This window comes from Nelumbo nucifera, chromosome 6 (genome assembly GCF_055504915.1).
Source record: "Nelumbo nucifera cultivar China Antique chromosome 6, China Antique-T2T, whole genome shotgun sequence".
NCBI lineage: Eukaryota > Viridiplantae > Streptophyta > Magnoliopsida > Proteales > Nelumbonaceae > Nelumbo > Nelumbo nucifera.
Window position 1 is genome coordinate 66,548,584 of NC_142654.1, and position 118,556 is coordinate 66,667,139.

At 38.4% G+C, this 118,556-nt stretch overlaps 1 protein-coding gene across 1 annotated transcript; it reads right to left on the reverse strand.

Moving 5' to 3' along the window:
- Positions 1-20,702: 20,702 nt before the first annotated feature.
- Positions 20,703-93,919, reverse strand: LOC104606855 (uncharacterized). The gene is made up of 17 exons (XM_088890409.1): positions 93,789-93,919; positions 93,212-93,348; positions 91,851-91,901; positions 91,629-91,710; positions 63,739-63,892; positions 63,440-63,563; positions 50,961-51,681; positions 50,574-50,757; positions 27,972-28,073; positions 27,561-27,890; positions 27,256-27,339; positions 27,002-27,160; positions 26,833-26,916; positions 23,895-24,032; positions 22,155-22,267; positions 21,657-21,826; positions 20,703-21,027 (listed from the first exon to the last, which is right to left on the reverse strand). The coding sequence occupies exons 1-17, from the start codon at positions 93,917-93,919 to the stop codon at positions 20,912-20,914; spliced, it is 2,880 nt and encodes a 959-aa protein (XP_088746535.1). The 3' UTR covers positions 20,703-20,911.
- Between the last annotated feature and the right edge of the window lie 24,637 nt (positions 93,920-118,556).

Here is a 118,556-nt window from a genome sequence, read left to right on the forward strand (position 1 = left end):
TTTTTTACCATTTGATAGTTTTACGGGTCATGATTTTTTTTTTTTACCGTGGTTTACTGGGTGGGTGGGACCCACTCACCAATGTTTGTTTGTTTTTTTTTTTTTTCATCTAGAATCTCTCGGTTTGATAAAGGTTTTCCTTTTTTTGGTAGGTTGGTTCATGTCATATTAATGAGTGGGTTTTTTTTAGTAAAGTAGGTTCATGTGAAAAAAAGAAAAAAAAAGGGGGGTAAATACAACTCAAAAGTTGTTAGTTTCATCATCTGAAGTGAGGAAGAAAACATTTTCTATTCCATATCTGTGATTTGGGTGTGAGCTGATTAGTATTAAAAAATCAGTTGTAATTTTTCTTTCTTTCGTGATCACTTTACCCTTACCAACAAATTTCAAGCTAAATCATGTGATTTTCACTTGTTAATAACAAATTTTACTTTTTAAGGCGATGTTTGGTATCAAGAGTCATTTCTTTAGGTTCGGTTTTGAAGGAGTACAAATATAAATAGTATAAAATCTTGTATTTTATATTATTTTGTATGTATTTATATTCTATATTCTATATATTTGTATTTATATTCTTTTCAAACTGAGCCTTTGAGTTTTTTTTTTTCCGATTGGTGCTATGTAGGCATTTTGTTCTATTCCCCACTTCTTATCATTTGGTAGATTGTTTACAAAGGGTTTCAAATAATATTGAATGACTCAAATTCTAGAGAAACCTTTGAGAAATTAAAAAAAAAAAAAAAACATAATTTGGGTGTTCCTAGCAATGGAAACAATATTTTTCAACTTTGCATCTATATAATCCCTAACTAACAGTTTAGCATCAAATAACAATATAAAATATACATATAATTTAAAATTATTTTATTGAATTGTAAGACATATCCACCTAAATTTTGAAATGGACTTTTTAAGGACCTACAAACAAGAGGAACATCATGTGAATGAAGGGTATTTATGTCCTTTTAAATGGGGTTGAACGTTGATAAAGGGTGCCTTGTTTTTGTACTAAACCCTTCCCCCCCTCCAAAAGAAAACAAAATAAAGAAAGAAAAATTAAATGGCAAAGGGTGAAAAAACTGGCTACCTACCAATTCAACTCAAGTCAGACTTAATGGCAGTTGGCTACCAACTAAAAAAATTGTGAAGTTTCACCCACAAGAACATAAAATAATCATAATTCATAATAATTTGTTGGGCATTGTTGCTATAATAATGATAGTGTTGGGAAAGATAAAAGGAAATCATATTATTTAAAAAAGAAATTAATTAATAAGACAATTTAACTTTTTTTTCATTTTGGATAAAAACAGGAGGAGCTACACGAGAGGTAACTCGGTCAGGAAATATATATATATATATATATATATATATATATATTAATTTGGGCGTTTAGTTTCGGACCACATTTTAACATGGACCAAGCGCCAAAGTCTCAAACAATTCACGAAGGATGTTATAGAAAGGTGTTTTGAGCAATTAGGAAAAAGACGACAGAGCAAAATGGATTGGACGCCCTTTTGGTTTTCCTCTTTTATTCCTTTTCCACCTGTTTTGTTATATCTGGATTAGGATAACTTGAGGGTCTGTTTGGCATCACTTCTCATAATCGTTTTTGGTGATTCTTGCGATTCACTCGTGATTCTGAGAATGAAAATTGCATTTAGTTTTGCTTAGCCCCCGTTTCTCATTTGAAATAGGATGAAAAAAAACCCTCTACCAGCTCCATTCATTGGAGTAAAAAAAATCGGATTCTCTGAATGAGAATTCTTGGTTGAATTCATTCTTGCGACGTCCTTTAAAAAACGAACACGTGACTCTTGTCACACGTGTTCGACCTAAAGCCCTCGTTCTCTTCGCATTTTGCCTTGCATCTTCTTGCAAGTTGCAACGGCTCTCTCCATCCCTCTTCAATGTTGTCGACATCATCTTTCTCATACTCTATCTCAAGTAATATTTTAACCAGTTTTGTTTTCTCCACATCATCTTCCTCATACGACATCTTATTGCAAGTTGTAATGACTCTCTCCATCATTTTTTTCTTTTCTTCTCAGTTTGAGAATCCTTTCAATCGTTCTTTCTCCACCGGTCATCTCCAACACCATCATTACTCTCCTAACTCACAGGTATGAAACTCTTGATCCCAATAAATTTTATTGTTGGTGAATGGGCTGTTATAGATGCACCCACAAAACGATAAATTGATTGTTTTGTTCTCTTTGTTTCGTTCCCTCTTGATCCCAAAAAATTGACTATGCGTCACGGATGGTGATGTTGTAGCTAGGATGGCAATGTAGCAGTTAAAAACTTTTTTAGTTGAAACCCTTGTATTGCTCACGGATGGTGATGTTGTAATTAGGATGGATTGTTGCATCATTTTATCTATCGAAGAATTGATTCAAAGAAATTGGTTGCTACCAAACATGAATTTATTTCTGAGAAACAAGGATCAGACTATAGTGATTCTCAAGATGAAAATTCTCAAAATCCATCATTTTCATAAAGGATTTTGAGAATGAGATTCTTTGGAGTGATGCCAAACAGGCCTTATCTTCTTTCATGAACGGACTTATGGCGTTTATGGAAATTTTGAAAACCCCATCCAAATTACATGTCAAAGAGCCAAAAAAAAGGCTTGGTTTGTAAGAAAATGACTAATCACCACGTTCCCACATGACTTACTTAAGTTATTATTATTAGTTTATTACCCAGCTCCAATTGGGTGTTGAGAAGATTTTTTATTAAAATATCCCTATAGTTTTATGGATTTATTTAACCTATCATGCAATTTTCACTTTATTAAAACACCCATTGTGCCTTATAGTTTGTAACCTATTTAATTAATTGACCTTTCACTAAGAAGTGTTCATTTTTGCCATATAGAAAGAATAATATGATTGCCTAAAGTGAGTGGAAGATGTTCAAAGGCATTGGGCTCATAATTATTTATTCCAAAAATACCCTTAATACTTCTTTATATATAAAAAAAAATGGCCCAGTAGAGCCATTTGCCATGTCATATTAAGGGCAAAAATTATATTTTCATTTTTATTTACTTTTGATATAAATTTATTTAAATGGATATTAAGGTCAAAATTATGATTTTCCACTGTCATGTAATAAAAGATTGTTTAAGTAAATCGATTGCAAATTAGGGGGTATTCTCGTAAAATACAAACTATAGGAAGGTTTTAGGAAATCCATGAAGATGCAATGAGTGTTTTATAAACGACAATGACCCTTTGTGCAATTACCCAGTGGGCCCCACTTGGGGTGAGAATGCATCGTCAATGCAGCATGACTGGAAAGGCGGAGCAGAAAATAATAGGCAATACAAATCTCTCACTTTTATCATCTATTAAGTCAAATGAAAAACCCAACACAAAGACTTGCAAGTTGGTTACCTAAAAAGCAGATGCAGAAAAAAATACGCATGAACGTATGGTTTCCCAAATATATATCAGCCTTCCTGTGTTGAGAGTCTCTTAAATGTTTTTACTTTTTCTTTTTGATTGTTTGGGTGGGACTGAGTGGTTCAGACCTTCGGGAAGAGTTTACCATTATTGGGTTTTTCTTTTTCTTTCCCTGTATTTTTTTTTATATTTTCTTTGATTTTGGTTAATACTTAATAAAATTTTAAGATGCCAACCCTTCACCTGGAGTAAATTTTGAGGTTAAAAACAAACTACTAGGACTATTAGTAATGTCAGTCTTGTTGCCTGTTTACTGAGCTTCTTCACTTTTCCAATGAATAAAAGATTAATTGAGTATAGCTGTTTTAGTGGTTGTGGGATCAATCATTTTGCTTCGTACCAACCATATTACTAGTCAATCTCATATATTATGTTGGGAAGAGTGTAAATGCCAGTTCAGTACATACTTGTACTCGGGCTCTATTTTACTAGTGTTTGATAAGGGTGCAATTATGTCTTTAAAATAACAGTCAACATGATTTTTAAGACATATTTATATTCAAAATGAGAGCAAAATTTGCATCCAAAAAATGGATGCAAACTTTGCACTCAAATAGGGCTTTTGTAGTGATTATTTTTGTATATGCAATCTTCCCAAATAGGGCCTTACTTGCATCTATGTCGGAGACTTTGGTGCGGAGTAAAAAGATTGGTCCCACAGCTAGTAAAACAGCTACCAAATTAGCTAATATGTTCTCAAGCATTGGTTTAAGCTATACCCATCATTATAACTAACTTTTAGGGTAAATGAGGAAGTGGCACATAGCTTCTAAAACTTTAATTTGTGACAAAATCCCACCCTGAGATTTCCTCTACCTTGTTCATGGGCTTGACCATAAAGATAAAATTATGAAAATGTCCAATCAAACTTTTGTATTCTTTTGTTTTTTTTTTTTTTTTTGTTATCTCTGTACTTCCTCTTTTCTTGCAATTCTTGTATTTTTTTATTGTTTTTATTTTGTCAATTTCTTTTTTGTTGTTTTTTTGCAACATTTTGTTTATTTTCTTACAAGGAACCGAGCATAATGCTTATATATAATTTTTATAATATATGGCATATAATAAAATTTCCAAGCAAAATGCGAGCTCGGGCAAAGGTTGGACCTAAACACAAAACCTAGGTTCAAGCTCAAATTTTCCAAAAGGGGCTAGACCAGATGAAAATGATCACTGCTAACTCTAACTCAAGGGTCAAGAATGCAAAGCTAGTAGAAATCCAACCATTAGACTAATAATGAGTTCTTTGTACTAAACAAGGATGAACTAGTGCACTAGACTTCACCCTTATACCAGTGGGCCGTGGATACATGAAGAAGTTGTTTCCAAGATTTGAACTTTGATCACCTAAGTTGCAATTGAGGAATAACGCAATCACTGCTCTCAGACCCACCCGCTTCTTTGTACTAAAAAAAGGAGGAAATAGATTCATCATCGAATAGGTTATAGTTATAAACGAAAAAATCACATCTCTTAAAAAACCAAAAGGATCTATATAATTTTGCTAACACCATTTGGAATAGTGTAAGTGCAATTGCTATGCACATGTGCTAATATATGGTAAAAATATGAGTTGACACCATGTAATCAAATTTACCTTTTATCATTTACACCAAAACCAATACAAGTATCAGCTTTATAATATTATAGATGTGTAATTTGACTGAGCTGATTATTTCTGTTAATTGTTATTTAGGGACTATTGGGAAGGTTGAAGTTAGGGATGACAATTTTTTCTATCCCCGATGGGGACCCAACTTCCCCGACTTGATGGAGTTGGGGATGGGGATTGTTTTGGTGGGGCAGGGATAGGGACAGGAATTAATAGTAATCCCCAACCAGGAGGATTGAGGTCCCCACCCCATCTCGACCCTGATTATATATATATATATATATATATATATATATATATATATATATATATATATATATTATTTATTTTTTAAAAATATTGTTATTTAAAAAAATTTCGGAGATTCAGGTCCCCACGGGAACCCATTCCCATCGGGGATCGGGGATGGAGGACAAATTTTATCCTCAACGGGGATTGGGGACGGGAAATATAATCCCCTCCCCGAACCTGCCCTATTGCCATTCCTTGTTGAAGCTTTGGCTGAATTACTTTGGAGAAGTCAGTGAAAGAAGCTTCAATTCAATGAAAAGCCTTATTTTGGCAATGCTTATGATGCAGCAATGGTTTGATACTAGATTTGGTTACTACTTTTATCATATCAGATCTTGTTTTTAGGGGTGGTAGAATTAAGAATAGCTACGCGGGGTAGCTCGGCCCCAAACATCAAACCAACAAATACGAGCCAGGCCACTAGGAAGAAAAAAAAATTAGGGAGGATAAAGAGAAGGAAAAAGAGTTTCACACGCAATGCAGTCCATAGCAGCATCATATCATGCCTTTGTAGTTATTATCGTGGGACTTTTTTTTTCTTTTTCTGAAAAACAAATGCAAAACTGGGCTGTCTAATTGGTGATCTGAGTGGCCAGATGTTCTCAATTCAGAATAACCTTGGTGTATAGATAATTCCTACGGCCAATGGCATATCCTACATCAATGGGTAAATATCTCTGTCTTGACTCCCATTTTTGTGCTTATTTACAATTAAACAAACAATGACCATATCAGCTATTTATTTGCTTGGTGTAGTCAAAGTTTGGCAAAATAGTTGAAAAAATTTGGCAAATTAATCCTACCTTGTGGGACAATTGTCCCTTGATCCAAAAGACAAACAAGTCTAAGTGGTTGGTAAATTCTCGGATAAGAAAGGCTCTCCCTTCCAACAGTAAAATATTACTGTTGTATGCTAGAGGTCCCAATATAAATATGGCCCTCTAGTCTAACAACAATATACAAGAAATATCCTGAGAAAACCTCACTTGGGCACTGCTTCCTTGGGTCATATTCACAGTCTCTGGTTTTCATATTGGAGTACCTAAGCAAGTGTCACTGCCCGTTTAATTTGTTCACAGCTACTGGTGCTGGGTCCTTCATAAGTTTTCACCAAACATTACTTATAGGTTGTCTGGATGGGATCTGAGGGTGCGTAATCCGGCCGGTCTTAGCTGTCAACGACCTTGCCTCTGAACTGAGCAGCGGGGAACCTGAAACGGAGAAGATGAGGAAGCTCCGGGGGGAACCCGGTGTAAAGGCTCCGAAGCTCAAGTTAGAATCCTTCAAAGGCGAGATAAAACCAGAGAGCGCAAAGTTTGCATACCATGTTCTTGGGGGGTAGAGAGCCTTTTATAACCACCTCGCACACTCACTCCTAGGCTTCTGCCAGGTCGGGTATGATTACTTCCGTGCTTCTGCCAATTCGGGTGTCATCACCTCTGCTGGGGCAGAACCGCCACTGCTCTTTTTGTCGGAGCCATCTCTGTAACTGGAGATGGCGGTGGCAGGTGACGGTGGCTGGTGGCCGTTGAAGTGCAACTGTCAAACGTCAGATCCCAAGTCAGTCAGGTGCGCCGCCCCTGGATACGGACTCCTTCGGTGTCAGGTACGGTGTTCTGGGGGCGAAATGCTGGAGCGGTGTGCGAGGCGATCTTAAGTTCGGATAGGGGAGTGTCCCGAACTACCATGAGGCGGGCCAGTTCGGGTCACTGCTTTGTGTGGCTCGGGGTTAAAGGGAGAGTTCGGGCTCCTCGTAGGGAGTTCGAGCTCTTAGTAGGGAGGTCAGGCTCCTCGTAGGGAGTTCGGGCTCCTCGAAGGGAGTTCGGTCTCCTCGAGGGAAGTTCGGACTACTGGTTTCTTCCCTTTGGTGTTTGCACCCTGGGTATGTTGCTTTAAGTGCCGAGCTACTTGTTTTTTGCCACGTGGCGTGATTGCGAGGTCGGGCCAAATCTTCCTTCATCAATTGCCCCCCACTCCTCGCGCTAAGGGTCTTGCCTTGGCGCGGGGAGTTCGCGAGGTGTTAGGTAGATTTGCCCTGACCTTTGGGTCTTGGTTCTGATGGCGCGAAGTGCGTTGTCAGGGTTCCTTGGGTTTCTTCGAGCGTCCAAAAGGTGGGAAGCATGCCGGCCTGCCTAGGCGCCGATAGATGTGACGACGCGCGCTTTATTTCAAAATTTCAAAAAAGCGCGCCACTTGGGAGGCACGATAGCAGGCGTCTTTTCAAATTTGAAAAAACGTGCCGCTGTCGCTTTTATCGAGGAGACATGCGTTGGCATTCCGTCAGTTTCGAAAAGACATGCGTTGGCGCCTTGTCACTTTTAGAAAGACGTGCGCCAATCACGTCTCATTCTTAGGGGACGCGCGGTCAGTGCGGCTGTGGGCCGTCGGATTGGCTTTGATCTAAGCCGTTGCTTTTCGATCACTATGAGTATAAATAGCGGGGGGGGGGGGACCCCAGTCGCTGTCACTTCTATGTTTCTCTTGAGGTCACGTCCGAGTTTCAGCTCGCATCCAGTTCGCGTCCAGGTTTTTTCAGCTCGCGTTCAAGGTCTTCTGCTCTCCGAGCTTCTGTGGTCTACAACCTTTTTCCGGGTGAGTACTTTCTTGGATCCCATCTCACTCCCCGATGTCTAGCTTGGATAGCTCAGATAGTCCTTCCAGCGGGTCTGATGCAGGTTCTACGAACTGAGTTGCATTCCCTGACAGCCCTAGCGAGCCGGAGGTAGAGCTCGAGGAAGAGTTCGAACTCGTAGGCCGAGGCGCTTCGGGCAGTTTGGTGTCCACCTCTCGTCGGGGTCGGATGTTAGACAAGTTTGGTCCTTCGACCATGACGCCCGAGGGGCTTCAATCCCTCATTAACTACTATAACTTGCCTGGGGAGTACGCCTATTTCATACCTTCGGGTAGCTTTCCTTGGGAACACGGTCCTGATGAGATCGTGATGTTCCGGGAGCAGCTCGCCGCGGGGCTGCGATTGCCTTTTCATCCCCTCCTTGTCGAAGTCTTGAACCACTTCGGCGTGACGGTCGGCCAGCTTCACCCGAACTCCATTCGAAATTTGGTGGGGACAATCTCCTTATTTTGCGAAGAGAGCTTTCCTTTGGACTTGGAGATTTTTTCTTCAATCTTGATGCTTAAGAAGCAAGCGGGTCCCCTCCCCGGGCGTAGGTGGACATACTACCTGTTTCCTCGCCCGAGCTTTAAGCTTTTACATGAACTCCCCAACAAGGTCCCAGCATGGAAGCGAGACTATTTCGGGGTGCGAAGTGTGCTGGGGTGGCCGTTTCAGACCGGGTGGGGGATGGCCGCTCCTGACTTCGGGGTCACGCTTGACAAAGAGACGGCGAAGGGCCTCCGGCAATGGGCGCGGCTTGGGCTGAAGTGTCAACAGTATCTGACGGAGGCCAAGCTCATTGCAGCCGGCTTGAGCTCGGGTAGGTTCTTTACTTAGAGATTCTGTCTTGCTGTTTTTCTTGCTTTTTACTGATGGCGAACTTCTTTTCGCAGGTGTGATGGATTCTCAAGGGACCCGGGGTGGGCACTTGTTTCAAGGCATGAAGAGGAGAAAGCGGGTTGCCAAGCGAACTCGCACTGAGATGCCCCGGGATGCAGAGCCCGAGGTGCCGGACTATTCGCCAGAAGATCTGCCCAGGGAGCCCGAGATGGTTCCTCCAATGCAGGAGCCGGCAAGGGGCCCTTATGCTGAGACTACTTATACAGGGGCTCCTACATACTCCGGGTCTGCTCATACGCGAGCTGGTCCTTCGGGCTCGGGGGCCCCAGGGGATTTCAGGAGTGTGCTGTCGCCGACCCATGCTATTCAAAAGAGTAAGGAGGCTATTTTCCCCGAGGAGGTCGCAGCGTGGACTGATCTCCCTTTGCATCAAGTGGCCTGTCGTGCCGTTACCCATGCCATGGTGGTAAGTGTTCTCTCTTTTTTAGAGCTCTTTGGCTTTCGTTTTGTTGGTTTCTTTCGATCACTCGGTTCCTTTTGGTAGGTGAATTCTTCTATTCACGCCTTGGCGGCTCAGGTGGAGAGGAGCTCGAGGCAGGCGCGAGCTGCCGAAAAGGCTCGTCGTGGTGCCGAGGAGGCTGCTCATGTTTCCCAGATCAGGCAGGCGAGGTCTCAGAGAGATGTCGAGGCCATGAGAGTGGTGGTGAAACACATGGCGGATTTGAGGCTGAATCTGCAGCATCAGGTCGAGTACCTTCAGGAGGACATCAGGGAGAAGACGCAGATCTTTTCTCAAGGTATCGAAGATGCCAAGAAGAAGGCTATCGATGAGTACATTGCTTCGTCGGGCTTTGATGATCTGATGGTGGATTCATACAGGAGGGGTTTTAAACTAAGCCGGTGGATGATTCGGAATACGTACCCCGAGCTCGATATTAGCGCCATATCCACTTCGCGCATAACTCAGGAGATGGCCAATGTTGCTGACGGTGAGCCAGACTCCGAGGGCGAGGCGGGGCCTTCGGGTATTGTTGAAGTGCCTTCTGATAATGAAGAAATAGCTCCGGGCTTGTAAGTTTTTTTTTTTTTAAATGTACTACCTTACTTTTGAAATGGAATGACTTTTGGTTAAGTGTTGGTTGTTCTTTCTCCCGAACTGAGCATATTTTGCCGAACTAATCATACATCCGATCTGTTTTCTGTCCGGGCTACCGCACTCGCGCGCCCTGTTTTGGTGGTGATTTTATCCACTTTGCTTGGCGGTCTATAGGTAGTATCGCCTTAGGTTGACGATGTTTCATGCTCGGGGTACTTGCTTTCCCTCTAAGGTTTCGAGCTCGTATGCCCCCCCGAGTGCTTTCTTTACTCTGTAGGGTCCTTCCCAATTTGGTCCGAGTTTTCCCACGCCGGGTTCGGGTACCATGATCTTACGGAGAACCAGGTCACCGATGCGGAAGCTCCTCTTCTTTACTCTGGCGTTATAGTACCGAGCTACCTTTTGCTGGTAGGCCGCAGTTCGGATGTGCGCAAGGTATCTTACCTCATCCAGTAGGTCAAGGTTGGTGCGTAACTCGTCTCCGTTTGTCTGCTCGTTGTATGCTTCTAGTCGCAGTGTAGGTACTTCGATTTCCGCCGGAATTACCGCTTCGATGCCGTAGGTGAGGTTAAAGGGGGTCTCTCCCGTAGCGGTTTTTTCCGTGGTTCGGTGAGCCCACAAGACACTTGGAAGCTCGTCTACCCACAACCCTTTAGCTCGGTCTAGTCATGCTTTCAGTCCGCGGTGGATGGCTCTGTTCATTACTTTTGTTTGACCGTTTGCCTGCGGGTGTGCGACCAACGTGAAGTTTTGACGAATTCCCATACTTTGGCACCATTCTTGGAACTTGATATCCTCGAACTGTTTGCCGTTGTCGGAGATCAGTACCCGAGGTAGCCCGAAGCGACATACTATGTTCTTCCAAAAGAAGTTTTGTTTGTTTCGGGTTGTAACTGTTGCCAGGGGTTCAGCTTCTATCCACTTTGTGAAGTAATCTACTGCCACCACTAGGAACTTTCTCCCACCTATTGCTGGCGGGAATGGCCCTAGAAGGTCGATGCCCCATTGTGCAAAAGGCCATGGACTGGTGAGGTACTTGAGGTCGGCAGCAGGCTGATGGTGGATATTGGCATGCTTCTGACACTTGTCGCATTTTCTAACGAGCTCGACGGCCTCTGCCTTCATCGTTGGCCAATAGTATCCTTGTCGAAGTGCCTTTTGAGCAAGGGATCTACCCCCCAGGTGTCCTCCGCACAAGCCTTCATGAGTGTCGCGGAGTATGAGCTCGGCTTCGGCAGGTCGCAAGCAACGCAGGTAGGGGAGCGTGTAGGATCATCGGTATAACCATTCGTCTATTATGATATATTTGGCTATCTGGCGCTGCACCCTCTTGGCTGCATTGCGGTCCGCAGGGAGGGTTCCATCTAGCAGGACGCTCGCGAGTGGGTTGATCCAGCTCGGCTCTGCTTCAAGGACGGGAGCGACCTCTTCTGCCTCATCGAGAATGCTGGGCCGAGGTAAGTCCTCTATGTACACAGTTCTCATGGCGTTGTGACTCGTGCTGGCTAGCCGGGACAGGGCATCGGCCTCAATGTTCTCTGACCTCGGGATTTGCCTGATGAAGTGTGACTAGAAGTTGAGTAGAGCCTCCTTTACTTTTGCCAAGTATGCAATCATAGTGAGCTCACGTGCTTCGTACTCGCCTGTAACTTGGTTAACCACGAGCTGGGAATCACTGCAGATAACTACGTGCTTTGCTCCGACCTTGTGTGCTAGGTTCAGCCCGGCTATCAGTGCCTCGTACTCCGCCTCGTTATTGGATGCCGCGAACTCAAAGCGTAGTGCGTATTCCAATTTTGTTCCGCTCGGGCCACGTAGCACTATTCCAGCCCCGCTGCCCTACTGGTTCGAGGAGCCATCTACGTGAAGGATCCAGGGCTCCTCATCCCAGTTCGCGTTTGGCCTAACCAGGAGAGATGCTACACTGGCTGCTACTTCACGGGGTTCGGACTCTATTGGCTTGGGAGCTCTAAGTTCGCCCGAACTGGGGATCTCGGGCTCGACTAGCTCAGGGGCTTCGAGGCTAAATGTGCACTCGGCGATAAAATATGCCAAGGCTTGGGCCTTAATAGCAGTTCTTGGCTTGTACTGGAGGTCATACTCGCTGAGTTCAATGGCCCATTTCGTCAGTCGATCGAAAACCTCGGGTTTGAGTAAAACTTGCCTCAGAGGTTTGTCAGTCAGGACGATGACGGTGTGAGCTTGGAAGTACGGGCGGAGTTTCTAAGCTGCTATCACCAGTGCGTATGCTAGCTTTTCTATCTGCGGGTACCTTGTCTCTGCTCCCTGCAAAATTTTACTAACATAATAGATGGGTCGCTGGACCCGGTCTGCTTCTTTTATTAGTACCGAACTGACCACCTCGTCGTTTGCCGAGAGGTATAGTTCTAAGACTTCGCCCTCCTCGGGCCGGGCTAAGGTTGGCACACTAGTGAGGTAACTTTTTAGCTCGTCAAACGCGAGCTGGCAGTCTTGGGTCCATTCGAACCCTTTGCATTTGATTGCTTTGAAGAAGGGTAGGCAACGGTCTGCTGATTTGGACAAGAAGCGGCTTAGAGCGGCTATGCGGCCGTTTAGCCTCTGAACTTCTTTTACTTTCCGAGGTGGTCTCATATCTAGGATGGCTTTTATCTTATCTGGGTTGGCCTTAATACCACGCCGGTTGACAATGTACCCTAGGAATTTGCCCGAGGTGACACCGAAGACACATTTGTTAGGGGTTCAGCTTCATGCTAAATTGACGCAGGATTTGGAAGACAGAATCTAAGTCTTGTATTAATTCTTGTGAAAACTGTGTCTTGATGACCATGTCGTCTACATAACATTCTATCTTCGTGCCAATTAAGGGCCGAAACAGCCTATTTACAAGTCTTGGAAGGTTGCCCTGACATTTTTTAATCCGAAGGGCATGACCTTGTAGCAGTACAGGCCGAACTCGGTTATGAAGCTGGTTTTTTTCTCATCAGATTGGTCCATCCTGATTTGGTTGTAGCCTGAGTAGGCGTCTAGGAAGCTTAGCAACTCATGTCCCGAGGTCGCGTCCACTAGAAGGTCAATCCAAGGGAGGGGGAAGCAATCTTTCGGGCAAGCTTGGTTCAGGTCGGTGTAGTCAACGCACATGCGCCACTTGCCGTTTGCCTTTTTCACCAGCACTGGGTTGGCTACCCAGCTCGGGTAATGGACTTCCCTTATGAAGTCTGCTGCGAAGAGCTTCTCGACCTCCTCATCGACCGCGCTCCAGTGCTCTGGGGCTAAGTTGCGTTTCTTCTGACTACAGGGTCAGTATTAAGTTTGTGAGTTATCAAGCCGGGGCTAATACTGGGCATGTAGGCCGCGGACCAGGCAAAAATATCTAAATTTTGAAGTAAAAAATTCACCAGTTCGGTTCGTAGGGGTTCATCGACGGAAGCACCGATCTGTAGTGTGCGAGTTGGGTCTATAGTCGAAGTCGGGACTGCGACCGTTTCCTCGGTGGACGAAGCTCGTTCCTCGCCTTGCTCCGCAGGCCGCTCCAGTTCGAGGTCATCGGCCACCTTGGTTTTTCCCTTTAGGGCGGCAACATAACACTTGCGGGACTCGAGCTGGTCACCCCGCGCTACCCCCACACTGAAGTCTGCAGGGAACTTCGTGGCCAAATAGTAGGTGGAGACCACCGTCCGCAGGATATGCGTGATTGGCCGCCCTATTATGGCATTGTATGGGGAGGGGGTCACGACCACCAGGAAATCATGGTTGAGTCTGACCGCACAAGGCCATGTGCCGACTTCCACAGGTACTGTTATTTTTCCGAGGGGCCTGACTTCCTCTCCGCTGAAACCCACCAGAGGAGTGTTCGCGGGCTTCGGCTCGCTCCTCTGTAACCGTAGCTGGTCAAATGCTGATTTGAAGAGGATGTCCGCTGAGATGCCCGAATCTACGAGTACACGTCTGACCTCGAAGTCGTTGATCCTTAGTTTAATGGCAAGCGCGTCATCGTGGGGGTAGTGGACCCCTCGCGTGTCGTTTTCCATGAAGAAGATTGGTTCTTCGGTCTTCGGTCTTTTTGAGGGGTTCCGTTCCTCGAGGGCCGCTTCACGAACTGAAGTCCGGGCTGCTGCCGAGGTGCACTCTGCTACCACCGAACCTCCCACAATTACATGGATGGTTCCCCGAACTGGCCTCTCTTCTAGAGGCTATCGCTGCAACGGTTCGGCAGGTCTGCTGCTAGATTCGGGGGCATCCTTTTCGTGCTCCCCTTGCCAACCTGCCTTATTGTTATTATTGTTATGTTGTACAAAATTTCTTAAGTATCCGCGACGGATGAGCCCCTCTATCTCGTCCCGGAGATTATTACACTATTCGGTACTATGACTGTGGTCTCTATGGAAACTACAATACAAATTCTTATTTCTCTCGTTCGGATTTCCCTTTTGGCGAGGTGGCAACTTAACGTATGGGGCGTCCTTGATTGTCATTAAGATCTCGGTCCACCTCACGTTTAACAGCGTGTAATCCATCCGAACTGCTAGGGGAGCCCAGAACGACTGGTTCGGCTTCGGCTCTCGGGCCGGGTTTTTTCTATCGACTGGGTTGGAGGGCTCGCCTTCCCTCTTTATTTTCTCATTCCCGCTTTTGGTTCGTTGGTTGATTTCTTCCTCTGTCCTCATGAACTTGTCCGCGAGCTTGAGGAATTCGGCCACAGTTGTGGGCTGGTTAGCTACCATGTGCCACTTGAACTCTTTGTGCGTTACTCCTCTCTTAGCCGCCGCGAGCTGCACCGCGGGGTCTAACCGCGGTATCTGTAAGCATGCTTCATTGAATCGCTTGATGTAGCCCCGGATGGATTCTCCTTCCCTCTGGACTACTCCGAAGATGCTTTCCTCTGTTCTGGGGCACCGTTTGCTGGTGACAAAGTGTGCAATGAAGACCTGCACGAACTGAGCCCAACATTTTATCGACACGGGGGCTAGGTTCCTGTACCAAGTGCGGGCTACCCCCCTGAAGGTGGTGGTGAAGGCCACGCACATGCACGATTCACTGTCCCTGGCGAGGTGCATTTGGGACTGGAAAGTGTCAACGTGGTCGTTGGGGTCGAAGGACCCATCATACTTGTCCAAAGGTGGGAGCTTGAAATCCCTGGGCAAGGGGACCGCCAAGAGTTTTGATGCGAGGGGGGGAAGAAACTGAGAGAATCGGGGAAGCTCCTACCTCGTCCGAGCTTGTCTCTTCCTTGCCTCTGAACTCTGATAGGACACGGGTGGCAGTTCGGCGACTTCGCCGACGCCTTCGTTGTTGAATGGGCCTGGTACTGGCACTGTTGGCCTCTGTGTTGCCGAGCTCGATGGGCCCGGAATGCTGGTAGTCTGCTGCCAGGGCGCCGAATTGGTTTTCCGTGAGCGGGAACTCGGGCTTGGAGCGCCGAGGTGCCGATCTTGCGGGCGAGGTTCCTGACCCACCTGCGAGCTGCGAGGCGGGGATGATTTTTCTCTCTTTTCGGCCTAGGGATGAGGCCTGGCTGTTAGGGGGGTTCTGGGGCCGGGAGGCCTTTCCCTGGTGGGGGCGTCCATCCTGTGGGGAGGCCTTAACCGGCCTCGGAGCAGGGTGCCGAGGTGGAAGTGGTGGTTGGTTCAGCAGCAGTTGGGGGAACTGCTGTTGATAGTGATACTGGGAGATGTTGTGTAGTACTTGGTGCTGCTGAAGCTGGTGTTGCTGGAACTGTTGCATTTGGGCTTGCATTGCCCGCATGCACTGCATCAGGTCGTCCAACCGGTTTTGGCTGGCTGCCAGGGGGACGGCAGTTGGTTCTGTGAAGGTTGTCTTAATAGGGGGAGGAAAGGGGATGCTCATGGCAGGAAGGTTTACGGGCGCCACTGCTTGTGGTGCATTCAAGCTGGGAATCCCATCCACCGAGAGGGGGATGGTGAACTGTCCAACACACACCACGGGGACTTGAAGTTGTTCCCCGGTGGTGTTTGTCTCCGTTCCACGTCCGGTGTTGCTGGAAGAAGCCATGAGTGTTGGGTTTTTTTTGAAGGAAAGAGGTTATGAGAGTTTGGAGGGAGGCTTTTTGAAGCGTTCCCACAGACGGCGCCGATTGATGGTGCACAATCTGGCCGGTCTTAGCTGTCAACGACCTTGCCTCTGAACTGAGCAGCAGGGAACCTGAAACGGAGAAGATGAGTAAGCTCCGGGGGGAACCTGGTGTAAAGGCTCCGAAGCTCAAGTTAGAATCCTTCAAAGGCGAGATAAAACCAGATAGCGCAAAGTTTGCATACCATGTTCTTGGGGGGTAGAGAGCCTTTTATAACCACCTCACGCACTCACTCCTAGGCTTCTGCCAAGTCGGGTATGATTACTTCCGTGCTTCTGCCAGTTCGGGTGTCATCACCTCTGTTGGGGCAGAACCGCCACTGCTCTTTTTGTCGGAGCCGTTTCTATAACTGGAGATGGCGGTGGCAGGTGACGGTGGTAGGTGGCCGTTGATGTGCGGATGTCAAGCGTCAGATCCCAAGTCAGTCAGGTGCGCCGCCCCTGGATACGGTCTCCTTCGGTGTCAGGTACGGTGTTCTGGAGGCGAAGTGCTGGAGCGGTGTGTGAGGCGGTCTTGAGTTCGGATAGGGGAGTGTCCCGAACTGCCATGAGGCGGGCCAGTTCGGGTCATTGCTTTGTGTGGCTCGGGGTTAAAGGGAGAGTTCGAGCTCTTAGTAGGTAGGTCGAGCTCCTCGTAGGGAGTTCAAGCTCCTCAAAGGGAGTTCGGTCTCCTCGAGGGGAGTTCAGACTGCTGGTTTCTTCCCTTTGGTGTTTACACCCTGGGTACGTTGCTTTAAGTGCCGAGCTACTTGTTTTTTGCCACGTGGCGTGTTTGCGAGGTCGGGCCAAATCTTCCTTCATCAGGATCCACCTTTCAATGCTAGGAGCTGTTGTGTCAAAACCCTATCAAACAAACACCTGTTATGGAACTTATAAGATGGTGGGTCTCAATAGATGAAAATGTTGTTGTAGTGGTTATTGGCTGTCTTTGGTACAATTGCCACTTTAAGCTCAAATGTTTAGAGAGGTAAGGCTCCATTTGGGAAGAGTGAACATGCCACTTAAGTGCATATATGCACTCTAGTTCATCTTTGTAGGGTTTTGGTAAGAATGAATTTATGTACCAAAAGTGACAATTTGTACAAATTTCAAGGCATATTTGCATTCAAAATGAGAGCAAAATTTGCATCCAAAAAATGAATGCAAAGTTTGCCCTCGAAGTTGATCAATATAAAATAAAGGTACTTTTTAATCTAGGAAAATAAAATCATATTGCAAAACTAAATCAACTTTGCGTTTGTATGGAGCAGAATGCACTCTACATATTTATATTTGCATTCTTCCCAAAACAGAGCCTAATGCATTTCATGTCAAAATGCCAAAATAGGTGTTTTGACTACACTCTATTTGAACTATTCCCAGACAGAACCTAATGCATTTCATGTCAAAATTCCAAATTGGAATTTTGACATGAAGCTTGTTTGGTTGTCACTTATGTTGAGTAGGTATTGAACAAGTGTTTTGAGCAGTAATGTGTTTGGTATTGGCATTGCTACCTAAAACTTTGAATGAAATGTGATACCTCCCTATGCTATAAGGGTGAGCAAATGGGTAGGGTCCAGCTGAAACTGAATGGAACCAACCTCAAATTGGCCTTTAACCAACCCTACCCAATCTGTTAAGGGTAGGGTCTAATTTCAAATTCTTGGAACTGATCCCAACCTAGGCCAATTCCAAGGTTAGGGGTTTACCTTACCTGAACCAACCCAATGAATCGACATTGGTTAGCCTTGGAGGAACCTACCTTGGAATCAAACTTGTCTTGAAATAAACCCCAAAATACTTCTGGTGATGTGAAGATTTGTACCCAATCACTCATGATTACAAAGGTCATAGTCTCACTTGACCATTGAGTTAAGTTATTCCATCATTTTTTTTTCATTTTAATATTTGAATGTGTACAATAAGTAATGTAAAAAGTAATATTTACAACATTTAAATTTAAATTATAAGTTTTAAACCATATAATGATAATCTATATATTAAGTTACTCACTTTAATAAATAAAGATAATATAAGTTTTAAACTATATATTATATTTACTAATAATCAAGTTTTCAAAGAACATGTTTTTTTTTTTAAGGAGGAGTAAAAAAAGAATAGGTTCCACGAGTAAACCCTAGAATCACCAAAACTAGAACCGACCTTCACAGGATAAGTTCTAGTTCCAAAAACCCAGAATCAACCCCAACAGGGTAGGTTCCAGGTTCTATCATAGAATCAAACTGAACCAACCCATGCTCACCCCTACTGTAGTATACTGATCTCTCATCTAATGGTAGGGGGGTCAATTGGACTGGATTTGATCCAATCCAATCCAATTCAATGTGAATCCATTACAAATAGACCAGGTCCAATCCAATCCAATCTAATGAATATTTTGGACCAGTCAAATTAAATGTCTAGACCATTCAATCTATTGAAATTTGTTTTAATTTAAATTGGTTTTAACCCAAACCTGGTCCATCCTTTATCAATGGAACAAATATTGTCTCAATCAAACCCAATCGTATGATATGTCATGCATTCTATTGTAAGGCTTGTAGATTCTTCCTAGTCTCATTCCACATCAAACCCATACCCATCTTCCTTTGATCGAAGATTTACTTTTATACAAAATTTTAATATCTTTTACTTAGAAAAATACCCTAAGAATTAGTTTTTTATTTGTCCTTTGTGCCAAGAGAACTGAAATGAGAGGAAAAGTTAGCTTGGAAATTAAAGATAAAACAATAAATGGACACAGGATAGTGAGCTCGATTCGACAGTTCATAGGATAAGATCTACTATTTTCATATATTTTTATTTTAGTTGGGATGATGATGTAACGTTTGGAGCTTTGTATTTGTTCACAATCAACAGAGAGATATTATACACATATTTCATTTTTCATGGGGAAGTGAAGATGTTTGAAATATACACATTATCCTCCGTTTTTTTTGTAGATGATTCCAAGACCTTGTTCCCAAAATAAAGAGAGAAACAGTAGCAAAGGAAAAATGGCTGAGAATTGGGAAAATCACTCAACTTCCTCCATACTTTTTGAATCCAGCTTAAAGCCTTCAACATCTCTTATTTTCAGAAATAGAGTTAAGAATTCCCTGTTGCATATGCTTGCCTACCAAAGATCTCCAATCAGATGTTTGATCCATCACATTAGCTAATAGAACGTCATCATATTACTTCTACAAATTTGGACTTCAATAGGGAAGAAAAAAAACTAGAAAATTCATACAAACAAGAGTGGAAACTGATTTCATCCAAAGCTTAATTTCCACTCTTTAAATGTCTCTACTCTCTACCACGTATGGTTAATAGAGTTACACACACTAGAAAAGTTTGGTTTCAATGTAAGCCGGACCTCTCTCTCTCTCCTGAATTCGTCAGGGCTGTATTGGTTGATGATTTGAAGTGCATAGAAGCATCTTTTGTCATTTGAAGAAGAGGGTTTCTTTTCTTGTCATTAACACATGTTCATTTGCATTTCAACAAATATTCTCCAATGAAGATGTCAAAACAAAACCTTTAAATTGGTCTGGGGAGCTTGACACCATCAAGGACGTTTAAGCCTCAGCCTAAGGCCCTAAATAGGAAGGTACTATATGATGGGACCCCAAATCCTCTCTCTCAACCCGTTTAAACTACATGGAGTGATGGGACTAGGGCTGTTCATAAGAAGACCCAACCCAGACCAATCCAATCCGAGTTGGCCGGGTTTTCTTCAGCATCGTTCAGTTTCGGGTTATAAAAAATCATAAACCAATGATTCGGTTCGGTTTCAGTTCACACCAAACCAACTTAGTATTTAATTCCTAGTTAATAATTACAACCTACTTAGTTCCTACTTAACTAAGTTGTCTCTATCCTAGTTAAGTTAGGTTGTACAACAACTAAGTCACCACTAAGTAGAGCTGAAACCGACCCAAACCGATTCAAACCGATCAGGTCAGTTTTGCTTAACACAGGATCGATTTTGGTTTCAATTTCAGGTAACCCGACCAGGTCAAGTCGATTGGAAAAACATCAATAAACCGACCCAACCCGACCTGTGAACAGCCCTAAATGGGACGATCTTTAAATACCAAAGTAGCATTAATTATTATGACTACGAGAGATACACCACTTGCCAAGGGAACCCAAGAATCCAAGATATCACTAGTTCAGTTCAGCCTTCATCGCCAAGTTTTAACTTTTAACGATCTGAACACATTGTTTCATTCAAGTTTTAAAATTTGGCAATCTATCAGGCCGCATTGGCCGATACCCAGCAAAAGGGCCTGAACGTGGTACATATGGAAACCCAATGTTTGGTTTATTTTCATATGTGAGTGGTACGTTCTATATTTAAACAATTTTTCAAATTCAAATTTGAACCTTATAATTAATCCTTTGAGTAGGGCTACAATAGTACAATTTGGGTTCGGCACAAGTTAGCAATTTACAATGCTTTAGGCTCAGGGCTTCAGTCAAGTTTTGACAAAAAAAAGCCAATCCCTAAACCACCCAAGTTGCATCCCTACCCAGAATTACGCACCAAAAGACAAACGTGAAAGGCAATTTCCGATAAACCTTGCGTTCCCAGTACTTTAAACTTTGGGCTGAGAAAGATGGAAGATTATATTCGGGAAGCAGCAATGGATCTAAGGATCTAACATTAGATCTTTTCCAGGAACCGGAGTTGTCCATAGACAATAGCAGCAGCCGTTTATGGCCAAAGCTAGAATTGGCGTGGATTGGATAATGAAAATGACGTTCATCCATGATTACCCTACAGGAGTAAATCTTACGCAACTAGAAGGCACAATGTTATATAGATTAACATTGACACAAGGATCTAGTAATCATCAACATGGTAATGCTCTGAAGCCAAAACAAAAAAGCCTGTACAGCAGTGAAAACGCAGCAGATTTCTACCTCTCCTAGGCCTTCTTATGGGCCCTTGCGGGACCCCTTCTAAGCCTTTTCAATACGACTCCTCTATGTTTTACATCCTGATTATCCTCCTCCAATGTACTTCTGTCCTCGTCACTATCACCTGATAAATCCAAACAAGAAGCCAAAAGTCAGAAGGATGTTATTTGTTGGGGAAAACTAACACCTACGGATGCAGGGCACAGGATCCATGTTGAACCATGACAGAGTGTTGCTCCTTGGTGTATACCAAATAGGAAAATTTTGTATTTTACACTTTTTATTCAGTTCCAAAAATATAAGGAACCTTTGTCATTTTTTTTTTCTTCAAAAAGTGGCCACTGACTCAAACCCACATTCTCACACTTCACTGAGCAATAGCCACTAGCTAAAATGTGTCTGATACATTAAATTTTTGGATAAAATTTGCCTTTTATGTCTAATTATCTAGGCATCAAATGCATTTATAACAATTCCAAATATTCTACAAAGTTTTCCAATTATATACAGTTCTATTCAATTTCTTCTTGCAAAAACCCGTCCAATTCATGAATTGCTGACAGTGTTCTATTATGCTTAAGTCTAAAAGTAGTTAATCGGATTACTAAAACAAAGCTCCTTTTGTTTTCTCCTTATCTCTCATGCAGCCCCAGATCCTATTCTTCCTAAAACGCAGAAATAAAAACCTCAAATTACTCAACCAACCTAGCATGCAGAAATGACAAAAAAAAAGTTCGTACTTCGAAAACCTACCTGATAATTTGTGTTCGGTGGTATGTACTTTCTGCATAGCTTCTTCACAAGTAGCATACTTCTGATCCAATTCATATCCAGATCTCTTTGCAGCTACAGTAATCACTCCAGGCTCAGCTAGTTCTTCAGGAGTTTTACAACTTCCATTGTAAGGCTCCAACTGGCAAAACCTACAGTCAAAACATTCCTGCTCACTAGTGCGCTAATAAACATTATACCAACAGATAAAAATAATTCACTTAGATGAAACCTATATCCCAGTTCAATATTTCTATTTCTTATGACTGACACTAATCCAGTACTACATATCATACAGAATGGCATTCTAGAAAGTACAAATAATTCCTATTTATTGTACAGTCATTCAATTTTCTAATGACCAAAGTATCTAAAGATAACAACCAACCATTGTTAAAAGATCCAAGCACCCTCACGAATGTATAACTACCAATCACGATTTTACAGAAATCTAGACAGAGAAAAATGATATGAATATACCATTCTTGAGGTAACTTCCTGGTATCAAAGCCACTTTCCAATTTCCTCCACTTTCTACATTTGTCACACTGCACCCACTCCTCATCAGGTTTGTAGCATGAATCACCCTTCACCTGGATTACCAAAGGGTTAAGGATAAAATATTAGCATGTGATGCTACCAATCAAAAAACAAAATAATAACTTACCAAAAAATGATTAAGAATCGTTGTTCATAGTTACCCGCAATGATAAAACAAAAGTTTACATCATGATTTACTTTGCAAGATGCAAAATCATACATCTAGAAATCATATTCAAATTAACCTAACCTCTAAAGCTTACATCATATTTTTATTTTTATTGTCTTTAGTAAAGGCATTAGGCACAACTAGCACCATGGTGGTGATTCTAATGATTGTAAACTATAAATCAGAATTGCACCAGGGAACACCAGGCAAAGAGAGGGGGGTAATATTTGAGTTGTATGCAATATAGAACTACAGAATTATTGCTAAAATTAAGTGAAGAATTCATCCTTCATTAAATTTTCAAATTCCATATACTCCAAAAGCTAAAAAGTTGACTATCTATAATCGAATTAAAATTTCAAATAATGGTTATTCACTTGTTTGGGCACAAGAAAGAGAAACTTAGTTGTGCATACTTTGCTTATAATGGATAATACATTAGGAACATCAGAGTGAGCAGTTAATTTGTTGAGTTGAATAGATATCATTAAAAATACAGAATGAAATGTTCAGCATATTTACATGTAAAGGTATGCATAATCTACTAAAATATGAATACTCACAAATATAGCCATGCTTTGTACTACAAAAATATATAAAAACTAGAGCATTCTCAGTACTTTTATCCCAATTCTCGAACTCCATATCATTCATATTATACATTTCACAAGAAAAATCATTTACTTTTTGTATCTTGATTGATTTAGTACATGGTACATTGTCGCTTGCTAACAGCATAGTGTTGCTGCCACATCTACACCTGATCATCCAACAATTACAAGCAACAGTGAGCCATAGCAAGAAACACCATGAAGGACATTTCACAGAAACTTGACTTTCTTGAGTTCTGAGGAAATGTGATTTTTAGATAACGGATTACCGAACAGAAGATTAGACCGTCTAACAAGAAACACTTAGTTGGAACTTATATGGCACCATTTTTCTAGGAAATGGCAATGCTACCAAACATGCCCATAGTTGGCAAGGCTTAGATGATGATTTTGACCATCTGATTCCACCATCCAAAGTATAATGTCTTGAAAATCATAAAATGCCATTACGCAGTCTTGGTCCCAGCAATCAGGAGTCTTGGGAGGGGTAGTGATGCAGTACGGCCCTCTACAGCAATAGAGGATATGACAGTACAAGTTGGGGTCATGCTATTTCAAGCAATAGAGCATACATAAGTACAATTTCTTCAATCTTCATCCTATCTCAAGGATTTATGAAAATACCTCCAATGGACTTATAAGTTGGGATCATGCTTCGATATTCTTGTATTACAAGTTAATAGAATAAAAGAGACAGTTTCACCTATACATCTCAAAATTAAAAAAGAACACTGGATCATGCACTAAAAATAAAAGAGACAGTTTCGCCTATACAAATATGAACACTGGATCATGCACTAAAAGCACTATTTACTTAAAGGTCAAATATTGAGTTGACACTCCACAAAGAAAATGAAGAATCAAAATTACCACAAGAATGAGGAAACACTGATAACATACCAAGAGAAGTGAATCGTAATTTTCATCCCAATATTTATCAGCTTCATTACCCAACCAACTCTCAAGTACAGCATAAGCTTCACAGTCCTGGAAACCTTGCTTATTGTTGTGCACCCAGACATGACCATTCCCATCACTCTGTAGAAATGCAACAAGGAAAGCATTAGGATGTAAACTTAGACATGCATGAGCTATTAAAATTGTCCACTTTTATTTCAAGTACTGCATTACACAAGATCCTCAGAAACTATGACTGAACTTTACATCCATGTGAGAACATAAATGTGAAAAGAGGAACAATTATTTCACTGTTGCTACTTCTATTTCCACTATTCCAATGAGTGTTTTAAAAGCACAAGGTGCAAAAAAGGCGTAAGGGCCAATTTAAAAAAGGCACAAAACTACAAAAAAAAAGGTAAAAAAAGTCAAATTTTCGAAAAAAAATGCCAAAAAACTTTTAAAAAATGCAAAAAATTCAAAAAAAATTAAACATAATGTTAATAAAAAATATACATAAATTTTAAAATAAATGTTTAAAAAAACCAATTATCTAAAATTAAAATACATAAACATAACATGTAAAGCGTATTCAAATGAAAATTTAAAAATAAAAGCAAACATATAAAGCATTTTCAAGCATGTAAAGTCCACAATCTCTCTCTTTTTTTTTTAATTGCATTGCTTCAAGTAGCTAATGTGATGTAAAACATATTGCATTCTTGATTCTATGAGTCGCTTTTGTACCACGCCCCTCAAGGCAAGCCCGAACAAGTCTATGTTAGGGTTTGAAATTCTTATTTCTCAAGACCAAATCAGCCCCCCACAACGTCCCACAGCACATCCCCGCCTTGTATTGGGAACATCTCCCGATGATAATCCCAGAAATGATGATGTCATCATTGGGAGATGTTCCCAATACACGGCGGTGATGTGTTGTGGGACGTTATGGGGGGCAATCTTGTGGGGGGCTGATTTGAACTCTTATTTCTCGCTCGCTTCGCTCTCTCACCGAAGTCCGAACAAGTCTATGTTGTTTATTCATTCATTCGAATAAAATATCTTCTTAAAAGGCAATTAAAGTTATGAAATCATTATTTTTCATGTGCAAAATAAGAATTTCAAACCCAAACATAGACTTGTTCGGGGGCTTGCCTCGAGGGGTGTGGTCGGGGGTCCAGGGGCGGAGCCCCCAACCCAGCCGTTAGACTCAAAAAAAGGCAAAAGGTGCACGCCTTTGAAAGGGGTGCACCTAGGACCTGGGCGAGGCGCATACCCCAAAATGTGCCTCGCCTGTGCGCCTAAGGCACGCCTTTTAAATCACTGATTACAATTCCTGTCACTATATAACTATATTTAAGTGGTTAGACAGTGATAGCAGATTCCATTTTTTACTTCTATTTCCACTATTATAATTGTAATCAGTGATTTAAAAGAACAAGTGTGCCTGTTTTTAAAAAGTGAGTGATTTGACAGCCACGAGAACAGAATCCTGTTGAGCACTTTTTCTTTGGACATCTGTCTCCTTTCAAAAAGTCTGTTATTTCTTTCACCCCACACTGCCCAGAACCAAGCCTCTATAAAGCCCTTCACATCAGCCGGGAAACACAACTTAACTACAAAAAGCTCCAGCAAACTTGCCTCCTAAGTAACAGTGCAGTATTAAATGGCTAGCAGTCTTCACATCAGTACAGACCTGATCCAGATGTTACTCGGGAAGAGAGAGGTATGCTCCCTTGATAGGCCATTGAAAAAGGATTTCACTGAGAATGAGACCGAATTCTCACACAACCATTTCCTTTTGTCCTCCCCTGTACCAGAGATCTTGGAGTGGTATGAAATCTGCGGCAAGTTTATCAAAGACTCCACCTCCCAAACGTTTAAATTCCTCCTGAACAGAGGGTTCCAGGTACAATGGGGTCATTATGGGGCCATCCCCACACCAGTAATCCTTCCAGAAAAGCACCCTATGGCAACTTTCCATTTCATATTTTATGCCCTTCAAAAACTGAGGATGAATTTTCTGGATTGCCTTCCATACTGAACAACTGTAGGAGAATCTTACCTCTTATGTCTCCTACTCCCTGTTACCAGATCCGCATTTTGAGACAACTAATCTTCTCCACAAACTGTCAGTGTGTTCATTGAATCTCCACAGCCATTCCCCTAATCCCTAGCTAAGCTGTGTTAACATCCTTCACCAATCTTATCCCTAAACCCCCCTTGGCCCTGGAGGTGCAGATTTTCTTCCAATTTACCAGATGACATTTAGATTCCTCCTTCCAACCCCTCCATAAGAAGTCTCTCATATTTTTTCTAACATTGCAACCCATTTAGCTGGAATTGGGAATAAAACTGCGTTTTTTTTTTTGGCAAAGCTTCGTTTTTTTTATTAATCATACTGCACAACAACAGTTAAGCAACTTTTCTGTAAGAAATACGTTTGGTAGAGATAATGCTGATGTGACATGGTCATAATACAGAGCCATTCCAAATGCTTCCTAGTTACTCTTGCCCAGCCCAATGACTGCAATCCCAGGTTTACTCTAAATTGTGCCAAAAATGTGACACATGTAAGGAGTTCAGCTTACTGTTTGGTTGTTCCTTACTACGATATCCAGTTTAACAATGAACCAGACAGCTGATCCAACCATTCAATGCTTTTGTATATTTAAAAGTCAGAAAGAACATTCATGTCTATGGAAATTCCCAAGCATAACCTGAATTCAGTAATACAACTAAAAGATTTAGCCTCTAGGTTGGAATCATTATCATCATTTTTAAGGCTATGGCCCCATAAATCTAGTGCCAAAGTGCTAGAGTGGATGGTAACACAACCTTCATAAAAGAAACAGCTGAAATGAAATCTAATGACCTTGAAAAGTAAAACAGCAAGGAGAAACTTTGCCAGAGATAATTATTTCAGAAAAGAATATCCTACCATTACATTTGTAACATCTATGACACCAATTATGCCTCGGCCCATGTCTGCATTATGAACCATTCCACCAACCCTTTTATAGGCCTACAAAATGGGAAATTTTGATCACAGAGAAAATTTAAATTTTACGCTTTCTTGAGAAGTTTTGATCGCAAAGAGAGAATCATACCTCAATCAAGCGGCCATGCCAGTACAAAAATATTCCACAATTCACCCGCTCCCACTCTTTTTGACAGCGTCCAACAGTCAAGCTAACAGGTTTTCCCATTATCTCGCCTTTTACAATCTTAGTCTTACTTAGGAACTTTGCCAGGGGTCGACTTTTAACCTGTCAAAAAGATATTGTAAAAAGAATAAAAAAACAAAATTCTATTTGAAGCAGTATAGTATATGCAAAGCATATAACAAGGAACAAGGACTTACTAATGAACCTTGAACACTTATCTTCATTCGTGGATCTAAAAAGATGACTTCCAAGTAAGATCGAAGTGAATAATCTAATGGAACCTTTAAATAAGACAACAAAATCAGAGGACCATATCAATGCATAAAAAAGTATAAGCACGAAGTTCAACGAATTTCAATATAAAAATATCATATTAAAAGAACATCAAATTATACAAAGATGAAAAGAACTATACAGTTATTAGATATTCTTCCATTAGAAAAGTAATGCTTCAGAATCCCTTGGAAAATAATTTCATTAATGAAAAAAATGGATTACTGACCATTTTGCTAATTTGGCCAGGACGAGACCTGATCCGTCTAGAACGAATTAGTATATCACATTTGTTGGAGGAGCTTTCCCCACTCTTCCCAGATTGCCATTCCAAACAATAATCCGATCCCCATTCATCTAAATTCCATATGTATATTTGTGTTCCTGTGCCTTCAGCATTAAATAATGCTGATTTTTCACCAATAAAATACTCATTGAAAGGTGAGTAGTTTCTAATACATTTCAAGTTATACTCTGCCAAAGCTTCAGACTGAACACTTGTGTCCCTTTCCATGAATTGCCCCTGTCTGCAGTAGCTTATAATAGGAATTTCCACATTCTGCATTAAAACCAGAATATGAACATCTAGATGAAAGTAAAACCCTTAAGCACATACGTGACAAAATCTAATGGTTCTTACATCTCTCCCTGCATTTAATGATTGTGAAAGAAAAGCTACAGATCTGGAGTTACTAGTCTGGGTAAGAACAATAGCATCCCGGCCAAGCCTCATGGCTCCAGTCTGTGAAATCAAAATTTCAACATCAATGGTCAGTTTAACAGAAAGGTACATCATACAATAAAAAAAAACCTGCTAAAACACCAATAAAATGTGCACTTCCAGAAGACCATAACATTGTTTTTCAATCAGCTACCCACAAGTACTGAACACACAATAAGTGTGAGACACCTGTCCAGCAAGCATATGCAGCAACTTACATGTGTGAGATAAAAGCAGTCACTCCAACCACCCCCATCAACAACAATATCCCCAACAAGACCAAATCAGGAAAAAAAATCAAACCAAAATCCAACAAAGACACATTTCTGCATTTCTTTATCAACAAATAAGGACCACCAATCAGAATTAAACAACATGAGTTCACTCTAAAAATGATCCATAACCACAACCCACAAAGGAACACTGCCACCTCACATTTTGAAAACACCAACCATCAACTTCTCACAAATGATCACCTAAAAACAGTCAGCTCCCCTTGTATACCTGATGGTGCTCACAAATTATCGACTCAAATCCTTGACTTTCAACCACATCTAAATAAAACAAAATTCTTCAATTTTCTGTCATCAACCCTACAAGTCACTAGAAACATGTATTCAATTCACTATATGATTAACATGTACAATAGTCTTATATATACACAACTCCCAACTAAAATAGTAAACTCTTAATTGAACTAAAACTTCCTAAAAAATCACATTCAATAAAAAGGAAATCATTTCAGACACAAAAACTCAAAATCATCTTTTCTGAGGTGAGCCATAACTAGATCTCCTTCTTGGAACACCTTGTGCCTATGTTTGTCTACTACCTCATTGTATTTCGCATTAGATTCCTCTGGTAGCATCTTGACGTCTTTGAAGAAAACTGAAGAAAATAGACCTTGAGAGTTCGGCAATGAGGGTTTTGAGAGTTCGGCAATGAGGTTTTGAGAGTTCGGCAATGAGGTTTTGAGAGTGAGAGTTTCAAACATTACTCCCTCTCAGCACCCTAACACTATTTTATTAAGATAAATTTGAATAATTACAAGGAGGCCCTTAGTTGGGCAAGAAATTACAAAGAACATAACATAGAAAGGATGGGCCCGGAATAAGGCCCATTACAGAAAAGAACATAAACAATAAGAAAGAATAAACAGCCTATGGGCCATTCGGCCCATCTTCTCTACACACCCCCTCAAGCTGAGCATAGATGTCTACCATGCCAAGCTTGCTAGTATCATGCTGAAGTTTTGCCTTGAGAATGCCTTTGGTGAGAAAATCTGCCAATTGTCCTTCAGATGAGATGAAAGGAAGACATACTTCACTCGAAGAGACCCTTTCTCTAATGAAGTGTCGATCAACTTCAATATGCTTAGTTCTATCATGTTGCACTGGATTGCGAGCAAAGTTGATGGCAGCCTGATTATCACAGTACAACATCATTGGCTTGTCATGTTCAACCCCAAGTTCCTTCATCAATGATTTTAGCCATAATAGTTCAGAAACTCCATGTGCCATGGCCCTGTATTCTGCTTCAGCTGAAGACCGAGCAACAACCGATTGTTTCTTGCTTCTCCAAGAAACAACATTACCAGCCACCAAGCTGCAATACCTAGAAGTAGATCTTCTGTCATCAATGTTTCCGGCCCAGTCAGCATCGGTGTAGGCTTCAAGTTTCATATGACCATGAGTGTCTCGGGGAGCATGCATGAATTGGCTAATGCAACTGACTACATATGCAATATCTAGCCGAGTCATGCATAGGTACAGAAGTTTCCCAAGAAGTCTCTGGAAGATTCCTTTGTCTTCTAACAATGTCCCATCTGAGGTAGAGAGTTTATGACTCATATCAATAGGAGTAGCAACTGGTCTAACACCCATCTTTCCAGTTTCAGAGAGCAAGTCAAGAACATACTTCCTTTGGGAGATAAGAATCCCATCCTTGGATCGAGCAACTTCTATGCCGAGGAAGTATCTCAGATCCTCCAAATCTTTAATCTCAAACTCTGTATAGAGGAAAGATTTTAGATCATGAATTCCTGAAACATCATTACCAGTCACTACAATATCATCTACATATACAATGAGGTATACTGCCAAAGGTCCACTCCTCTTCGCAAAAAGAGTATGATCAGACTGTGTCTGCACATAACCAAAGTTAACAAGTGTTGTTCTAAATCTCTCAAACCATGCTCTAGGGAACTGTTTTAGTCCATAAAGGGATATCTTCAGCCTGCATACCTTTCCTTTCATATCAGTTCCGTACATCCCTGGAGGAAGAGACATATAAACCTCCTCATGTAATTCACCATTCAGAAATGCATTCTTCACATCCAATTGATAAAGGGGCCAATCAAAGTGAGCAGCTAAAGATAGAATAACCCTCACAGATGTCATCTAGGCAATAGGTGCAAAGGTCTCCAAATAATCAATCCCATATGTCTGTGTATAGCCTTTTGCAACCAGCCTGGCCTTGTACCTTTCAATGGTGCCATCAGCTCGATATTTGATAGTAAAGACCCACTTGCAACCGACTGGATCCTTTCCTTCAGGCAAATCAACCACTTCCCATGTGTCATTCTTGTGTAGGGCATCAATTTCAGACCTCATAGCATCCCTCCATTCTGAAATATTAAGAGCTTCTGACACAGACTTGGGAATAGGGTTAGAAGCGACAAAAGATAGATAGGCAAAGTATGAAGGAGAAAGCAACCTGTAAGAAAGGTGCTTGGAAATGCAGTGAGCAATGCACTTCCGTTTTCCTTTCCTAACAGCAATGGGAATATCAAGGTCAGGGAAGGATGACTCCAAGGGTGCTGAAACTGTACCTGTTGTCTCATCTGTGACTGGAAGTGTATGAGGCTCGTGTGTTGTAGGAGAAACAACCTGCTCATTTCTGGATCTTTGCCTTTGATACACCTTGGGATTGAGGATAGGACGAGGAGGTAAAGGTGGAAGAACACTGGGACAGGGAGAATGGAACGACTGATCCGCCCTTGATTCATTTGAAGGAGAAGCAGACTCATCAAAAGACTCAATTGGGACAGGAAGAGGAAGAGCAAACACCTATGACAAATCCTCCCCCTGTGGACAATGTCCATCCGGAGAGGAACCATAAAAGGGAGAAAGCTCATCAAAGGTGACATCCATTGAGACATACCGAGAGCCAATCTTTGGATCAAAACAACAATAACCCTTCTGTGTGGGGGAATAACCAAGGAAAATACACTTGTGGGCTTTGGGTTCAAATTTATGCCTTTGGACACTTGGAACATGTACATAACAGGTGTTGCCAAAGACACGAAGAGGAATAGGAAAAAGATCCTTGTCCGAATGAAGGAGATTGAAGGGAGACTTAAACCCTAAAACCCTGGATGGCATACGGTTTATAAGGTAGGTGGCTGTGAGAACGGCATCACCTCAAAACCTTGTAGGAACATGTGAGGCAAATAAGATACTTCTTGCAACTTCAACAATATGCCTATTTTTCCTCTCAGCAACTCCATTTTGTTATGGGTCCTAACACAGGAGCTTTGATGAATAACCCCCATGTCAGAGAGATAGTAGGATAGGTTCTTCTCAAAATATTCTTTTGCATTGTCAAATCTGAAAATTTTAATCCTGGTATCAAATTGGGTTAGAACAAATTCATGGAATTGTCTTACAAGTCTTGGAATTTCATCACGGGATTTCATCAGGAATATCCAAGTGAACCGAGAAAAGTCATCAATAAACAATATAAAATATTTGTAGCCACCCTTGGAGGGTAAGTGGTAAGGCCCCCACACATCAGAGTGCACAATATTAAAAGGAAAAGATCTTTTATTGCTCAAAGGATAATTGTTTCTACAATGCTTTTATAACTCACAAGACTCACAATGAAGACTGGACAAACTAATTCCCTAAAACAGATGAACCAAACGACGATGACACAACATAATCTGACTAATAGACTCTGAAGAAACAGACCCGAAAGCAACATTCCCAGGATGATCAACGCATTGTCCCGGAGTATCAAGTAGGTATATTCTGTTCGCCTCATGGCCACTCCCAATCACCTTTTGAGACTCCAGATCCTGAAAAACACAGTAGGAAGGAAAGAAGGTTACACAACAATTTAGTGACTTGGTTAAACTACTTACAGACAAAAAAATTGTATTTAGTCTAGGTACATGGAGGGCAGAAGGTAGGAATAAGAAATTTGTAGCCTTGATGGTTCCCTTGCCAGAAATAGGGGCAAGTGAACCATCAGCTAAAGTGATTTTATCACGTCCAGGAAGCAATTCATATGAAACAAACAAGGTAGAAAGGTTGGTCATATGATCAGAAGCACTTGAGTCAATAATCCAAGGGATCTTAAGATTACCTGAAGTGGTTGCATGATTGGCAGAAGCCCTTATACCTGAATGAGCAAATGCAGAAGAAGCTGAATTTCCTGAAGGGTTGGAAGAAGAAGTCACATCCTCTAGATGACTGATCATCTTCCCAAACTTTTCATATTCTGCTTTCATGGCTGCCAACTGTGCACAAGCAGACATCTCTTCAGTATAGTACTTATCACTATCTGGCCCAGCAGCCACATTTGCACTTCTTGTCCTTTTACTATCATGTTTTTTTCTGAAACCGAATGGGAACAAGATTAAGATGTAATTTCCAGCACTTGTCTTTGGTGTGCTTCGGCTTCTTGCAGTACTCACATACAACTTCTTTCTTTCCTGAGCCACTAGATGTCCCAACAACACCTTTGGGTTTAACCCCCATATTCGCAAAGTGATCACTAATACCAACCCCTTGAACCTGAACAACCTTTTTGCTCTCTTCACTGCTCACCAAAGCATAAGCTTGTGACAATGAGACACTCTCCTTGGAAAGAATATTTTGTTTTGTGATATCATATTCTGGGTTTAGTCCGGTTAAGAACTCAAACACCCTGTTCCTTTCAACCAGTTTTCTGTAAGTCTCTGCATCATTGGTGGTGTCCCAAGTTACAGCTTCTATTAGGTCAATTTCTTGCCACAGAGACTTCAGGGTTGAGAAGTATACAGCTAAAGGTTTCTCCCCTTGCCTTAAATTCTTCACGTCACTTCTCAATTTATAGGCTCTAGCCACATTTAGTTTTTGGGAATAGGTTTTTGCAACACTATCCCAAATTTCCTTTGCTGAATTCATCCATAGGTAGTGTTGGCTAATTTATGGCTGCATTGAGTTCACAAGCCACCCAATGACAGTGTAATTTTCTTGCATCCACTTCTCGTAGGATGGATTATCTTCTGGGGGAGCCTTCTTTCCCGGAAATAAACCCCCACTTTCCTCTACTACATATATAAATCTTTACCGATTGTGACCATGCCAGATAATTAGTCCCATCTAGTTTAACTGTGGTCACAGTCAATAAAGAATCACCTGGAGTCCCCTGAACCAGTCCACATTCAGCACCATTCTTGTTTTCAAATTCTGAGGAGTTCATCATGTAAACACTTCAAATATGATTTCAGATGACTTCTACAAGTGTACCGAATGAGGATGAGCAAGGACTGAGTTCAACCAACCTCAAGACAGCAATACACAAGGCCAAACTACACTCGGAAGTTGCAAGAACCAAGACTGAAGTAGAACCTTGGTTCGGCCTTCAAGAAGTAATAAGAAAACTTCTAAGCACTGTGCACTCAATCGAAGTTCCTTTTCTAATCAGGGACTTCAAGGTAATCACCAAAAAGTAGCCAAGAAGAGTAAATACCAGTCCGTATTGATGAAGAGGCTTTTTTACAAACACAGTGTGGGCAATAGAGAAGACCCCACTGTCAAAGGTGAAAAAAGTCTCAAGAACAGTCCGTACAGGCCCCCAAAACACAGCCAAAAAGAAGCAACAATTTGCAGCACAGAATCCAAGGGTGTTTCAGCAGTTTTGACAGTCCAAAAAGGAGTGAAAACAACCCAGAAATCTCTAGGTTAAACCAGATTAAAAGACAGCCGAATAGCTGTACAGAAACAACCCAGAAATTTCGGACACTTCAACAGTCCAAACACAGAAAAATAATCTAGAAATCTGAGCACAACTTACAATATTTAAGCTTCAAATCAGAAACCAAGCTGTTTCCCTTTTTTCTCTGATTCTTCCTGGCCACTGAACCACTTCTCCAAGAGATTTGAGTCTTGGGCACCTTCCAATGACCTCCAAGAATCAGGAAACACGAGCTGAAGCTTCCAGCCCTAGAATACTGAAGTTCAGGCCTGCTCTGATACCATGAAGAAAACTGAAGAAAACAAACCTTGAGAGTTCGGCAATGAGGGTTTTGAGAGTGAGAGTTTCGAACATTACTCCCTCTCAGCACCCTAACACTATTTTATTAAGATAAATTTGAATAATTACAAGGAGGCCCTTAGTTGGGCAAGAAATTACAAAGAACATAACATAGAAAGGATGGGCCCGGAATAAGGCCCATTACAGAAAAGAACATAAACAGTAAGAAAGAATAAACAGCCTATGGGCCATTCGACCCATCTTCTCTACAGTCTTCACGGATGAAGTGTATGCAGTCTAATAATTGACTTGCTAGTAATGTTAATTCTCGGAAGCTTGGGTAGGGCAATACGTCAAGGGTGTCCCTTGGCGTGCATCCGTACATCATCTCAAATGGTGACTTGCCTATGGTTCTCTTCATGGAGGTGTTGAAAGAGAACTCAGCTTGATCCAAGGAAGAATCCCACTGCTTAAGTTGTGTTTACCACCTCCATTTGTCGAAATTTTTTAAGGTGACATGTGTTGTTGTATTGCAATGACATGTCAAACCACCTCCATAATGTATGCCAGAAGTGACTAAGAAATTTGGTATCCTATTAAATATCACAATCTCTCTAAAGAATTGGACACATTCACTAAACCTGATGAACACAATCTCCAATCTTCGAGAACTTATCAACCACAAGTACGGAGTTCAAGCCACATTGAACACAAGGACAAAATCCATAGACACATCCTCCAGGGATCATTTGGAACTTACAATGGTGTATATGGACTTATGTTTTGGCTCAATCCTTTAGCTACTTGGCATATAGGATGTTAATTTATAAAGTTAGCCGATAAGGGCTGTTTTTTTTATGAATGTCAGTAGGGTCTGTTTGTTATTGTTTCTTTTTCTTTTGTCCTCTATTTATTATTTCTTTGTTTTATTAAGACCAGTTCATGGACCGGACTCAAGCTTGGCTTTTGCTAAAATTTGATAGGCCCTGACCCGAAGCTTGAGCCCCCCACAGTGTAAAGGCCCGAAGCCTGGCCCGTGAATAGGATCAGTTCTCTATTAAGTCAGGTGTAGTTATGTAATTTCAAATTTAATATAATAAAAATAGAGCTGGGCAGAAGTTAGAGTTAGTTCCTTGCTCTCTACTACTTTCAGCCCTTCTTCAACTTCTCTTTCTCTCTTTTCCATCTACTCTGAGTGTCGCTGGATAGATTTTGGACTCATCCCTTTTATTTAACTACATTTTAGGTCTGATCACGTAAGACATTGCCGCAACTTAAGTTGCTTTCTTAAAGAGCATCGGAAATGCACAATATGTTTCCTCTGAAGAAAAATCATCCTGAATAACCCCCATTGTATCAAGTAATGTTGTCACTGCATTCAATAGAGCATGGCAACGTGTAATTCTAGATCATAGGTTGATCACATCTTCTTGGCATCACTTAGATTCTCACTAAAGAATGCTACCGACCAGCCTTTTTTAGAATACTCCTCCAATGCCTATGTAGGATGCTTCATCTCTCCATTGAAACCTTCCTTTCTTCATACATTCTAGAATGGGCGCAACAATGCTGCTAAAATTTCTTCACACATTCTATAAGGTTGCAAAAGGAGTGGTCACTCCCTTAAAGCTCATACCATTTCTAGATCAACTTGTATGCCTTCAACACTATCAACATAACCCAAAAAGACTAAGCTATCAGTTATGAAACTGCACATTTTCAAGTTATAATATACAGCTTCTTCTCCTTGAGAATTGTTAGTGGCCACCTTTCCAAAGTATCATCAAAGTAAACCACAACAAAATTATTACCAAATGGTAACAATTCCTGATTCATCAACTGCATGAATTTGTTCAGGGCATTGGAAAACCTGAATGACATCACCAACCATTCACACATGGGGTTGACAATGGGGCGGGTTTGGGGAGGGTTCTGTAAATTCTAGACCTTACCCTCCCCGCATTCAAGGGTACGGGTGGGTTGGGTTTAGAAGCCATGTCTAATTTTCTATTATTTCTTGTTATATATAAGCAATAGTAGAAAACTGCAGAATCAAAGAATTTGTAAAGAAAAGAGATGTTTCCTGAAGAAGAAGAAGAGACTGAGAAAGAAAAACAGAGCAATCCGTTCTACCCACCCTCCTCACTAGTATTTATACTTTTAATTAAAAAAGGGTACAATGACTAATGTTGAGTTTTGGGCTGATTTCCATCATGCAGCCCTAAATCAGCCAACAACATGATGAGGTAAAGAGCTGATCGATGACTTTAGGTAAGCCCAGTTTTTGGATTTTTTGGTGGGTTTGCAATCCCTTGTAGCTGGTCTAGGGTTTAGCACCAAAATCAAGAAGAACTAGAGAAAGGGGAAGAGACCTGATTTAGGACTTTCAATTTTAACCTAGGAAGTGGCACTCAGGTTTTTTAGGGTTTCTTGATGTTTTCTTAAGAGAGCGGTTCAAGTCCCAACCTTTTTGAAGGCCTTTGGAGGGAGCAGTAGCCGCTTCTCTTTCTTCTCCTGCTCCCACGGAGAAGGGAATCTTAGGAGGAAGGGGCTTCTAGGTACCAAAAAGGTGTTTGAGGTTTCTAAAGGAGATAAATCTCTTTCTTTTCATCTCAAATTGATTTCCTAATCTGTGCTCTGGGAGTTATGGAGGGTTGTGGAGTTGAAAACAAATTTGCATTCGAAATGAGACCAGGTGGAGGAGGTGCTAATGATCTCTTTGGGGTTGGGACCATCACTATAGTCAAGTTGGATGGTACAAACTACTTAGGTCACAATTTGCAAAGGTGTCCATTGGAGCTCATGGAAAATTGGGGTATTTCACCGGTGAAGAAAAGAAACTTGAGACTAACTACTCCCGATGGGTACAGGAAAACTAAATGGTGATGACTTGGTTGTACAATTCCATGTTACCCCATATAAGTAAGAACTTTCTATGGGCTAACATAGCTAAGGAGATTTGGGATGTAGTAGTAGAAACTTATTCACAAAATGAGAATGTTGCTAGAACCTACTAGCTAAGAAACCAGGTGATTGCTACTAGGCAGGGAGATAAGTCTGTTGCCATTTATTTTTCAGCCCTCAAAACCTTTTGGCGGGAGATAGATCATTTGGAGACTGTGGTTTGGGGAAGTAGCAAAGATGCAACAACTTATTAGAAGCTGGTAGAGAAGAATAGGGTTTTTTAGTTTCTAGCAGGACTTAACTCTGAATATGACATTGCATGACAACACATTCTTTCCCGAGACTGTGTAACTCTCTCTCAGGCATATGCCTTTGTGTTTGGAGATGAGAGTAGGAGAAATGTGATGATGAGTAACGTAGGCCTTGAGCAGTCAACTATGGTTAGCACAACGAAGCCTAATTCGAGTGGGGATAAGGATGGAAATGAACTGATGAAGGAGGACAAGAAGGATCTGATTTGTGACTACTGTAAGAAACCTAAACATACTAGAGATACCTATTGAAAGCTTTACTCACAGCTTCTCTAGAGTCTGTTGCAGTAGCTGCAGTGAATATGGCAGTGATTGGTGATTTATCAGCTTCTCTAGAGTTTGTTGCAGCAATTGCAGTGAGTAGAACTGTTCATGGGTCAAGTAGCTCGACGGGTCAGCCCGACCCGACCTGATCTAAGTCTGGCTTGGACAAGATTTCAGACCCACGGGCTCGAGCTTGGGCCTAAAACATCGGGCCCGACCTTTTTCAGGCTGGCCTCGAGTTTTCTCAAAAAAGCCCAGCCTGAGCCCAAGCGCAATTTGATAATGTATTATATAATAAAAATATATTTTATGTAATAAAAAATACATGTAATATATTTTTCTTTATTATTCTTTTCTTTTTCAAGTAATAGTGAGATCTTTCATTGTCTTTTAGGTTTTGAGGTCTTTTAATATAAATAAAAAAGTTTTTAAATGAATAAAAAAGAACAAAATAATATTTTTTCCAAATTAATGGTTGGGCTCAGGCTTTGAGCTCAAGACCTAGGCCCAATGGTCAGGCCGGGCTTGGGCCTGAGCATATTCTGTTGATGTAAAGGAAAAGCCCGGCCCATGAACAAGTCTAGCAGTGAGGACCGAATTGGAGAGATATGGGTAGTTTCTGAATTAGAGGGACACAGCTAGTTCTAGCTCTTTATCAGGTGGACAATAAGGTGTAGGTGGATCAGGAGGTAGGCATTCTACTTCGTTTGCACATACAGGTAGTTCACATGCCACTACAAATTAAGCATCCACTACAGGTAAAGGGGGACCCCTGGATTATAGACTCAGGAGCCTCAAAACATATGACAAATATTTCCACCATTTTCTCCTCATACCACCTTTACTCTAGCAGCGATAAAGTTTCCACATTGGATGGATCACATGTTCCCGTTACTGGTAAAGGGTCTGTCAAGATAACCAATACCATTACCCTACCTTCTGACCTTCATGATCCTAGACTGAGCACTAATCTTATACCGATTAGTAGCTTGACAAAGAATTTGAACTATTCAGTTATAATTTCTCCTAGTTATTGTGTTTTGTAGGATCTAGAATCAAAAAGGACGATTGGGAGTGGTCATGAGGTGAATGGAATCTATCTTCTTAACGCGCTTTCCAATCATTAGAGCCATCATGTCAACGAGAACGTTGAGTCAGAGTTAGTGGATCAGATTATGCTTTGGCATAATCAATTAGGGAATTTGCCTTTTGCTTCTTTGCGTTTTTTGTTTCCAAAATTGTTTGCGTCTATCAGTTTGTCTTGCTTGGAGTGTGAGGGTTGCCAACTTGGAAACAATTGTAGACATTCCTTTAAGCAAGCAATAAAAGATGTTATTCTATTTTTGTTATTGTTCTACCGATGTGTGGGAGCCATACTGATACTCTTGGATATATTTTATGAGATCCTGTGATGAGGTATCGTTTTTGGTTCAATAGTTCCATCAAAAGGTGTTGACGCAGTTTCGGGTACGAGTGAAAGTGTTTAGATCAAATAGTGCCAAGGAATACTTTGAAAAAAACCTAGCATCATACCTATTGAAGCATGCAATAGTCCATCAAAGTAGTTGTACATACACTCCACAACAAAATGGTGTAGCAGAAAGGAAGAATAGACATATTGTGGAAGTAGCAAGAAGCATGATATTGAACTCTACAGTTCCAATTCGTTTTGGGGGTGATGCAGTTCTTACAACAGTATTTTTGATTAACCGGATGCCTTCACGTGTCCCTGGATATAGCACTCCGTTTAGCCTTCTTCTTCCTAAGGGGGAGATGTTCCATATTAGGGTTTTTGGATGTGTATGCTTTGCCCATGTTCTTGGTCCCACCACTTAGAGCTAGACCCTAAGGCGAAGAAGTGTGTATTCCTTGGGCAGGAAATCAAAAGGGGTATTGTTGTTATGATTCAATCTCTGAGAGCTGGTATGTTACTATGGGTGTCATCTTTTTAAGTCTACACCTTTTTTTCTCAAGGAGTTCTTCTCAAGAGTAGTGTTTTGGGGAAGAAAGTAAACAATCTATACCACTTCTTGTTCTAGCTCCTTTGTCCACTCCATTGTCTGACCTACATTATCCACCCACTTTGCGACCTCCATTGCGTTCTGCCTCTCAATGTTTTACACAACAATGCCTACGATAGCACAGGCAGGTTGATTCCACAGTAGAGGAACCCACATCACTCTCTATCGACTCATTGGAGATTCCAGGTTCGACTGACATAGATCAAGGTTTGGAGAGAGCCTTGATCTCCAAACCCACAGCAGAGGAACCCACAACACTCTCTATCGGCTCATATGCCCCTTGTTTCCTCTAATGGATTAGTTCCTAATAATACCACTACCCATGCTCCTAACACCATTGCAGATGACCTAGATCTCCCTACAATGGATTATCTCCTTCCTACTAGGCCTTCCTTTCTTCCCTCAACTATGTTTATACTTAGGAGTGTTACAAAGGCTCTCTCCAAACCTGAACGGAAGACAACTATGCAGGGAAGAAATGAGAGCATTAATTAAAAATCAAAAATGGGAGATTGTGTACACCTTTTGGCAAGGAGACAGTTGGATGTTGATGGGTTTATACAATGACATGGATTACTTGGAGACTTTTGCACCAATGATAAAGATGAGCTCAGTCTGGTTTCTTCTATCACTAACAGCTACATACTCTTGGACATTCTTCCAACTTGATGTGAAGAATGCTTTTCTTAAAGAGGACTTGCAAGAGGAGGTGTACATCGATCTTCCAGTTGCTTTTATAGTGATGTGGATAAAGGAAAGGTATGTAGATTGAAGAAGTCTCTATATGGTTTGAAGCAATCACCCAGAGCTTGGTTTGACAAGTTTAGAAGTGCATTGGTTGTATTTGGCTATACTTAGACTCAATTTGATCACTCTTTTTGTGAAAAAGGAGATCATTGGTGTCAGTTTTGATAGTGTATGTGGATGACATTGTAGTCACAAAAATGATCTCAATGGGATTGATACCTTGAAGAACCTGCACAAAGTTTGAGGCTAAGGATCTTGGGGAGTTGAAGTACTTTCTGGGCATTGAGGTGGCAAGGTCCAAGCATGGGATCTTCATCTCACAGAGGAAGTATATTTTAGACCTATAATAAGAGACAGGAAAACTTAGGGCAACAGCAATTGATACACCTATTGATCAGAACCACCGGATAAATGCTTCATAAGGTGAGCTAGTGAAGGATGTTGGAGGGTATCAAAGATTAGTGGGTCGGTTGCTATACTTATGTATGACATGACCAAACATCTCTTATACATGCCCCATGAGTTCAGCATTGAGAAACCATTGACAGAATAACTTCTTATTTGAAGGGACACCCAGGTAGAGGCATATTGTTTGCTATCCACGGACATTTGAAGTTAGAGGCTTACATAGATGCTAATTGGACAGGGTTTCTGGATGGCAAGAGAACTACATCAGGAGTTTGCACTCTTGCTGGAAGTAATCTAGTTTCATGAAAGCGTAAGAAATAATCAGTTGTAGCAAGGTCAAGTGCAAAAGCTGAATACAGAGCCATGGCACATGGCGTTTCAAAGCTCCTCAGGGTCCGATCCTTATACAGTGACAGTCAAACAGCAATTAATATTTCCCACAACCCAATTCAGCATGATAGGACAACGCATATAGAATTGGATAGACACTTTATAAGGGAAAAGGTGACATCCAGAGAAATGTGCTTACCATATGTTGCATCTGACTTACAGCTTGCTGATGTTCTTACAAAAGGTGTTGCAAGAAACAAGCTGGATCATGATCTACACAAGTTGGGAATGTGTGACATCTATTCCAAACTTGAGGGGGAGTGGTGACTTTTGGGATGGTATCTTTTGTTTTTTATTTACATAGCATAGTTAGGGAGTTATTGGGCCCAAGGCCCATTAGTTTATGTTTAAATTAAGAGTGTTTATTTAGATTTTACATGTAGCCAACTTACTAAGGGCATACTTGTCTTTGTATAAGCTGATGAAAGGGGCAGCCAAACCTAAATTTTGGCTTCTCCCATTCTCTTCCATTTCTCTCCTATTGTCTTCTCTGCATAAACCTTCTCTTCTCTTTCTTTTCTCTTTCTTACACAGATTTTATATCAAAACAGATCTTCTACACTATTCTACTACTAATATGCCCTTATAGGGCAGCTAACACATAAAACTACATAAATAACTTAAAAGAACCACTCAAAAGGGACCCAACAAGTGTGTTGTGGTTCCCACTTCCTACTTAAACAAATAATAAACAAAAACAACTACTAAACCTGCACAAATCTGCCCAAAACCTAAGCACTCCCCCTCAAGTTGTGAGTAAATGTAACACATACCCAACTTGCATAGGTCATGTTCAAACTTGTTCTTTGCAACCCCTTTGGTAAAGACATCAACTAACTATAATTCAGAGGAGACAAGGCAGACAAACTTCTCTGATTGTCACCCTACAAAGGTGCATACCCTTGATAGGTCATGTTCAAACTTGTTGTAGTGACTTCTTCAATGTATCCATCTCCCTAAGATCATTCCATGTAACAACTATATCATCCACACACACAATCAATACTGACAGAGGTGCTTCTATCCTTTTCACAAATAGACTATAACCAAACCGAGTCTGTGTGTATCCAAACAGGATAAGTGCCCCCCTGAACCTATCAAACCATGCCCTAGGTGGCTGATTTAAGCCATATAATGATTTCTTCAACCTACAACTTTTCCCTCACCAACATTTTCATAAAAACTAGCTAGAATGCCCATATATACCTCCTCTTGCAAATCATCTTAAGGAATGCATTACATCAAGCTGGAAGAAGGGCCATGAATAGGTAGTTGCTAGAGACGAGAGAATTCGAACTGAACTCATCTTAGCTACTACTGCAAAGGTCTCCAGGTAATCAATACCATAGGTCTGTGTATACCTTTTTGCAACCAACCGTGCCTTATACCTCTCTATACTGCCATTAGCCCTGTACTTCACAGTGAACAACCATCTACATTTGATTGTCTCTTTGTCTATAGGAAGATCAAATATCTCTAGAGGTGTTCAGTATACGACTCAAACTACAAAACCGAACTTCATGGTTTGGTTCGATTTTAGAATTTTCTAAATTACAGTTTGCGGTTTTGGTTTAGTTTATTGAATTTTATAGACCGAACCAAACCGTACGTAAACCATAAACCAAAATTTCATATTATATATATATATATATAATATGAATATATTATATATAAAAATTATATAAAATATATCCAAATGGAATGCATAAAATTATAAATATATAATGAATTCTTTATTTTATAATAAAATAATAACTAAAAGTTTTAAGTTTTAATTTTTAGGGGAGCTATTTGGGCTTTCTAATTGGGTTATGCCCAAAAGAACCATAGAATGGTACAAAGTCCCCAAATCGTATTAGAAACCACACCAAACCATAATAAAACGGTTTGGTTTCCATACCAAAACGGTTTGGTTCGATTTAGAAACTTCTCACACCGTAATTTACTGGTTTGGTCTATGATCTTCTCTAAACCACACCAAAACGAACTGCAAACACCCCTAACTAACTCCCATGTCTGGTTCTTAACCAAAGCCTCCATTTCTTCTTACATAGTTATTCTCCACTCAGGTTTGGAGAGAGCCTAGCTGACATTCCTGGGTATAGACACAAAACCAAGGGAATAAAAGAATGCACAATAGGAAGGTGATAGGGCACTATAGGATAGATGGTGTGAAATGCAATGGGTTGTACACTTTCTCCTTCCCTTACGGAGTGCAATGGGGAGATCAAGATCAATGAGACCAAGTGCAACATCACTGTTAGGTACAGAAACATCATTAGGGAAATAACAGGCACAAGCTCAAGGGAAATACTTGGAACTGTATCAGCCGAACCTAGAACCTCAGATGGATTGACGGAGAGTGGTGCAGATTCCTCTACTGGAGCATGTGTGGAGCCAACCATCTTCTTGCATTGGCGCTGAAAGGACTTTCAGGCTGGCGGTAGTGGATCAGGCATTCGGACTAAAGTTGTTGATGGTGGAACAACAGGTGGAACTAATGGGCCAAATGAAGGAGGAACAAATGAAACAGGAAGGGGAACAAATTTTGAGTTCTCCCAAAAAACGCTCCCCTTGAGGAGAACCACTAGAGAAAAAGAATGTAGACTCAAAGAATGTAACATCCATTTTGACAAACTTGTTCCCCGATACTGGACCATAACGACGATACCCTTTTTAGTCTCGAACATACCCAAGGAAAATACATTTCTTGGCCTAAGGATCCAGCTTCCTGTTATGAGGACCAAGAATGTGAAAAAAGCAAACACACCCAAAAACTCTCAAAAGGTATATAAACATCACCCTATCTAGAAAAACAAGATTGAATGGCACCTTAATCAAATACATAGCTATGAGAACTACATCCCCCCAAAAACGAACAGGAATTGAAGTGCACACCAAAAGACTTCTTGCCACCTCCACAATGTGTCTATTTTTTCTCTCTGCTACCTCATTCTGTTGTGGTGTATATGCACAACTACTCTGATGAACCACCTCATGCTCTAAAAAATATGTAGCTAAATCCTTCTCAAAGTATTCTCTAGCATTGCTCGATCTAAAAACCTTAGCCCTCACTCCAAATTGTGTGAAAACCATCTAGTAGAACTCCCACACCAAAAAAGGTAGCCCATCACGTGATCAGATCAAATATATCCAAGAATACCGTGTGTAGTCATCCACAAACAAAAGAAAATAAAGGTAACCACCCATGGAAGAAATATGATAAGGTCCACATACATTAATGTGAATAATATCAAAAGCATAACAACTTTTATTACTTGGTTTAGAAGAATGTCTACAATGCTTTCCCACCTAACAACTTTCACACTCCAAACTAGATAATTGAACAAAATCAGGTGGCGTTTGATTGCACTTTCCAAACGTTTGAATCTGAATATGTTGCTTTTCAGATGCCACCTTTGTTTGGTGTTGCATCTGAAACAAGGCCTTGTAAAGTTCTTTCGGATCAGAAATTTTTAGACTCAGGCTCGTCACTTAACGCGCTCAGGCGCATTTGAGACGTGGCCCAAAGTCAAAAATACCCCTCCCCATTCGACATCTCTCTCTCGTTTTCATACAACTCTCTCTCCCTTGCTCCCTTGTCTTCCTACCACCACCGCTGCAAGTTGCAACTCTCTCTCTCTCTAATAATAATTATTAATAATTTTTATTAAACATTAACTATTTTAATATTTTTTGTTAATGATTGATTAATAATAATTTTAATTAATAATTATTTATTAAATATTTTTATAATTATTATTATTAATTATTAATTCTTTTAATATTTTTATGAAACATTTATTATTTTTTATTAATTTTAATTGTATTATTTATTAATTATTTTTATTAACTTGTAATTTTTAATTATTTCATTAATTTTTAAAAATTATTTTAATTTATATTTGTGTAAATTATTAATTATTTTAATATTTTTATAGTCATTAATTACTTTTTTTAATTTTAATCATTTCATTTATTAATTAGTAATTAATAATTATTAATTGTTAATTTATTACTTTTTATTTGTATTGTTTCAATATTATTTTGAGGTTGAAAATTATGGATTTAGAGCCTCTAAAAAGGATTGATCCAACACAAACAAACTTGTGTATTCAAAGCCTCTAAAAAGTAGAAAAGCACATATGCTTCTTTTCAAATTTCATACACAAAAAATATCTTTTTAACTTTTCAGATCTGAAATTTCATATTTATCAAGCGCCACCTCAAACAACTTTGGAAACAAAGATCTCAATGGACTGGAAAAAAAAAAAAAAAGATGATCCTTGTGCAAGAGCATAATCTAACACATTGACTATAATCCACTACTATTGCTACTACTAACATGATGGCTTTAATGACTCGGATTCTCATCCAGAAGGTAGACTCCATTCACCTCACGACCACTCCCAACCGTCCTATTTGACTCTAGATCTTGTAAAACAGAATTACCTGGAAGGGAAGTCAATGAACAATTCAAATATCTTGTTAGCCTACTCACAAAAAGAAGATTAGTATAGAGTCTAGGGACATGTAAAGACAAAGGATAAAGTAATGTCATCAGTTAATCTAATTGTCCCTTTCCCAGCAATGGGAATATGGAAATCATCTACTGTAGAGACTTTGTCTCTACTAGAGCACAACTGGTAAGGACTAAAAAGGGTAGATATATTGTTCATGTGCTTAGATACTCCTCAGTCTATAATCCAAGGAGGTCCCTCCTTACCTGAGGTGGACGCATAATTTGCAACCGCATATGAACTACTTGTATGAGCAAAGAAAGTAGTGTATGTGGCTCCTGGACTCTATTGCCCATTTGGAGAACTAGAACTGGCTAAAACCTTCTTGCTCATAAAGAAAGTCGTGTCCATACTTCCAACAAGTGTTTCTGGTATGCTTAGTCTTCTTGCAATAGTCACACACCAAGTCCTTATCCTCCCTCCTAATCTCACTACTCCCCCTGTCTCCATTTGGCTTAGATTTGACTGTATTAATCATACCTGACTGGTCAATCCCAGACAGTCTCAACATGACATTTCCCCTGCTCCCCTCTCCAAATACGAAGGCATAAGCTTGAAAAGTCACACTTTCCCTAGAAAGGATGTGTTGCCTAGCAAATATCAAATTCAAGGTTCAGTCCAACCAAACTCAAAAACCCTATTCTTCTCCACCAATTTCTGATAGGTTATAACATCTTGCGTACTCTCCTAAATCGCAGTCTCCAAGTGATCTATCTCCTGCCAAAGTGTTTTCAGCATGGAGAAATACATAGCAAGTAGTCTATCTCCTTGTTTTGTATTAATCACTTGATTCCCTAACTGATAGGCTCTAGCTACATTTTTTTTTCTGGGAATAGGTTTTATTCACTCCACAAATCTCCTTTGTAGCATTAGCCCACAAAAAATTTTTACCGATGTGAGGTAACATAGAACTACACAGCCAAGACATCATCATGTAATTCTCGTGTACCCACCAGGAAGAATTTGTATTAGGTTTCTTCTCCTCCCTAGTGATGTACCCCAATTTCCCATGAACACCAATGGCAATCTTGTTTGATTGTGCTCATTCTAAATAATTGGTACCATCCAATTTTACTTTGGTTTCCAAACTCAAAATATCACTGGTACCTCCAACACCCAAACCCATTTTATTGATCGACTTTTGCCCAGTACTTCAACTCTCCATTTCAACTCCAAACAATTCAAAAACAAGAAATAACTAGGTAGAAAGCCTCCAAGATCAAATCAATCTCACATAACGGTAATAGACCTTTTCGGAAGAAGAAAAGCCTATTCGAAGAGAAATGCCTCTTCTCCCACCTCCCACCGGAGAGAAAAGTGAATCAATCACTCTAGAAGGCTCAAAAACTCTCAAAAACCAAATTGTCCCTATCTAAAACCTAGACAAGTCCAACAAGGTTCAATCGCCCAAAATAAAATAAAAAATGAAGAGTCCAACTTGGCTAGAACTCTTCCTCCACATTCCAGTTCTTCCTTATTTTGATGCCAAAACATAGATCACCCTCTTGATGACTGAAACCCACCAAAAAAATCCAAGAACTGGGCAGTCTAAAGTAGATCAATCAGCCCTTTATCTCCTCATGCAATCAGCTGATCTAGGACTGCATGGATGAACTCCAATTAACCCTAGTCTTGCTCTGATACCAAGCAGAAAACTATTGAATCAAAGAATCCATGAAGAGATGTTTCTTGATGAAGAAGAGAAAGAGAAGAGAAGAGATTGAGAAAGAAAAAGAGAGCAATCAGTTCTGGCCACCCTCCTCAATAGTATTTATAATTTTAATTAAATAAAGGTACAATAACTAATATGCTCTTATACGCCGGCTAACATATGAAACAGCATAAATAACTTAAAAGAACCACTCAAAGGGACCCAACAAGTGTGTTGTGGTCCCCACTTCCTACCTAAACAAATAATAAACAAAAACAACTACTAAATCTGCACAAATCTGTCCAAAAACCTCAATGGCAATAAATAAGTAAAACAATACAAACAACAAAAATTCCAATTATTTGAGTAAGACATGTAAAAAAACACAAAACTATCACTTATACTTCACATACAATTCAAAATATTATTAAACTCAATACCTAGTACATAAAATTTATATGGTTTCCAACAATAGGTGGGTCAAGGAGGGTTGGGTTTAGCCTAATACCATACCCGTACGAGTTGTAGAAACCCAAAACCAGTCCCCGCCCCAAAATCCGTCCTTCAAGCAAAAAAAGCTCACCTCATAAGGGTGGGTACCCACCGGGTAGGGTAGAAAATGTCATCCAATCACACATGCCCTCTTTCATCTTGAACGCAATCTTCCACTTGTCTCCTAGTCTAATGTGAATCTAATGGCACCCACTCTTGAAGTTTGGAGGCCGAGGTACTTTAGGTCAGCCATAGTGGAGAGCTACTAGCCGACTTGCCGAGATGATCTACTTGCAAGTGTCGAGGTGTCACTTGGAAACCACGTGTCATGATGTCATGCGAAGGACTAAATTACCCATCATCAATTGCCCCCACTCCCAAGTCAGTGTCAACCTGGCAAAGGGAGTAGCTCTCAATATGGTAATTGGTCTAGCTGGTTCGTAAGTCGCTCGGCTCGCCCACTTGATCCCACTTGAGAATAGGCGGGACGGCAGCAAAATTTGAATTTCAAAATATTGAAAAGGGGCGTCTTTAACCTTTCCAACATATCAAGCATATCATATAGTGATAGAACGGGAATTCTATACTTCACTATTATTTTGTTGATGGCGAGACTATTTACACACAAACGTCAATTGCAATCTTTATGGGGCATTAATAGTGTAGGTATAACAAATAGCCTCATGCTCTCCCTACTAGACTTTGTTCATGGGCCGGGTAGCCCGATGGCCCGGCCCGCACCCCGCTCAGACCATGGGAATTTAAATCAGGCCTAACACAGTAAGTCCGACTGTGTTTCGGGTTGGGCTCAGGATTTGTCAAAAAAGCCCGGCCCGAGCCCGGCCCGGCCCGATTCAGCATTATATATTTTATAAAATACATAATGTGTATTTTATATATTATATAATATATAAATAATATAATATTTATTGAAATATATATTTATAATTTCATATATACATTTTTTATTTTTTTCTTTATAATTTCTCTCTCTATTCAGCCACTTCAGCAATAGTAACAGCATGGGCTAAATTTTGGGCTCGGGCCCAAGCCCGGGCTTCAGGCTTTTTATGAGGACCAGGCTCAGGCCCAAGTTGTAGACCCGATGTTCGGGCCGGGCTCGGGCTCGGGCTCGGGTCTTAGAAAAATTTGTTAATACAGAGTGAAAGCCCGGTCCGAGCCCAGCCCAACCCATGAACAGGTCTAGTCCCTACAATATCTCATGCTCTTTGGGTCTTCGGTAGTGTGGCAAGTTAGGCAGGCTAGCACCAAGAATCAAATCAATATGATGTTGGATTTCCATCATGGGAGGTAATCCACTAGGAAGGTCATCAAGGATTGATATTTTGAATTCTTCCAGTTAAGTTTAGAGGGAACATTGGTAGGCCGTAGGCATCTCCTCATCCTCTTTAATCACCAAGGCTATACATCTCCCTTGCCTCTTTCACCTCATCTTCAAATGTAGAAGAAATTTGGAAGGACTTCCTCTCCACTTTAAAAGTTTTGGGTCTGTCTATATCTCTACGTCATACTACCAAGGTCTCCTAAAGAATAAAAGGCATTCATCAATATCAATATCATCACATACAACTTCAACTTAATATTTTCCAATCAATAGAAGGATGTGACATTGTTTAGTTACCTTAGTGTCATTTGTGCCCTCACTAGTAACTGTTACCTTAGTCTCATGGCAGCTAGTGTCATTCTTATGATTTTATATTTTACCAAGTTTCCTTTATTTTTAGATTTTTGCATCCTTTATAACATGATTGTTTTAATTTGCTTATATTTCAAACCTCTTTATTCCACCACCAATCTTTCTAACATGATTGTTACAAGCCACATACCAAATGTCTTTCCATCCACAGTCCATTTTCCTTCTATTATTGACTTGTCTATAAATTGTGCTAATCTTTCTCCTTTTAAATTGTCCCACCCAATTCTTGGACACCTATTTTCTTCCCTATTTCTCTTCAATTACCTAATGCACACATCTACCACCACTACTCTATCTTGTGTCGTTAAGCTTTCCCCAAGGATAACTTTGCAATCTTTACACATCATTCATTTTGCTCTCCTAGAAAAGAAAAATCTATTTGACATGTGTTTTCCACTTTTAAATTTTATTAAGTGTTCATCCTTCTATTGAATAAAAGTGTTTAAAATTGCCATAACTTCTAGCATTGTGTCTCCTATTTCATTCCTTTGCCCGAACCGAGATCCACCAAGCACCAATATCATATAAAGCACTTCTTTTCCCCACATGTCCATTTAGGTCTCCACATACAAAAATTATCTATTCATTTGAAGTTTCTTGGATTAATACTTCAAAGTTTTCACATAAATGTATTTTAATATTTTCTTCTAAACCCACTTAAGGTGCATAAGCACTAATTATGTCAATCATTTCATGACATAAAATAAGTCAAATTAAAATTATTCTATTGCCAATTCCTCTCACTTTACACTTTCATGAATAACATGTCAAATCAACAAAATCTAACCTTTAGAAACACAGACCAAAAAATATGAATCATCACAAATCAATAAAAGTATACAATTACAGATACCTTAAAGCCCACACCAAATCTCCCAATGTGATCATGGTCATCTCCATTTGGTTTCTTGTGACCAAATGAGACCATTCTCAGAATCTCCTCATGAGACATCCCATGGCCATCATCTACAATTGACAACATAGGTATCTCCTTCCCAAATAATTTTGAATATACAATGTCAATGGAAATGTCCAATCTACAAAATGCATCAACATTGCAAGTTATTACAAGCAAAAACTATATTTATACAACTAAGAAATATTTAAGATAAAGGTACTAAATGAGCAAAGAGTAAAACAAGTATCAACACAAATTCAAAGAATGATTGCACTGACAACTACATAAAGGCCTTTAGATCATATCTTGAAAAACTGAAAAGAAAGTAATAGATTAACATACTTTGTTGCTTTAGCATCCCTCGAATTGTCAACAAGCTCCGCTATTGCACCAAAAATCCATCCAGAATGAACTTGGCCAAGAGTTCTCAAGTAACTAGGGTCTACTCGTACAACATTTTTCTCCAAAGGAACATCTTGTTTTAATTGTATGGGTTGGGATCTGCTACAAGCTTCCTCCCTACATTCATAAACATTATGATTGCAAGTTGTTTGTGAAAACTTAAGATTAGGAGGATCCTTCACCATAGGGGCATTGGAACCTGCCATTTCCCCAAGGCTTGCAAATTTTCTATCCATATGATCCTGATTCACCTCCATGTTTTGAAATTTGTTATAAGCTTCCCTTCTAGATTCATGAGAATTATTACTACCAGGTGCTTGTGAAACCTTAAGATCAATAGGATGCTCTTCCATAGAGACATGGGGACCATTTTCCCTCACAAATGTACACTTTTTGTCAAGATGGTCATCGTGCTTCAATTCCATGGTTTGAGATCTGCCCCAAGATTGGCCCGCAACTGTCATAGGAATCTTAAAATTGGAAAGATGCTTCTTTACATGGCTATTGAAATGTCTAATATTTGCATCTGAGCTATCTCCAGATTCCTCAACAAATTGACGGCTTGATCTGGCAACCTCTCCAAATGGAATGGATTGTGTCGCATTTTTTGAGCAAGTACTTCTTACTAGCATCCTTTGCTTAGAATCCATTGAGGTTCTATCTGGAACAGAAAGATACTACAATATGATTAACAAAATCCACTCCACCAGTAACCCCTAATATGGTTGGTGAACAAAAATAAAATAAAAAGAAATAAACCTCTACAAATTTCTTTTTATTCATGTTTTGATTTGGGGTGTTCTTCTAATTAGTTGTCATTGAGCCTCTATATTAGGGTTGGATGTCTACAAATTCTTCTTTTTTCTCAAAAATCATATCATTTTTTGTTGCCAAGATAGAATATTTGGTATAAAAATTGAAATAGATAGCATGTAAATGTTGCAATAGAATTCTATGATGAATGACATCGGCATACTTATCGAGGACAAGGTTTAAAATGCCGATGTCAATGGAAATGTCGCTTACCAAAATATAGGACATGTGTCGGAAATGTTGAGGGGGAATATTGTAAAAACTAGAGACATTGTGGAAATATTGTGAAATATGTGGAAATATGCAATGATATTTTGTAAAATGATAAAAGAAGCATTAATACATATTTCTAGACTATTATCTTATTCCCAACCATTATATAAAGCTAAGAAACTAAGATCAATAACAAATTAGTAAATGACGACTTACTGATTTATTATGCATTTTGATGTTTTTACAAGGTTATCCGATATTTTCTTTTCTTATTTTTAATTCTGATTTATTATAAATTCCAATATATTTATTTCACACTAGTAAATAGAAATACATTTATTTCATTTTTTTAATATTAAAGTTATAATACATTATGTTTTATTATCAATTTAATAAACTGATTCTCCTTTTTGTAGTATTAACTATTAAGATTATGATAAATTCTGATTTCTTATAAAACTTAATGAATTTTTTATTATTTTTAATACTAAATTTATAATAAATTATGATTTAGTATAAAACTTAATATATTTTTTCTCATTTTTATAATAAATTTAATATATGATTTATTATATATTAATGTCTTAGGTAGTTCAAATTCGAGAACATGTGGTTTGGACATCCTCAAATTATGGATATTGTTCAGAGGAAATGGAACAGCTATAGGGTGCAGGATTTGACAGGTTATCATATAATAGAAAAAGCTTCAGATGTTAAAGGAAGATTTGAAAGCATGGAATAAAGGAAGGAAAGGGAGAGAAGTGAAGGAAACTTTAAGGCCCAAGCTGGAAAGGATGGTTCACTTTGAGGTGGTGGCATGGATGAAAAAGTCAAGGAAATTATAGTTAAGAGAGGGTGAAAAAACACTTCTTATTTTTAAGGTTCAGTGAGGGGAAGAACAAGGTAGAACAAAACATTATGGTTGGAAGCAGGTGATAGAAAAGTCGTGACCAAAGGACATTGTATAGGAGATATGGAGCTTCTATATGAATCTTTATAAATCTGCACAAGAAAGAATTCCTTCTTAGGTGAGTTGAAATTTAACAAAATTCTTGAAGGTTTAAGTAGTTGGTTAGAGAGGGAGTTTGAAGGGGAGGTATGGGGTGCAATGAAATTAATGAAAGCTCATAAGGTGCCAAGTCCTGATGGATTTAACCTATCTTTTACAAGCATTTCTGGAATATAGATAAAATTTGATGGCAATGTTTAAAGACTTATAGGCAGAGAAAAAAATTGAAATTTAAGCTAATGCAGCATTTATTACTTTAATTCCAAAGATGGAAGGGACTTGTAGAGTGAAGAAGTTCAGACCTATTAGTTTAACTTCAACTCCTTATAAAATAATAGCAAAGGTGTTATCTGCAAGGTTGAAGAAAGTATTGCACCTAGTGGGGCCCAACTCAAATGGCTTTTGTAGAAGGTAAATATTGGATGGGGTGTTAATTGAAAGAGAATATCTTGACTCTAAAAGTGGAAGTGGAGAGGAAGGGATATTGTAAAATTTATATGCAGAAGACCTATAACCATGTAGAATGGGGGCTTTTGGAGGAGGTCCTATGAAAATGAGTTCTGGCTTCTCTCTTTTACAATTCTGGTTAATGGGATTTCAACAGAATTTTTGTGATTCATCAAGGGGAATAAGACAAAATGATCCCTTGTCTCCAATGCTATTCGTGGTGGTAGACGTACCAAGTCTTTTCATCTTTTGAATGGAAAAGGGGCTGAATCAGGTCTCATTTTAGGTTTCAAGGTTGGAAGAGGAGATTTGAAAATCACACATCTTCAATAAACTGATGACACTTCAGTCCCTATGGATGCTTCATTGGAACAAGGATGAACATAAGAGCAATCCTAAAGTGTTTTAAGATGCTGGCAGGGGTTGAGAACTAACTTGAAAAAGTGTACAATCAGCCTAAAAGGAGTCATGAGATGTTACCTCCCATTAGAGTTAAGCAATTAAGCACAATCTATCCCTGACTTACAATTATAAGGAAAACCAAAACAGGTCACCCTTTGATACCCCTTGTTTATCCGAACAAACAGCCATGGCATTTGCCGATCTGCTTGCCCATTGAAGTAGAAATCACTAATTGCAGATTTAGTCAAGTTTCTTGTGAAAGGAAAGAGGGGGAAGATGAAGATTTCAGCAGTAGAGAAGAAAAGAGTAGGAAGTCAACTAGGATTGTAAAATTAACCCTAGCCGCCAACCTCTCACTATATTTATACTAACTTAAAGGATGAGATATTAAAAGGATGCCCTTAATAGGGCGGCTACTAATATAGTTGAACAGTCACAATTTAAAAAAACATAAACTAATGGGCCTAAAGCCCAACAACTTCCTAACTAAATAAAAAACAACTCGGACCAACTCAACACTCCCCCTCAAGTTGGGAGTAAATGTCACACATTCCCAACTTGCGTAGATCATGCTCCAGCTTGTTCTTTGCAACACCTTTTGTGTGAACATCAGCAAGTTGCAGATCAGAAGCAATGTATGGAAGACAAACTTCTCCAGAAGTTACCCTTTCTCTGATAAAATGTCTATCCACTTCAATGTGCTTAGTTTAGTCATGTTGGACTGGGTTATGGGCAAAGTTAATTGCTGCCTGGTTATCACAGTATAGCATCATAGGTTCTTCTGCCTGTACACCAATTTCTTCTAACAGGGAACGGATCCAAAGAAATTCTGAAACTCCATGTGCCATGGCCATGTATTCGGCTTCAGCACTTGATCTTGCCACCACTGTTTGTTTCTTATTCTTCCACGAGACAAGGTTACCCCCAACAAGGGTGCACACTCCTGAAATTGATCTCATGTCATCAAGGCATCCTGCCCAATCTGCATCTGTATAAGCCTCTAGTTTCAACTGTCCATGATCAGTAAACAATATGCCTCTGCCCGGGTGTCCCTTCAAATAAGCAAGAATCCTATAACATGCCTCCCAATGCCGGACTCGTGGAGCATGCATGTATTGACTTACTACACTTACTGCATAGGAAATGTCTGGTCTTGTAATAACAAGTATAGCAGTCGACCCACAAGTCTCTGATATCTCCCAATGTCCTTTACTGGTTCACCTTCTAATGCATTGATTTTATGGTTTTGATCAATAGGGATGTCGATTGCCTTTGTTCCAAGCTTCCCTATCTCTTGAAGAAGATCCAAGACATACTTCCTTTGAGAGATAAAAATTCCATGTTTTGATCTTGCAACTTCAATGCCTAAGAAGTATCTTAGTTTTCCAAGATCCTTAATTTCAAATTCTTTATGTAGGTTCCTTTTCAGACCATCAATCTCACTCAGATCATTCCCGGTGACAACAATATCATCCACATAACCAATTAGGACTGACACCAAAAATCCCCTTCGTTTCACAAACAAGGTGTGATCGGATTGAGTCTGAGTATAGCCAAAAGCAATCAAGGCCTTTCTGAATTTATCAAACCATGCTCTCGGAGATTGTTTCAAGCCATAAAGTGACTTCTTAAGCCTACATACCTTTCCCTTTACAATATCATTGTAAAAGCCAGTAGGAAGATCTATATACACTTCTTCTTGCAGATCCCCATTTAGGAAAGCATTCTTCACATCAAGTTGAAACAAGGGACAAGAGTATGAGGCAGCAAGAGAAAGAAGTATCTGAACAGAGGTCATCTTTGCAATTGGTGCAAAGGTCTCTAAGTAATCAATGCCATAGGTCTGTGTGTACCCTTTTGCAACAAGTCTTGCCTTGTACCTTTCTATACTTCCATTTTCCTTATATTTTACTGTGTAAACCCATCTGCATCCAACTGTCTCATTGCCTTCTAGTAGATCCACAATGTCTCATGTCTGATTCTTAATCAAAGCTGCCATCTCTTCCTGCATAGTTGTCTTCCACTCAGCTTTGGAGAGAGCCTCACTAACACCCTTGGGTATAGACACTAAATCAAGAGAGGAAAGAAAAGCACAGTAGGAAGGAGAAAGTCCATTGTAGTATAAGTACTGTGAAATACAATGGGCAGTACACTTTCTCTTCCCTTTCTGAGAGCAATAGGGAGATCAAGGTTATCTGTAACAGTGTTAGTAGAATCAATGGGAACTGAAACAGTAGCGGGACCAGGAGGAATACCTGAATTCATGTCAGTCGAATCTGGAGTCTCCAAGGAATCGAAAGGAAGTGATGTGAGTTCTGTTGTCGTGGAATCAACCTCCTTGTGAAGTCTCAGTCGTAAGTAATGCTGAGAAGCAGAACGCAAAGGAGGTGGCAAGGTAGGTGACACTGGGTGGTGGTCAAGTACAGGAGTAGACACAAGGACTGGAACTGGGAGAGGAATAGACTGTTGACTCACTTCCCCAAAACACTCCCCATGAGAAGGATTCTTTGAAAAGAAGTACGTGGATTCAAAAAAGGTGACATCCATGCTAACATACCGTCTCCCAGAGACTGGATCATAGCAACAGTACCCTTTCTGATTCTCAGCATATCCAAGGAAGACACACTTCTTTGCCTTGGGATCAAACTTCGAGCGGTGAGGACCAAGGATATGTGCAAAGCAAACACACCCAAATACCCTGAGAGGAATATGAAGCATCTCCCCCTGCGGAAAAAGGAGACTGAATGGGGTGCCGAATCCAAGTATACGAGAGGGCACCCTGTTAATCAGATATACTGCTGTGAGAACTGCATCACCCCAAAACCGAACTGGAACTGTAGATGTGATCATCATGCTTCTTGCAATCTCAACAATGTGTGTGCTTCCTTTTTACAACACCATTCTACTGTGGACTATATGGACAACTGCTCTGATGGACAACACCATATTCTAACAGATATGAGGCAAGGTGTCTTTCAAAATATTCCCTGGCATTGTCGGATCTGAACACCTTTATTCTTGTTCCAAACTGTGTTAGTATCATTTGATGCAATTGCCTCACCTAGGATGGTACTTCATCGCGGGATCTCATCAGGTAAATCCAAGAGTATCGTGAGAAATCATCCACAAATAAGAAAAAATATCGATAGCCTCCCATAGAAGGAACATGGTAAGGGCCCCACACATCTGAATGAATAACATCAAAAGAAGAAAAACACCTTTTATTACTAGCTTTAAAGGAATGTCTACAATGCTTTCCAAGTTGACAACCTTCACACTCTAGACTTGACAAACTAACAGACCCAAATAGCTTTGGAAACAAAAGACTCAAAGAAGAAAAAGGCAAATGACCCAAACGATTATGCCAAAGCATAATCTAACCACAGACCCTGACTCACTATCCCTGCTGACATGATGACTCTGAAGAGGAGGAAGCACATCCAGGAGGTAGATTCTATTCACTTCACTACCACTCCCAATCGTCCTCTTTCAATCCAAATCCTGTAAAATACAATGACCAAGAGAAAAAATTACTGAACGGTTCAGGTTCTTAATCAAACTACTAACAAATAACAAATTAGTGCTCAATCTGGGAACATGAAAGATAAAGGGAAGGGAAAGGGAATCACTAATCATGATAGACCCCATCCTAGCAATAGGAACATGAGATCCATCAGCTATGGAGACCCTGTCTCTACCAGAACATAGCTGGTAAGAGGAAAAAATAGTGGAGCTATAGGTCAAGTGCTCTGAGCAAAGGAGGTCCCTCCTTACCTGAAGTAGAAACATAATTTGCAGTGACGTGTGAACTACCTGTGTGAGCAAAGGAAGTAGAGTGGACTCCACCAGTGCCACCTGTACCTTGCTGTCCGCTTGCAGTTGAACTGGAACTAGCTGCATCCTGTTGGTTCAGAAGTAACCCATACCTCTCAAGTTCGGCCCTTACTGCAGCAGCTGCAACAGACTTCAGAGCAGTTGTAGTAGGAGGGTTCGGAATGTCACCAGTAACTGCCATGTGTGCATTTCCCTTCTTATTTTTCAATCTAGTCGTCACAAGATGTGGGTGAAGCTTCCAACAAGTATCTCTTGTGTGCTTAGGCTTCTTACAGTAGTCACAGATCAAATCTCTTTTATCTTCCTTCTTGATTTCATTGCCACCCCGATCTCCACTTTGTTTAGGTTTCTCAACACTTACTATGGCAGACTGATCAGGAATAAGATTTTTCATCATCACATCTCTCCTGCACTCCTCCCCTGACACAAAGGTATATGCCTGGGACAGAGTAACACCGTCCCTGGAAAGAAGGTGATGTCGTGCAATATCATACTCAGGATTAAGGCCAACAAGAAATTCAAACACCCTATACTTCTCTAGATGTTTATGATAGGTAGTTGCATCCTTAGTGGTTTCCCAAGCAAATGTCTCTAAATGGTCAATCTCCTGCCACAAGGTTTTAAGGGTTGAAAAATAGGTTGATACAGGTCTATCTCCTTGCCTCGTAGAAATAATCTGATTTCTCAACCGATAAGCCCTAGCAACATTCTCCCTCTATGTTTGCCCATAAAAAAATTTTACTTATATTGGGCAACATGAAATTACACAACCAAGTCATCACCATATAAATCTCATGTACCCACCGGGAGTTGCTAGTTTCGGGTTTCACATCTTCACCAATGATATACCCTAATTTCCCACGAGCACCAATGGCCATCTTTGCAGATTGTGACCATTCTAAGTAATTTGCACCATCCAACCTAACTGTAGTAATGGTCCCAGCCCTGAAAGGGTCTCCAGCACCTCCTCTCACTAGTCTCATTTCACTCTCGGGCTTATTTTCAACTCCGTGATCCTCCATGCTTCTCAAAAAATGCAAAGAAAATAACTGAAATTTGCAACAAGATCAAACAAAACACTTTTTGGAACCAACACCTTTCTGATGTCCTAGACTTTCTTCCCACAAAAGATTCCTTTTCTGTATGACGGGAGAAGAGAGAGAAGAGGCAGCCGCTCTCTCTAGAAAGCCTCCAAATCAGGCAGGACTTGAATCGCCCCTTACAAAAAACTGCAAGGAACCCTAAAAAATTAGGGCGCCACTTCCTAGGTCAAAATTGAAGAGTCCAACAAAAGCAGGACTCTTCCCCTTTCTCTAGTTTTTCATGATTTTGATGAGAAACCCTAGACCAGCTACAGGGCACACAGATCCACCAAAAAAATCCAAAAATTGGGCTTACCTGAGAGCTTCGATCAGCCTCTTAAATCACCATGCAGTCGACCGATCTAGGGCTGCATGAGGAACATCTTCAAGGAACCTTCGGTCCGCTCTAATACCAAGTAGAAATCACTAATTGCAGATTTAGTCGTGTTTCTTGTGAAAAGAAAGAGGGGGAAGATGAAGATTTCAGCAGTAGAGAAGAAAGGAAAAGAAGAAAAGAGTAGGAAAGTCGACCAGGATTGTAAAATTAACCCTAGCCGCCTACCTCTCATTATATTTATACTTAACTTAAAGGATGAGAAATTACGAGGATGCCCTTAGTAGGGCGGCTACTAATATAGTTGAACAGTCACAACTTAAAAAAACATAAACTAATGGGCCTAAAGCCCAACTTCCTAACTAAATAAAAAACAGCTTGGACCAACTCAACAAAAATTGACTGACATATTCCTTGTAAGCCAACAAACTTTCTTCAGAAGATCCCTATAACCCCAATAGTCTGTTTATGGGTTTGACAGCCACCCACTACCACAGTACCACCTAGGAGTCCCCTTCAACAATCAAGTTCTCCACTTCAGTTGACTTGTCAACTTGTATTCCTTGTACCACAACTAGTATCTCAGCCCTTGTAGAGTCATCAATCCCCACTAGTCCTAAGCATAAAGATATGATGTGGTTGTCCTTATTTCTCAGAATCCCTCCTATACCCGAGGGCCCTGGATTACCTTGACTGGTTCCGTCAAAATTCAGTTTTACCACTCCTTCCGGGGGAGGTTTCCATTCTGCTTGTAGAGAATTCTTTGTGGAAATTGTGGATGCCACAACTGCCCAATTTCTCCTTAAATCATCAAAGGAATAGTTCACAAACAGATCTGAAGTTTTCACCAAGGAAATTGTCCTTGTCGTGATACACTCCTTTACTTCAACAAGGCTTCTTTCCTTAAATATTCTCATATTCCTCTCATCCCAAATTGTCCAAAAACTAGCTGCTCTCATACACTTCCACATTAAATTTCCTCTTTTTGTTAGCTTCCTTAAAGCATGTGGTTCAAAAAGAAGTTCCACCTGCACCCAATAACATTAAAGCCCAAATCCAAGTATTAGAAGCAAAGAAACAAGATATAAGCAAATGGTCACAGTCCTCACTCTTCACTTTACACAAGAAACACCAATTTGGGGATAAACACAGATAAGGTCTCTTCTTTTGCAAGTTTTCCAAAGTATTGATCTTACTGTAATAGGGTTCCCAACAGAAAAGCAGTCATTTAAGGAGGAATTAGCTTTGACCAGATTTCTTAAACTAGGAAAACCCAAGAGGAAGGGATGGAACAAAGGAATTTAAAGAAAGAGGCACAACTAAAGAAGCCACTCGGTGTCAAAGACCAAATCCTTTTATCAGGTTGGGGGGTTCCAAACACACAGAATCTAGAAGAAGCAAAATCTTGGAAACATAAGCATATTCGTCATTCCTTAAACCTCTACGAAACCCAAAGTCCTAGTTTAAAGCCAATGGGAGAACCGGGGGGATAGGAACCTTGAAACAAGTTCCTTTTTAAAGAGGGAAATTGAATAGAGGGAAGGGAAACGGCACCCAAACATCTTCCCAAAAGAGGACAGAATTTCCAAAGCATACATCATACCTTATATACCTGAGGAATTTAGGGAGAGTACCAGAAATTGCCTTCCAAGGTGTTGTGAGCAAAGCCCTTCGGGATACCCCAGCATCCCAACCAGATTCTGAATAGCCATGAAAACTTTTCACCACTTCATGCCATAACCTCTCTCTTTCCAAGGGCTCCCTCCAAAGCCATTTGCCTAGAAGAGCTTTATTCTTACTCACTGCATTCCCTAACCCTAAGCCCCCTTCTTTATTACAGTGGCTCACCACTTCCCACCTAATCAAATGATCTTTTTTCTCTTCCCCTGGCTCCATAAAAAGACTCTCATCAATTTTTCTAGCCTTTTAGTCTCTCTGTTAGGAATCCTAAAGACTGATAGGAAATAATTTGGCAAGTTGGCTAGTGTTGCTTTAATCAAGGTTACTTTACCCCCCAAGGATATATAGTTTCTCTTCCAAGCTGCCAACCTTTTTTCAAACTTTTCCACCACAAGGCTCCAAAACCTACTTTCCTTTGTGTTGACACCTATGGGAAGTCCTAAATAGGATAAAGGCCACTGCAACCAAGTGCAATCAAGACATGCTGCAATAGACTCCATCTCCCCTCTATTTCTCACCTTCAAGAGAATTATTAAATTCTTCAGTTTTCTCACCTTCATCAAATCACCCATCACAAAAGATTATGATGTCATATACAAATTAAATATGAGTAACTGGAACTCTTTCTCTACCTACTCTCCACCCTCTTGTTGACCCAGTCCTAAACGCCTCTAAAATGAGTCTACTAAAAGCATCGGCCACTAGTAAAAGCATCGCCTCTAAAATGAGTCCCATCTCAAAGCTTTTTGGCAGGTTCGAAGTTTCCACCACATATTTCTTCCCCCACTCCTTTCCTCCAGTTGCTATCTGTTTACAGCTGCTTCTTCCTTTTCCACAATTGCCAAGTTATCTTCCTTTCTTCCTTTTCATTTCTTCTAGCCACTTCTCTTTTTCCTGCTAAAGCTTTGAACATTTTGTTTTCAACCATAGTACAAAAACACTCAATAGATCAGCCACTTACTTCCAGCCTTGGCCTCTTCCAAAAAACTCCTATAGTGTTATGTAGAGACCTTTAACAATCTTCCTGCATTCCACCCATTACAAACTTCTGCAACCATTCAACCACTTCAGCACCTCCCAGGAGCACCATGGCTTTCTTTGCCTCCCTGATCTTCAAACTCAGCAGCCCTTTGATCCATATATCTTCGAATATGAAATCTTTTGCTTCAACCTTCAAAGCTTTTCTCCACTTTGAAGATTCCACAAACTTTTTCTCCAAGGCAAAGCTTTACTCTACTAAAGAGGGATCAGTGCTACTGTGTAGAACCATGGTAGAGGATGTATTCCATCTTTGCTTTAAATGCAGGTTCTCACAATTTTTGGGGGGCTACTTTTTTAGCTTATTTGATCTAGAGGCATGGAATCCAAGATCTTCATGTGAGATATTTGCATGTTCGCTGACCATACAAAGAAATAAAAAAGCAAAAATTTTATCAGGCTACATTCGTTTTACAGGAACACGGTTTGCAATATCGATGATATTGCTGATATATCCCCATTTTGCTAGGTGGCGATACGAAACTTTCTAGGAACCTCTTTTTCCAAATATCTCCAATATTTTTCCAATATGTCGGCGATGTTTCAAATTTCATTGATAGAGAATAAATTTAAGGTTTAAAATTTTAGAATATTATTAAAAATTTTCCAATATATTGTTAAAATCATTATAAAGTTTTATAAATATTTTACTAAAAGAACCGTGGGGAATTAGTGATTTAATAATTGGCTTACTATTTTTATATTATTCACTTACTTAGTCACTATAATTCAAAAGAAAAAGTAAAATGTGTATAACTGCAAAAGAGCATTCTTAATAATTAAAACATATAGTAACAAAAAAAAGGAAAAAGTCACAATGGAAAGTAATTGACATATTTAATGAAGAGAACATGCCTAGAAGACTAAAACGGAGTCAGAGAAACATACCAAAAGTCTCTCACTTTTCTCCTGTTTGATTTATACAGTTCTTTGCTATGGTCTTTTAAGCCTTAAATGTGCAGTTATATTTATTCTAATGATTCCTTGAAGGTTTAATAATTAATTCCATGTTTCTAGAAACCTTTCGTGAACTTTTAGATTTTCCAAATATCTTAGCGAAATTAGCAAAGTATCCCTGAAATTTCTCCATCTCTACATGATGAAATATCTATCGATATTGAAATTGCAAACCATGGTTGGGAGGTTTAGAAAGAAAGAAACAGGAGAATCTTTAAAATAAAGGCAAGTAGCAGAATCAAGGTATGGCCTGGTTCAACGCTTTTGGAATGGATTTTGATTCTTCAAGAGTTCAGAGATACCTCAAAGGAGTTGTTTGGTCTGATTTTTGGGCTGATGCTTTATATATGGGTTTGGGGCAAAGGATTTCTTAATGTAATACCTGTTTTTATTTTAACAAAATTTTCTTTTTTATTTACTAACAAAAAAATGTATTACTATGAGTTAGTGATCCTAGATCAGCAAGACTTTTCTTCTTTTAAGAACTACTAGCACCGGTCTTGCAAGTTCAAAAACAAAGAGTTTTATGCATGTAAGCGAACATAAAATCCAAGTCCACATATTGAGTGCACCATTATCGTCGAAAAATCCTGCTAAAGTGACAGCTCACCTGATGCACCATGTTTTGTAACATCCAAACTAAGTTCGAATTTCACAATAGCCCTGCTAAAATCCGTGTTGGCCTCGGGTGGAAGTATGTAAAACACACATGACCCAGATTTCACAATCGCAACCTTTAAAAGCAAAGAGTAGGCATTTACATAATGATATAAAAAGAATACAAGATATTAATAGATTTGAGGAACCATAAAGTTATAAATGGAATATTTAAATCACACCGTGACATACAGAAAAATGGAGCCCCACGGACCCCAGAATAGCAAACAATTAATTGTATTATAGAAATACCTTCTTGTATCTCTGGAGAAAATTCATAAACACACTCCACTCCTTTACTTGATGATCATTCTGAAACGCGGGACATAGAACAAAGTGAGGTAGCCTAGACAGGTTAGGTTCTAGGCCCAGTCGTACCAGTTTAGATATGCTCCAACAAGATGAACTGCAAAACAAAAACAGAAAAATTCATAAAATACAGAACTGTATATTATAACAAGAGAGAACAAGGATTAAGGACAATAGAAGCTGCTTAAGAGAAAGAACCATAAATATTTTTCTTATCTAAATCTCCATTTTTTATCAATAATTGTTAACCATAAATTCAATTTAAAGGAAAAAGTACAAGAGAAAGTCAGTGAGAGACAAGCCCTCTTATCTCTCCCCTTTAAAAATTAATCAAAAATTACATTTGTGGCCAAAATATTTGATTTCTCCCAACCCCTTCCATGACTTCCATTACTTCCGCTCTTAGTGAATCACCCTCACCTTCTGGGCGTGAGAACATTGCATGCACTTTACCCTCCTCGTCCTTGACTACACCTCCAATCCCTGACGTACTCGGGTTTCCCATCCTACTTCCATCCAAGTTAAGCTTGATAAATCCTCTTTTAGGAGGGGACCAGGTAGGAATAACGGGCTGTTCATTGACATTTGAGTCTGCCACCCCCTTCCAATTTCTGTAATGTCATCAATGGAGGTATGTGAGAAGCTTTCTAAGGATTTCAGCCAGTGAGCCACTCTAATCATTATTGATTCAATCAAGGCCTCTTTTGTTCATTCCTTTTCTGTAAAAATCCTTGCATTTCTTTCTTGCCACACTGCCCAGATTACTACCACCCTAGCACTATTCCACATGATGTTGCATATATTCCTCGCCTCGGCCAAGGACAGGAGGTTAGACTAAAGAGACTATTGATATTTGTAGAGGAGTCCACCTGCATTCAAATAAGGAGAAAAGCCATTCCGAAATACCAGAAACGAAAGGCACCACAGTTTCCTCTTCCTTTGTAGCCAGTCAAAAGTATTTATTCTTTCATGAACAACTTCCCAACATAATGCCGCAAGCCTATGTTTAGTTTGAAGGAAAAGGTAGGGGAAATGAAAGGAAGGAAAACATGTACAAACCTTGTATAGGTTTCCCTGGCTTTCCCTTCCTTTCCCCATCTTTTCCTTCAAACCAAACACAGCCTAAGGGAAGGTTGGGTTAAAACTTTGAGGAACGAGTTACAGGAGAAGAGACCCGAAGAGGAAGGTGTCCAAATTCCTTCACCAAGTCTCTCAGGATCAAGGAAAATTCCTTCAAGGGTTGGAGTAAAGAGAGCACACAATCAACTCCTAAATCCATATTCCCCTTCTAAGGAAGGTTCCAATCAAAACCTTTAGTTGAGTTTGAAGAGACTAAGAAAGTAGATATACGCTCATTCTTGAAACACGATAAATCATACAAAGAGGGGAATAAGTCATACAGAGAAGAGTTCACACACCAATTCTGATCCCAAAATTTGTTTAAATTACCAAAATTGAAATCATACCTTACAAGAGGCAAGAAACAAGGTAGAATCGCTTGTATGGCTTTCAAAGGAGAGGCTCAGGTAGCCCTATGCAGTGAACCAGCATTCCATCCATTGTTCAAGAGCCCATATATACTCACCACCACCTTTGCCCATAGTTTGTCTCTTTCTTCAATGCATTCTCCATTACCACTTCCCTAGTAGAGATAAATTTCCTTTCTGAATATTTCTTATTCCAAGACCCCCATACTTTAAGGCATTCTCCATTACCACTTCCCTAGTAGAGATAAATTTCCTTTCTGCTTACTCCCTCCGGCATCTTAAAGACTGATATATAATACACAAGGAGATTTGCTAGGGTCGATTTTATTTAGCCCTTTGGGTTGGCTCCCAAAGGTAATCCTAAGTAGCTTAGAGGCAACTATTGCTACCACTCCTATACCCAGAACAGTGCAAGAAGCTCTTTTGATACCTGAGTGGAAAGAAGTGATGAAAGTAAAGATGGATGCACTTGTTAAGAACAATACATGAGAACTATTTGACCAACATGAGAGGAAGAAACCTATTGGATGAAGATGGGTGTTTACATTGAAATATAATGCTGATGGTTTTGTAGAGAATATAAGGCCAGATTGGTTGCAAAGGAATTCACACAAACTTATGGCATAGACTATATGGAAACCTTTGCACCAGTTGCCAAGATGAACACTATCAGAATCCTGCTATCTATGGATGCAAACTTCTCTTCGCCACTATTTCAGATGGACGTCAAGAATGCTTTTCTAAATGGAGATTTGCAGGAGGAGGTGTACATAGAGTTACCCCCGGGTTTTTACAGTACAGAAGCAGGAATGAAAGTTTGTCAACTAAAGAAGGCTTTATATGGGTTGAAACAATCTCAAGAACTTGGTTTGATAGGTTTAGACTAGCCTAGGAAAAGTTTGGTTACATGCAGGCTCAGTCAGATCACACTCTCTTTTTTAAGAAGACAGACTCCTCCTTGACCTTACTTGCTATCTGTGTGGATGACATTGTGGTGACGGGAAGTGATATTAGTGAGAAACTCTCTTAAGCAGAATTTTCACAAAGAATTTGAAGTGAAGGACTTGGGAGAATTGCACTATTTCCTGGGAATTGAGGTAGCTCGATCTAAGCATGGCATTTTCATCTCTCAAAGAAAGTATGTCATTGACTTATTGGAAGAAACTGGAAAGTTAATAGTAAAGCATGCTGAAGCACCCATTGAATTGAACCATAAAATAAGTGCATAAGGTGGGAAACTTCTTTATCTCTGCCCAACACGATCTGATCAGACATTTCATATGCTGTCAGTCAGTGCATGCATTCTCCTAGGACCACTCACCTTCTTGCGGTGGAAAGAATACTTGTTTACTTGAAGAAATGCCAAGGGAGAGGCATACTTTTCAGGAATAGTGGTTACATGAAATAGAGGTATATATAGATGTTGATTGGGCTGGATCCATTGATGACAGAAGATCTACATCTGGGTATTGTGCATTTGTAGGGGGAACCTTGTTTCTTGGAGAAGCAAGAAACAAAATGTTGTTGCTCGCTCCAGTGCTGAAGCTGAATACAGGTCCATGGCCAATAGTGTTGCAGAAGTGTTATGGCTGAAATCTTTGCTTGATGAACTGGGAATTGACTATGAGAAACCTCTGATGTTGTATTGTGATAATCAAGAAGCAATTAACATTGCCCACAACCCAATACAGCATGACATGACAAAACATATCGAGTTGGAGAGACATTTATCCGAGAGCGAGTTGCATCTCAAGAAGTGTGTCTTCCCTATGTTTCCTCCGACATGCAGCTAGCTAATTTCTTTACTAAAGCAGTCTCAAAAATCAGGTTGAAGACAGATTTACGCAAGTTGGGTATGACAAATATCTACTCCCAACTTGAGGGGGAGTGTAGAGATAGTTGATAGACTATTAGTGTGTGTGGGGTTCCAGTCCACACTTTATTTTTGTTGTTTATTTATTTACTTTTCAGTTATGATAGTTGGGCCTATCGGGCCTTTTTTGTTTTCTTTTATTTTTAAGTAAGGGTATTAAAGTACTACAATCCTTGTAAAGATCACAAATATAAATAAGATTTAGTGGGCAGCTAGAGAATTAATTCTGCCGAACCCTTTCTTCTCTTCTCTCTCTACTTCTATTCGTAACCTTTCTTTCTCCACTTTTCTACTGAACTGAATCAGAAAACAACTATTTTCTGATTTAATTTTATCCAAGTCTCCACAACATTATAATTCCTCCTAAAGCTCCCCAAGAAGGTGACATAGCCCAACTCAGAACTCTGGATCTCCATAGACTTCTAGCCCATCTGTAAAATTCTGCCAACTCAGACCTCTAACATTCCAACTCAGAATTTTCATTAGAAATCACATCAACTTAACCTCCAAGGCTGGAAGACCTTACTTACTTCCTTTTCCTCTCCAACCTCTCAGTATCTCATTCAACTCCTTTAACTTTTTTTCTTTTTGGCTTTTTTATGACCATCTGAATTTCTGATGAGGGCTTTTGGAGCATTCGGGTTTTCAGTTTGCACCTAGTTTCTCCACGAAGCCTACTACAGTCTCTATCTCTTCTCTTGCTACATCTAGGGTCTCTTTACTATATTCTTGTTCCGAGTCTAATAACTTCTTACCCTTTTCTTCCTCTCCATTTCCTTTATTCTCCCCTGTATCTAGTAGCAAATGCTCATCCTTCCTCTTTAACTGCTCAAAACTAGAAATTATTCACTCCTAGATTACCTCTCCTCTTATTCTTTCTTGCTCCTCCTCGCCTTCTCCTGCAATAACTTCAATTTCTTCATCATCCACCACCACCCCTTTTTTGCTACCACAGGCTCTTGGATCGGTTTCAAAGTTGGGCACTTGAACACCTACTTTAGGCACAGACACCAGATTAGTAACAAAATCCAAATTGACTATCATACTTGAGGGAAAGTGGGAGGGTGACAACGAAGTGAAAAACTTTTCCAAACAATCTTTTTTGCTCAGAGGATAGGTTCAAGCCTACTCACACAGAGGTATTGTGACCGATGGGTACCGTCACTCCACCTTGTATACTTTGACCGCTGAAAGTTTCCTTTAGCCCTTCCTTCGTTCAAGATCTGTAATTGTTTGTGGGTTTAAATGGATTTCCTTTATTTAAGTTAAAGGCTTCCTCCCATGCTTCTAATCTCTTTCCTCCATAAAGAGTATCTCTGTGTTTAGGTCTTTTAAATCCATGCCCCTCTCTCTTTGATTGTCATCAAAGCTACCAATCGAGGAATTTTCAATAGTCTTCATCGTCTAAGCCACTACAGTCCACCCAACATTCATCTTCGCCACCAGAGTTTTCTAGATTATTTAGATCTCCATTTTCCATATTGAATCTTTGTTTATATTCATTTTAAGCATCCCACCAAGGGTGCAAGAGATTTGTAGGCATGCCTAGTTGCATGCAATTGAAACACCTTTGATCATTCAAGCATCTAGCAAGGTTTTGATTTTAAGGTCAGAGAAGTATCCGACAAAACAATGTAGTCTTTTATTTTCTTTTTTTACAAGTAAAGACAAATTTATTAATTCATAGAATCAAACTGATATAAGTTGTTAGACAGTGTATGCCCTTAGCTCTAATCAAATTGATGTACATATGCATTTATTGTAAATGAATAAAACTACATAAATGATTCATGTTATAATTCGTGTGTTTCTATGTAATTACACTTAAATTGGACACTTGTGAAACTCGTGTTAGTTTAGAATGTTCTCAGCCATTGGACAGACTTGGGGAAGTTTATCCTGCCAAGGTTGACACTGATGTGTTGCCAAGAAGGTTGGGGCAGCCTGTCTCAACTACCAAGGTTGGACCTGAAGCACATGCAGTGTGTTTGTTCAAAACACAAAACCTGGGCCAATTTCCAGTTGTGCCCTGGACCTTGGAGGCTGGTGGACAAAACTGGAAAGTTACACATAACCCCTTGACTCGATTATGGTACTGCACTGGGTGTCGGATTGGGTTGTCTTTGATATGCCAATCAGTGAGATTCTTTGGGGGTCAAAACCTAGGTGGGGTAGTCTGAGAATTCACTTGAGTGGGGTAGTCTGAGAATTCACTTGAGTGGGTGATCATAGTGATAGGATCAGCATCTTTTTCGGACAAAGTGAATGATCGGGACTGCACTCTCTGTAATGAAAACCAAAACTGTCGCCAGTTGATTTCAAACTTGTTTGAGATTTGTTTTGCAAAAATATATTTATATAATAATATATTTATTATGTTTTAAGAAAAAAGTTTGTAAAAAGGTTTTAATTCCCAAGACCCATTCGAGCAGAGAGTGCAACACTGCACCTTGCAACCAGGGGAGAGATCCTTCCTTGTCGGGCAGTGGTTAATCATTATAGGCCGAGAGGTTAAGTGTAAGAGACCATATAGGGTTGTTTTACCTGATGGATATCTCACTTAAGTCCATTGTCCTTGGGCCTTCATAGGATGGCTAGACTCAATGATCATTTAATGTAAATGTTGGGCCCATTAAGAGCCCATATTAATGGACTCGGGGGTTCACTGTACTTAACAGTTAGTTCGGCCAAGCTTTTTCACAAAAGTTGGGCCGAACCCATATGGGCTTATGTGTGGTCATTGTTTGGGGTCCCACGCCATACAAAGAAAGCCAAATGGGCCAGCAACTACCTAGGGATGTGTGCCACTTGCTTAATGGGCCTAAAGCCCAAGATTAATTGGATTAATCAAGTGGTCACATGACAGGTTAAGCAGTCATGTGACTTGGGCGAATATGGGTTTAGATTTGGATCTGGAACAACCATTAGGACAAGAGGATAAGCCTGATCCACTTAAAGAGTCCAAATCCAAATAAAGATTTGGATTAGGAACCTCCTAATTCGATAAGGCGTGTTGATCCTTAAGGTTTAAGAATAGAGAATTCGATCTGCTCCAGATCACTCTGCTATCAGCTCTTTCTCTCTGTTCTTGTCGCCCCAGAAACCCTAATTCGACCTTTACTTCTTGGACTGATATTGATCAGTTCCCTCTCGGACTTTTGCAAGAAAAATACAGAGAAAATTCATGCTCACCTCCCTTGTTTGGTCCAAGGTGTTGGATCACAGTTTTGCTAAAAACTATGTTGTTGAAGCGGCTTTAATTCAAGCTATGCCATATTCAGTGGAAATTGGTTTCGTGCACTCTTTGGGTATAAACTACCACTTTGGGAGCTACACTTGTGGATTCCGTATCAGGTATATTTCTCCCTTTTTCTGTTGGTTTCAAATCTGGTCCGGTTTCGATGCAAGAACGATCCTAGAAAAAACAGTTTTTCTAAAACTAGGAATACAATTCCCAAAAGAGTAAAAGAAAATTTTTGAAATTTCGCCCAACCATCTAACATGGTTCGGCCATCCATATGATGAATTTCCCCTTCATAAGCATCCTTTATAAAGGCACGACCTGCGATCTGTTCTGACAAAGTACAAAATAAAAAACACAAAAAAAGTAACAAATTATATTGGAGCCCAGAACACAAGTTCCCTACCCCTTGTTGATCTCCCCACCCATTGTATTCTTACAAATATATTACGTGTTAGCCACTTAAATAGTCTTTTACAACATGATTAGAGTAATAATTAACATCGTGATCATAGTAACAAGAAAATCCTGTTAGCTCAATTGGTAGAGTATCACGTAACTATTTTTTTAGAAGAGAATCAGCTAATGCATTTGCTGATCTCCCCACCCATGGTATTCTTACAAATATATTGTGTGTTAGCCACTTAAATAGTATTTTACATCATGATTAGAGTAATAATTAACACCGTAGACATAGTAACAAGAAAATCCTGTTAGCTCAATTGGTAGAGCATCATGTAACTGACAATTTTTCTTTTTCTTTCTTCTTGACAAAAATCCAATTATTAAAACTCAAAACAATAATACTAAAGGGAGAAGGAAAAAGAAGAGTGAGGTAGAAAAACTAATAAGCGAGATAGTCTATGACAAAGAGGAGAGCAAGAGGAAACAAAGAAGAGTGGGAAGCTTTTAATAGGATTGCAAATTTTGGGATTTAAGTTATAATTTAAATATGAAGACATTAAGTTGGAATGTGAGAGGTCTAGGGAGTGTGAAGAAGAGAAGAATGATAAGAAAACTCCTAGGAAGGAGAAACTAGATGTGGTTTTATTACAGGAAACAAAGATACAGGAGCTGGATAGGAGATGGATTGGAAATATTTGGAGTGCTAAGGGCTTGAGTTGGGCTTTTGCCCTGTCTAGGGGAGCTTCTGGTGGCATCTTGACTATTTGAAAAAATGAGGAGAGAATGCATGGAGTTAATAGGACAGTTCTCAATTTCAATTAAAAACAAAAGAGTGGATGATGGTAAGGAAAGGGATTTGAAAATTGTTTACAGGCCAAACTCCTATAGAGAAAGGGTTCAGTTTTGGGAAGAGTTGAGTACAATTAGAAGCTTGTGAGAAGGACCTTGGTGCTTAGGTGGTGACTCAAAGTGGTCTGTTTTTCAACAAAACAAATTATTGAAACAAGAAAATCACCAAAAGTATGATTCATTGCTACAAGCTGACTTCACATGGGCGAACTATCAAGAATCTCCAAATTGTTCTAAAACAAATTGGGAGGAAATGTGGGAGAATCTAGCCTCTAGAGTACCTAGAGTGACTTCAAATCATTGTCTGATTTGCCTAGGTTTGAAAACATGTGGTTGGAGGATCCAACTTTTGTTGAAGTTTGGTGGCAAGAGGTAGCTCGTAAGGGATTGAAGAAAGGTGTTAGTTTCTCGAGGAGTTTAAAGAGATTAAAAGAAAAAATAAAAGCTTGGAATAAAGACCTATTTGGAAAGGTGGAGTTGAAGGAGAGAATTTGCTCAAGGAATAAGGTCTCACATTTTTCCAGGGACAATACGAAATTATCTAGGAATTTTTTTTCATATCTCTGACATATTGTCTATATGTCAATGATATTTCACATTTCATTGATACACAATAATATATTTAATGTATAAAATTTTAGGACATTACAAGAATTTTTCTGATATTCCATTAAATGATACAAGACAAATTCTTTTCTTAAAAGAATAAATGATATTTCACATTTCAGTCAATTTATGCATTCTCCCAGAGATACTCGTCTAGTTGCTGCAGAAAGGGTTTTGTGCTACTTGAAAGGTACTCCAAGGAAAGGTATTCTATTTGCAAAGCATGGTCATATGAAGCTGGAAGCCTTTACTGTTGCAGATTGGGCATGATGTATTGAAGACAGAAGGTCCACCTCTGGTTATTGTGCTCTGGTTGCTGGGAATATTGTGTCTTAGAGGAGTAAGAAACAATCAGTAGTTGCTAGATCCTCAACTAAAACATAATACAGGGCAATGGCTCATGGTGTGTCAGAATTACTATGGCTACGATCCCTTCTAGAGGAATTGAGGGTGGACTACGAGAAACCAATGATGCTTTATTGTGACAACCAAGCTGCTATCAACATTGCACATAATCATGTTCAACATGACAGAACTAAGCACATTAAGGTTGATAGGCATTTCATAAGAGAAAGAGTCTTTTCAGGAAAAGTTTGCTTACCATTTATCACATCAGAAGAGCAATTGGCTGATATCTTGACCAAGGGAGTTCCCAGGGGGAAATTGATACACTATATAAACAAGCTGGGCATGATTGACATCTATGCTCAGCTTGAGGGGGAGTGTAAAGAGACTAGGCCGAATGAGCCCTAACAGCCTTTCGTGTGATATCCTTTATTTTATCTTTTATTTTATATTGATGGGCCTCACTTAATGGGCCTGTTATTTGTTCTTATTTTATTTTCTTTATGTAACTGCCAAGCTGGCTGCCCACTTAAGGGTATACTTATCATCATCAATTTTTTAGAGATTAATAAAATAGGGTTAGAGGAGAAGGGTGATTAATTCGACTTCTTCTTCTCTTACCTCTTCTCTTCACCATCTTCCTCTCTTATACAGTTATTCAAATCTGTTCTATTCTGCTAATCACTAAGTTTAGTCTTGATATTAGAGGACTGATTTGCATCTGTATCGTAAATCGGAGAGATTATTTCTATTTTTACAAACTTGTCAAATTTAAATATAGATATATTAAAAGGCTAACTATATATAGGAAAGTCACCTTATCCTTTTTTATCGATAACTCTGAAATGAGTCACTTTATCCTATTTTTAATCTATATCTACCATATATGTACTTAAAACAATAGAATTTACCACTTAAATCGTATAAATTGTATAAATCATATAAATCGTAAGATTTATGCATCAAATTATAGGATTCAAACAAAAATCGTAAGATTTTTACAAATAAGAATTCAGACAAAAGATACAAATTGAAACCCTTGGCATTCATGATTCAAATTGTGAACCGTATCGTAAATTGTAAGATTTTGACAACATTATTCTCCATACGTCACTTAAAATTGTCTTTCCGATACACTTTGCATTTCCAATACTTTAAACCTTTCTCCAAAGAGGAGTGTTCACCGCCCAATCTATATAGTCTTCAATCTACAAAAGAGATCTCAAATGTTCATGGGGAAACTCTTGTGGTTTCTCCTTTCGCTTTTCTAGACGATTAGACTGTTCAACCTAGGAACAAGAAGGAATTCCATTTTCTAAAGTCTGGAGTTTCATTTTTCTGAAATACGGGTGAGTTTCAACAACCTAGCCAATTTTCTACAACCCGCTAGGGTCACTAGATCATTATAAACGTTAAAATGCAACTAGAAAGATTTGAACTCAAGACCTCTTAATTACATATTTTAGCATGTGACCTTTTTTTGATGAATGACAATGAATTTATTAATTCAGCAGCAGATTTAGAATGAGTTCATACAACATCCCAGGGAGAGGCGCAAGCTGCAGCCCCTCCTTGAATCTTACAAGTAAACTAGGAAAGAAAAGCAAGAATCACAACTAAGCCCAAAACAATTCTTCCCTATTTACCCCTTGCATGGCTAACACATCTGACAAAGTAACTGCTTATCTCCCCACCCACTGTATAGTGACCAACATATTCCTTGTCAACCAACTAAATTTCTTCATTTCATTCTTGCAACACCACATAGCCTCTTCAAGATTTTTCAACCAACCCACCACCACTTTGGAATCCCCCTCAATCGTTAGGTGCTATACTCCTAGCTGGTTTGCAAATCGCACCCCTTGTACAGCAGCTAATAGTTCTGCCCTGGTGGAGTCCCCAATTCCTAAGGGACCTGAGTAGAGCAACAAAATCTCTCCCTTCTCATTTCTAAAAGCACCCCCCATTCCGGATAATCCAAGATTACCCATGCTATTTCCATCAAAGTTCAACTTCAGTGAGCCTTCAGATGGAGGATACCAGTTTGTAATTGATTTGTCCTTTAGAGATGAACACCCCGCTACTGCTGACCAATTTCTCCAAAGGTCATTACATGAGAATTGATGAAAGATTACCAAGGTCTTCAGCCAAAGTATTGCCCTATTCAGCACACAATCTTTCAATTCCTGACTGCTCCTTTACTTTTCTTGAAAAATTCTAGCATCCTTTTCTTCCCAAAGAGTCCAAATCAAGGCAGCACGAGCACATCTCCACATAATTCTCCATATTTTTGTAGGCCAACAAAAGGTAGAATGGTTGAAGAGCATGTGAACTTCTACTGGTAGACTCCAACTACTCCCAAACAACGAAAGTAGCCAAGCCCAAAGGTCTACAGAAAAGGGACAAGATATTAATAGGTGGTAACAATCCTTACCATGAACTCTACAGAGGATACACCAATTAGGAGAAATACAGAGGAAATGTCTTTTCTTTTGTAGGTTATCTAGAGTGTTTACTTTCCCATGGAATACTTCCCAACAAAACGTCATAATTTTTGGGGGAACTAGCCTGCACCAAATTTCTTTTGACGGAAAGGGTTGGTGAGTAGAAAGTTGAGAGATGGACTTGAAGAAGGAACCACAAGTGAAGGTTCCATTGGGTCTAGGAGTCTATACCCTCTTATCTGGCTTGAAGGGATCCAAACAAACCTGATTAAGACAACCAAGCAAGACAAATTTTGAGATTCAATTCCATCATCCCTAAGTCCTCTACGAAACCCAAAATCCCAAGTAGGATCTAAGGGTGTTCCCAAAGGTGAGACAAATTTTAAGGCCACCTCTTTTTTGTACAAAAACACAGAAAATAGCAAAGGGAAGAGATCCTTTAAAGGTGTGTCTCCTACCCAAATATCCTCCCAAAAATGAACAGCGTTGCTAGAACAAACTTCATACCTGATAAAATTGAGGAATTGAGGAAGGGTGTTGTGAATGGCCTTCCAAGGTGCTGCTAGGTTAACCTACCTTGATACACCAGCATCCAATCCATTCTCTAACCTCCCATGAATGCTTCCCACCACCTCATGCCACAATCTCTCTCTTTCCAGTGGCCATCACCACAACAATTTCCCTAACAGAGCTTGATTTTCCAGTTACCCTCCCAAGTCCCAAACCCACCTCTTCTTATATTCTGCACACAATTTCCCAATTAACCAAGTGATCCTTCTTTTCTTGTCCCAGCTCCCATAAGAAATCTCTCATCAAGTTCTCCAGTTTCCTAGCTTCCCTAACTGGTATCCTAAATACAGACAAAAAATAGGTAGGTAACTTAGCCAAGGTAGCTCTTATTAGGGTAATTCTCCCTCCTAAAGAAACATAATTCCTCTTCCATGAGGCTAATCTCTTCTCAAACTTTTCTATCACTGGGGTCCAAAATCTACTCTCCCTAGGATTTGCCCCTAAAGGAAGCCCTATGTATGACATAGGCCAAGCAGAGGTGGAACACTCAAGACACTCCGCAATAGCCTCGACTTCCCCTACCTCCAAATTTATACCCACTATGCAGCTCTTTTCCAAATTTATTCTCAAATTAGAAATACTTTCAAATCCTTTGATTAGCTCCTTTAGGTTTGCTACCTTTTCGCTAAAACCTCCTTCACAAAAGATCATTAGGTGATCTACAAACTGAAGGTGGGTGATGGGGACTTGGTGTCTCCCTATTCTCCAACCCCTAATGGCATATTTACTGTCAGCCTTAGTAATGATCCTACTAATCACATTAGCTACTAAGGTAAAAAGGAAGGATGAGAGTGGATCCCCTTGCCTGACACCCCTACAAGCTGGAAAAAAGTCCCTCACCATACCATTTACCAGAATAGAGTAGTGACACGTATTGATACACCCAAATATCCAACTACACCACTTGTCCCCAAATCTACAGTTTCACATAACCTCTAATAGAAACTCCCAGTCCACCAAATCATAGGCCTTTTCAAGATCCAATTTACAAATGAAACCTCTCTTCCTAGACCTTTTCATCTCCTCCACACGCATTCACAATTAATATCTGGTCTGTTATTTGTCGCCCTTGAATGAAAGCCCCTAGGTTTCACTAATGATAGAAGGGAGAACTGTTATGATCCTCAACGAGAGCACTTTAGCCAGAATTTTATAGATGCTTGTCACCAAACTAATAGGCCTATAATCCTTTGGGTGGTTGGCATCATTCTTCTTAGGTATCAAGGCCAAAAAGGTGGCATTAATTCCAAGGCTTATAATGTGATTGTCTGCAAATTCCTTAAAGACTTCAACTAAATCCTCTTTCAACACCTCCCAACAGTCTTGACAAAAACCCATTGCAAAAGCCATCTTGACCTAGAGCCTTGGATTTATCCATTAGAAAGACAGCTTTCTTAATCTCTTCTTCCTCGAAATCCCTTTCCAGCCACCTTGCCATTTCGTCATCAATTCTTGGCCATTCCACCCCTTCCACAACTGCTCTCTCACTCACAGGTCTTCTATAAATCGATTTGATGAAGTGGTCCACAAATTTCCCGGCTATGTCATCCTGGTTGGTAATCACCTCCCCTCCTATCTCTAACTTGGTCACATGATTCTTTCTTCGTCTCCCATTTGCCAAATCATGGAAAAATCTAGTGTTCCCATCGCCTTCCTTAATCCACTTGTGTCTAGATTTTTGTCTCCAACTGATTTCTTCCCTCAGTAACACCTCTTCCAAATCCTTTTTCAATTTTCTCCTTAACACTCTGTCCTCCTCGATCAACCCATTTTGAGATTCCTTTACATCCAAGTTTTCTATTCGAGAGATTAGGCACAATTTTTGCTCCTTAATTCTACCAAAATGATCTCTATTCCACTCTTTTATTTTGCCTCTCAACTTTTTTAATTTCTTATGAAACTTGATCCCCTTCCATCTTACCCCCCTCTCCTCCTCACCCTGCAATTCCTTCACTTTTTTCACAAAATCTGGATGGGTAAGCCACATATTTTCGAATCTAAAAAGCTTGGGTCCTATAGGAAAAAGCTCAGTACCTATCTGGATAGGACAGTGATCAAAGGTGACCCTAGGTAACGCTCTAGCAACCAAGTTTTCCAAACTATTCTCTCTCAGGCTAGGTTAAATAAGAACTTGTCCAACTTCGAACACAAAGGGGTTTCCTGAAGGTTGAACCAAGTGTAATTGGCTTGCAGCAAAGGTATTTCCTTCAATTCACATTCTTCAATAAAACCATTAAATTTCCCCATGCTTGTTGTAATTACCTATTGGGGATTATTGGTTTCATCAAAGAATCTAATGACATTAACATCCCCGCCCAGGCACCAAGGGCCATCCCATAGCCCCTTGATTGCATATAGTTCCTCCCACATCTCATTCCTCTCTCTATAGGAATTAGGGCCATAAACATTGGTTAAGACCCATACACACCCATCCTCTACATTCTTACACTTAATGGAAACTAAGAATCTGCTTATCAATTCTTCCACTACTTCCACCACATCCTCCCTCCACAGTGTTACAATCCCTCCCGAGGCTCCCCAAGAAGGAGACGAACTCCAACCTAAACCTCTAGACCTCCAAAAACTCCTCACCCATCTCCCATCTAATTCCACCATTTTGGATTCTTGTAACAACACAATATTGGGTTTTTCCCTTCGGAGTAGGTCTTTGATCACCCTTCTCTTTCTTGCACTCACTAACCCTCTTACATTCCAACTAATAATTTTCACCGAGACAAAATAGCAAAAACACCCATGAAAAGGCCATAATCTCCTCATTTTAGGCCCTTCCTCCTATCCCCTCTACAACTAAATTCTAAATCTCCCTCAATATCTGAGATTAGCCTTTCCACTTCAGATCTTTTTTTCTTCTTTGTTCCTCCCCCCCCCCCCCCTTCCTAATACAACAACCATCATCTTTCTTTTCTCCATCCTTTCCAGCCAATGTCTGAAGAAGAATTTTACACTGCTCACACTTATTTTGGCTACAGCATCTCTCTAAGAATCCCTCCTTTTTTTAGTTCCTACATCATTGTACAGATCAACTTCCAAATTCTGTCCGCCTCCCCCTTACTACTTCCTTCCATCACCCTCTCTCCTTCCACTATCACCCTCTCTATCGCATCAGAACCTCCTGGATGGGAAGCTGGAATATCTGTTGCAGGCATAGCACACAAGTCAGTACCTAAAAAAGAATTGACACCAATACCTGGTAGGACGGGGGTTGGGCTAGAATCACTGGAATTGAGTTGCCAACAGGCGACAAATGGTTTTAAGGCCTTTCCCCTTTTTGGACAAAGTTGTGAAGTAGACATAGTGAAAAAATCACTTCCTGACGACCTAACCACTTGGAAATCCTTTCTCTATGTTTCTGACACTGGAATACCCACATCCATCCTCACAGCCAATTCTTGTCCCTCTCCACCAACATCCTGTAATTCATTAGACTCGGGGTCAGCTCCCTCAACGAAGGGAAGAGGAGTTTTCACAATTTTAGTACCATTTTCTTCGCCATTTCTAGTCTTCCCACCACTTGCCTCTTCAATCTCTTCCTCTAAAAACAATAGCTCTGTATGCAAACTTTGTATTTCAAGTAAATCATTGTTGCTTTCGGAGACAGACTTCCTAGACTTACAATTTCGTCTCTATCAGAATCGTCGCTGCTGTTTTGTTCACTCAACCAATCTTCAAACCCTATTCTGTTCAAATCACTAGGCTTCAGGTATCTCGGGTTGTGCCTATCTGGTGAGAGACGGTTCACTAGGTTGGATGGGACCCCACTGTAAAGAGCCTCGAGACTGAGTGTCTTGAGATTTTGCACCTGAACTGTTCGACCGAAAGGAGGGATTCGAGGTAAAAGAAGATAGACGCTAAATCTCATCTATCAACTCATCCCTCCTCCCAGTCACATCTTACTTAAAAGGTCCCTTGGCCCACTTGTCTTGTAATGGGTCTTGGGCTCAAAACTTGTAACATAAGAACCCAACTTTAAAACCTTTACTTGAGTTGCCTTCTCCGGCCCACCAGAAAAGGGATCCACTCGACTGGGCCCATTTTCTAAGTCTTTTCCTCCCATGTGACCTCTTAACAAGTCATGCCCCTTGTTTTAATGGTCAAACCAGCAACCCTCCCTTTTGTATCAGTCTGAGGTTGCTGGTTCAGCCCTCTCCCTTTAAACACTGGTATATTTTTGTCTATTTCCCCTGACACCACCTGCGCAAAAGATCTGCCATTTGTCATAGCCTTTTCTTGCTTTCTACAGGCTTGACCTTCCATCTGCCCCAAAGCTTTTTGGCTTCCCAGAATTTGTTGGCCCTTTTTAGTGAAACATTCCTTCCCCTCCTACCATATGAGCCTCCTTCCACAGCCCTACTTCAATGGAGGATGCTAGCCACACAGAGACAAAACTCCACTCTGTTCGTACCTCTACCTTTCGTGGAATGTCTTCTGGCTTCACACCACTTAGCAGGATTGCTACTGAATAAAGATCACCCCAGAAAGCTCCTTTCAAGATTCCTCCACACAATACTGCTATAGACTCTTCTACTTCTTGTTTCCACGGATGAAACGGCAAGCCTATTACACGCACCACCACACCATCTTCGACAAAGAAATCCTTGGAGTTGGATGTTGGATTCCATTTAAAGGCTGTGAATGATCCGAAATCAGCCTGAATATTGATAGTTGATATTTCCAATTCATTCTCTACTGGATCTAGGAGGGCTTTACAGTTATCGAAGGGGGTTACTATGAAGACACTCTTCAGCTTCAACCTGGTTGCCAGTAAGCCAGCTACCCTCCTTCAATCATTAACCTTTTCATTGGCTTGTATCACAGACTTACTATCCCACTCTTCTCTCTCTAGACCTCCCACCATTCTGCATTGGCCTTTTGTTTTTGCCATGACCACTGGCCCTTGTTCTACCCTTCTGTTGCTGAGATATGCCTTCTCCTCCCTTATGGAGGCTTTTTCATCATTTGATACTCTTTGAGCTAAAAACTCTTTCAGCAACCAGTCAACTTCCCCCCATCCTTGGCTCTGTTTTCCTGCTGGTAGACACACCAGTTGCCTTCGTCCCTTACCAAAAAATTCAGACAAAGCTATGAAGAAGCCTTTTCTATTCCTCTTACATTCAACAACATATCTTCTCCCTTCTAATGTACAAAAATCCTACCAGTTTATCTGCTTACATTTTGAACAGGCTCCAGCTATGAACTCTCTTAGCCACTTGATCACTTCTAATCCTTCCAGCAATATTGTACCCTTTTTCGCTTCCCTTACCTTCAGGCTTACCTTCCCCTTGATTCTCATCTCTTCGAACAGAAAATTTTTTGCTTCTATCTTCAAGGATCTCCTCCACTGACCTGCCTGCACGAACTCCAATCCCTTACCTTCTTGAAAACTCCAAGGGGCCTAATCTTTTCACCTTTTGACATTTTGTATACAATATTTTTTGCTTATCATTGAAAAAGATAGAATCTTGCTTCTCTTCTTTAACAAAAACCCGGGGTTCTACCACTCCTAGAATAAGGCAATAATGGAGTATTACCAAATTAAAATGAGGTCATACCATTACGGTACAATATATGCTTGAGAAAAACCTCTTCTTTAAGTCAAAGATGTTATAAATAACAGGAACCTTAGAAATACAGAAGGATTCAACTTCCTATAAGAAGGGGGGAGGAGAGGGAAATTTATGGTCACTAGAGGAAGAGGTAGTAATATAGGACGGGATAGGGTTCCTACTAATTTAGGTTTTGGTGGTGGGCTTTGTGGGGTGAATGTGTTTTAGCATGTGACCATTAATCTATCATGTTTTTTGTTCTAATCTATGTATCTTTAATGTATATATTGATTAATAAAGTATATATTTTGAATAAAAGGCAAGTAATAAGACATGACCCCTTGTCATTAATATCAAAAAGTGGCACCTTAACTATCTAGCCACCACTTGTGATTACACTATAAAAAAATCCATTTTTGACTCCTTTGCTCACACATTTCTATTCCAACATGTATAAGTACAAGACCATAGTTGTCAAGGCAACGACTAGCCAACAATGCTCCCTTGGGGGCTCGCCTTGCCAAATCGCAAAGCACTTTTTTGCAGTGTGTTATAAAAAAGTGTTATATTCTTCATTTTTTGAGGTTATAATTATAAAATAGTTGCTTCGGCCTAGAAAGGAGTTGGAAAGAATGAAAACAGGCTCGGGTGAGGAGAAAACCGAAACAGGGAGAAAAGCGGAATCAATCCTTTGTAAAGACCAGGGAATGGGTGCTTGTACGGTGTGTGTTGGCAATCTGGTTCCTCCAAGCAGAGCTATAAACTGCTCGCTTCCCACTGCAATCAATCCAGAGATTGTTTTTGAGGGACCTATTCCCAGTGAAAGTCAAACAAAAGGGGTTCAGGCTATTCTAGCAACTCATATTGTGTCTTCTTCCTCCCAAGGTTTGGATTGTTTTTAGGTTCAGTTTTTGGTTACTAACTCTGTTTCCCCAAGTCCTGTGTGTGTCTGGCCTACAGGTGATTCCAGCCCAGCTTTAAAGTCTGCCAATTCGTTTGATTCAGGACAAGTGACAGAGGTAGTGGGGGAGATAAATTCAGAAGCATAAGAGAGAGAACTAGGGACAAAATTTGGGAGTTGATCTTGGAACTATTTAGAATCAGAATGGAAGAGGAGCTGAATGTGAAAGAGGGTAGGGTTGAGGAGGAGATTATTCAATTTCCCAATACAGTGGAGAAAAGTGGATACAGTGGAAAATCAAAAGGACAATGAAAAAAGAAGAAGGGGTCAGGTAAGAAACTAGAAGGAATTAAGGTGGAAGAGTCTAGTAAGAAGGTAGGAGAGCTTTCTAAGAAGAGGAAGAAAAAGCTGAGTGAGGTGGAGAGGTTGAAGAGTGGGGTGGTTTATGATAAAGCGAGTGGGGGTAGGAAGGATAGAAAAAAAGGAGTAAAGAGGGTGGTTTGGTTGGGGCTACCTGAAATGTTTGTCCATGAAGTTAATAAGCTGGAATGTAAGAGGTTTGGGGAGTTCAAAGAAAAGGTGAGTGATCAAAGACTTCTTGAGAAGAGAAAAGCCAGATGTGGTCTTAATACAAGAATCAAAATTGTCTGAGGTGGACGAGAAATGGGTGAGGAGCATTTGGTCAACAAGAAATTTGAGTTGGGCCTTTGCACAATCGTGGGGAGCTTCAGGGGGAATTATCACTTTATGGAGAAATGAAGACTGGGAGTGTGAAGAAGAATTAATTGGGAACTTCTCCGTGTCAATAAAATTGAAGAGAAAGGAAGATGGGTGGGCTTGGGTGCTAACTAATGTCTATGGTCCCACCTCTTAGAGGGAAAGGGAAGGTTTCTGGGAAGAACTAGCAGCTGTTAGGGGTTTGTGGGATGGCCCTTGGTGTTTGGGTGGGGATTTCAACGTAATAAGATTCTTAAACGAGTCCAATAACCCGAGTCATAGGATTACATCTAGCATGAGGAAGTTTAATCTCTTTGTGAAGAATTTTGCATTGTGGGACCTCCCTCTTCAGCAAGCAAATTTTACATGGTCAAACTTCCAAGAAAACCCTACCTATTGTCGATTGGATAGGTTCCTCTTTACAGTGGATTGGGAAGCTGAATGGGGGATTTTAGGTGTTACAACATTGTTGAGACCTATTTCAGATCATTGCCCAATCAGGTTGTCTCAAGAAAGACTAGATGGAGGCCCGTGCCCTTTCAGGTTTGAAAACATGGGGTTACTTCATCCAGAGTTTCTAGCTAAGGTAAAAGAATGGTGGGAAGTGGACCAAGTGGAATTCCAATGGAAGGGGTATAGGTTTTACAGGAAACTACAACTCCTGAAAGCTAGACTCAAGATTTGGAATAAAGAGGTTTTTGGTAGATTAGAGCAAAGGAAAGTGGAAATCAGTCAAAGAGTGCAGGAGCTAGATGGACTAGAAGCTGTAAGAAGGCTGGGGGAAGAGGATAGGGTGGAAAGATGGAATTTGAAACAAGAACTGGAAGATCTTAGGAAGGAGAGATAAGTTGGAGGCAAAAATCCAGGTGCAAATGGCTAAAGGAAGGAGACATCAATACAAGGCTTTTTCATTCGTTGGCAAATGGGAGGAGAAGGAAGAATTCTATTTCAAAATTGGAGTGGGATGGGCAATTGCTGACAAGGAAAGATGATATAGCTCAAGCTTTGGTTAATCACTTCAAATTAGTGTATGACAACCCAGGGAGACCTAGTGAGAACTTAGAGGACTTGGAGTGGAGGGTGGAAGATAGTGTCTTGTTGGAATCTTTGGAAAGAAGATTTGAGGCCCAAGAAGTGAGAAATGCAATCTTTTCCATGGATCGAGCTAAAGCTCCTAGGCCTGATGGTTTTTCGATGGCCTTCTATCAAGATTGTTGGGAGATAATTAGAGAGGATTTGTTGGAGGTTTTTGAAGAGTTCTATGAGAGAGGCAAATTTAACTCGGGAGCAAATGCAACTTTTATTGCTTTGGTTCCTAAGAAGAAGGACGCTCTCCAACCAAAGGATTTCAGACCTATAAGCCTGGTGGGAAGCATGTATAAGATCATCTCTAAGGTCCTAGTGCTAAGATTCAAAAAGATCCTCTCGTCTCTAATCTCACCGTATCAAGGGGCCTTTGTAGAAGGAAGGCAAATTGTAGATCAAATACTTATTGCCAATGTATGTGTTGAGGTGAAGAGGAAGAAAAAGAAAAAGGGGTTGGTTTGCAAATTGGATCTTGAGAAGGCATATGACATGGTGGACTAGGAATTTTTACTAGAGGTTCTCAAGCAGAGAGGGTTTGGGGAGAGATGGTGCAGTTGGGTAAAGGGATGCATTTCTTCATGTCATTTCTCAATATTGGTGAATGGTGTAGCTAGGGGTTTCTTTCCTGCAAAGAGGGGTATTAGGCAAGGAGATCCATTGTCCCCATTCCTCTTTACCCTAGTAGCTGATGTGTTGAGTGCCATGATTTCGAGGGCCGATGCTAACAATTTGATAAGAGGTTGGAGGATTGGTAGGGAGGAGGTGGTGGTCACACACTTACAATTTGCAGATGACATCATCTTGTTTTGTGACGGGGAGGAAGGGGAACTACGGAACTTAAAGAGTCTAGTGCTTCAATTTGAAAGGAAGTCCAATCATAAAGTGAATTGGGGAAAAAGTTGTGTGGCAGGGCTCAATCTAGGCAAAGAGGAGGTGGATTCCCTAGTTAGGATTTTGGGGTGTGAAATGGGGGCTGGCCCTTACAATATTTGGGGCAACTGCTGGGAGGGAACCCAATGGTTGAGAGTTTTCGGTACCCTGTAATTGAAAGAGGAATTACATCTCTTTAGGGTGTAGGATAACCTTAATCAAGTCAACCTTAGCCAACCTGCCAGTTTATTTCCTGTCTACCTTTAGAGTACCAATGAAAGTAGCTAACTGGTTAGAGAAGATAATGAGGGATTTCTTGTGGGAACCAAGGGATACTAAGAATGATCACTTAGTGAAGTGGGAGGTGGTTTCTAGGAGTAGAGATGATGGAGGCCTTGGGTTAGGAAATATAAGATTAAGAAGTAAGTTTTCAATGTTTAAATAACTTATTTATGGTCATATATACCTTGTTCTTGTTGTTATTAATATATATTTTATGATTTATTTGAGTTTCATTGTAACTCGAATGTTTTCAACTCATAATCGTATCGTAAATCGTAGAGAAAGTTGAATCAAATTGAATCATGAATCGTATTGTAAATCGTAGAGAAAGTTGAATCAAATCGAATCATGAATCGTATCTGTAAAGAGACTGGGCCGAATGGGCCCTAACAGCCTTTCATGTGATATCCTTTATTTTATCTTTTATTTTATGTTGATGGGCCTCACTTAATGGGCCTGTTATTTGTTCTTATTTTATTTTCTTTATGTAACTGCCAAGCTGGCGGCCCACTTAAGGGTATACTTGTCATCATCAATTTTTTAGAGATTAATAAAATAGGGTTAGAGGAGAAGGGTGATTAATTCAACTTCTTCTTCTCTTACCATCTTCCTCTCTTATACAATTATTCAGATCTGTTTTGTTCTGCTAATCACTAAGTTTAGTCTTGGTATTAGAGGACTGATTTACATCTTGGTATTAGAGCAGGTTCAGTTCCTCTTCCTTCTTTTTCTTTGTTCCTGTACACTCTAAAATCAAGAGTGTATGGAGAGATAGGTTCTCTATAGTATATAGAATCACTTGCCTAGTTGGTAGAAGGGTTTGGAGAGTTTAGTTCTGGCTAAATTTTGCCAAGAAGTGATGTTGTTTTGCTGCAGTCCAAAACCCTAGCCGACTAGAGATTTTCGAGGTTACCAGGAAAGGTGAAGCTTGGGTGTGGCGCTCTGTTCTTGAAAGGTGTCTTGTGACTGCTAAAGGAGGGCGGTTCAGGTTTGGAAGAGTTTGGGTTAGTCTGGTGAGTGCAGCAGTGTCTTCTCTCTTCCTCCCATCTGCTGGACGAAGCAAAACCCTAGTTTTTCAAGCACCCAAGTTCTGGTTTGACTTCAAGTAAGTTTACATAGTCAAAATTTTCTGTTCTTTGATTTCCATTTGATTAATGGAGGCATACGGAAGTGAGTTCAAGCAAGTGTCAGTTTCTGGACCTGCTTCAGTAGATTCCGTTTTGACTAGTGTTACCACAATTAAGCTAGATGGGACGAACTATCTTGCTTGGGCACAGTCTATAAAAATCTATGTTTGTACTAGAAAACACAGGTATCTCACAGACCCTGAATTTGAAAGATGGATGCAAGAGAACTATATTGTTATAGGATGGTTAGTCAACTCTATGCAACCCCATATAAGCCAGCACTATCTCTGGATGTCTTCGGCTAAGGAGATATGGGACAGTGTAACTGATACCTATTCACAGAAACTGAATGTAGCCAGAGCATACAAATTGAAAAGTGATGTGAAGAACCTGAGACAAGGGGAGAAGAGTGTGGCAATCTACTACTCTACACTAAAATCCCTATGGCAGGAAATTGATGCTATGGAGACAGTGGTGTGGGAGAGTAAAAAGGATGCTGAAATGTATAGAAAGCTAGTGGAGAGAAATAGGGTATTTGAGTTTCTCACTGGACTGAACCCTGAGTTTGATATTATCAAACAGAACATTTTGGCCAGGGATGAGGTTACTCTTTCACAAGCATATGCTATGATAAGTAGTGAGGAGAGTAGGCGGCAGGTGCAGTTGCAGAGTCCATCTATAGAACATTTTGCACATGCGGGAATGAAACCGAAGGGCCCTACTGAGAAAAGAGAGCAGATGTGTGAATATTGCAAGAAACCACGGCATACAAAGAACACTTGCTGAAAGCTTCATCCTGAACTTCTTCCTGATAGATTTAAGAACAATAATAACCCTAAGAAGGGCAGTCAGGTGGGAAAATCCAAGACTACTAATGCTGCTACAGTGCCTGAAGGGGGAAGTAAGGAAAGCGAAGAAAAATCAACTATTGAGCAGTTGGCTGCAATGAAGCTAGATTTTTTTTTTATCAATAACACTTTCATTAACTCATCAAAAGAAGATTTACAATAGGAAGACAAACACGCTTATCTTCCAAGAGCAACAAAGAACCTCAAGAAAAGAAAAAAATAAAGAAAACACACTATAGTTACAGCTTAGTCCAAAAAAGTGAATCCCTTTCTGCCCCTTGTTTAGCTAAACCGTCCGCTAGGGAATTATCCGATCTTCTAACCCAAAGTATCTTAACTTCCATCTCCCGCACCAGCCACTTGAATTTCCTCCTCTCATTATTGTACTTCCATAAGCCATTATGATCTTTAATCAGCCACCCTATCACCACCTCTGAATCCCCTTCAATTAAGAGTTTCTTGATGTTCAACTCCTTTCATAACTGCAAAGATCTCAGCTCTAAGGGAGTCACCCACTCCAATTGGGCCAGAGAACATAGCAGAAATGACCCCATTTTCATCCCTAAAAACACCCCCAATCCCCGATTCTCCCGAATTTCCCCTGCTACACCCATCAAAGTTTAGTTTCACGAATCCACTAGGTGGAGGGGTCCAAAACACACTCATTACTAACTTAGTCTGTGTGCAATTTGCAATTTCACCCCACTTCCTCAACATGTCATCCACAGTGTAATCTGTGAAGAGCTCCAAAGATTTCAGCCACTGTACCGCCCTAATATGAATGATAGCCCTCAGATCTGCTGCTCCTCTCTGAGCTTCTAAGAATAACCTGGAGTTTCATTCTTCCCAAAGTGTCCAACATACTACAGCCCTTAGTCCTCTCCACATTGTCCTTCTCCTTTTTATCCGCCACTTGAAAAAGAGAAGGGGAAAAAAAGCCTTGCAAGTCTGATGGGGTATTCCAACTACACCCAAATAGGGACAAAGCACATTCCCAAATTGACCTCGCAAAATGGCAAAACACCAGTAGGTGAAAACCAGTCTCCCCATCCGCTTTACAAAGAACACACCACTGAGGTGACAAACAAGTATTGGGTCTCTTCTTTTGGAGTAGATCACCAGTGTTGATTCTTTCAAGATAGGCTTCCCAACAAAAACTACCAACCCCAGGAGGTATTGCTCTGCACCAAACCCCATCAACAGGAAAAGGAGGGAAGGTAGGACTGGTGGACTGACTTAAGACTTTGAAGAAAGAAGCACAAGAAAAAATGTCGTTGGGAGAAGGTGTCCAAATTCTAGAATCCGCCCTAGTGGGATCTAAGACAACGTTATCAAGAATTGCAATAAGGCTCAAAATATTGTCAGTCTGAGTCCCTCAAATCCCTTCTTAGACCCAAGTTCCACCCAATCCCAGAAGTAGAAGAGGACGGGGTGGTAAAAGACGAGATTTGCTCATTTTTCAGATCAAAAAGAGCAAACAAAGAAGGAAACTGATCCTTTAGAGGGGCACTCCCCACCCAGGTTTGTTCCCAGAATTTTATGGAGTTACCGGAATTCAAATCATACCTGATATTAGGGGAGAAAACTGGTAGCAGGTCATGAATGGCTTTCCAAGGAGAATTGCTTGTGGTCCTAGCTCTGATTCCAGCGTCCCATCCATTATGCTCCAGCCCATGAATACTTGCCACTATTCTAGCCCATAGCTTCTCCTTCTCCAAGGGGAATCTCCACAACCACTATTCTAGCCCATCCAATGAAGCTGGATTTTGAGAAGTATGGGAGGCTCCTAAATCACCTGGAAGCTACGATTTCTTCAACTCACCCTTCCAACAGTACATCATCTTCATCGGCTTTTGCTCACTCAGGTACTCATGCTTCTGCGAATCATGCTTCAGCTTCAGGTAATCATAAAATCCCTTGGATTATTGATGTATGTGTTAATACATTTTATACTTTGTTTTAATGTTGTAAAATTGAAATTCAAAAGATCAAAATGGTTTTGAGGAGAGAAAAAGAAAGAAAGAAAGAAAAGAAATAGGAAAGAAAGAATAGAATAATAAAGTTCTTTTTTTCTATTCTCTCTCTAATTAAATAAAACAGAAACTCCTTCCTTGTTTTTTTTCTATTTTACTTTCCATCTTGAATATTTGTCATATGAAGTTAATAGCCTTAATTAGTTGCTAATTAATATGAATTTGCTCTATTAAATACTTATTATAGTAGTATTCTTTTTTAAAATAATGAAATTAATATATGTAAAAGATTTTTATCTTTTAGATGTAATGATTTGTAACATTTTTAGACGAAATTTAATGTTCTTAATAAAGAGAATTGCTATTTTTTTCAATTAACATACATGTTGAATAGTATATAAAACTAGGAAACCAGCCAAAAGTCAAATTTTTATATTATAAAACTTTTATCGCCTAGGCGACTAGGCACCCAGTGTCGCCTAAAATCGCCTAGACACCTTGAAAACTATGCCTATAACCCACCCCCTTTGACCCCGTTTTTTAACACTTCCACGTATGATGGTTTACACTTCGGGTCAACTAACCGTGATATTCAAAATATTTTGAATAACCCATCTTTAATGGCAAAATGGAGATAAATGGCATGTTGTTCGATGGTCCACCTTCTAAAACAGGGCTGACTGCGAACTTCCGGTCTTCCAAAGCTTTTTGTCAACCTAGCAGCCTTTTGGACATGTCATCATCGTCTTCTTCCTCCTTTCCTTTCTCCCACAGCATTTCAACTTCCAACGCCACCCAAACTCTCTGCCAGTGCCCGTTGGAGAGGAACTCAACTGAACTTCAAAGGAGATGTGGGGTAGCCCTATACCCCCTAAAATTCAGGCCTTTTGTTGGGAAGTGGTACTCCAAAAAATCAACACCTTGGATTTATTGCAGAAAAAGAGGCCAAATATGTGCCTCTCCCCCCATGTTTGTTGCCTCTATTTGGGTTCTGGTGAGACAATTTCACATTTACTAATCTCATGTCCCTTTGTGTTCTTTATTTGGTCTTGGTTCTCTTCTCTCTTTGGCTACAGGTGGATTCCCTCCTCAAGCATGGTGAACCTCTTTGATCCAACTTTTTACAGGCAACCAACGGTTCGTGGAAGGATTATGTGGAGAGCCACTAGAGCCGCTGTATTATGGTCAGTGTGGGAGGAAAGAAACAATAGGATCTTTAAAGGCAGATGTAGATCCAAGGAAGAGGTTGTGGAAGGAATAACTACTAAGGTTATCCATTGGTTGAAATCCTATGATCTTTTTAAGGATTTCTCAGTTGAAGACATTTATAGAAGTTGGGGTATTGTGGCATCTACTACTACTTCAAAGCTATGATACAGGAAGTTTGGTCCCCACCGGCACAACAAAGGGTGAAACTGAACTTTGATGGAAGCTCTATAGGTAAGCCAGGCTCATCTGGTATAGGAAGTGTTTTCAGAGATAATGAAGGCAAGATAATGGCTTTGTTTTCAGGTCCAATAAGAGTTGGAGATTCCTTAAGAGTGGAAATCTTGGCACTACATCAAGGTGTAAAACTGGCCAAACAGTTGGGGCTATAGTAGATTGAGATAGAGGAGACTCCAAGTTGGTAATTGGGTGGATGCAATCAGGGCAGCTAGGAATTTGGCAATATAGACAGCTGATAAGGGAAGTTCTTAGCATAACAAGGGAGGTGGGTGTTTGGTTCAAGTGGGTAAGGAGATCAACAAATGGTTTTGCTGACGCCCTAGCAAAACAAGGGACTGCAAGGGAGAGTCTTTTTTGGGCAGTGCTGTAATGTTTGATGTTTAGTGGATCAACCTTTTCTAATAAGGGCTGAATTCTGTATTTCAGGTTAATTTATCTCTAATGGAAGTTATCGTTTCTGATCAAAATAATAATAATTATAAAATAGACATTATTAAACTAAAATATTCATTTTTTGTGTTAATATACTTATTATTTTCTTATTTGTTAGGGTTTAATCAACACAAACATTGTTAAGAACCTTCAAAGGCTTCAAAAACCTGAACCAATAAATAAAGAACTTAAAATGTTGTCTAATCAAAACACATTTTCTACTTCCACTTTTTCCTTTCTTCTTTTCCTATAACAGAAATAGGGGTTCAGCCCCTATATTTTTTAATTTTTTTAAATAGATAGACAAAGAATGGGTTAAGAGCTGAAACTTATGTTTTTTTTTTGGTATCCTGTGCTATGCACCATTATAATAACTTCCCCTGACCCCCCATATTTTTTAAATTTTCTTTTCTTTCTTCTTTTTCTTCTCATGAATATGTTGGAATTTGTTGGTTTTCTATATTTTAACATGAAGTTTATACTTTTCTCATGAAAATTATGGATAATTATTAAGGAAATATGATTATGGAACCTAGGGAACTACCCTAGAATACATATCCTTTACTTGAAAAAATCCATCATCTATGTGACTAGGCAACAAGGCGCCCCCCCTGTTGCCTAGCCTCACCTTGGCGCCTTTGAAAACTAAGTACAAGATGAAAACCGTGTACAATATATCAACTCAATAAGAATTAATAATCAACCATCAGTTTCAGAGAATGCTACAAAAACAAGAATCAATAGTAACAACAGGTAAGATGGCATACACTTTAAATGGAGGATTAAGGCATTCTGTGCGGGATATAGGCTTCTGATCCTTTGTCAGCATCACATAACATCCAGAACCATCTACATGAAGACAAATTAGCAGACCACAGTAATTCTCATCAGCATTCACAGTGATACATAACAATAAACAGAACACAAAAAATGTTACGTCATGAAAAGACATACAACCAAAATTTAAAAATGGTTACAAAATTCTTCACCTTCACTTGGTGGCTCATTTAAGTTCAAATGTAAATGTCCAGCTTTGTTACCTATGAGGATGACCCAAATAAGATGCATAAGAAAATTAAATTTAATGAATCAGAACCATGCAAAATGCAAATCCAATAAGGCATACCAAAAATAAAAGAATGGATAAAATAAATTTGAACACTCAATGATCTAAGTCTAGGGAACAAATAGAAAATAAAAATGGTTAAAAGTATGAATACACCTGATAAGCACATGTGTGTATCAGGTGTTTCAAAGGGCACGCTCCCCCTTTTTAGTTTCTTTTTTCAAAATTTTACAGGGGCTCAGCCTTAGGCCTGGCCACCACCTGACACAGGTCAGGGCCCAAAACCCCTTGAATTTAATGTAACAGTACCCCAAAGATACAGTGCGATGTATCCCATATTAGGCATATCATTTTGATACTTTGAACCATGCAAATAATTACAAATATGATGGTGAATGATATCAAACATTATAGCAGAAATTCAATTCTAGAGGAGCAGGTCAACTAGTCTATAGTGCTTTTTTTGTAAATAAATCAAATAGTGTAAGGCATAATGAGGTACAAAAGCAGTATCAAACTATCAATCCTGAAACTAGAATTGCTTAATTATAGGATATCCTGGAACACCCTCATTCTAATACTCTATGTGTCTCATCTAGGAGCTAGATTTATCAACTCAACTAAGAGAGTTCATCCATGAGGCTAAGGAAGTCTATAAATATACTTGACTAATCATCCATTGTAGTATCATATGAACCTAACGTGTTAAAAAAACTGTACTCTCACATGCTTCATTAACTTTAGTTAATGATCTTTATCTCAATGAAGCTACTGAATCCACGTAAACCTGGGTTCCAGCGCAATTTCTATTTAATCATCTAGTTAGTTCATACTTGATCCTTCACTATAACTCTTTATCTCCCTCTAGATTATCCTGCCCTTACTTCATCTCAACTCACTCACATCTACATACATGCACACACACAAAAAAGGTCTATACATCTTGCTCATCTTCTCTTGTATCAATTACCAAAACATAACCTAAAGGTAACTAAACATTGGAAAAAAAGCAACATCCTACTTCTGCAAGCAAGATCAAAATTCCTTATATCAATATAGACCTTCAAAGTATTACTTTATATGTCAAGGAGTTGGAAGGGTGAATGAGACAATTGAACAAATCAAATCACATCGTTGGTCACCCTTTCTGACCAAATCAATAGCTAATACAGTCATTCAACCAACAGAAGCCCAACCCTAGAATGCTCATGCAACTACTTCTAGCTTTACTCTCTCTCTATTATCTTTAATAGAAAGGAACAATTTAAGAGGTCACTTTGTTACCTTGGGGAATTGAACCAATCTCCTCCATATCTTGCAACTTCTTGTTTTCAGGCAATAGCAGTGTGCAATTGTATCCAAGATCTCTTTCGAGGTTTTCAGAATCCTGATGCACCAAATCACTTAAGAAACAGAATTTTCTGGTGTAAAGCAAGTCAAGCGAGTCCTAGCAATGAATCCACTTCACCACTTTCGCCTCCGGAGAACATTATTTTACAAAACCAACTCCAATAGATCGTGCCCCTTAAAAGTAAGATTTAGTGCATGATTACTTTCCACGCCAGAAATCACTCTTCTGCCCGAATAAAAACTCTCTGATACCTATTCCAACCCTAAACTATGCACAAGATGGCCATGCAACTCAAACCCAGTTACTACTTGAGCTCTTAGTCAGTAAAACCCTCCAACGTTCCTTATGGCTGTTTATAGCATTATTATGTAGTAGAGACCTACTAAAACTAGAAAACTCCACAAAAAAGATAACGCAAAATTGCGTGAATAGCAAGACAACCAGAATACCAAAAAAGACAATCTGAATAACCATGAAACTCGGAAATAGAACAATATTAGATATTTTAACCGAAAATCACTGCTATATGGTAGTTTCCAAGTATAAAGCATGAACATAGAAATAGAAACAGTATCAAATATATAAACCGAAATCACCACCACATAGTGGTTTCCAACCATATTGCATACTGCATACCGCATTACCGACGTAGACTCGGTAGTTCACTCATCAACCACCGAAATACATGCATTTCAAGAAAACCCCTGAATTCAATTTCTTTCGCCGAAAAGTTTTTGATTCCCAACGTTGCACCCCAAAATCCAAATACAAGAAAAAAGAAACAGAGCCTAATGGGAATGATACGCGTCAAGTATATATGCAGCCGCAGAGAAGAGAGATTTACCAGAACAACTCGACATGTCGAATTCAAGTTCTGCCTGTAAGCAAAGCAAAGAAGAGAAACTCAGTCTGGCTTCGGAGAAATGTAGTGACAGAGAGTGAGAAAAGAGAGAGGCGCGAAAGGACTATAACTGGAAAGACGGCGAATGCGACTCATTGCCTTCCCGAGCGAGAACGGTCTGTAGGTTGAAGGCAGACGAGATACGCGTGCCGGAAGTCGATTGGATGACGATTCAAAACTCGGGCCCCACGTTGAGGGCGTAAAAGAATCCGATTTCACGACGATGTCCCTAAACGCAAAAGACGTTCCGTTGAAATAACGGAGCTGACGGTGGCCGTGCTTGCGGTTTGTGTTGGCCTGTTGGGTGACTGGGTGTGGTATGATTCGCGAAAGTTCTAAATGTACAAAAGGTGAATGATTTATATATATATATATATATTGCTGAATGAAAGACGTACGGAGAAGCTAATTATATATATATATATATAAATGAGTAAACATTAATGATTTTTTATCAACCTTTTTTATTATTATTTATAAACTGTTATGTTTTAAGATACAGTAACACATATAAATTGACCTTTATAGGTCAAATCCGTAAAATTATACGAGTTATTGAATTCAACTTGAACCATTTATTCTTTAATTTAACTATTATTATTATTATTATTATTTTATTTTAATATTTAATTAAATTTTTTTGTTATTTAGTAAGAATAATAACTAAATTTGTAATTACTTAATATTTACTTAAAATAATTTTTTCAAATTAGGTATAATTATTATATAATAGATTTGTTAATTCATATTTTGCATTTAAGAATAAACATTAATGATTTGGCTTAACAATTTTAATGACTGTTAATAAATATTGATTCTTATTTAAGGTTTAATTATTGAATTCAATAATTATTATGGGGCATGCTTTGAATAAACATTAATGATAACTGATGGTTGTCATTTCATTTTTTATTATTTACTTAATTAAGTATTTGATGGTTGTTATTATTATTAATTATTTCTATAAATAATTGATTGTTATTATTATTTACTTAATATCAAGTAATTATTTGATTTAATTTAAATTATTTCATTCTTTTAATTATTTATAATAGACATTTAGGGTAGGCTCTTTATTTGATTCAAGAGACTTGTCATGTTTTATCTAGACAATCACCCCATACTAAATAAGGGGCAACTACAACATCATTTAATTTGAAATTTACTATTTAACAATAAAAAATCAAGGATAAATTACAAGACCCCCCTGTATTATGGAGTCTATGACAAAGACCCCCTGTACTTTGTTTTGCGACAAAAACCCCCTTGTACTATGACCGTGAGACAAAAACCCCCTTCCGTTAGTTTCTCGTTAAAATCTGCCGTTGCAATATTTTTTAATCCCCATACTCGCCTTGGTCTTCTCAGCTAAGGTTCTACGATTCCGCCATGAGAAAAGTAAGAAAAGGAAGCTGCTCTTTAATTTTCTTTGTTTTGGGGTTTTTCTTGTTAACGTTTTAGGTCATGTGGGTTCTGAAACTGGCAACACAACAGTTTTGGTTAATGGGTTCTATCAAGTTTCAATTGAATTAACTATGTTATTTCCAAATTTTACTAATTATTTTGTAGGAAAATGAATAAAGTGGATTAATTTCTTTTTTTTGTTCCTCTATTTTTCCTTTTTTAACCATGCTTGCTTGTGATTTGTGATCTTGGTCCTGTGTTTACTGCAACTTAGATGGATTTGATACTCCAGAACTGGGTTCCCATTCCTAGATAACCAGAGCGCTGTACAATGTTTTGTTGGGTGATCCCGCAATTGGGACCGACTTAGATTTGTCAAAGAAAAATAATAAACCATCCATGGAATGATGGAATCTATTGAAAGCTTTTTTTTTCTTGGTGTTTTCTAATTGAAATTTGGTTTTGACAGTTATCGTCCGCAATTGAGACAAGTTGATTACAAGGGGATGGGCCCCATCATAAGTCCCAACACTGAACCATAGAACCGTCACTGCTATTTGTCCTGTTCTTGTATTGTGAGGTCGGGGAAGTGAACAGTGTTTTCTTGCATGGGTAGTATAGGGATTAAAAAATATTACAACGACAAATTTCAACAAAAGTTAATGGAAGGGGGTTTTTGTCTCACGGTCATAGTACAAGGGGGTCTTTGTTGCAAAACAAATTACATGGAGGTCTTTATCACAGACCCCATAGTATAGGGGGGTCTTTGTAATTTACCCAAAAATCAATGTCCTATTAAACAACCCAACCCCCAAAAAGTATCAATAACTTTGAAATCATTAAGCTATTTATAAAATAGTAAAATCAAATGGATGTTTACAACAACATCACCAATACTGCTTAATATCTAGGGACATATGAATGGATAAAAAACATTTAAATGATATCCATTCAAAGAGGCAAATAAGGAAGACAATTATTCAAAGAGCTGTTAAGAAAAACAATTAATGTCAAACAACATTTGCAAATGCATCCATCATCTAAAATAAGAGATGGAAGATATGTGACAACAATCAAATCATCGTCATGTATGGCTACAATCAACTGATAATATAATCAGGACTCCAAAGCCCATCCAAAACAACAACGAAATGAAAATAATGGGACCATCTTGAATATGGAAGTCACCTCCAAGTTAGGTGGTAACACTTCATTTGGTCAATCACGTTTATGGATTTTAAGTCTAAGCTCCCCACGGTGCACATACACTAGCTAGAATTTATCTTTAGAAAAAAGGTAGGGAAACATGTACATAACCTAATTGTATGTTTGAATTATGGGAATTGAGAGATAGAAATAGAAAATGTTGGTTGAAATTATAATTTTCGGCATGTTGATGTGTCAAATTCAAGTCAATTGGAATACTCAGAGACTTTTAGTTCATTCACTTAGAGGTAATTTGAAAATTTTTACTATTATTTACTAATATTATATTCTTATTATGTGTGTATTGATTTTAAAATAAGTAATATTAAATTAGTATTATTTTTTATTTTTATTTTTATTATGAAGTAATTAATTTGTTATAATTACGATTTTTAGTTAATTCCTAAAATAGTAATTGCTTTTATAATTCTTTTAGTTTAACAATAATGAATAATTGAAAGTTTATAATTTATCTTTCACTAAATGAAATATTTATTGGAGAATAATAATAGTATTAATTATAATTACTTACAATAATAATAATGCAAATAAGTAACACTAATTATATATTTATAAAATAATTAATATGAATTAATATAAATATAAAATAATTATATCCCAATTAATAATTAAAATTATTAAAATACTTATTAATTACCATTAATTAATTAACATTCTGGAGTAATAATTATCATTGTTATCATTAAGGAATTAATTATCAGTAATTAATTTTTATCAAAAATCATTATTATTAGTAATAATTAATTATAATTATTGATAATAATAATAATAATATAATTATATTAATTAATATAAGTATTAATTATAAATATTGATAATAATAATATAATTAATTGTTTCATATAAATGTATGAATTATAATTTATGATAATAAGTATAATATAAATAATTAACATTAAATATTTATTTTCAAAATAATTAATGAGTTAATATAAATATAAAATAATTATTTTTGAATTATTAATTACAATTATGAAAATCATTATTAATTATCATTCCAAATTAATAATGAGAAAAATTATCAGTAATTAAGTATTAGCAATAATTATTATCAGTGAATTATTACTATTAGTAATTAATAGCTGAAATTAATTAATTAAAAGTCATTAATTATTATTAGTACCCCTCTCTTTCAAAAAGTTGACTCATCATCATCGTTGTCATCAATGACAACAACTTGATAAATACATAATTTGATAAAAATAGGTAAATATCATTAATTTATTTTTTTATCTTTTGGAAAACCAAATAAGAGAAAAATAAAATGGTTAGCATTGCAAATGAAAAATTATTTATATTTTTGCAATAAAAAAATATTGAACATAAAAAACCAATTATTCAAAAATAAGTCTTTAAATCAAAGAGTAATTAAAATTATTCAGTAAATAATAATTTTAAGAAATTAAAACTAATAATTAATTATCTGTCCGAATTAAAATGGGTAATTTCAGTAAATAATTTTAAGTAATTAAAATTTACTATTAACATTTTTTAATAATAATATGTATTATTAATAATAAGTATATTATTATTATTACTAACTAATAATATATTCTTATTATGTGTGTATTGGTTTTGAAATCAGTAATATTAAAGTACTACTACCACCACCACCACCACCACCACCACCAACACCACTACTACTACTACTACTACTATTATTATTATTATTATTATTATTATTATTATTATTATTATTATTATTATTATTATTATTATTATTATTGTTGTTGTTGTTGTTGTTGTTGTTGTTATTATTATTATTAAGTAATTAATTTGTTATAATTACAATTTTTAGTTAACTCATAAAATAATATTTTCTTTTATAATTCTTTAAGTTTAACAATATTGAATAATTGAAAGTTTTATAATTTAACTTTCACTAGATGAAGTATTTATTGTAGAATAATAATAGTATTAATTATAATTAATTGTAATAATATTATTGTAAATAAGTAACACTAATTATATATTTATAAAATATTTAATATGAATTAATATTAATATAAAATGATTATATCCCAATTAACAATTAACATTATTAAAATGCTTAGTAATTATCATTAGTTAATTAACATTCCGAAGCAATAATTATCATCATTAGTATTAGTAATAACTAATTATATTTATTGATAATAATAATAATATAATTATATTAATTAATATAATATTATTAATTATAATTAATTATTTCATATAAATGTATGAATTATAATTTATAATAATAATTATAATATAAATAATTAACATTAAATATTTATTTTCAAAATAATTAATACGAGTTAATATAAATATAAAATGATTATTTGCTAATTATTAATTACCATTATGAATTTATTTGTTAATTATCATTTCGAATTAATAATGAGCAACATTGTTAGTAATAAATTGTCAATAATTAAGTATTAGCAGTAATTATTATAAGAAAATATTTTCTAAATTAATAATGAGCAATATTATCACTAGTTAATTATTATCAGTAATTAAGTAATAGCAATAATTATTATAAGAAATTATTATCGGTGTGTAATTATTATTAGTAATTAATAGCTAGAATTAATTAATTAAAAGTTGTTAACAATAATTAATTAGTAATTAACAATAATTATTATTAGTAATTAATAGCCATAATTAATTAATCAGGAGTAGTTAACAGCAATTATTATTAGTAATCAATAGCTTTAATTAATTAATTAGTTTAGTAGTTAACAATAATTAACAGCACAGTTTCATTTTTTTATGAAATGATTGAAAGTAGGAGCTTCCTACTTCTCACAATTCTGCATGTTAGTGGGCTATTTTCTTGAACTACCATCAATCAGAATTTAACACATATCCATTTTGTTTAAATATTTGGAATGATAGGTGTTTGAATGTAGATGGGCCACATGTCTAACTGTAGGGGGTTTTGGCCTATAATGTAGGACCATTTTGATGATTAGTAGTTGTTAAAAGAAGTACTTATTGTACAAGTACTTTTTAGAAGAACTTATTTTAACAATTGCTTAAGCCTATTTGGAAACTCACTTGCCAAATCACTTATTATGTATTCAAACACTTATTGGAGTGAAGATGTTCGGTAAGTTACTTTCCCCATAAGTTATTATATTTACACAAATGACAATTTTATATCTCTTATTTCACTCATCGATATATATTGGTTTGTCCATGTCAGCATGTCATTTCTTTGAGAGAAACTATTTATCTGTTTTCTCTATTTTTTTGCATTTTTTCTTATTTTCTTTTGTTTTAAAAATATAAAACATTAATTATTGTTTATATTGGTTAGATTAATAAAGTTGCACACTATGAGAGAGAAACCTTTGTGTTTTCCAAGGCCTCTTATTTTAATGCATGCTATTATTAGATTTAAGAAAGATGGAGAGAGATAGAATATTAATAATATAAATCAAGGTTTTTAAAACCGAACCAGTTAAAGGTTTGGTTCCCGGGTCGAATGGTCCGGCCGTTCGAATCAAATGGACAGCCCGTTCTAACAAAAATTAAAAAGATTAAAGAACGACCACAACCATTGGACGGTTCAAATGGTTTAACTGCTCGAATCAGCGGTTTGCTGACCAAAATCAACGTTTTTTAGCAAAATAACGGTTATGGGGAAAAATGGCCTGATCGGTTCTTGGTTTTTCCAATCCGGTCCAGTTTTGAAAACCCTGCTATAAATCGAATATTATAAATAGGTTGAGGCTAAACAATAAAAAAATTATTAATTTACAAAATCCACTAAACTTTCACTAAAATTATTAAATATTATTATATAATATAGAGAAATGTTATATATTTTTTATACTAAACTAGAACTAAATAAAAATTTTAATTTGTAAAAAATCATTGTTTTATAATTAACACGAGATTCTTTATCAACAAAAAATGTGCAAGCCCAAGCCCGAGCCCGGTCCGACCATCAGGCCTAGATCTTGAGCTCGAGCCCAGCCCTTATATAAGGCCCAAATCTCGAGCTCGAGCCCAAAGCCCGACCTGTAGACAAAATGTATTATTTTTAGTATACTTTTATAAACTAATATTATATTAATTTAGTAATAATTTAATAAATCAATAAACTAATTTATATTTCTTAATAGTAAATTGATATTTATTAATAATTTAAGAAACATATATATATTGTCTATTATATATAACATAAGTACTTTTTTATATATTTAATAGTATCGGGCCGGGTCTTCGAGTTGCTTAGCCCACTAATAAGTCTAATTGTATATATAAACAATTGTATACATAAAAAATCATATGAAATTAAAATTTAAACATCTTTTTCAATTTTTTTTTTAATGGAGCTCTCATAGCTTGGCCTGGCCCAAGTTCGGCCCAACACAATCTGACTTACACCTCTACTTGAACACGCCCAATATTGGGGACGGGGCAGGAAAGTTCGAGGATTCTCCACCTATGATGAGGAGTGGGGTGCCTTGCTCCTGAACTCACCTAACATTGAGGAGTGGTTACTTTGCCTTGAGCCAGCCTGACACTAGGGACGGGGTGGGGAAGGGGCAGAGTGTCTTGACTATGGGGCAAGGACAAGGATGGGGTGCCCCGCCCTAAACCCACCTCGTTGTCATTCCTACATAATTGTTAATTATTAATGAAATTAATAAAAATGTTAGTTTTTGTAATTTTTTATTTATTTAAAGTTAATTAAAAATTCATTTAAAATAATAAAAATAATAGCAATTATTAAAATTACTATAAATTGTTAATAAAACTAAATTTATTAAAAAACATTTGTTCATATTAAATTAACAATAATTATTTTATGTAAATCAATATTAAATGAAAATACAATTATTAAAATTTTAGATATTAACAAAAACTTCGAATACTTTTAGTGAATTAACAACAAATTTTGATTATTAATTTAGTATTAATTAATAGTAAATAAAATTATTAAATCTTTCAAATTTTTCCATGCATCGCACGGCGGGTCCCCGCTAGTACATATATACAATGCTTTTCACATATTATACTATACATTTCAATGAAAAAATGCCACATCTTGACAACTGAGAGTTCATATGGACCCATACGTGAAGCGCCATGTCAACCCAATTAATAATCGTAATAACAACAACAACAACAAACAACAACAACAACAATAACAAACAATATATATTATTGATAAATAATAATAATAATAATAAATAATGAATAATATTGATAAATAACAACAATAATAATAATAATAATAGTAATATAAAAACATCACCAATATCCTATTTAAAAAAAAGGATAATGCAACAATTAAAATTTGGATTATTCAAAAAAAACACAAAAAAGATCACCAATACCAATGAGAATTTAAAGAAAAATAAAATAGGATAATACTAGGTACACATGTTAATAATAAATAAAAAAAAATTAAATTTTGGATTTTCAGGAAAATATAAAGAACACCACCAATATCCTTTTAAAAAAGTGAAATAGGATAATGTAACAAATTAAAATTTGGATTATCCAAAAAAGTCACAAAAAAAGATCACCAATAGCAATGAGAATTTAAAGAAAAATAAAATAGGATAATATTAAGTATACATGTTAATAATAAATCAAAAGAAATGAAAACAAAAAAAAAATCAAATATTTATCTTTGAATCTGAAACAAACTCTACAAAAGAAAAAAAAAAGTTTGTTTGAGAACAAACTCTGAAACCAAAAAAAGGCATTTGAAACCATCTCACAACGGTGGGGAATCTATGTATGTGCAACTATCTTAGCTCAAAATGTCTTTTGATCGAGAGTAAGAAAAGAGGGAGAGAGTTTGGAGTAAAGACCGAAAGAAAGAGGGTGAGTCATTTGAAGTTTCGATAATGCTTGTGGGAGATGCATCGGAAGCCCAAACATCTTCTGCAAAATGTTCTCTGCAAATTAATGTCTCCTGCATTAATCACACTTTCCTTTTTTTAGGAAAAGATTGAGAGTGGGAGCTTCCCATTTCTCACGACTCTGCATGTTAGTGGGATCTATTCTTGAACCACCATTAATTAGAAATTGACACGTGTCTAGTGGAATATGTTCTTAAACTACCACTAATCATAATTTGACATGTGTCTATTTTTTTTTTTTTAATTTGAAGGACAGGTGTCTAAGTGGAGCTGGACCACGTGTCTGATCGAGGAGGCTTTGGCCTAAAAACCTTCCTTTAGAGAGAGAGAGAATGTGTGTGTGTGTGTGTGTGACCCCGTACTAAGTACATGGCTCGTATTTTTTCATAATTTTTATTTTGTTTAAACAAAAAATGTCTAACTTTTTTATTTTTATTTATTTATTTATTAAAGATTATTTGTATTGTAATCTTTTGTTAATTAATTAATATTGTTATTATTAAGTATTTAATTAATGATTTTATTATAATAATAATATGTGTCTTACATCTTTGAAATTTACAATCTATTTTGCCCTATTTTATTTGAAACCCTCTATTAATTTATGTTTTTTAATTTGATTTAAGATATTAAATAAGATCTTATTTCTAAACAATAACCCTCTTTATTTGGTATTTACTATTTATCTAATAAATCTATTTTCAATTATTTGTTTTTAAAAGTTAAATTAGGTTGCTTCCTAAAAGTTAAATCAAGTTTGTAATTAATAAAGTATTTTATTTTTGAAAAAATCATTTAAAAACAAACGTGGGTTTATCATAATATTTTAATGGGTCCCACCATTTGTATTTAATAGACTATGGATAACCATGTGTTAATCTAATAAATAATTGTATATCGAGAATGTTTAGGAGTGAAACTAGCCACTTTTTGAATCCTATTTCTTGAATTAATCGGATGCCACGTGTTTGAATGGTGGTAGTGGGTTGTGGGCTTTAACAACAACTTCTCAGAAAAATGCCACATGTCTAGCTTTCTAGAAAAATGAGATGACCACATGTCTGAATGGTGGGGGGCTATAGCCTGGTAGTGGGTTGTGGGCTTTAGTAGGAATTTCTCATAAATTGTCACGTGTCTAACTTTCCAAAAAATAAAAGGCCACTTATTTAAATGGTGGTAGTGGGTTATGGGCTTTAACAACTTCTAAGAAAAGGCCACGTGTCTGAATGGTGGGGGATGTAGCCTGAAAACCTTAATTTAATATATATTAGTTTTGCAAGTAATTAATATTTGCTATTAAATTATTATTATTACGATTATTTTTATTATCATTATTGCCATTGTTATTATTAACTAAATAACTTGTTATAATTAAGATTTTTAGTTAATTCAAGAAGAAATAATTGCTATAGTAATTATTTTAGTTTAACAATAATGAAGAATTCAAAGTTTTATAATTTAACTTTCACTAAATGAAATATTAATTGAAGAATAATAATAATATTAATTATAAATACTTATAATAATAATAATAATAATGTAAATAATTAACACTAAATATATAATTATATTTATATTAATATGAATTAATATAAATATAAAATGATTAAATCACAATTAATAATTAAAATACTTATTGATTATCATTAATTAATTAAAATTCTACAGTAATAATTATCATTATTACAAGGAATTAATTATTAGTAAGTAATTATAATCAGAAATAATTATTTGTAATAATAATTAATTATAATTATTCATAGTAATAATAATAATATAATTAAATTAATTAATATAATAGTACTAATTATAATTTATGATAGTAATTATAATATAAATAATTAACATTAGATATTTATTTAAAAAATATATAAAATGTGTTAATATAAATATAAATTGATTATTTACCAAATATTTTGTACCTTTATGAAGATCGATATTAATTATCATTCCGAAATAATATTTAGCGATATTATTAGTAATAAGTTATCATTAAATAATTAATATATATCAGAAATTAGGTATCAACAGTAATTATTATAAGAAATTATTGTCAATAATTAATTTATTAAGTAATTATTATAAAGCATTAATTAGTATTAGTTTAGAAATTAATTTTTTTGAATTAATAACAACCCTAATTAAAGAAACCAGTTTGCTTTTAAATGAATTAAACCAGGAAAATAATTATAAAATATTAATTAGTATTAGTTTAGTAATTAATAGTAATTAATTATGTCAAATTCATAAAAACCCTAATTAAAGAAACCGGTTTGATTTTAAATGAATTAAACTGGGTAAATAATTAGAAAGCATTAATTAGTATTAGTTTAGTAATTAATAGTAATTAATTATGTCAAATTAATAACAACCCTAATTAAAGTAACTTCTTTGAATTTAAATGAATTAAATTGGGTAATTAATTAGAAAACATTAATTAGTACTAGTTTAGTAATTAACAATAATTAATTATGTCAAATTAATAACAACCCTAATTAAAGAAACTGGTTTAATTTTAAATGAATTAAATTGGGTTTGCAACTCAATTAATGATCCGGTTTGAACCCTTTTTTAAAGCAGCCAAATTATAAGCAATTAATGACTTGACCCGATTACCTAGAAACTTTCACCTTCTTTACCTGAAATTAAAATCATTCGCTCGTTAGAGCGACGGACACAGAGGACAATGCAGATTACATTGACTGTCCAAATATTGGTGGTTTACCACCCATTTGAACATAAAAACATGTAAAAAGTGTATAAAAAATTGATTTCGTGTCTATTTTCTGAAATTCTATCATTAATTCTTTAATTTCATTCTTTTTAGGAAAAGATTGAGAGTGGGAGCTTCCCACTTCACATGGCACAGCATTGTTAAGGGCTCAACTATACATGTTAATGGGCTATGTTACTGAAAGACAATTAATCAGAAGAAGACACTTATCTAATTTGTTTAAGAGTTTGAAAGTATAGGTGCTTGAATGGAAGAGAACCATGTGCCTGACTAGGGGAGGCTTTGGCCTGAAATCCTTCATTTAATTATATCTAGGCATGACTCTCGTACTTAGTAGGAGGCCACTAATATGAACTATTTCAAATTTTTAAGTATTTTAAATCATTTATATTAAAAATTTAGGTTAGTTTTTTCATTTGTTGTTTTGAAGATTTTTATTTGATTTAAGAGACTTACCACATTTTATCTAGTATATAACCCTGTTATGGGGCAGTCACACATATGTATCATTTTGGTTTTTACTCTTTTTTTTTTGTTTTTATAATGATATTGTTTTATTTTAGTTTTTTTGGAATATTTTATTTGAGTTTCACTATTTGTCTAATGATTATATTTATATTTGAAATTCAAATAAAATTAACTATTGAAATTATAGATTGTATGCTGAAGTGGTTGTGGATAATAACTTCTACATTTACTGTATTTTTTTAGGAATGGATGAGAATGTGAGCTTCCCACTTCTCATTTATTTCTAAAGAACTATTATTGAATGTATGACACGTGTCTTGGACTTGTATGCGCTCACTTACATGCGATACAACTATTGGGCACCGCACATTTTATCTGGTGACGATTTGGAGCCAGCATGCTAACCTTGGTTCCCATCACACATCTTGTGATGTGTCTTTCCAATTCCTTGCTCCTACAAAGTTGAAGCCAACCTTATATAAGCCATAAAATCAACATTCTAGTCAAACTATCTCATGTAGAGTTTCCATTTGGGAGTGCTTTTGGGACATGACTTCTAAGGTTATGAATTGGGCCCTACATGGAAACCTATGAAGATGTATTTGGTGAAAAATACAAAAAACCAACATGAAAGTTCACAACATGACTATAACCTAAAACTACTATGAGTAGCTTATTTGGGGCATGGGTGCTTAACCAAAGCAATTAACGCATCTTGCCCCAAATGCAAAAGTGGTTCCAAACAAAGCTTAATGTTGGGTGGCGATTATCAAGCCTTATATTCCCAACACTCGTAAAACAACATTTCACAAGTAATGCTTAACTAGACCTGTTCATGGGCCGGGTGGCCCGACGGGCCGGCAGCTCGACCCAGCCCCCGGACAGGTTTGAATAGGTATATAGGCCCACGGGCTTAACCTCAGGCCAAAAAGCCTAGCCCGCAATAAATTCGAGTCGGGCTCAGGATTTGCCAAAATAGCTCGGCCCGAGCCCAGCCCGGCCCGACCTATAACTAAACCTAAAAACCCTAGTTGAATACCTTTTCACCTCTTTCCCTTCTTTTTCCAACCGAATTCTTCTTCTTCACATCCTCTTTCCCTTCTTTATATTCTTTTTTTAATATAAATAAATTTTGAATTTATACATTTTTTAATGTAAATAAATTCTGATTTATATTGATTATTGAATAGGGAAAATTTCTAAGTTTTTTATTAGGTCGGGCTCGGGCTCGAGCTTCAGGCTTTTTATTAGGGCCGGGTTTGGGCCCAAGTTGTAGGCCCATTGGTCGGGCCGGGCTCGGGCTCGGGCCTAACATATTTCTGTTAATGAAGAGTAAAAGCCCGGCCCGGCCCATGAACAGGTCTATGCTTAACACAACATTAGTCATTATAATTGGCAATTGCTAGAGTGCTAATAAAAAAAATAAATACTTAGTGTCCCTCATAATCTTAAAATTTCATGACCTACTTAAAGTATTATTGAACTTTTTGAAAATTTAATTTCCATTACGTTTTGTCATTAAATAAAAAGAAAACACTTTTTTTACCCTTAAACATTCTTCAAAATTTCACAATATATTGAGAAAAAACCCAAATTGCAAACCAAACCCAATCATGTTCAAATACTTTAATTCTTTATCAAATTCAAAATATTTGACATAGAGAAAAAAATGGGAGACATGTAAACGTTTTCTTATGCTCATTGCAAATTGGTGATGTCTAATTTTCATAATCTATCTTGAAATTTGGTGAGATCTTTCTTTACTCCATAGTTAATGTGTTGTATTGAAACTTAAATGTGTTGTGGGGTGCTCTTCTATTACTTTGTAGTATTTTCCTTTCCCCAATTAAGGGCCTTTTCCTTTATGTAGGGTCTTTTATCCATTAGGTGGTGGGATGGTTTGTCTTTATCTTGTGCTTTTCTTCAATTCTCTTATCTCTTTTAGAGTCAAAAGTTCAAATTCCTTTTGTATTTTTGTTAGTGTCTGTTCTTTGTATTCAAAGTACATGCATGGTTTTGTACTTGCGTTTTAAAAAAAGGTCATTTAAGAAGATGAAGATTATGGTGTAGGTGTTATTGATGTGCAATATACTTTAGTGCATTCTAAGTATGTGGAGTGGTAGTACTATGTCATCAAGCACTTGTTTCCTAACTGGATATTTCATTAAGGGGGCGTTCTTTTTTCGGATTTTGAGAGGGGGGGAAGTTGGTCAATGGGATTTTGGTTCCCATTAACCAAGAATCCCATGTTCTTTTTTCATATTTATGTGGGGACCAAGGAAAGTTCATTTTTCCAGGTAAGTGATACCCATCTACTAGGTGGGTAAATAATTTTCCCACCTAGGGGGAAAGATGCCAACACTTGAATGGGACAAAAATGCCCTTTTTAATAATAAAATTTTATGGGTAAAATGGTCATCGCCTTATTTACATGAGAAATAAAAGAACATGGGTAAATGCAGTTACATGGGTAAGTTTTTCCTAAGAAACACTTACCTGGGTAAGTGCATTTACCCAGGTAAGTAACTTACCGAAAAGCAAACGGGGCCTAAAGGAATTAAAGAGGACCTTGCATGCTATTTGGAAGACATTAGAGGAGGATGTGATAATCCCTCCCTCTTCATAAAGGTCATTTCCGTGCTTTGTTTAGGGATGTTGGCTGTTTTGATCATGTAACTATGGATGGTCTGTGGATTCTGTTTGATCAATGGGTCTTGTTACATGATTGGTTATATGGTCGTCCCATGTCATTTAGATGTCCATCTCTCTCAAAGAAGTAGATGTTTGGGTTCAGATTGACGATCTCTCTTTTGATCTTTTTGACAATGAGGTGAGACTCTTAGGCCATGTTTGATTCAACTATCATTCTTTTTCATTCTTACCCAAGATGAAATTACAAAATGGACAAGAATGGGTAAAAATGTACAAAATGAGAAAATATTGCTATGAACCAAACGAGTTCTTCAGATGTTGCTCATTTTCATTCTTAAAAAAAATGTGTCGGTGTTCATAAACCGCCATACCAAGTCTCCAAAACCATTGACATAGATGTTTACTGGCAGATGGCTGGCAGTCAATGTTTATCGGCATAAGTTTTCACGACAATTTGCTAATAAATATCTATGGCGGTGGTTTTGTATTATGACCGTTGGCATAGAGTTTCTTTAAAGAATGAAAATGAGCAAGATGGGACAAGACTATTCTTCATGCTGCATGCTACCTTAATTTTTGTGCTATGTGCTGATTTTTCATTTTGAAAAAGAATGAGACTCGTGGCAAGAATTTTGTAACCAAACACCCTAATTTTATCCATTATTACCCTGAATGAGTAAAAATTTAAAGAATGAGGTCTAGAACAGCAAACCAAACATGGTCTTAACTTCCCAGAAGATTATTCTTGTTTATCATGTGCACAATAGAGGTTACTATATTAGAGCCAAGGTTTGTATTTTTGCGGATAAACCTTTTAGTGTAGGGTTTTGTAGCAATGTAGCCCCTACCTCTTGTCTGCCATATTTGTGGTAATTAGCTTGACGATCTTAATTTATAGCTATCATCGACCTTTTTTGTTTGAGTCTTCTAACGTGGATTTTTTTTTTTTTCAACTCTCGCACAATGAACTTCCTTGGTGCCTGGATTCAAGCAGACCTGGCTTGGAGAGATGACTAGAAGAAGCCAATCATTACTCAGTTTCTTGGCAAAGATCAAGGTTAGGATGACTTTTTGTTGGCCGTGGAAGGCAATGCAGTTGTGTCCAGACACAACTCCAAGCAAATAGACATTATTCTAGTGCTTTTCGGGAGAGTTTCAGGGCCACTCCCATGATAATGATAGCAAGGGGTGGTGGCATTAGTATAGGGGCATTGATAGCCGAGTATGTAGGGCGGTAGAAAATCTGGAGCAGTTAAAGAATAATTCAATTAGACTAGAAGTTTAGCTGGATAGGTTAGAGGCAATCTGGAAGCTGCTATGAAAAGCTTTTGTCCTTGTGTTAGTTAACCTAACATTGGGTGTGTTCTGCTACGGGAAAGCAGCCACATATTGATTTGTGCATTCGAATCTATGAGATAGGCGATGGGTCGGGTATGTAGCTTTGGTCTGGTTATTGAAAGGATAGTAGGTGTGATTATGTTGGATTTTGTGGTTTATGTTATTAATTTATGTCTTTATTTTGGCCTTTTTTAGTTATTTCAATAATTTTAGCTATTATTTGTTTTGTTTTTTCTCTATTATTTTAGTTGTTTTAGGGGCTCATGATGTGATTCGGGGCACACAAGAAAATAGGTTGATTTGGGAAAGATTCAGGTGAGGATCTCTTTTCTCTCTATGCTTGGGGTAGGGTGGCCGACCCTTAGATAGCCACAAGGTGTTTCACGAGGATCTATAGTTGGAACTATCGTGAGTGTGGCCAGCCTATTTCGGTTAGATGTCTTAGGAATTTGGTTGAGGAATTTAGAAGAGGAACAAAATTCAGCCTTTGGAACAAACTAACGTGGATGCCTCCTCACTAGATTTGTTGAGGAATTTAGAAGATGAACAAAATTCAGCCTTTGGAACAAACTAACGTGGATGCCTCCTCACTAGATTTGTTGAGGAATTTAGAAGAGGAACAAAATTACTTACTAAAGTGCCAGGATGTCATGGGGGTAGTTCTACAGCGGAAGAAACCCGTGCGGCGTCCTGGCCAAGGCAGGCCAGGACAAGCCTTTCTGCGCTTAGAGGCTAGGAGTTGCCCGATGGGATGGCTCCACCAACGTCAGTAGCACTGGATCATGACCTCAAGTCCAATGGCCGGGGCACTCTCCTGGCTCAGACCGGTCCATGGGAGGCGCCGCTTACGTGCTAAAGGGGGACAACCATAATGGAAGGCGACCATGCGCCGATAAGGTGACTTGGCACCGATGTGAAGGGTCTCCTGTATGCCGATGATGACAGGCACCTGTGTGCCATGACGATAGGCAACCGCTTGGGCCGGAACACACCCGTGCGCTAATGGCAACGGGATAGCTCAATCAACTTGGGCAAGGTAAAGGGACATGCTTGAGCCAGGCCCGCATGCCAAGCCTCCCTTGAGTATCGGTAGCGCAGTGCCGGTCCAACACTGTCCCCATGAGCAAGTGTGCGCCCATGAGGAACCCTGGTAGCCATGCTAGCCGTTAACCAGGGCCGCCCCGCAAGGGGATGAAGGTCTAGGAGTGCCAAGGTTAGGCACCCAAGGAGGTCGACCACCCCTCCTCAAAGAGTACGTTAAGCTTCTGGTGGTCTACCTGAAGATGACATCAGTTCTCCCAAAAATCTTACAGGCGAAAATGACGGGCATGTCCCTAACGTAAGCCTGCCAAGCGTAGGCAAGGCTAAGCCTATGCTGAACCATAACAAGGAGGCATAAATCTAGATAACTATGGTTAAAGGAATGACATTGGAATACTCTTTTTTTCTCCATAGGTTTACATCGAGTATAAGGAAGGTGAACCTGATTGATGGCCTTAAAGATGACAATGGATGTTGACTAATAAGCAAGATGAGATTTCTGACATAGTAGTTATTTTTTCCAAGAATCTCTATCGATCACAAGGGGTGTAATAATTTGCATTTGTTGTCCGAATTTTTTAAATCAGTTATTACTGCTGAAGACAACGCAATTGTTTGTGACCCGTATGGAGGACGAAATTAAAATCTTCCTTATTTCCTGTAACAGTAGTTGCCTTGTAATTTTATGATGGTTTTACTTCTGAAAGTAGCCATTACTTGGAAATTTTTCCTACCTCTCTAACATTTGTTTTATTTGAGATATTTGGTCATTTCAGACATGGTTCTTTCTCTTTGATCCTCATCTCAATAAAAGGTTTTCATGGTTTAAAATTGGATTTTAAAACTTATAAAACAGTATATCATTGTTTTGCACCAAGACAATTAATGGAATGAGTGTGTTTGCAAATCTATTTGAAAAAAAAAATGAAGTTAGATTTTGGTACAAGTCAAAATACGTCAAGGGAGGTTGTAGTTATCTCCCCCCTCTTTCTTTCCCCTAATCTTCATCTCGATAAAGATTTTCAAGACTTTAAGAAAATTAAAATATACAAGAGTACAAAAATATCAATTACCCATAAAAATAAAAACAATTTGAGGAAATCTATTTGAACAAAACTCATTCCCCCATCACCAAATTATTTCTTATTTATATGTGTATATTATTCTTCTTATTGCCGTTGTTGTTACTACTATTATAATTAAATGAGGATATACAAATACTTTTATTTAAACCAACACAACAATAAAAATAATAAAAATAGGAAACATATTACACAGAATAGATTCCATTGTCAAAAGTGAATGGTAGCTTTGTACTTTAACATTCATTTTTCTACTTACACTAATCGAAAGTACCTACCTATATTGTTTATTTGAAACATGGACAGAGGTTTTTTGAGAGCTTAAAATTCATGAAAGGTTAAAGCAATTGTCGAAAACTACAAGGGAGGTTTGAGCAATTTACCCAATTATATTTAGTCTTCGTTTGACAATGGTGCAAATATAAAGATGTTAAGTACAAATACAAATATATTGAGTCATAAATATGCAAAGTTGGATTAGTTTTGCATTAATAGAAGTTGTATTATTGTTGGTTGTTATGGGTACAAACATGAATTCCAATACTAGAATTCACATATTTTACATTGACCATCTTTAAATGCAAAGCTTGCATCATTTTTTATTTTTTTGTATCAAAATTGTGCTTTAATTTTTAACTAGCAGTAGCTCGTACCATGTACAGGATGTTGTATTTCTACTTTTTTACATGTAGAAAGGTAGGAAAAATTTTCTTTTCTCTTTTTAATTATTGAGCTTTAAACTTTTCCTTTTATATAGCTTATATATTATGATAAGCACATAAACTAACTAATGGTTGTTCCGTTGATACCTTATTTAGTTAGTTGTAGTAGAGACCTGGGTTGGGGCAATGGGCTACCTCCCATTGTGTAGCCCTATAAATCCAAAAAATTGGCTTAGCATGAGACTAATAACCAAGCTAAATAAAACAATGGCGCATATTAAGTTCTTACTTACTACATTTTATTATTGAACACAACAAACCATTAAACAAATTTACATTAAATTAAATTAATAAAAACAAATGGAAAAATGTAAACCCAAGGAAAGGAGCAAAATAGATGGAAAAACTTGATAACACAAGAAAAGGAGCAATGATTTTTTTAGATTGGTTCACCCCATGTACTGGTGGGCAAATTTGGGTCTTTAGACATTAATTTGGGTCCAATCTAATGTTCATATTTAGGTTGACCCTTAACCTAATTCAACACATCTAATTTACACCCTACTTTATTAGAGTTAGAGAGAGGGTCAAAACGGGAGATGCTACAAACATTGACTATTAAGGTGAGAGAGAGAGAGATTAATTAGAGAAAATATATGGATTTTATGAGAGATGATAAATACCTATGAGGTTTTTAATGATTTAATATAGAAATAAATATGCAAGTGTGTGAAAAATGAGGGGAGGAAAAGGTAAGTGTGAGCTGAGGTGAGAGGACCCTCACTCCCCTCTTTCTATATATATATATATATATATATATATATATAACTTTAAAAAGCACAAATAGTCTCACTAATATTTTTGGATTTTTTTAGGACAAAATTTGAGCTTCCATATTTAAATTTATTGATAAAAAATGAGGGCAAATGGGTATTCAATTATTAATAGTAAATGAGTTGAAAAGAGACAATTATAAGATATTCAATGCATTCAATTTCCTCTCATTAAATCCAACACTTAAGGTATTAATTTGCATTCACCTTCATTGAATCATATATTTAAGGCATCTTTATTTTTTCTCACCCCTAAATTCTATTAATTAAATCCATACATAATAAATTAATAATTCCAATAACATAAAAATACTTTTAAAATTTATCTAAAAAGAGTTTTTTTTTTCATCTAGGCAGTGGTAATAAATTAAACCATTTTGGGTCAAATGGGCCAATCCATGTTGTCGCAATTAAATAATAAAATTCAAAAATAGATGAAATGCAAAAAATATAGAAACTAAAAAAAAATTGGGAACACTTTTAACATTACATATTTGACATATTAAATAATAATAAGTATGATAAATAAGAAATGTTTTTATTAATGATGGAAATTGACGCGGCACGATCCGGGAACTCCTAGCTGGCTGCTGACTGGCTCCTTGTCGGCAACGGATGACACCTGAGAAGACGAAGAAGAAGGATTCCCAGGGATTTGCTCGGCGGGAATACTCCGAAGCTTAAGTTAGAATGTTGGAGAGGAAGAAAAGAATGTAAAAGGCTAAGAGTGTAGGTCGCGCTAGATCACTGTGCTCGCGAGGTTAGCTCGTGAGCAAGTAAGATAATTCAAACTCAGATGAGAATTTCAGAGTGAGTGATCGGTACGGTCTTGTCAGATGGAAGCTTCCTAAGAGCGTCGCATCACTCAGTCGCAAGTTACTTCGTAGCGAGCTAACCTTGCCGCGAGCTACTTTGTAGGAAGCTCTTAGGGGTACTTCGAGGTGACCCTCATCAAGGTTGGTCTTTGGAACAGTTCTTCTGCCCAGGTGCTGGAACGAGATGGTTTCCCTGGCTCGCGAGCTGAAATAGTCTTGGAGTATTCCCTTCTCAGTAGCTCGGGGGGCCTGGAGCTCGCATTGTAGTGGACTACGGACTCCCCGCGCTAGGTGAACACCCCTAGTATGGGGAGTGGGGGGCAATTTATGTAGGGTGATTTGGCCCGACCTCGTAGCATGGGGACACATGGACATGACCTGGCATAAGTGACAATTCAACGTAATAGCCTGGCCACCACTCGGCGTAGCGAGCTCGCCGAGGCCCGGCCAAATGACTCGGTGGGTGTGACAGCTTGTCGAGTAGCAAAGCCCAGCTCACCCCAAACCTGAGGGTGGAGCACCCCGAGCTCCTCCTAAGGGACTCCGAGCTCTCCCTTCCTAAGAAGGAAGCACCCCAACTTTTGGTTGTCCTGAGGAAGAAACACCTCGGGATAACACCATCGAGACTCCTGCTCGTACTTGCTTAAGGCTCGCCTCCAGTGCGGGCACCTCGGTGCAAGGCAAACCTGCCCCAGGTGGTTCGGTGCACAGTAGCTCGACAGACTGCAGGGAGATCTGCCTGACATCCGTACCTGCTGGATCCGGTGGCAATGCTCAAATCCCTTGCCAGGCGGCGCTCTGCCTGCCGTCTCTGAAAGGCATGGCACGCCTGACGAGTCCGTACCCTGCAGTAGCAGCCAGCAGCAGCCGCCTGCACCTGGCACCCCTGCCCTGTCAATAACGGCTAGGGTAGTGGCGGTTACGCCTAATGTGACCGAGCTCTGGTATAAAAGGACCCCGACCCTCACAAAGCAAAGGTATTGAAGCTTAAGCACTCTCGGCACTCTTACTCTCTGTTCTTCCTTTGAGATTTCTCCAGTTCTAACTTAGCCATCAGAGTGTTCCCACCGGGAGAGCTCCCCGAGAATCCTTCACCTTCTTCTTCCTCTCAGGTGCCGCCCGTCCCAGCTAGAAGCCAAGTCATAGCCAGCTAGGAGTGCCTAGATTGTGCAACATCAGAATCCATTCAAAGGTCCCGGCTGTCCAAGTTTGCGATTAGATCCACTCATATTTGCTACTGTTCAAAGCTCATTCGAATCCGTTCTTAGGTCCCGCCCATCAAAATCTCCTTCTTAGTTCTTCTTGTTCGTCCTCTTTAATCCTTTGAACCGTCTTGTTATTCGTCCAAATCTGCTCAGATCTACTATTGGTCAAACCTCCTTCACAACTTCCCTCCTAATCTTAGATAAGGAACCTGAGATGGGATTGTATACAAGGGAGGTGAGGCGGAAAACGAAGAGGGAAATGGAGTGGAGGAAGAAGATTAATGCCATAAGTTACAAGGGTGGCGACGATGAAGACTAGACTAGACCTGGGCGGCAAAGACTAGAGTGAAGAAGTATTGGAGGAGCTTTCAAGGGTAAAACTGGCATTTCAATCTTTTATTAATATTTTATTAACGGATGCAAATGGCCAAGCACTAGAGTTCCCTCTTGTTCAACTTCATTGTGCAGAGGGTTGTAAGGGTATGACACGACACGTTCAAGGTCGGGACAGATCTGGAAGGAATCGGGGTACATGGTGATGCTGGATGTCGTGACGGTGACGGTGATGCTGATGCTGATGGTGATATTCCTACCAGAACCTACCTATTGTGCATATATTTATATATGTTAGAAAGAGAGAGAATGTCGATGAATTAGAGAATGTGTCAGATAAGGAGGTGGTCTGCAGATCCTCATTCGTCGTTTGATGCATCCACCTTTTCCTGGGACTCGGTGTATGGGCGAGGTGTTCTGTGCTTGGTTAATTTTCGTGCTTGATTGGAACAGAGAGAGAGAGAGTGTGTGTGTGTGTGTGTGTGTGTGTGTGTGTTCTTGTGTTCAGGGCACATTTGAGTTATCGGGTTTTTTCTTGATCGTCGGAGATGACAGTCGGAGGCGGTTGTTGGGGACGACAGTCGGAGATGTGCAAGAGGCGGCGATGGGTGGCTCTATTACAAGAAGAAGAATATGAACAATAACTTTGCCCATTTTTTATATTATTTTTAAAAAGTTAATTTATTTTTTAAATTTTACTAAATATATTACTTTTATTGATATTAGGGCCCAAAGGTTGCTCTTATCTGATATAACCCCTATTTTGTTCGGTGTTTGGGAGGAGAAATACGACAAACAATAACTTCGACCATCCCTTCTCGATTTGATTGTAGATTTATAAAAGGGGCAATTTGGTCAAAGAAAATATTTTTCTTGTCCCACTCACTGTTTTCATAACTTTTTTTTTTCAAAATATATCTAAATTTGCAAATTCATGGTACTTTATTTTTATTTTTGTAAAAAACCTGATTTTAAAAGTACCGGATTTTATGTTATTGGTATTAATAGAATTTAATGATGAGAATAAACAAAAATGCCTTAAAAATATAATTTAATGAAGGAGAATGCAAGTTAATATCTTAAATGTTTGATTTAACGAAAGTGAATTGAATGCATGAATTCATAGTTACTATTGCCTTCGCGCAAGTCCCCTTCTCTGAATCGTTTCTCGACGCTCCTTCTCAAGACAAAGTCTACACATGCTCAGGATACTATTGATGATTCTACAATGCCAAAGGAATGACGTAGCCATTTAGTTTTTTCTGTGTTCACTGATAAAACTGCAAAGTTTATGAAAGAAGGTTTAGGATTCATCATATGGATGACCGAATCATGCAAGATGGTTGGGTGAAATTTCAAAAATATTCAGTCCTTCTGGGAATCTTATTCCCTATGTTTTGAAAAACTGCATTTTTCTAGGATCCGTCTTGCATTGAACCGGACCAGATTTGAAATCAAACAAAGAGGGAGATGTATATCTGATACGGATACCACAGGTGTAGATCCCAAGGTGAAAATTGACACCCAAACCAGTTTCCACTGAATATGGCACAACTTGACCTTGAAGCTGATTCAACAACGTAGTTTTCAATAAAACTGCAATCCAACTGCTTAGATCGAACTATTGGGGTGAGCACGAAATTTCTCTGAATTTTTCTTGTAAAAATAGATAAAAAACTAATCTTTATCAATCTCAAAAGCTGTAGTCGAACTAGGGTTTCTTAGGAGACAAAATAATAAGAGAGAAAGCAGAATTGACAAGCGTTTTAGATTAGTCCGCCCTATTTTTCATTTATCTCTTTATGAAGCAATTCTCCTAATCGAACTAGGAGATTATCCAAATCTTTATTTGGATATGGATTTTATTAAGAGACAAGACTCATCCTCTTAAGAGGATAGGTGCTCCATACCCATTTTCAAACCCAAATTCGCCCCATGCCACATGACAATTGTCATGTGACATCTTAATTAATCATATTAATTATGGGCCTTAGGCTCATTAGCTATATGGCTAACAACCCAAGAGTGTTGCTTGGCCAATTTAGGTTTAATTTGTATGGCGTGGAAGCCCACATGACCTTACATAAACCCACATGGGTTCGGCATAGCCTCTGTAAAAAAAGGCATAGCCGAATTCATTGCTAAGCGCAGTGAACCCTTGAGTTCATCACTATGCGATCAAAATGAGCCCAACATTTATATTTAAATGATCATTGAATCCAGCCATCATATGAAGACCCAAGGATAATGGACTTAAGTAAGATAAAGCCCATCAGATAATCAGCCCTTAATGGTCTCTTACACTTAACCTCTAGGCCCATAATGATTAAACATTGCCCGATAGGGAAGGACCTCTCCCCTGGCTGCAAGGTGTAGTGTTACACTCTCTGCTCGGATAGATCCCAAGAATTAAAACCATTTTGCAAACACTTTTAATAAAACTTATCATTCACTTTATCCGACAAAGAGGTCGATCCTATCACTGTGATCACCCACTTAAGTGAATTCTTAAATTGCCCCAACATATCCAAGTTTTGACCCACAAAGGATCTCATTGATTGGCATATCAAAGACAACCGAATCCACACCTAGTGTAGTACCATAATCAAGTCTAGGGGTTATGTGTAACTTTTCAGTTTTGCCCATAAATCCCCAAGGTCCAGGGCATAATTGGAAAATGGTCTGGGTTCAGTGTTTTAACCAAACACACACTACATGTGTTTCGGGT

Coding starts and splice junctions, on each gene's coding strand:
- LOC104606855 (XM_088890409.1), bottom strand. CDS start 93,919: ATGCGGTATGCAGTATGCAATATGGTTGGAAACCACTATGTGGTGGTG. Junction 63,564..63,738: donor TTCTCCAGAGATACAAGAAG/GTATTTCTATAA, acceptor TTGCTTTTAAAG/GTTGCGATTGTGAAATCTGG. Junction 27,891..27,971: donor CATTAAATGCAGGGAGAGAT/GTAAGAACCATT, acceptor GTTTTAATGCAG/AATGTGGAAATTCCTATTAT.